The 121,105-nt window shown below is 38.0% G+C and overlaps 1 protein-coding gene across 1 annotated transcript; it reads left to right on the top strand.

Annotated features, from left to right (window-relative positions):
* Positions 1–17,340: 17,340 nt before the first annotated feature.
* kcnj3a (potassium inwardly rectifying channel subfamily J member 3a) lies at positions 17,341–51,856 on the top strand. The gene is made up of 4 exons (XM_051119264.1): positions 17,341–18,055; positions 18,923–19,591; positions 20,905–21,121; positions 49,839–51,856. Exons 2-4 carry the CDS (start codon positions 18,929–18,931, stop codon positions 50,429–50,431), a joined length of 1,473 nt encoding a protein of 490 aa, XP_050975221.1. The 5' UTR covers positions 17,341–18,055; positions 18,923–18,928; the 3' UTR covers positions 50,432–51,856.
* Positions 51,857–121,105: the final 69,249 nt, after the last annotated feature.

Below are 121,105 nucleotides of genomic sequence, written 5' to 3'. Positions count from 1 at the left end.
ATCAGTGTAACCTCTATAGACTCACATGGGTTGCAGTGTTTAACTCCAGGACATGGTGATGGTGGACACAATAACACACACCTACAATGCTATATACACCTGTAGAGATAAAATGACCACAATCAATCTTCATTTATTTCCACATGATTTCACTTTAATGTTATGTTGGAGCACACACAAATACACGCACACATACTCAGTAACTTACTGCACCAGTGCTCAGACATCCAATTCCCCAATCTATTCATACAAATGAACACACACTCCACTGTGACAGCTCTCTCTCTTTTCCTCTTCCTCTCTCTCTTTTGTTCTCTCTCTCTCTCTCTCCCTCTCTCTCTCTCTCTCTTTCTCTCTCTCACACACACACACACACACACTGAAATGAAATCAGAATGATGTTTAGGAGAACACATCAGATGCTGTTCAACATGCCTCCTGTGTCAAAACATTTTTATCATGGAAACCCAGCATTAACCCTCCTCTTAACCATGGATATCCAGCCTTAACACCATGGAGCCTTTTCTCCATGGAGACGTGGCCTTAATACTCTTCTCAACATTCTGTGCCAGCTTTAAGGGTGCAGAATCAGTCAGCTCAAGTCCATAATCAACTCAATTGGAGATCTGTTATCATCAGGATTTCTAAAGCTCTGAACGCTTCCCTTGTGTTATATATAGTAAGATTGCACACAGTTTATTGCAGTAGATGTTTTTATAGCACTATGTCTTCTGTCCTGTTCTGTGTAAAGTCTGATCCAGCTAGTTGGACTGACATGTAACGTGACATGAAAATTTCATTTTTTATGCTGAGGGGATCACCATGGAATAACCCTAAAAAACAAAAAAAAATAATAATAATAATAATAAAAAAAACATTCGTTCTTGACCAGAACAAGTATAGCCCAACCGTTTTAAAGCCTAGTCAAATCTCTGGATCTCTGGCTACACAAGACAAGCAACATTATATGTATTATTCAGCATGCTGCACAATGCACAAAAAGACCCAGGTCCCAAGACCCAGGGAGCTGTATGGTTAAAAATAATGTTGTAATTCAACATTATTTTCCTCTCAGAACACACACATGGGGAAAAGAAGGAAACAATCAATTTCAAACAATCTGACTTCAATAGTGAATGTTCCCCTTCAGGAACTCGAGCTGCGTCGAAACGCTTTGGGAACGCCTCCAGCGTGACCACGCTCTGAAACATGTGTGCAAACAGTCCAATGGAGAAGCGAGACGTCACAGGCGGGGTGACGTAGAGACCAGGAAGCTTAAAAGCACGTGCAGTGCATGCAGGCGGCAGCTTCTGTCTTTCAGCAAGCGCTCTGTGTGTGTGTGTGTCACTCTGTTTTTTTGTGCTAGTTCGCACAGCTTTCATTTGAGAGTGTCACAATGTCCTACAAAGCATTCTTACGAATATAAGCAGCGGCATTTCGACTGTGTGTTCCTCTCTGCCTGTGCTATTTCGGGTGGCGATACACACAGCCTATTTGTTGTCTGTTTGGGAGCGAAGCATGGGAGTCAGTTCTCGATGGAGCTGACTGCAAGCGTTTGCGTTCCCCGCGGCTCAGCGTCCGCTTCTGCCGAGGCAGGGCGGCGGCCGTGATCGTGGGGATCGCATGTAGATCTACGGACGGGTTAGAGACGGGTCCGCCCTATCTCTGCCTTTCTCCCTAGATCTAGCGCTCTCTCTCTGGGTCGGAAGCCCGCGCTGTGGTACTTCCCCCTTTTGACTGAGAGCTTGCGGCGAAGCAGGCTGTGTCAGTTCCCGAGGGGGCTGACTGCCCGCACCCTCGCCGCGCACGCTTCGCTCCCGGAGGACTCTCTTTGAGGAGGGAGCCCTCGTGAATTCCCCGCGGCTCAGGTCCCGCTTTTGCCGAGGCAGGGCGGCGACTGCGGCCGTGGGAATCACAATTAGATCTACGAACGGGTTAGAGACGGGTCCGCCCTATCTCTGCCTTTCTTCCTAGATCTAGTGCTCTCTTTCTGGATTTGGAAGCCCGCGCTGCGGTACTTCCCCCTTTGAATGAGAGCTCGCGGCGAAGCGGGCTGCGTCAGCTCCCGAGGGGGCTGACTGCCCGCACACTCGCTGCGCACGCTTCGTTCCCGTTGGGCTCTCTTCGAGGAGGGAGCCCTCGTGAACTTCCCCGCGGCTCGGGTCCCGTTTTGCCGAGGTAGAGCGGCGACTGCGGCCGTGGGGATCGCACTTAGATCTACGGACGGGTTAGAGACGGGTCCGCCCTTTCTCTGCCTTTCTCCCTAGATCTAGCGCTCTCTTTCTGGGTTCGGAAGCCCGCGCTGCGGTACTTCCCCCTTTGAATGAGAGCTCGCGGCGAAGCGGGCTGCGTCAGCTCTTGAGGGAGTTGACGGCCCGCGCTCTCGCTGCTCACGTTCACTCTCGGAGGACTCTCTTCGAGGAGGGAGTCTTCGGGAGCTTCCCCGCGGCACGGTCCTGCTTTTGCCGAGGCAGAGCGGCGACTGCGGCCATGGGGATCGCAGCATAGATCTGTGAACGGGTTAGAGACGGGTCCGCCCTTTCTCTGCCTTTCTCCTTAGATTTAGCGCTCTCTCTCGGGGCTCGGAAGCCCGCGCTGCGGTTCTTCCCCCTCTGAGTGAGAGCTCGCGCTGCTGCGGCTCATCTTTCTCCGAGGAGATTGATGCTGTCCGCATATGAGCTGACTGCATTTTAGATCGCTCGTTTCTTCCTGCTCTCGCTTTTAAAAAATAAATAAATAAAAGAACGGGGATTCAAGCGATGTATGTGTGGTTTGTTCAGGAGCTGAGCATGTACAATCCGTCCTTGAGGGGGCGGGCTGTATTCATTCATATATGTAAAAAAAAAAAAAAAAAAAAAAAAAAAAGCTACGTGCATTTTGAATGTCTAGTTCTTCTCCCATTGTTATTTAATTCTGATGAATTAAATTTATTTACTGCACTCTCACCCTGTACTTTCGCTAAGTGTGTGGATGCTGCTAAATAAAATAAAATAAAAAAAAAAAAGTGGTAGCTGTGGCTGCCAGGGCATCTGCATACTGAACCTTATTGACATTTTGTCAGTATTAGCTCATTCTGAGCATGGGCGGTGCGGCATTGAGATGTCGTCCTCGCCCATATGAAAGAACTGGGGTTGTGACTGAACGCAGAGAAAAGTGTGCTTTCTCCATTACAGAGAACCACTTATCTAGGCATAGTGTGGGATCGACCACGATGCAGGCATGTCTATTTCCTGCTCGGATTGAGTCATCCTCGCGGCAGTCAAGAGAGTGAAAGTAGGCACTCACTGTGAAGCAGTTTCATAACTGCTGGGTCTGATGGCAGCTGTGTCCAACGTGATACCTTTTGGCCTGCTGTTCATGAGACCCCTGCAGTGGTGTCTCAAGACCAAGGGGGTTCTCCCTGAGGGGAAACCTGCTTTGCATGATCAAGGTCACGCGGCGATGCCTACGTGCCTTGAACATGTGGAGAAGACCTTGGTTCTTGTCTCAGGGCCCGGTGCTGGGAGCTCCTTGTCGCCGCGTATGCTAGCGACGGATGCGTCCCTCATCGGTTGGGGAGTGGTCATGAGTGGCCCCCCTGCCCGTGGTCTGTGGAGCAGTCACCATCCAGTTTTGAGATGCTGGCCGTGTTTCAGTTACTGAAACGCTTTCACCCAGACCTATGAGACTATGGTCCTGACTCATTTGGTCCAGGACCTCCGAGGGCAGGCCCTACTGGGGAAAGGGCGTGGTCCACCGCATTCTTCGGTGCCCGTCTCTCCTCGGTGCCCTCGGGAGATTAGCCTGCCAACCCTGCCGGTGCTTCAGGGCGCAGCGGTCTCCAGCGAGCCCACACCTCAGTCTTCCGCCCGGAAACGTAGCGGAGCTGGGGAGCTCGCCACCCCTGTGGGGGTCTCTACAGCAGCTAGTTCGGCTGTCTCCTGCCGGTCATCCGTTACAGGACACCGAACTAGCAGCTCATACCAGAGGCCAGTCTCGAGAGACTGGTTCCCTTAGTAGATTATTTGGCAGCGTGGAAACTACTGCCAAATGTATCTGCTTGGGTCCTGTGCACTGTAGAGCGAGGCTATCGCATTCAATTTGGCGCTCCGCCGCCACCTTTTACGGGATCTCCACTGTGGTGAGCCCCGAGCAGGGTCTGGTAATGGAACAAGAAGTAGAAACTCTCTTGAGGAAGGAGGCCACTGAGGTGGTCCCTCCTCACGTCAGGGAGTCCGGGTTCTACAGCCGGTACTTCATTGTTCCGAGGAAGGATGGGGGTATGCGTCCATTTTAGATCTAGACTACTGAATCGCTCAGTAATGACATTGAAGTTCAAAATGTTGACTATCAATCAAGTAGTGTCACGGATCAGGTCCGAGGACTGGTTTGTGACAGTAGATCTAAAAGACACATACTTCCATGTCTCCATCCTTCCTCAACACATGAAGTTCCTGAGGTTTGCTTTCACGGGCAAAGCTTACCAGTATCGGGTTCTTCTGGTCAGCCTTGCACTCTCCCCCCGCATTTGAAAGAGCTGGGGTTAAGACTGAACGCCAAGAAGAGTGTGCTGTCTCCATTATAGAGAACCACTTATCTAGGTGTGGTGTGGGATTCGACCACGATGCAGGCACGTTTGTCACCTGCTCGGTTCGGTCGATCCTCACTGCAGTCACGAGAGTGAAAGAAGGCCGGTCACTCACTGTAAAGCAGTCCCAGCGACTGCTGGGTCTGATGGCAGCTGCGTCCAACGTGATACCTTTTGGCCTGCTGTACATGAGACCCCGACAGTGGTGGCTCAGGACCAAGGGGTTCTCCCCGAGGGGAAGCCCTTTCTGCATGATCAAGGTTACGCGACAATGCCTACGTGCCTTAGACATGTGGAAGAAGCCTTGGTTCCTGTCTCAGGGCCCGGTGTTAGGAGCTCCTTGTCGCCGCGTAACGCTAGCGACGGATGTGTCTCTCACCGGTTGGGGTGCAGTCATGAGTGGCCACCCCGCCCGCGGTCTGTGGAGCAGTCGCCATCTCACTTGGCACATCAGCTGCCTGGAGATGCTGGCCGTGTTTCGAGCGTTGAAACACTTTCTCCCGGACCTAATAGGCCACGATGTGTTGGTTCGCACCGACAACACAGCAGTGGTCTATTACATCTACCACTAGGGAGGTCTGCGTCCGCGCCCCTTATACAAGCTGGCGCACCAGATCCTTGTGTGGTCCCAGGACAAACTCCTCTCGCTGAGAGCAGTTCATGTTCCTGGGCATCTCAATATGGGAGCAGACATCCTGTCGAGGCAGGGGCTGAGGCCCGGGGAATGGATGCTTCACCGTGAGTTGGTGAAGCAGATTTGGAGAGTTTGGCCAGGCTCAGGTGGACCTCTCCGCGACTAAAGAGAATGCGCAATGTCACCACTGGTGCTCTCTGACTTATCCAGCTCCATGGGGGCTGGATGCCATGGTACAGATGTGGCCGAGGCTTCGTCTGTACGCCTTTCCCCTGATCGCTTTGCTCCCGGGAGCCGGAGTTTTGGAATTTGTGGGTGTGGCCCCTCAGGGCACCTCATAGCTCCCGGTCTCTCAACTGAGGTTGTTGAGACCATCCTCCAATCCAGAGCTCCCTCCTCGAGGAAACTGTACGCCCTGAAGTGGAAACCTTTCACTTCATGGTGTGGAGACTGCCAGCAGGACTCAGTTAACTGCCCAGTTGGTACAGTGCTGAGGTTTCTGCAGGTTCGGTTCTCCACAGGGTTATCCCACTCCACCCTGAAGGTCTACGTGGCGGCTATTTCGGCCTACCACGCCCCTCTGGGTGGCTCCTCAGTGGGTTGGAACCCCCTCATTACACGTTTCCTCCGTGGTGCCCTGAGGCCTAGGCCTCTGGCCAGGTGTAGCTTGCTAAGTGTGGTCGGGATGCTATTTCATAGCTTTGAGTCCTCTGACCTTCCCTTCTTGGGGGTCAAGGCTCTCTTCTCTTAAGTTGGCTTCAGAATGCTGTGGAATGTCCACCCCTTTGACTTTAAGGTTCTTTCCTGGACTTGTGCCACTTGGCTCTTTTTCTCTCACCCTAGCTGTGCTCTTTCACACTGGGCAGGGATTTGAAGTCTGGTGGCGTGGGCATCTCGTTCCCAAAGCGTTTCGACGCAGCTCGAGTTCCTGAAGGGGAACATCTCAGGTTACATATGTAACCATGGTTCCCCGAGGGAACGAGACGCTGCGTCTCGGGCCATACTTCTGGCATCCCTGCAGCGCTTGCTTCTCTATTCAGAAGCTGCCGGCTGCATGCACTGCACGTGCTTTTAAGCTTCCTGGTCTCTACGTCACCCTGCCTGTGACGTCTCGCTTCTCCATTGGACTGTTTGCACACGTGTTTCAGAGCGTGGTCACGCTGGAGGCGTTCCCAAAGCGTTTCGACGCAGCGTCTCGTTCCCTCGGGGAACCATGGTTACATATGTAACCTGAGACGTTTTTTCTGCTGTCTGTCACTGAAACTCTGCGAACAGAGCTAATTCCAAATCATCTGTCCTCATCCTTCTAGACATCTAGACATCCTTCTGTCCTGATCCGTCTGCTACTTTTGACACACCACATCTCCCTGTCCACGCCGTCTGAACTGGCCATCTTCGCAGGTTTGAATTCAACCTCAAGATTCTATAAAATTTTCTGGAGAGTATGGCTAAGTCATATTAGCTAACCACTGGGGTATCTCAGGGTTCAGTGCTGAGCTCCCTCTTAATCTTCATATACACAACTCGACCTTTCAATCTTTTTTTTTTCTTTTTTATTTATTTATTTTTTTTTATCACTGGGCACTGTCCTGTCAAAAAAATATATTTTCACCCTCTTCTCTGTTTTCAATCTAATTTTTGAAGGCAATATCCAGTCATTTCAACAGAAATCTACGCAGTCAGAAATTCTGTGTAAGGCTAAAAGTTTTTCTTATGCAGATTTCGCAAGGGGTTCAAGTTGACCAACAGAAGGCTTAAAAGTGTTTTCTTGTTGAGCTGTGCTTCATACTTCGCTATATTATTCACAGTGGATATTTTGCTTATAGATTTCATTATTATGTTCACACCTTTTAATTTTAGTCATTTAGTATCACAGCATTTTTTAACATGGTTTTCTATTTTATTGTTTTTTTTTTTTTTAATGCATTAATTTATTTTTTTGATAAAAGCATCTGATAATAAATACATGTTAAAGTATTGTATTATTTTCCCAAGTTATAGACCTAAAAGAAGTAAAAGCCATGATGTATATCAACTTGATATGTCTTTAGGTATGTTTTGTGGAGCTTTTAAAAGGGACCCCAAGAGAATCCGCTTTTAGTTTGTTCATGATATCATCGCAATGGATGCACAATCTTACTGGTGTCAGTTGCGACCTGACGTGACATTTAAAGTGCATTAAAAAGGAGAGATCAGCAGACGAAATGACAGATCTCCACTCTAAAGAAGGTTGTTAATAAGACCCTCTGGTTTTTGTTTAGACTTGTGTTTCTTTAAATAACACTGCAAAATAACTGCTGGAGATTATTTCTCCAGAGAGAAAGACAGTGAAAGGCAGAGGAAGACATGATTAAAAATACAGCATCTGAACATTTTCTGATTTGTGTGTGTATGTGTGTGTGTTTTGTGTGTGCATCTCCCTTAGGTATCGTGGTTTCATAAATTTGGGATGATTGTAAAAGTGTAAAAGAAACCTAAGCAGGTTAGTGTCTCATCTCCCTCTCTCTCCCACTGATCCCAGAAATGTTGCTGCTCTTAATTGGGGTGGGGGCTTGTGGTTCGGTTGCTCCAGAGAACAAAAGCGTTTTAATTAGTGGGTGTTACAAGCGTGAGTCTCATGGGAAGGGCAGATCCTGAGCGACAGTGAAGTGGGATTACAGCTGGACACATTCTCTAAATCCTCAGTGTGGCAAAAACATAACCTTGTTCCCATATGGAAATGAGACTCTAGCATTAGCATTTCCGTGAGCTGTGATTGAATGTAATACTGTCACACAGAGTGTATCAGTTTACAGTTCACCAAAAGAACAAACACATCAGTGGTTTTCTGGGCACTGTGATAAACATAAACTGCTCACTAAGAGCAGCATAACTGCTGTGGATAGGGACCATGGTCAGGCTGTTACTCCAAAAGCGGCCCACTATGAATCTCGTTAGGACTGCTGAGCCAGTTCCTCATGCAAAGTTTTCTTAGGCAGGCATTTTGATGATTTGATGCTATCCATCAGGAACTGATTTGCAAAAAGTGTCAAATCAGAACTGATCCAGGCTGAATGTAAATTGTTTAAAGCAATGGTTAAAAAATGATATATAATAGTAAATTCTGAATATTTATAATAAGAAGTATGCCATGTGGTGGTAATCCCATGTATTCAACACAGTCTTACACATTTAGAACTGGAGATGCAAAATAAATGACAGTGAGCACAAATTTGATCTTAGTGAATTCCCTCTTGGCACTACAGTGAATGCTGTGCACTGTAAAAACAGAAAAATAAATCATGTTACACTTCAGCTGAATTTTGGACTGCATCCAAAATTGCATACTACTCTATAGACTATATGGTAGCCGAAAATAACTTGGATGACTTACTACTTCTGGTGAAATCCTGAAGCGTTCATCTGATGGCTTTGAGGCTAGGAGTGACGCAACTGATGCTGCTACAGTAGGTCACATGACAATGATTATGTTCACATAAATGTAATACTTTAATGTAATACTGATAAAATTTAAGCAATTAAACTCATGATTGTAGTAATTACAATCATCTTAAAATATGTTGTGCACACAAGTTTTAATCACAATAAACAGACATGTAAACAGCATAATTGCATCTATTTCACTGTGATCAAAGTGTGCATGTGCTGGGACATACACGAATGGCATGTGTTGTTCACCCAACTCCATAAATGAAACTCTGTGACATGCGGAAGTTTTCTAACCACAATAATTTGCTATGGATGCAGTGTCTTTTACTCACCTGTAGGTGTCTCGGATAATCGTCTGATAATTTACTCGGTTTCACGACGGCAAAATTACAGAACATATAGACAAAGTGTCAACAAAACAGCCAATAAAGGTTCGAAGAAGATCGTAAATGGGTTTTCTACAGCATTTCCTCTCTGAAGATGAGAAATTGTGACCCAGAAACCTGTTATTGGTAATCAATACCTTCACAACAGAACAACGGATTCCTATATCTGTGAAATAGCTAATCCCACACTACCCCACCAGTCTTGAAGAGGCACTAAAGAAGACTCTAATAGACCTTTTCTGAGCTCACAATGGAGCCAAACAACCTCATGCAATAACTCTGATGAGAGTGATTAAGGCACATGGTGGGAAACGAGAGAATGATTGTCTGGAGTGATTGGCTGAGTGACCCTGCATGGAAGTGCTGTGAGAGAATTGAACTCAGTCATTTTGTGTCCCCTTTCCTTGCTGATTATATTAATAAGATAAATTCAAGATCCCCCACCAGGCCTCAACCCGACTATTTTTATGAAATGGGTTACACAAATCTCTTTCCCTGGTCTCTGGAGAGTAGAGTATCAGTTTTAGAGAAGAGGTATAAGGGGTCATTGCTCTCATAGGATTTGTCAAAGATCGGAAATAGATAGAAATGGGGCGGCAAATCGAAGTCAGAAATAAATAGAATTGGGGTAGCCAATCAGAGTTTTCTGCCCCAGAGTGGCAGAGACCTAATTAGTGGTGTTTGTGCTATAGACATAAATGGTCCCTCAAATCATGCGGCCTGACAAGCAGAGTGTTTAGTTGCTTTTCCTGGTGGATGATACAAAGAGTTTCCATAAACATGCAATGAATCCAAGCATATCTAGAGGATAGAATATCATATAGACTTGAAGTGTCCTCCAACCACTAAAGGTGTGGTCACATTTACTATTGTTCTGCAAGATTTCGCAGGAAAATACAGTCATCCCAACAGGAATCCATGTGATCTGGAATTTCTGTATGATGGAAAAGTTCTCAATGGAGATTTAGCTTAGAATCACCATTCTGACCAACAGAAAGCTGCTTGGTTTGAAAGTGTCTCATGCGTGTGCTGTGCTTCGTATATTTCTACACTATTAACAGTAGACACTGGACCTGTTTTTGCGCATGAAATTTCATTACTGTGACCACGTAACAACACCCTGATGACCAATTGGAAAACGGTAGCATTGTGTTGCAGAGTTTTGCACAAGCAAGCACCATTAGAATCCCATTCTAGCTATCTTTTATTGTTCAGCTAAGTCAACTTGTCTTTATGTTATGTTCTGTTTCTTGTCTAGCAAATAGTTTATAATGTATTTCTGACGGAATCTAATATATCATCTACAAAGCTTGTCTGTACCGCAAATCCATTCTTTACCCACTGCACCTCCTCATCTCTGGGAGATTTTTTGGCTGCTGTGTTAACAGCGAAAGTTTAAAATGCATTAATTGCTCCTCGCTGATGGGAGATAATCTGCACAATTAAAATAATTGTTCTGCTGGAGCTGTGCTGGAAGAGTCCCCTGTCACAGCTCTTGCAGGAGGCTGGCCATAAATAGCAAGATGCTCCTCACCATATGCTGCCGAGCTCAGAGGGGACCGCTCTAGTTCAGACTGGCCTTATGCGCCACTTAAGAGCGAATCTCAGAGATAACAACGGTTAAATTGCATTTGTAACTGACTGTTTTTGAGCACTACAAAGATCAAGATAATGTGGGAAGTCTTGCCAGGAAATGTGATGCTTTTGTTTTACTTCAAATGAATGCATGTGTGTACAGTATGTTGTGCTGTATATGATGCGTTTCCACGAAGTAGCTGAATTGCCAAATTACTAAGTTCATTTCTTATTTTGCAGTGTCTATTTACACCAGGTGCAAATAGCCCGCCTTGCTGGCAGAGGCTATTTACTAACTCTGCCCACCAATGTGTGACTGGGATAGTCAACACTACAAAAGACAATTGTCAAACAAGTTCCAGTGATGTAGATGGTAGAGTGCATGCCAAATTCTTTTTGATGTGATTGACCCGAGTTTGAATCCACCTTTTGCCAATTTTTTTCTCCCTTTTAAATTTCATATCATGTCGGAAAGGCATTTATTTTCAATAAAAATGAAGGAAAAGTTGAAAATAAAGTATCAGGTAGGGTTAGGATAGGTGTTGGGAGGGCTTTACATTGCCAATAAGTTGGCATCCATTTAATAATTTGAATTAAAATTATATTTTGCACTCAATACATTATCATTGCATGGTGTTTTATAATGCACTGAGATGCAGATAATTGCAACTATTTGCAATAAGTGCTATTTTAATATAGTGTAAATAGAATCTATATCTATTTGCATTTAGTGTAAATAGCATATCGCTAAGAAAATCCTGCTATTTCACTTGACTTTCACTTAGCCTCTATCACTATTTACACAGTGCAAATAGCCGCTGTTTTTTTATTTACCTTTACAATATATTATCAGGTTGTAACAAAACAAAACAAAACAAACAAACAAACAAACAAACAAAAAAACATGATGAATATACACTGACCAAAATTATAAATGCAACACTTTTGTTTTTGCCCCCATTTTTCATGAGCTGACCTCAAAGATCTAAGACTTTTTCTATGTGCACAAAAGGCCTATTTCTCTCAAATATTGTTCACAAATTTAGTATCTGGTGTGACCACCATTTGCCTCATGCAGTGCAACACATCTCCTTTGCATAGAGTTGATCAGGTTGTTGATTGTGGCCTGTGGAATGTTGGTCCACTCCTCTGCAATGGCTGTGCGAAGTTGCAGGATATTGGCAGGAACTGGAACACGCTGTTGTATACGCCGATCCAGAGCATCAATGGGTGACATGTCCAGTGAGTATGCTGGCCGTGCAAGAAATGGGATGTTTTCAGCTTCCAGGAATGGTCCAGGTGATGGTCGTGGATAAATGGCACAACAATGGGCCTCAGGATCTTGTCACGGTATCTCTGTGCATTCAAAATGCCATCAATAAAATGCACTTGTGTTCGTTGTTCATAACATACGCCTGCCCATTCCATAACCCCACCGCCACCATGGGCCACTCGATTCACAATGTTGACATCAGCAAATCCCTCACCCACATGACACCATACACGCTGTCTGCCATCTGCCCTGTACAGTGAAAACCAGGATTCATCCGTGAAGAGAACACCTCTCTAAAGTGCCAGATGCCATCGAATGTGAGCATTTGCCTACTCAAGTCGGTTACGACGACGAACTGCAGTCAGGTCGAGACCCCGATGAGGATGACGAGCATGCAGATGAGCTTCTCTGAGACGGTTTCTGACAGTTTGTGCAGAAATTCTTTGGTTATACAAACTGATTGTTGCAGCAGCTGTCCGGGTGGCTGGTCTCAGATGATCGTGGAGGTAAAGGCGCTGGTCCTGGGCTGGTGTGGTCTGTGGTTGTGAGGCCGGTTGGATGTACTGCCAAATTCTCAGAAACGCCTTTGGAGACGGCTTATGGTAGAGAAATGAACATTCAATTCACAGGCAACAGCTCGGGTGGACATTCCTGCAGTCAGCATGCCAATTGCACGCTCCCTCAAAACTCGCGACATCTGTGGCATTGTGCTGCGCTGGCCTTTTACTGTGGCCAGCCTAAAGCACACCTGTGCAATAATCATGCTGTCTAATCAGCATCTTGATATGCCACACCTGTGAGGTGGATGGATTATCTCGACAAAGGAGAAGTGCTCACTAACACAGATTTAGACAGATTTTTGTGAACAGTATTTGAGAGAAATAGGCCTTTTGTGTACATAGAAAAAGTCTTAGATTGTTGAGTTCAGCTCATGAAAAAATGGGGGCAAAAACAAAAGTGTTGTGTTTTACACAACACTTATCATTTTGGTCAGTGTAGTACTAAAGGAAAAGTTATCTCAGTGAAAAAACGTCAAATGTCAGGTCTTTCACAGAATTCCGAGAATGTCAATTTATGCTTGTTTGAATGTTTTTTAAAAGTTGAACTGTTCATGGTGTGAAACTCTGAAACAGTAAATGTGTCCATTTGATGCATGCTAACATGGATTACTTGGAGTTCATGTTAACATGGAGTTACCGATGGAGTTTTGGTTCCTTGCCGCTGTCGCCTCTGGCTTGCTTAGTTGGGGACACTTTCTCTTAACACAATATTGCATTTTATTTTATTGTTTTTGATTAACTACCTTTACCTAAAAAGTGAGTGTTTACTGTTGCCTTTGGCATTGTTGATATACTGTTTCCTATTTAATACTGCACAGCCGCCTTGTCACAATTCTGTATTGTTAAAGGCGGTATATAAATAAAGGTGACTTGACTTGACTTGACTTGACATGGCACTTTATAAAAAAAAAAAAAAAAAATGAGACAACTATCTTAATGACACTTTTCATTTTGATACAGAACAATGTTACTTCATACATTATAGGCTATGTTCTGAAACAGACTGTGCATCTGACGAGAATGAAGTCTCAAAGTCCTGAATATTTACATAGCTTTGAGACTTTGTTGGGAACAAAGCTTGCTTACGGAAAGATAGCTACTCTTATGCCACACTACTCTTTTTTAGCATTTATACATGAATCTAAAGTTTTCTCTCTGGGGCTCTGAAATACGTACCTTGCTGGCGTCAGATCCGACTCTGATCTTAAAATGCTCCAGTATGAATTTCTTTTGTTTAGAATCTACCATTAGCAGAGACTCAAGACAAACAGAAGCTCTTGTGCTCATTAAGGAAGGGGAGAGCAGCCGTTACACTGACCCGCTCTCACCCGGAACTCATTAATAACCACTGACGCTTCCGTAAGCCGGAGCTGCTGCTCTTCTTATCTGACAACTCGCCATATTTAAGACTTAGAAGACTGGCCACAGGAAAGTTCATTATCTCTGAAGGAAGGGAAAAGGCCAGGAGAATCGAAATACTAATTGGATATATCTGTATATAATTGAAATCAAAATATTCCTTAAAATTATCCCATTAAATGCAATAGTCTGAGTAAATGTTAATAGGGGTGCATGTGGATGGATTTTATAATAAACGATGTGGAAATGTTTTCATCACATCCATTTTTTTTTTTTTTTTTTTTTTATTGCAGACACCAGTATATTTCACTTAGAATGTTATGAAGAATTCTTCCTGCTGTCTTCTGGACTGATATTGATCTGTTCAAGGGCAGACTGAGAAAATGTGCTAAACTGGCTGGGAAAATATCTATACAGAAACTCTCTGGGCAAATTGTGATATGTCAACAGACAATACACAAATTGACTTAAAAACTGATATTTCAACAGGCTGGTTTGCCTACAATACTATGAACATGATCCATTACTGTGTTGTTAAAAAAGTATTACTGCATTTACAATAAAACTTCATTAGTAAATCTGGTCATAGCTGTTCTCTTAAAAACTCTCAATTTTCTAACTTCAGTATAAAAGGCATTTTGTTTTACCATTAAAATACACAAAAAATAAATATTCACTGGGGCAGGGAGAGAAGAACACAATAAAATACAAAATTAAAAGGGTAAGGTGAAACAAGAACAGGCATGCTGAAGGAAGTGCAGGTCAGGTTCTGCCAAGAGACAGACTGCATTGGTGTTTTGGTGAGAAAGAAAGAAAAGAAACAGATACACCTAAACATAATCGGTAACACTTTAAAATACTGTTCCCTCTTCCATCATTAATGAATAGCTACATAGGAACAAATGACTAATGGGATACTAAAATTCTAGTAACTACTATTAATTAACAAGAAACTCTGATTAACAAATCAGTAAGTTATAGTGCTCAGTTGAAAGTGGTAGTTCACTATTAGCTAATTCACAACTACTATTTTTTTCATATCTCTCGGAGTACTACTAAAAACTAGTATATACAGGTTCATAATTAATGTGAATAATGCAACATGCTTAAATTAATTCTAAAGTGATGATTATGGTAACCCAGTAGTAATGACTCAAGTATTACCAAATCCATCAGATCAGTATTCTAAGTTGAAGTTTTTGTAAGGTTCTGGAGAGCAATGCTTCCGATGGATTTGATAACACTTGAGTCATTACTACTGGGTTACCATGATCTTCACTTTAGAATACTGATCCAAATAATGTGTAATTTCTTCTGATAGATTTGGTAATACTTGTGTCATTACTACTGGGCTACCATGATCTTCACTTTAGAATTAATTATATATCATTAACATTAATTATGAACCTATATGTGGTAGTTCCTAGTAGTTCTCTGGAAGATGAAAAAAAAAAAAATGTAGTTACTGGTTAGCTAATAGTGAACTACCACTTTCAACTGAGCTCTCTTTGTTAATCAGAGTTTCTTGTTAGCAGTTACTAAAATGTTAGTGCATTAGTCATTTGTATACTCATTAATGACAGAACAGTATTCTAGTGTCTAATAGTTCTGGAGAAAACTTATGTTTGAGTAACAGAACTAAAAATTGAATGAAAACTAGACTCAAAACTGCCTTAAAATTGACTCAACCTTACTGATACTGAAAAATAACTCTTGTGACGATTTCCTACTGGCACAATATCTGACATGTCAGTGAGGCTTCTTCGGTCTGAATCTAAAAAGAGGCAGTGAGAGAGAGAGAGAGAGAGAGAGAGAGAATTAGGGAAATCAGTCTTTTTCTTTGTGAGGTCTTGACGCAAAGACAGCACTCATATTATTTACTGTTATTACTGCAGTAGCTTCTCCTTTAAATCTCAGAGTCAGTTTCAGCGGTTTTATAGGAAAGTGTCTTGCGTTAACAAGCACAGATCAATAATCTATTTATCCTTGAATGATGGGAGGAGCTGTTCATTCTTCCAGGTGTAGTGGAATGAAAAATGTATTTTGATTTGTGACACAAGGCACACACACACACACACACACACACACACACACACACACACACACACACACACACACACACATGTTTGTTTTTGTGAATTGTGGGGACTTTCCATAGACTTCTATAGATTTTGTACTGACCAAACAATATTGTCTATCCCCTAACCCAACCCTAACCCTAAACCTAGCCCTCACAGAAAACATGTTTGCATCGTTACACTTTCAGATAAACATCATTTACCGCAGGCCGGTCCCCACAATGTCAAAAATTTCAGGTTTTACTATCATTGTGGGGACATTTGGTCCCCACTATGTAGCAAAAACAAGTACACACACACACACACACACACACAGCTTTAGAGTGTAAATATGCTGTTACTGCCTTGATAAATCAGGATGATGAATGTACAACATCATTTATGCCTTCACAAGACATACTAACAAATGATTCCCTTCTAGAATACATTGCTTCAGCTTCCTTCTCAGTTAGGTATGATCCAAAGAGCTTTTCTGTTTAGAGTAAGTGTTAAGGTTTTTCAAAGTGCATCTACATCCTCCCAAGGTTTCAGTAAATCAGACTGTCAACACAAATCAAATTAGGCAGGTAGACTACAGCGATATGCCAGGCAGGTGGCTGGTCATCGCTCTCCTTTGATGGGTAAATTACATTTGACATCCACACAAGCTATAAATAGATACACACACATACAACAAGTGTTTGATCTTGACAAAAGAAAAATTATAGCAATTTGACAACAGACAGTAAAACACGCCTTTTCTGTTTGACTCAAAGGTTTTGGGCATTACTGTTTGCTTTGTTGTGTAATCAGCGACCATAATTTGCTGTGCCGTACACAAAGGAAAAAATAATAATAATAAAAAAATAAGTATGTGAGTGTGGCCTTCATTAATACTGCACCATTAAAATATAGTGCTGCATGTCTGCATCTGCTGTTTTGTTTTGTGTAGGCTATTGCATTTACTCACTGAATAACTAATCTTTACTCTTTACATAACATATAATCTGCATTCACAACTTCTTTTACTTCCATAATGCCACTTATTTTGAAAAAAAAAAAAAAAGAATATGTGACTTAATCTTACTGAGAATCTGACTGAAATTTGATCGTTCCATTATGAAACCACTTACCTAAAACAACGTCTAAAACGCACACTGATGAATTATGCACACAGAGCAGGAACATCCAGTAAGAAAGCGTCTGTTTTGAATACACGTTACCTACGAGTTGGTAATGATTGTTTATAGCATTCTTTACAACATATACATCCTAAATGTGGACTGTATCCTATTGTATTTTATGTAGCGTTGTGTACTGCATTGTTTTTTTTATTCATATACTGAAAACTGTACTAATGTATATGACACATTGACTGTTTGTAATATGAATAACTCAGATTCCTGGTGAGTGTAACTTCCTTAGCCAATAAACGTGAATTGTGATTGTGAAGTTCCGCCCACCCCTGGTGAATGATACACACACCTCAGTATCCTGTGAGGAGCTTCAGACACGGCGAGAGAAACGCGCAGCGTCCAGGAGAACTGAAGAGACAAAGGGCTGTCTCGCACACTCACTCTGAGGGTCTGAAGGACACGACCTGGCCGTCCCTGCAACCGTATGGCCATTTTTGTTTTATTCTCTTAAAACGAGCTCGATAACACTGGAACGACTAGCTTTGGGTTTGGGAAGGAAATCTGTGAATCTGACTGTCTGAGGCGCGTCCGGATGAATTGATAACCATTTAACACACAGCCTCCAAGCAACGTATTCTAGTTAAGTTGCATATGTTCTGCTGCAGAGCAGACAGAGGTGGAGAAAAACCTCAGGTGTTGGAAAGCATCAAGACAAGTTTTTGTACCCATCAGTTGTTGCGCAAATTGCTAGACGGAAGGATTCGCTCATCTGTGTTCGGACTGTTCATCTGTGATGAGACTGACGAAAATCCACATCCACAACTTTGGGCTCGGCTTTGTGAAACTCAAATAAACAGATGAGTGAAGACAGACCGTGTGTTTCAGCACCCGAGCTGCTGGACAGCGTCTGTGGAGAGTTTCCTGCATCTCTGCTTTCAGCCCCAACGAGGAATCATGTATCGTTATACCGTTTTAGAAAATAAATAAACGATCCCTTCTCTTTAAACTACGCTTTAGTCCGAAATGCTGGAACGCAGGTAATGAGAAGAGAGGAGAAATCCCTGTATGGTAAAATATAGGTAAGACTATTGTCTTTTCTTGTTCTTAATTATTTTCATTAGATCGGGGCTGTCGTCACAGTTTATGCTGACTATTAATCAGGGTACTGTAGGTTTGAAAGTCAATATGTGTTGACTACACAAAAGCTTTTCTTGCTGCCGTCATACTGGCCAAGATACAGTACATTTTTTACAGCTGTAAATATGGAATCTGCTGTCCATGAACACTTTTTTTCATTAGCTTATTTTCTATCTCGAGTACAAAAGCTATCTTGCACAAAATGTTAATGTTGTTACAGCAAAATGTAAACAATAAAGTTGTTATGGAGCAAAACAGCCAATGAGGATAAAGCCAACAAAACTTAAAACTGTAATACTTTATTTTACAGTGTTCTGGTTGCACATACTTACTATAGTACTGTAATTATGCATGGTTACAAGCAACTAATCTTCAACTAAGTATAGCAAGTACAGTTTACTAGTGTAACCTATAAAGCTACTGACTAATTATTCAACTAAATAACATTACTATAAAACGGACATATAACCCTTTCAGTTAAATCTACATTGTAAGGTTGACCTTTGTTAAAATGTAGACAGTGTGTTTTGTGTTAATTTGTTTAATCACCAGTAATTATAAAAATGTGATGATTTATTAATTTATTTGAGTTTATTTGAGTGATTTTTATTTGAGTTCTGACTCAAAAGTTGCTACAGTAGTTACTAAAATACGCCTATGTGACAACTTATTCATGTGACAACCAGCTTTGGTCTTTGTATGCTTTTGTTTTTACTTATAACATCTTTATCCAGTGAAAAGGTCATGACAGGTCTAATACACTGCTAAAATATTAGACAGTCAAGTTAGCTTTACTTCTGTCTCTGCAGGATAAAATGTCTGCTCTTCGTAAGAAATTTGGAAGCGACTATCAGGTAGTGACCACCACATCTTCCAGCCATCAGAAAGACAAGAGAAGGAAACGGCAGCGATTTGTCGACAAGAATGGACGATGTAACGTCCAGCATGGAAACCTGGGTGGAGAGACTAGCAGATATCTCTCAGATTTATTCACAACTTTAGTAGACCTCAAATGGCGATGGAACCTCTTTATCTTCATCCTCACATACACAGTAGCCTGGTTGTTCATGGCTTCAATGTGGTGGGTCATTGCATACATCAGAGGAGACCTGAACCGAACCCACGATGAGAAGTACACGCCATGTGTTGCCAATGTTTATAACTTTCCCTCTGCTTTCCTTTTCTTCATTGAGACAGAGGCCACTATAGGATATGGTCACAGATACATCACAGATAAATGTCCAGAAGGAATCATTCTCTTCTTGTTTCAGTCCATCTTGGGCTCCATAGTGGATGCCTTTTTAATAGGTTGTATGTTTATTAAGATGTCTCAACCCAAGAAGAGGGCAGAGACTCTGATGTTTAGTGAAAACGCAGCAATCTCCATGCGTGATGGCAAACTCACATTGATGTTCAGGGTGGGAAATCTGCGCAACAGCCACATGGTCTCAGCCCAGATCCGGTGTAAATTACTCAAGGTAAGGGTCTGCCTTTTGTCCAATTATTTAGTCTATGTGCTACACTTTATTTTATGGTATCCTTTTTTACAGTGTAATTATACATATAAGAACTGAGTAATATTAATTAACTAAATGTACATACAGTATGTTTAGGGTTAGGATGAGGGTTTGGTTTAGGGTTAGCTGCATGCAATTATGCATAAATTATTTTTATTACTACAGTAAGTACATATAACTTGTAACAAAGGCATTGTTAAAAAAAAATAAATGTTATCTGGTAAGCAGCATTACAGTAATTAACTGGAAAATAACAGTATTGATGTTGTAAAGCAGCTCTAAAAAGACAATTTAGTCATTATTCTGCTTGATTTAGTTCCTGCAACTTGCAACCTGTGTGACTTGCTTTCTTCTATGGAACATTACAGAAGATATTTTGAAAAATGTTCGTACCCATTGCCTTCCAGAAAGCAACATAGTTTGGGTACTATTATTCTTATCTGTTTTGTTAAATAAATACTACATATCTTATGTTATGATCCACAGAGGAGGAAAAAAAAAGTCACAGAGGCCTGGAATGACATCAGTGTGACCAAATGATGAATTTTTGCTTTTAGGTCATCTACATTTTGGTAGATGTACTTCAAAACATCTGTACATACGAGACCACTGTTTTCTACAACTGTTAAACTTTGTTAATATTGTTACTGATGTAGCTATATTTACGTGAAATATGTGTAACATGGGCCCCGCAATGGAAAGTGTTACCCTGCCCTCTGTTGTTCATTGAAAGACTCAGCCAGTCCTGCCGGAGAATCATGACATTCTCATGATTATTTTTTTTAATTAAAAATGGTTAAAACAATGAGAAAGAGAAATAACTTTATTTAATTTAAATGTTAAAGGTGCAAATTAAAACAGCATAAGAAACTGAAAAAGTTCAGCAGAAAATATATTCTCAATCTCCGCTGCCTTGTTTCTGTGTTTTTTTCTGTGTTTCTGTGGTATTGTACAAGGTTTTGCCAGCTTTTCTGGCCAGAATACTTAAATATATTTAATTAAATATATTTAAAATATATTTATATTTAAGTATTCTGGCCAGAAAAGCTGGCAAAACCTTGCACAATACCACAAAGACTTGCTGCATAGTGCTTTGGTAACTTGCGATTGGTGTAAAAAATAGCATTGATTTCTTTACTGTATACTTTGAGCTTTAATTTTATGTCCTACCTGTCTGTCCTTTGATGCCTGACTGTCTATCCTCACAGCTCAATTCACCGTACAGTGTCTAAAGCAATTTTTACGCCCCATCTCCCCTCTTTTCACTCCTGCAGTCCCGACAGACGCCCGAGGGTGAGTTCCTCCCCCTGGATCAGCTGGAGCTGGATGTGGGTTTTAGCACCGGAGCGGACCAACTCTTTCTCGTGTCACCACTCACAATCTGTCATGTGATCGACAACAAGAGCCCCTTCTATGAGCTCTCACAGCGATCCATGCAGACGGAACAGTTCGAAATTGTCGTGATTTTGGAGGGTATTGTTGAAACAACTGGTAAGTTATTCTATGTTATTTTTAATCATGCATTGGTCTAAAGACTGGATTGCAGTCAAATGTGCATTTTGATGTTAAGTAAAAAAACTGTTTAGGTTTTAGAATTTTCTGATGATTTACTCACCCTCAGGCCATCCAAAATGTGGATGAGTTTGTTTCTTCATTGGAACAGATTTGGTGAAACATAGTATTATATCACACAGAGAATGGGCGCTATCAGGATGAGATTCCAAACAATTGATAAAAACATTGTAATGATTCACAAGTAATGCACATGACTCCAGTCCATTAGTTGCCATTTTGTGAAGCAGAAAGCTGCATGTTTGTAATAAACCAATATGTGTTTAACTTAAAATATTTTGAACTTAAAACCGAAGTTAACTTTTAAAAATGTAACTTTTCAATTGAAAAGTCATCTCACCTAAATCAGGAGAGAAATATGCACAGACCAAGCACCATTTACATGCAATAGTGCAAAAAAGTTCTAAATAAAAAAACAGTGTTTTTTTTTATGTGAGAAGACAACAGGGGATGGACTTTAGTAGAGGAAGCATTATTTTGAATTAAGGACTGATATTTCGACCAGAAGAGACAGTTTAAAGTTATTATTGGGGACTGATTCTCACTATTCACTCACTATTAACTGCCTCAACAAACTCATAATTTGCTGCTTATTAATAGCTAGTAAGGTAGTGGTTAAATATAGGTATGGCTCGGATTAAGGGATCTAAAATATGGGCATGCAGAATAACGCATTAATATGTGCTTTATTGTAAATAGCCAATATGCTAAATGTTATCAGCTGTTTGGATTCTCATTCTGACGCCAACCAGAGGATCCATTGGTGAGACAATGATGTATAATGCTACATTTCTCAAAATCTGTTCTAATAAAGAAACAGACTTATCTATATCTTAGACTGAGGGGGAGTGGATTTTCAGCAAGTTTTCATTTTTGGGTGAATAAGGTCCCTGCACTACGGGAAAAAAAAAAAAAAAAAAAGAAAAGGAAAGGAAATTGTAGTTTATTAATTTAGAAAGACTACCACATCCTGTTAAGGCGACTTACTAAAATAGAAGACATGGGGTATCTCACTGGCCTTGAAGTGCACATGATTGATTTTGTTATACTGATCAGCAATTAAGTGTAATTGTTAACATGCTGTTTAGGGAGGTTGGTTAAACCAGTATGGTTTCTGTGTGTATCTCTTTGGATGAAAAGCACAATAACGCTGAAAACATTGAAAATCTTTTTAACACAAGTGGTTATTCGTTTTTATAATCATATTGTGTTTATTAAGGATAAGTGTTAATTTGGAATATGATCAGGCATAAAACAAGCACTATAAGGACGTTTAAAAAAAAAAAAAAAAAATCAACAACTCCGTTGGTGTCTAAAAACATGCCAGTAATTATACTGCCTACTCTACATGTTAGCATATTATATTAGTGCTATTCTTTGCAATGTTGTCAACTACATACAGGAAGTCTTAACCACTCTTTTCTAACTTTTTTGGCAACTTGGCTTTAGATGTATTAAACAGTGGGCATCTTACTGAAAATCTGCATCGTTCTGTACAAAGAGAGTATATAAAGGCAGTTAGAAGGGCCTTCAACCCAGTTTCTAGTTCAATAAACAAACAGTCCCATCCCAAACTCACAAGTTCCTTCATTACCAACAGTTTACCAAACTGATGTTTCCAGAAACCATAACATTTGCAAACAGTATTGCAAGGTTGCATGGAAGCAACCCTCCCTCTGTTTTTAGAAGCATTGTTTCTGGTAGTCAAATACAGTACACATAGATTAATACTATAATTAATTATTTTTAGTATATTTAAACTATTTATACTAATTTATACTAATAGTATTATTAATACTATTAATACTAAAAAGCAATATAGTGAAAGTAGTAGTAAATTGTAATTAGAAACAGACGCAAAGAGAAGATATCATGATTGAACCTTACTGCTCAAAAGCAAGTCTGAACTTGTCAATATTGTTCAACTTACTATGAAATAAGAAGTCAGAGAAGTCCAGTCCACAACATCTCAGACATCACCTTCTTCCCAGCGTTTCTGCTGGAGACTCATGTGGAATGAGCACAATACAACGTTAATAACTGATGAACAGTGAAAGTACCGAATCCCAGGACTCTCCAGTTTTCTGGTGGCTGTAACACTGTTTCTATGGCAACCCACTTTGAATCCCCCCCCCCTCCTTTGTGTTTCCATGCAGCCTTTGAACGTATGATTATTATGAAACCCTGAAAAGTGTGTGCAAAGCACTTTTTCCTCAGAAAGACAGAGCTAACAGAGTGAGAGGACGTGCATCAGACAGACCAGAAAAAGAGGCAGAGAGTGCGAAAGTCTGCCTTGACGCTGGGTTCCTGTTAAACAGCTCATGGATACAGAAAATAGCCAAGTTTCTGTTCAGCTATTGATGGTTTATTTCATATTAGTAGTTTCAACAATCTGAACCTGAATAACCTCAACTTAAATGGAGTTATTTCAAAATGAACAAATATCCATTATTAATAACTATGCCCACTTGGCAGATTAACAGACATGTTAGGGTTAGGTCCCTCATTGTGTCAGTTCCAAAATGTAAGTTTTTAAATAATTTTAGTGAGTAAATATTGTGCAATAAAATGTCCACTCAATTTGATCGCACAGTGTACAGTTTGTGTATATTGAAACTATTGAAATATATTCGTCTACACCATAAATATACATCAGCTAAGCTAATAGCTTCAGGGCATTAGCTCTCTAGGCATTATCACTAAATGCTGAAAAATATATTTCAGACAGCCGCTGTTAACATTGGTGTGATCCATGGGTGTGTATGTGAAATAGATGAGGGAACATTCATCAACATCAAACCTCACCCCTTTTAACACTTACAGAGCATTTGATTTTCAAGAAGAAGTCTATTTTGAGAGCTTTCAGTTCACTCAGCAAATATTCCTCTATAGTTCTGACACAACAACAAAACTTCAGAGATAGATTTTTGCGCCCGTCATGGTGATTTGAGAAATTTTGTCAGTGAATGCAGAATCTCTCCAGCAGCCTGAAGCTTTAAAATAAAACTAAACAAACTCTTTTGAATGGCATGTAGAATAATCTAGCCAGACCTTGAAGGCTGTCACTGATAAAGTGTTTACTAAAGATTTTCCAGTGAAATTAAGCTTTTTTATTTAGGAAATTTTGAAGAACACCTTTCTGTTACTGTCATTTTTGAGGTTGAGCTATCTACAGTTATACTGCTAGCTAAATTGTCACTGCAGGTTACTAGTTAAAGCTTAGTTTAAAGAGATGTTTGACATTTTTCATCATTTTATTTTTATCCCTGGGGTCCACTTAAAAAGGCAATATTTGTCACTTATTTTTTCACTTGTCCTTTAATAACAGCTTTAGTGCAAATGTGCAATACAAAATGATGACATCAGGCTAAAAATACATTTCTGCAACACATTCTCATTAAGGAAATGCAGGTGCTACAGGGTCTGTTAAATGTGATTGTACTCTTTTTCTATTCACCTTGATATTCTGGTGCTATTTTTTTCTGATATTTTATGTAAAGTGTGACTCCACTATGCACATTTACTGATTTTGCATAGACATTATGCTTGTACACAATGTAGGCCATTAGCATGGGCGACATTTGATTCTTGAGTCGGGGGCGGCGGCAATACCTACCGTATTGCCATGCACCAAAGCAGTCAATACAGCGCAGTCAAGAATAATTTAAAGAGGCTTTCTTTTTTAACCAGAAATGTGCACACTGCTTTTCTGATTTTTCGTGTATTTTTCCCATGTCACTTGAAATGTATCCATTTTGATATGTTCTTACTAAAGGTGAAACACGTGAGGAAAAAATTAACAATCAGTAGTGGGACTATTCTGTCATAAATCGCATACCATTCAGAAGAATATGTATGTCAAACTGAACAACGTTAAGCACATGTGTGAATCATTATAGATATCAGGTAGACTTTGAAGCCAGACTAGTCTCAATAATAAATATATATATATATATTTTTTGTTTCATAATTACAATGTATACGTTTTTCGTTATTTACCTCAAAAGAACGGAAGTGAAATGTCTAATTTTAGAGTTTCACATTGAACACATTGCAATTATGTGTGGGATGGCCCTGACCAAACACAGCTATACAGTATAGTTCAAAACAATGTGCGCAAATAGATGAAACACAATCTGACATTCAGAAAAACACTTCCCTCCATCCACACACAGCTCTCATAGAACACGAGACACATAAACGAGCCAAATGCTTTACATTTCTTGAAATAATAATTTCTGAACATTAAACATTAAACAAGATTGTCATTTTTCAGTTTCTTGTGGTTTCTTATCTATAACAGTAAATAGTGAAAATTACATGGCTAATGTCATAGAATAGCGTAGTTTAATAATAGCGGGGCACATTGTAACGCAGCATTACAATGTTCCCCATCTGTGCAACTGGAATTTAAAACTGGTTAATGTCTTCTGGTGGTTTGCGAAGCAATAATAAACTATCTAAACTGACAAATAACAGATTGGAGATTAAAATAATAGCAGATTTGTCTCATTTGAAATGAATACTAAAAACTGAGATGAAAAATTTACTTCAGCCAAAAATATACTTATACTATAGTAAAATCCTTCATTTTCAGCTCTGAAGTATGTGTTTAATATCTCAGGTCAGTAGTGTTTTAATAGTCTTATCCTCAGAAAGCACATCACAGACCCCACGTTCTGTTCATTGACGATTTGATGAATCATTTGATGAATCATAAAAACATTTTTCCCCCATATAACCTAAAAATGTACTTAATGTGGAAGCTCATGTAATTTATTTCAATGACACATATTGCACATTTTAGCAAATAGACTGCTAAAATGCTGCCAAATAGGCTTGCTGTTTGAAGAGGTTTATTACAAAAGTGACCTAAGTATTGAGATATTAGGGGGGGAAAAAATAACATATGTGGTAGCTGTAAAGAATACAGTACTTTTTTATGAATGAATGTTTTCTTAATTAAGAGTCAGTGATGGCTGTGTTAATTGTTTTGAGAGCACTGACCTTTTTGTGGAGATAATTAAGAACAACAGTTCTGGTAAGAAAGTTATAAAAATACAGTGAAAAAGATTCAGAGGTTCTTTAGCTCAGAGTCTCTGTGATGGGCTCTGGGTACTATTGAAAACATATATCTTATATCCATGTGTTTTTTTTTTTTTTTTGGATTACAATATTGTGTCCTTCTTCATGCATGAATGTATTTGCATCCATGCTGTTTGTTTGTATTTTCCATTAAACATATCCCAGCATTTTGTGTCCCTGTCCACATTATCATTTCATGAGGAGGATTTCCCGCTTATTTTCTCTGTGAAGGATATTGATGCTTTTCTGGAAGGATGCAGCCCGCAGCAAAATCCCTTCACAAAGAATAATCAAAATCCTCCTAAATGCAGAGTGTAAATTTAGCTCTGCACTGTGATCAGCCTGATGAAGACCTTCATAAATACAGACTATAAGTTTTGAGCTTTGCTCAGCTGTTCTGCAACCAGTGATAAGGAGTTTCATAAATGATGAAACCAGTGGCCTGAATATACCACAATGTGCTAGCAAAACCTATAGTCTGAATTATGGAAATGCTGTGATGAGCTAGTGGCCCTTGACTGCATACACTGCTAGCTCTTTTTATGTCCCAACATAACAGAACAATAAACACTGACAGATTTCCCTCATATTAATGTTATGCAAAAACAAACAAACAATGATAATAATAAAACTGGATATTAGATGTATAGTATTTCATATTACAGACTGACTGTAAACCATTTAAAAGTATATTTAGTATATTTATTTATTTATTTATGTATTTTTTTCTGACACATTTAGATTCAACCCCACTTGCTGTTTTAGACAGTCTGTGCTGCCCCGGCCCCTAAAACAGCTGGTCATGCTGAAGAATGAACAGACCCTGACATAACAATAGAGTAAACTGAGCAGAGCAGTTTTTTGTGTTGTGTTGTGTGTTTGTGTGTGTGTCATTTCTCCAGTGAAAAGGGCTTGGTAATTGTGTCTTTAGGGATTTGCCATGCCTGGGCTGAATGGTGATAAATTATTTGAGGGTGTGGAGTGGCGCATAACCCCATGTGAACCCTGTTTGGTGAGGAGAAATATCTTCCAAGGATCTGTAATACACACAGAAAGAGAGGAAGAGAGGAAGAGAAATAATTGGCTCAGCAGTGCAGCTGATGTTGTTCTGTTGTATAAATGATTTGTTCTGTACAGAGTTCAGGGACAGGCTCATGGGATTTTATAGTCAAAAATGTTGCGATTAGCCCACCTGCATTGAACATGTCTGAACTCCCAGTCAGTAATTCAGCACAAAGCAACAGCCTTTTATGATCTACAGTAAATCAGGCAAAAATTACAATAATAAACACACTTGCAAACATGCACATTTTATGCAGTCATGGCCAAAAATGTCAGCACCCTTGCAATTCTGTCAGAAAATGCAACCCTTCTCTGAGATAATTGTTGCAGTTGCAAATGTTTTGGTACTCACGTATTTTATTATTTTTTTCTGCTGGAACAACACACACACACACACAAAAACAAAAAAACAAACAACAAAAAAAAAACACTAAGAAGAAAAGTCAAATCTGATACAATTCCACACAGAACCCAAAAAATGCACTGGACAAAGTTATTGGCACCCTTAACTTAATATTTGGCACCCCCTTTGGAAAAAAAAAAAACTGAAATCAACCGCTTCCTGTAACCATGAATGAGTTTCTTACACCTCTCTACTGGAATTTTGGACCACTCTTCTTTTGCAAACTGCTAGAAGTCATTCAGATTTAAAAGATGCTTTCTCCCAACTGCTGCTTTGAGATCTTTTCACTGGTGTTCTATGAAATTCAGATCTGGACTCATTGCTGACCATTTCAGAACTCTCCAGCACTTTGTAACCATTTCTGAGTGCTTTTTGAAGTGTGCTTTGGGTCATTGTCCTGCTGGAAGACCCATGACCTCTAGTAGAGACGCAGCTTTCTGACACTGGCCACTACATTGCGCCCCAAAATTCTTTGGTAATCATCAGATTTCATTAAACCATTCACACAGTCAAGGCTCAGTGCCTGAAGCAGCAAAGCAAACCCAAAACATCTTTGAACCTCCACCATGTTTGACTGTAGGGACTGTGTTCTTTTCTTTGAAGGCCCCATTTCTTTTTCTGTAAACAGTGCCATGATGTCTCATCTGTCCACAATACGTTCTCCCAGAAGGATTGTGGCTTTGTCACATAAGTTTTAGCAAACTCCAGTCTTGCTTTTTTATGCCTTTGTGTCAGCAGTGGTGTTCTCCTGGGTCTTTTCGACAGATAGTGTGAGCTGACACTGTTGTGCCCTAATTTTTCATTAATTTTGCTCTTCCGTCCATGTAAACCTCTTGATGATATTGCGCACAGTGGACACAGGAACATTAAGATCTCTGGAGATGGACTTGTAGCCTTAAGATTGTCCATGTTTTTCCACAATTTTTTTCTCTCAAATCCACAGACAACTCTTTACACTTCTTTCTTTTCTCCATGCTCAGTGTGACACACAACACAAAGGTTGAGTCAACTTTTCTCCATTTTAACTGGTTGCAAAAGTGATTACTACACACCTGTTACTTCCTAAATACAAATTACAAGAGCATCACGTGTTGCATTTTCTGACAGAATTGCAAGGGTGCCAATATTTTTGGCCATGACTGTACATACAGACAACAGAGTAGCAAGGTGGAAGCCATTCCTCACATTAAAAAAAAACAAAAGTTTGTCTCAAATTTGTAGTTCTGGGATGATTGTCATGAATAAAAAGAAATGTCTAATGTCTTATTTAAAAAAGTGGATTTTTTTTTGCTAGATATCAAGGTTAGGTGTGCATGGTGGTGGTTTTGGGCCTGTTTTACTGAAATATAACTTTTAAGTCTTCACTAAATGAAATAATTCTGCACAGTATCAGAATTCTCTACAACATCTTTCCTAATGAATGTCCAAACTTAAACCATGTTGAAATGCTGTTGCAGGACAGGAATGCACAGTTAATGCCAATTGTACAATAATACAATTGTTGATTAAAATTATATTTTAATCATGTAACTAACTCTATACGCACAAATAAACTTGCTAGGTAGCTCACCTATACAGCGCAGCATTTGCAATGCCGAGCGCTCATGTACGAGTCCGATGAAATACAAGTTACAATAAAGTCTTACAGAAGCAAGCTAAAATGCCATGGTTGCTTCAGCAAATGCATTTTTATCTCATGTTTTCTTTGTAGTGTGTTCTTCAATTTGTATTTTCAAATACAGCAGAGCATTAACCTGTTCCAGTTAACTAAAGATGCTACAGATCTGCCTGAAAGAGGATGAGCATCTATATCCTCCTGACATAAAAAAAAAAGAAAAAAAATCAGACCGCCCCTACATTACCACATGTTGTTCGGGAGAGTTTCAAGAAAAATTCAAACACAAACTCCAGCATATTCAGTTGTCAGACATGACTGGAACTTCAAACAGGACCGGCTTCTACACTCTTAAAAATAAAGGTGCTTCACAATGCAATGGAAGAACCTTTTTCTGTTTCACAAAATGTTCTTTGTGGCAAGGTTCAGATTATAAAAAGGTTAGAACGAGATGGTTCTTTAAAGAACTTTTGACTGAATGGAGCTTTTTTTTAAAAAGGGCTTTTTGGTAGCAAACGCACCAGATGAGTTTGGTGCAAACATGGATGAAAAGTACTCAATGCCCACAGTTATATTGCTGGATCTTTAATGTAGTGGGCTATTTTTATATTTGAGGTCCTGGACATCTTGTTCAGATAGATGACATCATGGATTCGATAAAATACCAACAGATAAAAATTTTAAACCTGACTGCCTCTGCTAGAAATCTTATAATGGGCTGTGGTTGGATCTTCCATCAGGACAATGATTCAAAACAAATGCAAAAATCTGCCACTGAACACTATAGAAAATGAGTGGGGCAGAGAAAAAGGACCAACATAGAGCTGTGAATGTGAAGGATCTGGAGAGATACTGCATGAAGGAATGGACTCTGATCTCTTGTCAGGTGTTTTCCAAACTCATTAAGCATTATAGAGGAAAACTCAGAGCTGTTATCTTAGGAAGTAGAGAAAGCATGTTTATTTTGTGAGTTTTTCTCCCACTTTCCATTGTTTTATATCAGTGATAGGTTAGAATTTTGTGATTTTTTGAATGAAAGATCAAAAGGATAAATGATACAGATTTAATTTCACAGCCACCTTTGCTCCTATTTACCAAAGGTGCCTTCTCACTTGGTAGTTTGGATGTGTTATACTGACTACACATAACCCATGATGTTTTCACAGTCTGAAAAAATCTCTTACAACATCTGACCTATTTATGTTAGATATAAAAGTCAAAGGTCAGACTTATAGCAAATTTATATTAATGTCTGTGGCATACTGGGTCAAGGATTGCTAGATGACTATCGCATAAATGTCTGTATTGTCCTCTGGTCAAAGTAGAACTGTAGCTTTTGTGTTTGGGTCTTCAGTACTATTGATTGATTGTGTTTGAACGTCTCTAAGGAGCACTTTAATCGATTGCAGATAAACACATGGGCTCATGAACATTTTGATGGCTGGAGTGGCTCCTTGTGAGGTGATCCTCTGGGAAAGACAGTTGCTATTTCTGTCCCATTGTTATGCTATGCCTGTCAGAGCCCTGGAAAAGCCTTCGTCAAATGAAAAAGAGAAAAGGAATGCTCTTTTCATTCCTTTTCTCTGACCTCACTTGATCTACAACCTCATTTACTCTGTGTCTCTCTCTACCTATCCCAGTGACACCCCACATACAAATCTCTTCTCTCTTCTTCAGCTTTACTTAAATGAAAAAGAAAACCACTCCAATAAAAAAAGGGTTGGGTCTGAAGGTGCAGGAATCAATAGGTTGTCTGAAGTAGTAACAAGCGATTCTTTAGATGTTCCTTCCTAATGTTAGTAATTTTCATAAAGAATTCCTTAACCTCATTGGCAGTAATTGCAGCGTTAGTTTATATTGTTTCTGTCCTGCTGTGCTAAATAGGACATTGGAGTGAATTTATATCATGATGGTGTCATAAGAAAAATGGGAAAGGCATCCTGCAGCTCCGCTGAAGTATGGCTTTGTGTATTGTCAAAGGAAGTTTCTGATGAGACACGAGTCGAATTTTGCTCATCTCTTGAGAGCAGCACAGTAAATTACATAAAATCAATTCTAGAGCTGTCGAAGCAGATGAATCTACAGACCATGCACTATTGAAGGCAGTGTACATAGACATTCATAATCTGTTTTACTTCAGTAATTTGTTGTATTTCATAGTGAAACAGGCTAAACAATGAGAAAGAAATGTAAGGCGGAGTTGTTTTAAATTCAAGTAAGAATTAATTCGGTTTTGAAATGTCTACATAGTCTAAATGTCATCTAAAAAAAAAAAAAAAAATGATACTCAGATTCAGTACTTTGTCCTGTAATGTAACATTACAGGAACAATGTACTGATGTAGAGACATGAGACAAATAAGGACATAGCTCATAAAAACAAAACAAAAGCTATGTGCAGAAGCAAAGAACATGTTAAATGGACACAATCCAGACCATGTGTCAATACAAAACAAGTCAGAAGAACATGTGGCAAGTGAAGAACACAAAGAGTGTCAGAATCTTGTCATGAATAATCAATAACTAAACTTGTGCACCATTATCGTATAAGTGACAACAATGATCAGACATAAATTATAATAAATTTTCATACCATTGGTGGAGAAGAATACAGAAACACTCAAAAATAACTTTCAGTTATGCTTTATTTGAATATATTTTCTTGAAAAGAATTTTTGGTCACACTTTATTTCAAGGTTCAGTTCTTTCTATTAACAAACCATTAACTATGGCTTTTGCCTTAATAAACGTCTAATTTGCTGCTTATTCATAGTTAGTACAGTTGGTTATGTTCAGGTATTAGGGATGTAGAATATGGTCATGCAGAATAGGTGATTTATATGTACTAATAAACAGCCAGTATGTTATAGCCAGTACTTATGCTAATAAGTAACTAGTTAATAGTGAGAATTGTTCCCATACTAAAGGGTTACCATATAATCATCCAGAACAAAACCATTCTTTCTCCTGTGACATTGCTCATTATACCAATAAAGTGGACTTAAACTGAATTTCAATTACGTATGTACAAATTGTCATTCAGAAATTTAAGAAGGTATATACAGTATACTGTATGTGTGTGTATCTGATAACAAATTCCCGAATATGAGTCTGATCACCGTTTAATATGTATTACTTTATTGCTCTGTTGTCATCCTTTTTCTCTTTCTTTCCCTCTCTGCCCTTTCCTTTTCCCTTTCCTTTTTTTTTTTAGTCTTACCCTATCATCCCATGCAATCTTCCTTCTCATTTTTTGATTCATTCTCTGGCAGAGCATACTGGGAGGTTCTGGAGGGTCCTCTTGCTCTTCTGGCTGTATGAGAATGAGGTTTTATAGCCTTGAGAGAGAACTGTAGTCTTACCACAGGAATGAGGAGAACCTCTTGCTAAGAAATTCTGTTTCACTGTGGCATCAATTGTTGCCATAGAAACAAATGAATGTGATAGGTTTGGAAAGTTAGAGTATTTAGTTTGACTGTCTGTAATTTAAGTTTATGTACATGACCATACCATTTTTGGTATATTATTACTATCAATAGTATTTTATTACTAATCCAAGTTGATGTATGTGGATTATGAAGAGACCAAAAAATGTCATGCATCCTATAATCCATAATCCAAGAATATCTAAGGCAACACAGGCTCATCCTAAATACATGACTCTTGCTGCATTGCTGCAAAACCTGAAACACACTGCTCCAGCTTTGCTGTGGTTTTCAGGTGACACAACCATAAGATCATTATAAGAAGGATTTTTTTCCACTCTCATGCATGTGTGTACATTTTTACTAAATTATATTGCATATTTGTAGCATGTTTCAAGGCAGTTTCAAGGCAGTTTCAAGGTGAAATGTCTAGTAACTGTCGCCAGATAGCATGTAAACTTTTTTGTTGTTGTGCCAGGTGTGCTACTGAGCATGTTTACTGCAGCAGAAAATCTATTACATAACTATAGTGAAAATTTGTGTGGTCATATTGTGCAGGAAACTGTGCAAAAAATGCCAGTATTAATCTTCCTCTGTAATCTTAATTTATATGAAAAAAGGTATTTTACTGCCTCTAGTATTCATTTCAACTGGAGAGTGCAGTGAAATGTATGTAATAATATAGCCAGAGTCACATATTTCCAGTGAGCGACAGTTAATTGATGGACTTCATGGCCGTTTTTCATGATGTTCCTTATTATTTTTATTGTTTACTTATTAAATATATGTTGAGGCCAAAAGTTTACACCCCCCCTTTCAGAATCTTTAAAAATGTTAATTATTTTACCGAAATAAGAGGGATCATACAAAATGCGTGTTATTGTTTATTTAGTACTGACCTGAATAAAATATTTTTACATAAAATATGTTTACATATAGTCCACAAGAGAAGATAATAGCTGAATTTATATAAATGACTTGGTTCAAAAGTTTACACCCCCTTGATTCTTAATTTTTTTTTTTTTTTTTTTTTTTTTTTTTAGTAATAGTTGTTCATGAGTCCCTTGTTTGTCCTAAACAGTTAAACTGCCCACTGTTCTTCAGAAAAATCTTTCAGGTCCTACAAATTCTTTGGTTTTTCAGCATTTTTGTGTATTTGAACCCTTTCCAACAATGACTGTAAGATTTTGAGATCCATCTTTTGAAGACAACTGAGGGACTCATATGCAACTATTACAGAAGGTTCACAGTCACTTGAGGTCAAAGCTTTTTTTAATTTGAAGATCAGGGTAAATTTAACTTATTTTGTCTTCTGAAAAACATGTAACTATTGTCTGTAGCCTCTGAAGGGCAGCACTAAATGAAAAAAAGAAAAAAAAAATGATATTAAGCAAAATAAGAAAAAAATTATTTTTCCTGGAGCATCAGTGAGCGTTTAAACCTTCTGTGATAGTGGCATATGAGTCCCTCAGTTGTCCTCAGTGTGAAAAGATGGATCTCAAATCATACAGTACAGTCATTGTTGGAAAGGGTTCAAATACACAAAAATGCTGGAAAACCAAAGAATTTGTGGGACCTGAAGGATTTTGTAAACTTTTGACCTCAACTGTGTATATATATATATATATATAGATAGATAGATAGATAGATATAGATAGATATATAAAGACATTATGATTATGGTACAATATGTAGAAGTATATCACGATATGTATTTTTACATTTAAAGCCTTTAAAACTATTTTTTTTTATAAGATAATGGGGAAAAAGTTTGTCATATTCATGAGTTTGTGGTTTTAACACAAAAATAGATTTATTATTATTATTTTTTTTTTTTGGTTTAGTTTTTTTTTTTTTTGTTTTTTTGTTGCAGAGATGGCAAAAGTACACACATCCTTCACTCAAGTAGAAGTACAGATACTCATGTTTAAAAATACTCTGGTAAAAGTATAAGTACTGACTACACTTTTTACTTAAGTTAAAGTAAAGAAGTATGGGCTCAGACATGTACTTAAGTAAAAAGTACCCATTACTACTACCTGTTTTAGTGTCATGCTGGTAACTGGACCTCACATCATATTGACACATTAATACAAAATAACTTACATTAAAAATTTGTAATGAATGTATCAAGGCTAAACAACCACCATGTAGAACAGGGCCGGATTGGGACACAATTTCAGTCGGGGGAAATCTCACACTCATCCAGGCCATCCCATATACCCACAACAAATTCTGAAAGCATGGACTATTTTTTTGTATGGCCATCACATTTAAATAAATGTTTAAAACCTTAGGCTGGGGCCATGCAAAATAAAAACGTCTGTCTCTTAAACTTCCATTTTCCTTTTCAGTCTCTTCATTTTCTGTGATATCTCTCTGCATCCTACTTTTTTCACTAATTTTCTTGTACCTGTCACTTTTCCTATCAGACATTTACTGATATATATGTTATATATATCATTATATTCTATTTGCAGTAACAGTTTTATTTACATTCAATTTAAAGTATCACATTATGACCAGGTGTTGTTGTTTTATCTTAAAATGGCTTAAATACTATAGATTTAACAAAACTATATTTTCTAAATTGCCTAAATATCAAAATTAGTACAATAATGATCAATCAATCAATCAAATTTTATTTATATAGCGCCTTACAACAACCAAAAAGGTGCCCAGGGCGCTTTCCAGGAGAAAAACAAGACTCACAGTAGACAACAATAAATAAAAACACAAATGTACATAAAACAGCAATCGAGTCAGTGACTACATATCGAAAGCTTGTCTAAAAAGATGTGTCTTCAACTGTGATTTAAAAACACGCAACTCAGTGTTGTTTCGAAGCTGTTCCGGAAGTGCGTTCCACAGCTTTGGGCCCAGAACGGCAAATGACCGGCCTCCAAACTTTTTGTAATTAAACTTCTGGCCGGTTGATAAACCACTACCAACTCCACGAGGTAGACAGGGGCCAGACCATTAATGGCCTTGAACACAAACATCAGGATCTTAAACTCCACCCTGAACCGCACTGGGAGCCAGTGGAGAGAGCGGAGGACTGGACTGATGTGAGAGCGTTTAGAAGTATTGGAGAGGAGACGTGCTGCAGCGTTTTGTACCAGTTGAAGCCGATTAAGGAGAGATTGATTAAGTCCAGTGTAAAGGGCATTACAGTAGTCAAGCCGTGAGCTGATGAAGGCATGAACAGCCTTTTCAAGATCTGCTCGGGACAGGAATGGTTTAACCTTACTGAGGAGCCTTAGCTGGTCTTCACGACTGCACTTATCTGTTTTCCAAAAATCATACCACTGTCAAAAATAACACCCAGGTTGCGCACTGCCGGAGCAAATTGAGGTGTTAGAGGACCAAAACTAGGGGAACTGTTGGGTGAGTCCGGGATGAACAAGATATACTCAGTCTTTCCTTCATTCAAGTGAAGGAAATTCTGGGAAAGCCATTGTCTGATGTTGCGAATGCAGTTATGGAGAGGGTCCAATGCAGAACTGTTACTCAGAACCACGGGGAGGTAGATCTGAAGGTCGTCTGCATAAAAATGAAAATGGACATTGTAATTAGAGATGAGTTGACCAAGTGGCAGCATATAGAGCGAGAACAAAATAGGACCAAGAATGGATCCTTGAGGAACACCAGACGACAGGGGGGCGGGTGAGGAGGAGAAGTCATTAAGCATTACTGAAAAGGTTCTGTTTGTGAGATATGATGAGAACCATCTAAGAACCATGCCCTGCAGTCCGACAATGTGTTGAAGTTGGGAGATGAGGGCGGCATGATCCACGGTGTCAAATGCAGCGGTCAGGTCTAGTAACACCAAAACCACAGAGCTTTTACTATCCAGGGCTCCAAGAATGTCATTATGAACCCTAAGTAATGCAGATTCCGTGCTATGCCTAGACCTGAAACCAGACTGAAATTTATCAGCAATAGCGTGCAGTTGAAGATGAGACTGAAGCTGGGAGACAACGAGCTTCTCCATCAGCTTAGACAAGAATGGCAGATGAGATATAGGGCGGAAGTTGGACAGTATGGAAGGATCGAGGTTGGGTTTCTTTAGCAGCGGTCGGACAATGGCATGCTTGAGAGCAGTGGGAACAGTGCCCAAACTAAGACAACTGTTTATAAAGGAGACAAGGCAGGGGCCCACGATGTCAATAGCCTCCTTCATAATCCTAGCAGGAACAGCGTCTAGAGGGCAGATGGTAGCCTTCAACTCATGGACAGCTTTTTTGAGGTCCATAAGGGTAACTGTCTCAAAGTTCTCCAGCACACATTGCACCGCTTGTGAGGGTATGACAGCAGCAGGTACTTGTGTAATTGCTTGCCTAACAGACAAAACCTTGTCCAAAAAGTACTGTTTGAATGCGCTACAGGTGTGTTCAAATACATTACATCATGACAATATCTTTACAGAAAAATCATAATACTGAACATGTTATTGCATTCCCTGGTGAAAAAAACAGGGTTATCAAGAGTGATATACTGTATGTATATATTTTTTTTACATTTTTATTACATTTGTTTACCACTGTAACTTTACAGTAGATAATAGTGATGTCCTTTAGTATAGAGTATTTTGAGTGATGATAGTAATTTAGTTTAGTTTTGTTTATAGTACGATTCTATGACCCACCTGAGCGCTTCCACTCCATTCTCGAGTCACTTGCAATGATTACTCTGACAGAAACCATTTTGGCGGAGATGTGGAGTGTGCGCAAGCCGAATCGCGCTGGCAGGAAAGACTAACCGATCCATGATTTATTAGAGATTTGTTATGGAATGGTGACCCACCAAATGCTGATTAAAACTAAAGTAACGAGCCTGTTTTGAAAATTTAACAAGTAGAAAGTACATATATTTGTGTACAAATATAAGGAGTAAAAGTAAAAAGCAGTCAGAAAAATAAATAGTGAAGTAAAGTACTAATACCAGAAAAATCTACTTAAGTACAGTAACAAAGTATTTGTACTTCGTTATTTCCCATCTCTGGTTTGTTGTTGTTTTAACTTTTTTCCCACGTGGTCTAGAGACAAAAATATGCTATTTCTAAGTGTATTATATAAACATCTGCATCATGGATGAGCAAACTAGTTTTTACTCTGCTTTGACCAGGGACTCAGTCATGCTGAAATAGCTCTGTCAGTGATAAGCCATTTCAGAAGGAGGCCACAGCTATATCATAATGGACACTATAGTGACTCTGCACAAGTGGTTTCATTGCCTGCCAGCCAGCTCCAGGGACAGGGACATCTGCATGGTTACAGAACGATGTTTGAGAGATAGCCATTAAATAGCTGATGTCTGACAGAACAATAGTGAATGATGTACAGTTTTAAAGATCATAAGTAAACAGTTTTTGTTTTGATTAAAAGCAAGATGGAACAAAATCATGGCCTTATTTACTTTAAATACACATACGCATATAAAATGTGATCTCTTCCCCCACTTTCCCCTCTCTTCGTCTTCTTGTTCCTGAATATATTTAAATAAATAAATATATTCATACATACATAATATGAAATCATGAAAGAATATGTAGTTCTGGAAAAAAAAGATTGTGTAACATCATTGTTTTGGTGTGCTACTCTGTAAATGAATTTGCTCTTTTCCTTATTTACAAGACTTTACTGGGACTCAGAACAGGCCCATGATATAATTCGAATGTATGCATGTGCTGCAGTGAGACGGAACAGAGTGTGTACACACTGCAAATGTAAAGACCATTCACCCATTCATCTTCATCTCTTATTTTCACACTTTTCGTCCTCGGGAGCATTTATGTTTTGGCTGGGGGAAAAATTATATATTATTAATGGTTAAGCCATATGTGTGTTACTCACATTCAGATAGTTTTTGTGGAAAAATGAGTAAAAAAGCAGGCTGACAGTTATCTTCAGTCCTTGTGTATGTTTACGGAAGAAAATGTTCAGTGTTTGCTGGCATTAATGCTGGGTCACTGTCCGGGAAGCACTGAGATTTTTTTTTTTTTCTTTTTTTTCTCACCCTTATACTGTCCACATTCCAAAAGACTGAATTCTCACCTCACATTATCAGGGGAACTCCTCTGCTTTTAGTCTACAGGTGTGAAGGTCTGGATTTGTGTGTATCAACTCCACTCATCTTCATTTCCAGCTGTTATTTAAAGTATGTTTTAAACACTTTCCAGTCACGGCCTCTCTTTGAACCCTGAGTAATACATTCTTGCTTCCTAGTTATTTCTGCTTTAGTGATTTTGAGCACACTGAGTTTAGGGGTTTCTTGTCAAAAAGACATTAAAGAAAGAGACAAATGAAGACATTTAAACATTAAAAAACAAAAAAAAAACAAAAAAAAAAACCTTAAATTCTGCACCATCGCTTTGGCTGTTAACACTGCACTGTTAGGCTGGAATTCATGCTCACCTTCTGTGAACAGTAAAGCCTGCCTTCTTTGATTTGACTGACCATATCAGTCATTTTGATATTGACAATATGGGCCGCTGAGGCAACTCAGATGAGACAGTAGGTTATGTTGGCTATGTGTCTTGCAGCACATGCTGTAAGTATGTTATTATTAAACAGTTTGACATTGGTGATGGTTATTGCAATGTTTCCAGAAAATCTACATAGAAAAAGTTGTTATCATGTGTCTGGACAGTGCTCTGGTTAAAGCAGCAGATTAAAGGGAGTAAACTAAACTTGGTAAATTTATCAACAACAGTTTGCCCAAAATGAAAGTGTATTAAATACATTGCAAAAAGGGTTAAAATGTTGAAATCTACATTTTTTATTTGCAGCTGTGGGACATAACTTTGTAAACTTGTATTACTTTGAAGCAAGAAGATTCTAATATAGCTAGAAGAGGGTTTAGAATAAACTGCATGATGATTTTATTAAGTTTTGTTAAGTATTATATTAAGTTTTCACTTTTAACTGAATGGAAGTCAATTGCGTGGTTTCAATGGTAGCAAGTATCAACAGTCTTTGTGATGTCAGTGATGTTTGCCCATGCAGAAGTGCTGTGGTTGGGTGCTAGGATGTTTGCCCATGCAGATGTTTGCCCATTTACTAAAGTGCTGTGGTTGGGTGCTAGGGTGTTGTTGGGTAGTTGCTAGGTGGTTGCTTACTGACTGAAGTCACAAAGAGCTCGCCCCCACATTTCTACTATATTATGGTTTCTAAAAATGATTCTAAATATGATTTGAATGTTGGTATATGGGATTTTCTGTGATATTTACTATTTGTGATGTTTCACTTTCTTCACTTCTAGTTCCCTTTTTTTTTTTTTTTTTCTGTGGGGATGTTTCTAAAGTAGACAAACAACACACCAAACAACACAAGTCTTTAGTTTTTAAACACTGGAAGTTAATGCAATCTCAAATGCAGTCTTGAAAGCATTGTAATGCAAGCAATATATCTAACATCTCACGCATCAGAAAGCTAGATGTAAATGTAATCCTGCTTAAGAATTTGCAGACACTATTCAGATGTGATACGTTAATGGAGCTCCACAGTCTATAGCAATGATGATTCCATAGTTTATTAATGATTTCAGGCAAGGCTGCCCTCTGCTGACTGATTTTACTGATTTATTTGCTTTAAATCTTATAAAGACACTGCTTTGTTTATTTAGCCTCATTTGGTGTTTGTTCAAATCAGTACATAGGAAGTCTTCTTTCTCTGCCATCTCAGTTATAGTTACTTTTATAAAGTACCCCTTATAAAATACATTTTTTTTTTTTTTTTTTTTTTTGTGCTATATACTGTGTTGCTTACTGAGTTATACACTTGATGGTGATTTAGAAATTAAATCATGTTGTGCATATTTGAATGGTCAGAGGAGAACAGATGAATTGATTACTTTTCTTTCTGCTGTCATCTACAGAGCTGACAGGGTCGTTCATTAAATCATAATGTTTGTTTCATGCACTCCCCACTCTTACTCTACACCACTGCAATGCAGACCTGCATCCAGCTGAACACAATCACACACATGTTTCATGGGATGCTACTCACTGTGAAACATCCAGAGTACATGTTTTTATAACCAAAACTCTTCATCACTTGGAAAAACAGTGGTGATTGAGTGTGTTAGAACTCTCAGACTGTTGTGCTGCTGATTTCAGGTGAACTGTCTTTTGTTTATTAATGACATTAACATATGCGTACAATAAAACAGCATTGGATGCAAGAACTGTGCATGTGCACATGGCAAGACTGGGTTTCCATAGAAACACAGTGTTGTAGTTTTGATTGCATGAACCCTATTGCTAATCATTGACATTATTAGTGGTGTTTGCAAGCATTGCTGTTCCTAGTCTTTTAACATAGGTTTAGTGATTTGAACAAAGCTCTAAACTAAACTCTTGTGACTTAAATTATGCAGTTAAATTAAATTCAGGAAGAGGAACACTGTGATTCTTTTTACTTATACTACTTTAGTTAACCTAAAAGAAAAATGTAATTTAAAAAAGACGAATGTACTGTGTCATAAAATCTCTAGGTTATGTATGTTACCATGGTTCCCTGAGAGGGAACGAGACGCTGCGTCTGAACACTTTGGGAACACCTCTGGGTGACCACGTCCTGAGGCCTGTGTGAAATCAGTCCAATAGAGCGACAAAACGTCATGGTTGGGGTGACATAGCAACCAGGAAGTTTAAAAGCATGTGACCAGTGTTTGCTTCTGATAGGTCAAATCAAGTTGCTCACAGGGAAGCAGAAGGTAAGGGAAGGGCAACATTACCTTGTTACCTCTTAGGGTAACCATAAACTAGAGACTTTCATCTTCAAGGGAACTCGCACTGTGTCAGAATACTTTGGGAATGACATGCTGACAAATGCCTGTCTCGTGTGAAGTCACACATGCACAGATAAGACGTAAACACTCTAGAGCGGATCCAGTGGATCCAATGTCTAGGTTATAAATTACATATATCCTGCAAGGATACACCAGAGAAAAAGCCCTTGGAGGCCGCCTTACTCCTAGTTGCGTGAACTCTGAACCCCAACGGTGAAGGGAGGATAGAGGAGTCATAAACAAGGGAGACAACCTCAACTATTCATCTGCTTAGCCTCTGCTTGGTTTCCGAAAAGGACCAAGTGGACCAAAGCATCTGATTGCCTCCTCTAGGCAGCTCTGTGGACATAAGTGTCCAGTGCTCTGACCGGACACATTTAATTAAGCTTGTCCTGATCTGAAAAGGGGAGGACCTGCAACACTATGGGCTGTTTAACATTAGTGGGCACCTTGTAACCAGGCCTTTGGTACCAGGCGCAAACTCTAAACATGAAGGAGCCGTTGACAGGGCCTGAAGATCAACAACTCTTTTGAGAGATGAGATGCCAAAGAGAAACACTGTTTTAAGTGTTAAAAAACTTACATATTACAACCTACATATAGGCTCAAAAGGTGCTCTCAAAAGGTATTTAAGGAATACAGCTGGGTGAGACGGTGGTCAGTATGGTGGGAACTCTGGAGTGGAGAATGGTCTCAACAACCTCAGCTGAGAGACCTGAATTTATGAGGTGGACCCCCTCAGAGGCCACGCCCACATAGAATAACTCCATGCGAAGGTGCATGATTGTGCTGCCTGCTAGAAGGTTCCTTCTGACTGAAATGTCCCGTAGAGAGCCGTCGAGGAGAGACACAAGGTCCGAGAACCATACTTGGGCCTGCCAGAAAGGGGCTACTAGTAGCAGACGGACCCCATCACCTTCTCCAGAACTCCTGGGAGCAGAGCAATTGGGGGAAGTTGAACAGAATGTCTCAGGTTATGTATGTAACCCTGGTTTCCCGGGGGAACAAGACGCCACGTCGAAACGCTATGGGAATGCCTTCAGCGTGACCACGCTCTGAATCACCTGTGTAATCAGTCCAATGGAAGAGCGAGATGTCACAGGCGGGTGACGTCACCAACCAGGAAGCTTAAAAGCATGTGCGCATTAGCTTCATTAGCTTAAACGGCATTAGCTTCAAGAGAAGCAGCGCTCGCAGGGATGCAGGAGAATGGTCTTAGCCGGACCATAACAAACAAAAAGCTGGTCCGACTTTTTCCACACTGCAGCTCTGTGGATGTATGTGTCCAGTGCTTGCACAGTTACAGATAAGCTTCTGCTGATCGGGCTCCCGGAAGGGAGGAGGACAAAAGGCCTGTAGTACAACAGGCCGTGGTGTTGAGGAGGGGACTTTAGGGACGTACCCCGCACGAGGGTACAGAAAGGCTTTAGCCAGGCCTGGCGCAAAGTCCAGAAAGGAAGGGGCCACAGAGAGGACCTGGAGGTCCCCAACTCTCTTGAGGGAGGAAAAAGCAAGAAGAAAACCATTTTAATAGTAAGGTGACGGTCTGAAATGTCCTCAGCAGGCTCAAAGGAGGCCTACAGAGAGCCTCTAACACCACAGACAGGTCCCAGGAAGGGACACGAGGTGGTAGAGGAGGCCTCAGCTTCAGTGCACCGTGGAGGAAACGTGTAACAAGGGGGTTTTTACCCACGGAAAGACCACCAAGAGGGGCGTGGTAGGCCACAATGGCCGCCACGTAGACCTTCAGGGTGGAGTGGGTTAACCCTGCAGAGAGCCGATCCTACAGGAACTCCAGCACTGTACCAACTGGGCAGTTAACTGGGTCCTGCTGGCGGTGACCGCACCAAGAAGTGAAGAGAGGAGATCCCTCCTGATGGGAATCTCCCAGGGAGAGCCGTCGAGGTGGGAAATCAGGTCCGAGAACCAAACTCAGCCTGGCCAGAACGGGGCTACTAGAGGAAGGGACACCCCGTCCCGACGCACTCTCTCTAGAACTCCCGGGAGCAGAGCAATTGGGGGAACGGCGTACAGACGAAGCCTCGGGCACATCTGTACCATAGCATCCAGCCCCAGGGGATGAGTCAGAGAGAACCAGGGGGGACATTGCGCATTCTCCTAAGTTGCGAAGAGGTCCACCTGAGCCTGGCCAAACACTCTCCAAATCTGCTTCACCGCCTCGGGGTGAAGCATCCATTCCCCGGGCCTCAGCCCCTGCCTCGATAGGACGTCTCCTCCCAAGTTGAGATACCCCGGGACGTGCACTGCTCTTAGCGAGAGGAGTTTGTCCTGGGACCACACAAGGATCTGGTGCACCAGCTTGTACAAGGGGCGCGAACACAGACCTCCCTGGTGGTTGATGTAGTAGACCACCGCTGTGTTGTCGGTGCGGACCAACACATGGCGGTCTCTCAGGTCTGGGAGAAAGTGTTTCAGAGCCGAAAACATGGCCAGCATCTCCAGGCAATTTATGTGCCACGTGAGTTAGTGACTGCTCCACAGACCATGGGCAGGGTGGCCGTCCATGACCACTCCCCAACCGGTGAGGGACGCGTCCGTTGCTAGCGTTACACGGCGACAAGGAGCCCCCAGCACCGGGCCCTGAGACAAGAACCAAGGTTTGCTCCACATGTCTAGAGCACGTGGGCATCGCCGTGTGACCTTGGTCATGTGGAGCGGGTTTCCCCTCGGGGAGAACCCCTTGGTCTTGAGCCACCACTGTAGGGGTCTCATGTACAGTAGGCCAAAAGGTATCATGTTGGACGCAGCTGCCATGAGACCCAGCAGTCGTTGAAACTGCTTGATAGTGAGTGCGGTGAGGATCGACTCGATCCGTGCAGGAGACAAACGTGCCTGCATCGTGGTCCAGCTCTTTCATGTAAGCGAGAACAGCATCTCGATGCTGAACCGGCACCTGTTCTGACTGGGCCAGAATCAGACAGTCGCCGATGTAATTGAGTATATGGATGCCCTGGAGTCACAGAGGAGCCAGAGCTGCATCCACACACTTCGTGAAAGTGCGGGGGAAGAGTGCTAGGCCGAACGACGCAGCTCAAGTTCCTGAAGGGGAAGCAGCCTTAGCACCATAGCATCCAGTCCAAGAGCAGCTGGATGTATGAGAGAGAAAGATAGTGGACAATATGAGGTCTCTTAAAACTCAAACAAGTCCAACTGAGCTTGGCCTAACACCCTCCAAATCTGATCTACCACCTGAAGGTATGTAGAAAACAACAACAGTTGTTTCACCCCAAGGGGTGAAAACCCCATGGTCCTAAACCACTACTGCAAAGGTCTCATGCACAGCAGGCCAAAAGGTATCACACTGGACGCTGCTGCCATCAAGCTAACAGTCTCTGAAACTGTTTCATAGTGAATGACTGACCTAGCTTGACACTGTGCGTGGCTGTGATAACTGAATCGATACGAGCAGATGACATGGCTGTATTGCTGTCAAAACCCACACCACTCCAAGATCCTGAGGAGATCACACATGCTAATTTTACATGTGCTTCAGGATGTGGTCATGCACAGGCATTCCCAAAGTGTTTCAACACAGCATGAGTTCCCTTGAAGGGGAATTTTACGATACAATACAATATACCATTTATAATACACACACACACTAATATACCAATATAGTGTCTGAGGTACTCTCATGAACAGACAAATAAACAGAGCAGTAAACAGCACTTTTATGCAGTCCTCATTTGAAATATTTCTAATGTTTAACAAAGTGCTATAAAAGGATTTTTGATGAGTTCAGGTTTGTCTGCTCAGGAAGTCATTTTGTACTTGAAATTCAGAAGACTACAATACTTGGCCAATAAGTCAGCTGGCTGAAGGTAGCCTGCACCGTGCTGATAACTTAGGCTTCTTGCTTCTGTTCTTGTGAGAGTTTCATTGATTGTCTTCCTCTGTATTATTTTTTTTTATATTGAGGACATTTGCTTTTCATCACCGACATTGTACATTTTTTTATTGAGGTCAGATATAAGCAAGCTCAAACTAGATTCTGTTCACTGGATGGACACAAATATTGATCTCATTTCATGTGACCCTTCTTTTATTGGTCAAATCAGGATATATAAGGAAACACTTGTAATGTAACAAATAAAATAAATCTCTTCTTTAATTTTTACTTGTAGAGAACACACATAATACACAAGACTACACAAGACAACAAATCTTTAGACTTTGCAAACATTTCATGTATGAGACATTTTCATAGTTTTGTTAGTAGATTTACATTGCATGCATTGTATTTTAATTTCACACGTGAATATATGCATAAAGCACTAAAGCTAATCTTGCATGTAAATTGTCTCAAGATATAACAATTAATCTCTCAAAGCAAATCCTTTTCACCACTTTAATAAGGTCCAGAGAGACAGAGCAAAATCTAGCTAATCTGATTTTCTTAATCTGTTTCTGTTAGTTCTGGCTTGATAAGGTAAAGATGGTGCCTGGATGTTTAAACACTGTGAGACAATAAAAAGTGTGGCTGGTATGATTCACATTCATGGCTTGTTATGACTCAGTCAATTATGTCTGAGAGTTTTCGTAATTTATTTATTTCTCCATAAGTGGAAAAAGACAATACTGTTGCTGTTACGCAGTTGCTGCGTGCTGGATGGAACGAGACGAGACGAGATAACAAGCAACAATATTTAATATAAACTTCAGGTAGCACAAGCTGGAACAGGCAGGAACACAGAGCGATAATCCACACACGTAGAAACACAATTCAACAACAAAGACCGACAAGGAACTAATGACAAAGACAGATTTATAAAGGGTGTGCTAATTACAAAGACAGATGAACCAGATGACGCTAACAAGGACTAAACCAAATCAGACAGATCGACGGGGGGAGACAATGGGAGAAACCAAGAAAACAAACAGACAGAACTGTAACATTACGCCCCCCTCCGAATAGGCGCATCCTTGCGCCGTAGAAAACAAAACAGATTAGGAGGCGAAAAAAAAGAACAGAAAAACCTGAGTCTTCTGGAGGCTTCGGCGGAGGACGGAACCCCGGAAGGGGGACAAAAACCAGAGTCAACAGAGTCCAAGGGGGCGACGAAGGTGGGAGGAGCCAGGGAGGAAACAGGAGGGACCCGGAGCAGGAGGAACCTAGTATGACCCAGAACGGAGCCATGATGACCCACGGTGGAGCCGATGGAGGGAGGAACCATGGTGGAAGAAGGGCTGACGACTCCATGGGGCCGACTGACAGAGGCGGAGCAGCTGGCGGAGGAGCCTGAGGCGGAGACGGAGAGCCGAAGATCCAGGGCGACACCGAGGATCCGGAGGGCCAAGGCGGAGCCTTAGGCTCTGGCGACCAAGGCGTAGGCGGAGATCCGGAGGTCCGCGGCGGAGCCGGAGCGACAGAGGATGGAGGCTGTGCCGGAGGGAGGGAGGAGCCCAACAGAGCCGGTGGGATGGAGCGACGAGGCAAAGCCGGAGGAGTGGAGTCCCGAGGCGATGGCGGGACGACGACCGACCAAGGCGGAGCCGGAGGGACGAGGGAGCCCGGTGGAGCTGGTGGGCCGACGGGCGACGGTGGAGACGAGGAAGCTGAGAGCCGTGGTGGAGCCGCAGGGTCGGAGGGCCGAGGCGGAGTTCTGGACTCTGAGGCTGGAGGCGGAGCTGAGGGATCCTCCAGCCCTGACGCCGATGGAAGCTGGCAGACCCGCGGCGAGCCCACTGCACAGGTGGTGGGCTGAGGGTGAGCAGAGGGGCTGTCAGGGGACAGCGGTGAGCAAACATACGTTGACATAGGCAGAAGAGGGAGGGTGGGTGGGAATTCCATACAGACAGGTAGATCAGAACAGATGGATACTTCAGAGAAGAAGTCTATTAAGTCCCCAGAGTCATTTTCTAGAACTTCCATAGAAAAATCAATTAAGTCCCCAGAGTTTTGCTCAAGCTCACCCCCAGCGGTGGTGCAGTGGGCAGGGCTCTCCATAGCCCTCTCTTGCTCCACGCAGCACTCCACCTTCGCGGAAGTAGTGTCCGGCTCTCGCACCTGGTCAGACGTGTCAGGCTCTGGCTCTGTCGCTCTTGGCTCTGGCTCTTCATCTGCGGTGGGCTCGGGCTCATACTCCGCGTGTCGGGGTGATGGTTGGCTGGGCTCTGGGTCTTGAGTGGGGCTGACGTCCTTCTCGACGATGTCGACAGTCCATGACGATCCACAGGATGCCAGCACCCACTCGATGTAATTGGCGATGCTCTCTCAAGGACCCTCCCCGGACAGCTGCGCCTTGATGGTGGTGTTCAGTCCCACACGATAGAACGTGCACAAGCAGCTGTCCGGGTAGTGTGTGTGTGGCACGAGGTGCACAAAGTCTCTGGTGTGGTCCTCGAGAGAGCGATTCCCCTGCTCCAGGATAATGATCTTAACGGTGGGATCCATGATAATAAATCAAAAACAAAACACTGAGAAAAAGGACGAAAAATAAACGTAGGGGAATAACGCCGGGTAAACTGTAGTCGGTCGGTCTTTCTGTTACGCAGTCGCTGCGTGCTGGATGGAACGAGACGAGAGACGAGATAACAAGCAACAATATTTAATATAAACTTCAGGTAGCACAAGCTGGAACAGGCAGGAGCACAGAGCGATAATCCACACACGTAGAAACACAATTCAACAAAAAAGACCGACAAGGAACTAATGACAAAGACAGATTTATAAAGGGTGTGCTAATTACAAAGACAGGTGAACCAGATGACGCTAACAAGGACTAAACCAAATCAGACAGATCGACGGGGGGAGACAATGGGAGAAACCAAGAAAACAAACAGACAGAACTGTAACAGTTGCAGTTGCACTACTGATATATAAACCATATATATATATATATATATATATATATATATATATATATATTTTTTTTTTTTTTTTTTAATTTATTAAACTTTTATTCATTGTTTTTTAGTCCTGAATGAATGAATGGATAGATGGATGAGCATTTTTCTTAACTGGCTATGAATGTGGAATCAGTGTGGACAAACATGTTTCTGGTTTGAAAATGTATACACCTGCTGGACTAGAGTGTTGTTACTGCAATATTGTAATGTCAGAACTCTAGTCCAACCACAAATACATCATGAACTGTTTGTAATTCAAGCTCTGTGTGAGCACTGGTATAGAAGAAAACATATGTCTTGAACATGCTCTCTTTAAAATGGTCTTGTTAACTTTGTATGTATGGCAGTTTCATATTCGTTAAATTGGATGTGAATGCTCTCTAACTTGCAATTATTTGACTAGTACTATACTTATTCTGCAGGCAAAACAATGTTATATGGATGACAAAAACAAACCTCAATTTACTCAAATACGTTTAAAAAATCTACTTATTTTGATAAGCAAATAATTACTTAATTTATTATGAGTTATGAAATAGCTGGTCATACAGAGCCAAGTTTAGTGCATGAAAAATACGATGCAGCAGCACAAACAGAAAGGTTAGAAAAAGTGATTTATATTACTCACTTGTTGTAGCATATACTTTAATTCAGAAGAGTAAGTATTAAAGTTAAGGATAAACTAGCTACTGAAATAAGTGTATTTTCTACCGTAATGGGTAACACTTCACAATAAGGTGTGATTTGTTAACATTAGTTAATGTATTAACTAAAATGAACAAACAATGGACAACACATTTTGTGATTTTAATAATGCATTAGTAAATGCTGAAATTAATGTTAACTAAGATTAATAAATACTGTAGAAGTGTTGTTCATTCTTAAAATTATTACCATTTGATGTCTCATTTTAGTGGTTGGGGCTTAATTAACGTTTAGGTTGCACTTTATTTTAAGGTCCAGTTCTTGCTCTGAACAAACCACTCCTAATAAACTCCTAATTTGCTGCTTATTAATAGTTAGTAAGTAGTTGTGAAGTACTAATAAACAGCCCATATGCTAATAATAGGCATGCTAATAAGTAACTAGTTAATAGTGAAAATCGTTCCCTATACTGTTCCCTATAGTGTTACTGTTTACTACATTTTAGAACAATTCTTAGCCAGAATGTTTGAGGAATGTCAGGTAACACTTTAGTTTAGCAACCCCATGAACTAAAGTATGACTGAATATGTCAATACTGTCTTGCACTGAACATAAAGAACTGAGTATGATACTCTTCAGAGTGCAGCAATGCTTTTCCGTTTTAATCCTTTTAACGTTTAATCTTTGACCACTTCGTTTATTAAACCATCTGTTCCTTTTCATGTATTTTCTCTGATAGGCATGACTTGTCAAGCGCGGACGTCATACACAGAGGATGAGGTGCTGTGGGGCCACAGATTCTTCCCAGTCATCTCTCTGGAGGAGGGCTTCTTTAAAGTTGATTATTCTCAGTTCCATGCCACATTTGAAGTTCCTACACCTCCCTACAGTGCGAAAGAGCAAGATGAGGCGTTGCTCATGTCCTCTCCACTCATGGCCCCATCTCTGTGCAACAGCGGAGAGAAGAACAGCTCCCTGGACTGCTTGGAACTGCTGGAGGATTCAGAGAGCACGAACAAATTACCAGCCAAGGTGCAGAAGATGACAGGTAGAGACGGGCTGCCCAGGAAGCTCCTGAGAATGAGCTCCACCACATCAGAAATGACATACAGCCTTGGCGAACTGCCCATGAAGCTCCAACGCATCAGTTCTGTGCCTGGGGTCTCAGAGGAAAAGCAGGTTACCAAGACAACTAAGATTGCCACAGAGGCCATCAGCAAATCGGTTGCGGACTTGCCACCGAAACTGCAAAGACTGGCTGGGGGAGGAGGCCGCATGGACGGACACCTGCCCCCCAAACTCCGAAAGATGAACTCTGATCGCTTCACATAGAAGAACTTTCTTCTTTAGCTGCTGTCAAAAGGGCCCTCATATAATTTGAGAAGTTTAGCATGTATATAGAGACAGATACACCTTATATGCATTACTAATGAAGTAGGTTATCATACTTCAGAAACGTCTGTTCCTGTGGTGGCTTCATATGCAGTGAACAGACTCTTTCAGGTTGTTGTTACCACAAGCACAATCTGGTATGGATGACACCCTCAAGAGCATGTTAAAATATCTCTCCCTTTGATAGCATGACAAGCTGTATATATTTATTTGCCAAGGAAATGTTACCAAATATTCATTTTTCCAAGCTATATGGTGGCATAGCGGGCAGTTCGTCCTGTGTGGCTAATTAGGAGCTCAGGTCACACAGTTGCGTTACCATTATATCATTATACCTGTTCACTGAGCTTATGTTACGATGCATGTTTAACTTAAGAAAGGTGATAAATAGATGTTTAGAATAACATACACTAATTAATTGTTTTAGTGTTTCAGTATTTATTTATTTTTTCTCCAAAGCATGGTTGCTAACTGATAGATCAGTAATGCCAATAATCCTCTTAGATCAAAAACATAATTAGTTAAGTAATTATTTATAATAATAAAGCTACTGGATACAGAACAAACATTACTGAAAATTATCAATGAATACTTGACTATGGTAAGCATTTTATGGCTTTTATATTTATTGAGAACATTAGAAAAGGGGGGAAATAGAAAAATCACTTTGGAAAATCTGTCACCTCCTTCATAACAGTTCACCCAGTAATGCCCCCCTCCTCCCTCAAGTGGTTTGAATACTATCTTTTATTTTAAATAAGAAGATGCTCCGCAAAAAGTTGATGCTGTACTTTTTAAAAGAATGGATGCAGAAAGAATAAAATAAAATAAATAAATACATAACATTGGTAAAAACATATTTTCAATAGGTCCCATTAGTTAACATTAATTAATGAATTAACTAACAATTAATAATACATGTGTTGCAGTATTTATTGACCTTTGTTAATGTTAGTTTTGTAACGATAAATGATTTTCATGTATTACTAAAAGTTTAAATTAAAATGAAAATCAACTAAGATTAATACATGCTTTAGAAGTATGTTTAACTGTAGTTAGGTAACATGAAAAACAGTGAAAAATACTTCTGAAGCATTTAATAATCTAAGTCTAGTGGAGCATTTTATTGTAAAGTGATACCAAACAGTCTAAAAGAATGTACACTATATTCCAAGCTGAAAATGTTCTTCTTTTTCATAGTTTGAAATTACACAAGGACAGAATTTTCTTCTTTGGACTAGCTATCCATTTTACTGTAACAGCAATACTGAATGGTTGATGAATTCCAAATATGTGTAACCATTTAGCAAACTGATCTTGTTTAAACCTGCAACATCAAATTATACACATTTTATTAAAGGTGAACTGTATTTTTTTTTTTTTAATACTGTCTACCATCCTAGCTTCATATGCATAAGCCATTCTTAGCTTGATTTCTCCAAAAAGAGTGAACACCCCATACCACCCCATTTTTGCAAACAGTGGTGAATGTACTTTTCATTTCATCAATAACAACAACAACAACAACAACATCTTTGGTGAACAAAATGTGTTTTATTAACGTTAGTAACGTTAATTTAGTGGAGGATATTTTGTGATTACATTGCACATTGCTTTTCTGTGATGATAGTGGTGCAATTGCACACTTCACCTTAAATAGTGGACATTTCAATATCTTTTACAGCAAACAGTTTCTAAAACTGATTACTTGACAGGGACTTTGAAAAATGTCTTTGATGTGCTTTCAGGACATTAGGACTCAATGTAATCCCTTCAATTCACATTATTAAATTATTTCTTCGTAATAAGTCAGGTGAAGACTCAAGGAATGAAATATCTGATTCTGCCTCTTCAACTTTTAATAACCCTGGACTTAAGTGCACCTTCTGCCTTATTGAAAAGGATTTAAAGGAAGGTTAATTCTACTCCCCCCACCACCACCACTGCCATTTCTTTTAGAATTTAAATGTAATGTTGGGTGTCTACGCAGTCAGTGAAGTAGAACCGAGCATTAGAAACCTTGATTGGCTGATCCTTTAAAGTGTTGCAGTAGTGTCTGAATCCTGTTAATGCACCCTCACTGAGCACCTCTCCCCCAAGAGATTTTTTTGCCTGAATTGCCATGGAGATCCCTGCTCTTTCGTCCATTAGCCGCAGCATCATTTAAAAAAGAGAGCTGTCACTTGAGTGTTTTACACCTGCACCCTTATAGATCACCACTGCTATATAAGATGAACAGATGACAGGTGAATTGAAATCTACTCCAACCATAAGCAGTGGCACTAAATAGTCTGGTGACTCACTATCATCCTCTCAATCACTTCTTTCTATTGCTGGCTTTGTTATTTAAGTCTTTCTGACTCTCCATAGCAGGTTGGTGGTCATTATCAATGAAGAAAAGAATGTGGTTTGAGGCTGAAACCAATACCCAATTAAATGTTGTCTATAAAACCAGACTTTAATGAACAGTTTGTTAATTAGTTCTATTGATTTCAGAGCTGGGTCATTCACAGGAAACATTGCTATTAGTGTCTGGTAATTTCAGCAAGGTGGCCTTCATATGCTATTGGGAATTTCGTAAATAGGAGTTGACGACTTGGATATTGCACATAAAAGGCCCCCCTTATTATAATTATGACTGGAAAAATATTTTGATAGTTGAGTTAGTATGACAAACATTGGATACGAAAAAAAAATTCTGTAGTGAATGGTAGGTTCATCAATTCTTCTAAATGCTGTGTTAGCTGTCACATTAAATTTTGATTTATAGTCAGTATTCTTTGGTTGTGGCAAGAACAAAACATTAACATATCAAAAAATGTGAGTAAAGCTCATTATATTACAAAAGTTCATTATCCTCTTAATTATCAGTCAAATTAAACCATATTTCTGAAAATTAACCAGCTGCATTGTTGTTTGGAATGTTTATTGAGAGACAGATTATTTTCCTTATCCAATTAAAACTTTAATCACTTCTTACTCTGTGCGATCCTGGAGTTTGAGCGGGAAGAAAAGCTCCAACTTTCAAACAAAGAACGACAACAAACCCTCCTTAATCCAAACAATATGACAAACTCCCTTCCCCAATCTGGGGCCCATTCTTCGTACGTCGCTTATTACATCTGAGATCAAATGACACATCAAAGATGATATCATCGCGCTAATCATAATCTGGATAATTCGCTTCTTCAAATGCACCTGTTGTTGATGATTAGTATGGCTGGATTGAGTTTCAAAGGGGCTATGTATCAATACACGAAACCGTGATCAGCAATGTAGCGATTGGCTGGCGGCAAGACAGCAATGTAATGACATCATATATAATTAAAAAAGACACCTGGCAAAAACTTGACAAATTTCTGGACTTTTATAAGGAAACAGCCAAGCGAACAAAACTACATAAATGTTATAACAGATCAATGAAATGTGCACTGTGATCAGTGAAATGTGTTATTATGTTGTTTTTATTTTTTTACATGATTCCCAATTATTTATATTCTCGGTTTCTAATATTTGTACAGGCTTTACATTTTTTTTTTTTTTTTTAAGTGTAATAATTAGCAATTCATTTAATTTTATCTTTGAAACAAATTTGTTATGTGACAGCATTAATTAAAGTTTAAAAGTGTATAGCATGTGTGTAAGATTCTAATACATTTATAAAGTAATCATTTTATAACGAATAAATCTTTTTAATGAGTAAACCTGGCTGTGTCTATTATAGACTACACAACATTATTATATTATTTTCAAATTCATTTTTAGATTATTATTATTTAAAATTATTGTCCCCGGATCAATAGTACTCCTGTAATAAAGTAGTAGTGGCTGGGACAGATTTTAAGTATCTATTCTGCTTAAATGCAATCTGCTTAGATGCAATCTAATCCTGTTTACATGAAATAACCCTGCTCCTGAACAGGTTCAAGCTTAAGGACCTGTTGCTATGACAGCAAGTCCGGGATGAACATCGAAGAACCAAACAATCCAAGATCATGCCAAATCGTCAACAGTCAAATCCAGCTAACTGAGTTAGTGATGTACGAATAACGGGCCCCTGCTTTTACTTCACACCACTCACATACTCAGGTCTGGAACCCTACAAACACAGATGATACAGTGAAACCTTTCAGTGAAAACAACCTACAGTGAAACAATGCTTTCAGCATTTTTTAAACGTCACTTGACCAATATGTAGTAGAATATCCTTTTGTAGAAACATTTCTTATAAGATACATTCTCAAAAAGTTTTTTTTTTTTTGGAAAAATATATAAATTAATAATAAAAAAAAAAAAAATACATTGCATTATACAATGGCAGTCATTTCCTGTTGCACTGAGAATGTAAGGTAAATGTGGTGATTTTGCTTTGACACTGTGCTTAAGTGGAATGCTATGGTCAAATCCTCAATACACCGTCGCTATTCAGGTAAAAAATAAATAAATAATTAGAAAATAAATAAATACATAGGAAAATCTCGCATATGCCAGTTTTTACTGTAGATTTGTGTTTTAGCTGCGGAACAGAGTGAGTGGGGATATCTGCACAACTAACTGTGGATACTGTAGAGAAATTAACTTCCTTGTTAATTATCTGTATACTTGCATAGATTCACAAGCACAAGTTGGAATCGTGTCTAAAATATGAATGAAAGAATTTCCATCTCACGTTCACAGGCATGTTACATTCCAATTTTAAATGCAATCCAGATTTACATTGTACATTAACATAAGAATGGCACAGCATTTTCAAAGAACTGTTTTGGAACCTCTACATCAAATCATTCTGCTTTTTTTCTGCTGTGCAAAATGGCTGCAATTACCCACAAAATAAAGTGATTTTTAAACACAAATAGTTCATGTAAATTAACTCCATTCAAAAGCTATATTATTAAAATACCTCACATACAGTCTCCATTTGCTAAGAGTTTGATGTGTCAGCCATTCATTTGCACTTATAAAAGCTCTTTTTCTCATTTCATTGAGAAAGGATCTGAATGGCCAAGGCTAAATTTAGAGTGTTGACTTTGTGTTAGGTGCTGAGTGTGCCTGTTTTGTTTCCTTGTTGACCTACTGCTGAGTGGAACTTGCATGGATTTAAATTGTCTAATCTACTTGAGCTGTGCATGTTCCAAATAACATCCCTCACACATTTGGTTTAGTTCTGCCTGTCCTTCATGCAGAAGTTGGATTACCCATATGGCATCTACTGAATTAGGTGGAATTGTGCAGAAATGCAAATATCAAGACAAATGTTGCATCAAGAGTAGTCTTTTCCTCTAAAATGTGTTTTGCTTTTACATCTCTCAGTGTAGGATTTCTCGTATCAAGCACCAGTGAATGCACTTAAAGTAGTTACCACTCAGAAGAGATCAGCCCTAATACTGAATTACTCACTCCATTAGAAGCACAGGTGTTTGGCTCAAGACTCAACATGTAGGAAGCAGGCAGATGTCTGGCACTTTCCCTAAAGCTTCTTATGTTATTCTATCTTGCTGTCCTGTGGCATGATTTCCCTGGGATAAAAAAGGATCCATAATGAACTTCCATAATAAAGAGAAAACTGTCCTGTTTGTTCACTGTTTGTCATGCATTACCTTTCAATAATGTCTTCTTCTTCTTCTTCTTCTTCTTCTTAATTCATTACAAACCCACATATGGTCCTAAACTAGCTAGCCCGTACTAACTGACAGCTTTTAAATTTATAGATATGAGGATTTTACAAAATTAATTACAAAATCTGTCACTGGTGTGGTACCCTTTCAAAATGTGCTAATATGTGTTACTGAGGAACTAATATACACCCTTTGGGTGTACCTTTTAAATGTGTACCACCAGTGACAACTTTTGTACCAATGTTCCAGGGTGGCAAAAAAATGCTACCATTATATGAAAAAAATAACAGTAAATAAAATAGTATAATAATATTTTGTTTAATATCTGGAAACAGTATATTCTTACAGTATACAGATTCTACCCTGAGTATGACATTTAGATCCTTTTTCAAATCAACAGAAATCAGTTACTTTCTGAAAGCTCAGACCAAAGATCATCCATGTGTGTGCAATCTGGATGTTTTCAGTAAATGGTACTTGTAAGTGTTTAATATAAAGTCATCAAATCATTTATGGGTGACTGAGAGCTCATTAGATAATTACCAATCATTAGTCATTCCTTAATCCTCTCTTCTAATGTTCTCTCAGTATATTCTATCCACACTTCCGTCTTTACATCCCCCTTTCATCCTTCTCTTCATTTCTCTCTCCTCCTCATCCTGTCCCTTGTGAGAGCACCTCTGTGTGGCTTTGCTGACGTACAAGTGATTAGTCTGAGTTAGGCTGCAGAGACGTGGGGGAATATTTGATTCACAGCAGCTGCCCTCTTTACTGTGGAGTGTACAGATGGGGGTGCACCTGCGTCCCTCAGCCTTTTCACATACACACACTCATGTGTAGTGGGTACACATAAAGATATGCACACACAAACAGATAAACTCAAGCACACACACATAAATATACAGATGCTTAAAAAATATTTATCACATTATATAGCATTCTTTTTTGTTGTTCATCTGTTTATGTAGATCATACCCTAAATGTTGTGTCAGGCTACGGAAATGCTTAAATGGACTTTTTGAAGTGCCCATGTTTGGATATTTTTTTAAATGATCGCTCATTCCCCAATGCAGTAATTCCTTTGGAGAATGGAAGCATTGCTCACGACCGCAACATTGTGATTACAACAGGGTGTGCCCCATGGTACATGTTGTACATTCCCTCATATTGTACTTTCTCCTGTTTTTGGATGGCCTAATCAAAGAACTTTATGAGACTGTTTAGCCGTTTATGCCTTTCTCCACACTGTTCTTGGGATTCTGCTTTTCCACATTCAGACAGCAATAGCTTAACTGTATGTTTTGAACAACTCTTTTCTCTCTCCGATTCAATGCAACATTGCTTTCAGAGCACAGCATGTTTTTCCTTCTCAGGGAACCAGGTTACGTACATAACCTTGAATGTACATAAGCCCCAAAAGACTGTAAAATGTTTACACAAGTACAAATGATTCAACCCAAAAGGACTTGGGATCCTGAAACTGAATCCACATCCACACTATAAAATCCTAATGAACGAGTGAGGAGAGGACCAGCCGCACAAACATCCTGCATCCTGCATACTTGATAACTCCTTTTAAGCAGCTTCAGTCAAGGTAGAGTGAGCTCTGATGCCTAGAGGCGAAGCGATACTGTGCGCCTCACAGACAAAAGAAATTGCATTAGGAACCTAATGTGTTATGGTCTGTTTGGTGGCAGTGGATCCTTGGTTGTGCCAGCCAAAACAGATAAAAAGTTGATTGGTTCTACACCACCAGCCTGAGTTTTCGATGTAAATTGAAAGGCCCTGGACTGGACATAACCTATTCAAACTTTCCTGCTCTGGCATGTCAAATGGTAAGTCAAAGGCATCTGATAATGCTTCTAACACAAAAAAATCCCAGGAAGGAACTCATGGTCTGTAGTTAGACCTAAGCCACCTGGCACCACACAGGAAATGAGATACAAGTTGACTTCCCATAGAAGCCTTGTCAATGTGAACGTGGCAAGAAGTGGCCATTTACAGCTTTAGTGTAGAAGGAGTCGCCCTGCTGAGATACTATTGTTAGAATTCCAGCAATAAACCAACCGGACAGCTAACTGAATTCAAGAGATGCTCCTCACACTGCGATGCATTATGTGAGCATAAAGGAGTTTTAGGGAGTTTTAGGATCGAGAATGGTATCAATGACCTCTGTCAAAAGACAGAGGCCTATAAGATGGTACCCCAACCAGACCTCAGTCTCTAAATTTCCAGTCGGGGGAGAATGACTGCCCCCTGAAACTGGACAGAAGGTCCCTCCTGGTTGGAATCTCCCACGTAGAGCCTTCCAGGAGAGACACCAAGTTTGAAAATCATACTCAGGCTGGCCAGAATGAAGCTACAAGTATTGTACTGTATTTTAACTAACACTAGCTAGAACTCCTAGGAGCAGAGCATTTAGGGGAAAAGCATACAGCTCCAACGGGGTGAATGAGAGGGGACAATGGGTTGTCTTCTTGGAGGCAAACAAGTCCACTTCCATTCGGTTGTTCTACGCCATTTCTGAATAGAGTTAATAATTTCTGCCTCTGCCCCTGTCTTGACAGAATGTCTGCTTACCAATTCAGGTCTCCAGGGAGGTCAGCTGCCTTCAGGGAGAGAAGTTTGTCCTTAGCCCTAAGCATCAACATGAAAAGAGGGCAAGAATGCAGCCTGTCCTGGTGATTTTTGTAGGACACTACTGATGTTTGTCCACATCAAACATCACATTGTTTGTCCACATCAAGGGTCTCCAAATTTGGTCCTGGAGGGCCAGTGTTCTGCAGAGTTTAGCTCCAACCCCTAATTAAACACACCTGAACCAACTAATCAAGGTCTTACTAGGCATGCTAGAAACTTCAAGGCAGATGTATTGAGATTGGAGCTAACACAGTCCTCATTTCTAGCCAATTTATGTGCCTAAAAATGAGGGCCTTCCTAGTGCCCACAACCTGGACTGCCCATGAGAGAGGCATCCGTTGTGATAGTCTTGTGATGGCAACATGCCTCAAATGAGGGACCCAAGGTCAGAAACTTGGGATAAGTCCAAACAGAAAGGGTATGAAGCCCTCACCATGTGACCCTCATCACATGCAGTGAATTTCACAAGGAGTGGACATCACTGGGCCTCATGCGCGGTAAACTCAGCAGTATTACGTTGACAGCTGCAGACAGACAAACCAAAAGTGTCTGGAACTGATGGTCAAAAATTCCCTTTAAGTGCCATACCACAAGAAATTTGTCATCTGTCTGAGACACAACATGCTTTTCTTGTAGTTCAACCTCAAACCCACCTCAAGTGATCCAGAGCAATATCTCAATAATGAGCACTTTTGAGTGACACTTTTAGACTTTGTTTAAGGGTGCATTTTTGGAAGATAATTCTTTATTGGCAGACTGGGCCGCACACTTTTACCACATTTTACAACCCGGATGTTTATCTGATTCCTGGTTCCAAGGTTTTGTCTATCTGAACAGGTTTCTATTTTTTCAGTATTTTTTAGTATTTAGTATTTTTTTAGTACAACAATATGATATAGTGATCTCCCAGCATCAGCTACTGATGCACCATCAAGTAAACCAGCTAATGTTTTGATAGTAAATAAGATGCTGCATGACTTTCCATATTCCTCCTTTGTTTCTGCTATGATTGAGCTGTGATGAGCAAGTCCTTTTGAGGCATCAGTGATGCAATACCTCAGTGGGCGGTGCTAGAGCATCATCCAATTAACTGGCATGAGTCTATTTGGGCTTCAGACAATCATTACACCTGGAGGGTGTTCTCATTAGTTACTACTTACTGCCGCAGCACTGGTATCTGGCTTAAAGTGCTAGTGTAGTGGTAACACTTTAGAATAATGGTCTATTGTTAACAAGTATGCAGGAGGTAAGAGGTAGTACTACATTAACACTGAGCTTAATACTACTAACTAATATGGAAGCAAGATGAGCTAAGCAGTAAGTAATAGGACAAAGGCAGTTCCTTATTAGGTATTTAATGATTACCAAATAAAAATATCCTGATTAAGAACTACTTGCTAGCTATGATCAATTAATACAGAATAACCAATAAATTAATAATCACAACAGTAACGTCTAAAAAGTATTAAATTACTTGTGAAATTGATGTCAATCCCTCACTAATTACTCAAGAGTTACCCTGTCAGCCCACAGGAACTACTAGTGATCTGGACCATTATTGTAAAGTGAAAAACAAGTTAAGTAAAGTAAAAACCTTTCATTAATTACTCAAGCATTACCTTGTCAGCCCTTAAGAGCTACTAGTGATCTGGATCAATATTTATTAAAATGAAAGACATGTTAACAAGTTAAACAACTTAATTGCTCACTAATACTCAAGCATTACCTTGTCAGCCCCCAGAAACTACTAGTGATCTGGACCATTATTTTAAAGTGAAAAACACATTAACAAGTTAAACAACTTAACATGTCACCAATACTTAAGTGGACTGACAAGGTAACACTTGATTAGTTAGTGAGGGGTTAATGTGTTTTTCACTTTAAAATAATGGTCCAGATCACTAGTAGTTATTGTGGGCTGACAAGGTAAAGCTTGAGCAATTTGTGAGGGGTTGACATTGATTTCACACGTAATTTATTAAATACTTTAATATGTTTTATATCTGACATATACAGTACAGCCATACATTTCTGAAGCCCTAGGGATATTTTAACCTAACATACATTGTAATCAGGAAGATGTTGTTTTGTGCTTAACACAGTGCAGTCAGTGTCTTTATTAAGGATGCTAATTGTTTTTGACAAGAGACCATCAATGTTTATATTCATATTCTAAAGAGAAGTCTTTCCCAGGATACTGTCACTATCTTGGTGTTTTAGAGTTGGAGACATATTGAACTGAACTGATCTGCTTTTCACACATATTGACTTCTGTAAAGTAGCATTGTGATGGCAAAATGTGATGGCTGTGATGATTTAATTTTTAGCTTTCGTAGAGAAAAGAGAAATGTGGACAGGTGATTGGGAGTGGGCGTTATTTGCTTTATTCTCACTTATTTGTTTAATCTGTTTGGGTGGTGAGGTGGCTCAGTGGGTAGCACTATCAACTCACAGCAAGAAGATCCCTGAGTCCTGGCTGAATCAAGAAGACTTTCTGTGTGGAATCCCCACATTGGTGTGGGTTTTATTCTGATCCTCCAGAAACTGTATTTATTGATTAATGTTGTAATAATATTCCATACAGTACTACAATAAATGGGCTTCAAAATAGTGCCTGATCTTGTGCAAACTATCTTGTCACTCAGGACCTCCACTGATTGTTGGTCTGAATGCAAGAAAACATCTTATGAATGTCTTATTATACATCTTAGAACTGAATGTCAGAATGTGCCAGGGTGCATTTTATGCTATGATTCCAACTTTAACTGTTTGAAGCTAACACAACATGCACCCCCATCCCTGCGTCTAGCAGGTGAACAGACTTTTTTCATGATGATAGTCAGACAGCAGACAAAGTAAAAGGGAAATAACTTACGAACTTGCTTCATTAAAGTCAAGTCACATTTATTTATATAGTATATAGTATCATTATCCAGCTTGAGTTTGTTCAGTTTTGATTCAGTTCAGTACAGTGTTGCAAAGTTTATTAATTGTAAAACAAATTAAATTCAGCTATTAATCAGCTCTACAGAAGAGAAGAATGTCATTATTCTTCTCAATTTAGCTCATTGTTGATTTGGTTCAGTAACTGTATCAGTGTTGCAAAGAAAAGTTAATCAGTTGAAATGAGTTCAGACAGAAGATTATCCAACTCAGCTCAGTTCAGTTCAAGTTATGTTCTGATCTGATCTGATCAGTACTTATTGATTTTAAACCCTAAATGAGCAAGCCAAAGGTAGCAGTGGCAAGGAACCAAAAGTGAAATACCAAGTTCAGTCGAAGGCTGGTTCTTCTCTGCCTAAACATAGTGTACAAACATAGTGTAAATTATTATTCCAGGCTGTATCAACCTAACATCATCAATTGTCAGATTTTGTGGACTGATATTATTAAAAATTCAGCATTTAACTCCTTCCGCTTGGAAAGAACTTACTTGCAGGTAAAGCTTACCTGCAGTTCATTTTTTACTGATACAATATGTGTGGACAGATCAGAGAGCAGGCACAAGCCCATAAAACTGCCACTAATTAACCGTAATAAACTGCAGTGTGTGGTTGCATGCAGGGATACCATGGCAGAAAATGCTCCTTATATCAGATTGAAAAAAATGTATTGTTTATTTCTATAGATGGATATTGTCAAGTAGCACTTTTTGTATTTTTGTGTCTGAGTATAACAGGATATTTTATGAGCATTTGTTTCTTTTATTTTGTTTTTCCTATGAGGGATTGTCAGGATGTATGAAGAGTTTATTTATTTATTTATTTATTTTCTCTTACAAATGGTTGGAGAGGATCTGAAAGCTTAGTTGGATGAATGATATAAGGCAAAAAGGAAAGTTGTGTCACTGGCTTTATTAGTTATGTAAGTTTACATGTTAAAGAACAATTTTAAGTGAAAAAGTATTACTATATGTTCTTGTAATGCAGGGATGCAAAATATACACCAAATATACAATCTTTTTCAGTACACATGTTTAGAGGCCTTGCCCTTCACCGCTCAGGTAGAAAGAGTCTGGCAGAAAGAAGATAAAAGACCCTCAACAGCAAAAATGATTATAGATTATAGATTATAGAAATAGATTAATTTATGACAAGAGTGCACCTCAGAAATCTACATCATAACAGGAGTTCTGACCTTTGTCACAAAAAGACTTTCTTCGTTGCCTTTTTACCTATCACGCAATGTAACTCTTAAGAAATTATACATCAACTGAAAACTTAAAATCTCAAAATTCATCCTTTGAAAGCCATTTTAAAATCAGACATTGCATTACCATGGAAACTGTAAATCAAAATCATATTATAAAATGTTTTCATTCATGAATTATAAAAATGTAACTTTGGATAGTGCATTTTTTTATGTCTATGTTTAAGATAGGGAGAGACAGTTAAAGGGTTAATGTTTAGCATTTCATAGCTGTACAGTATTATGCAGTTGTTTTGTTACTTTTTCCTCACAGTATTTACAATGTTTTTTTTTTTTTGTTTGTTTGTTTTTTTACAGAATGTCTTTTACATTTTGTCAATATTTTGTCATGTAATATTCATTCATTTTACTCAGCAGACTAAAGTGAATTTAGGCAATGAAAATAACATTTTAATTGACAATAATGTGACGATTTACAAAAATGTGCACCCAACTGGGGTTATGTTCCACTTTTGATTAATTTGCTCATAAGATGTTGTTCTTTATTTTTTTCCTGCTTGCTACTTGCCATTTGTCTGTTACAGATATTGGTATATCTGATTTGGAATTATTTGGAATGGAGGATCCATTTAGCTTGTAACATGGGGTTTGGGTTTTGTTTCATGTTCATGTTTTCATGTCTATTATTTTATTTTATTTTATTATTTTTCTTCATGCTGTTTGTGTCTTACTTCCCTTGCCCTCTTGTATTCCTGCTATTGGTTTCCTAGTTCAATGTATCATGTTCTCATTGGTTGTTCTAGTCATGTGTCTGTTTGCTCACTGGTTGGTTTGTGTCATGTGACCTTCATTGTTTGGTATAAGTAGCCCTCATGTTGCCATTGTCTCTTTTCGTTTATTGAAGCAAAGAGTGTAGAATACCAAGAGGCAAAACGCTGATGCTTTTTTGGTAACAGCCACTAGGTGGCGCTTCGGTAGCGGGTCCACCATTTCGGATGGATATATATATATATTGTCTAACATTCCCAATTTTCTGATGCATGTCCTTAATTTAATTTTTCTATGTTGGTATTAATTCAGCATTTATAATGCTAATACTTGCACTTAAAACTTCAACCGAAATTGACATGGTTTCTAGAAAGCAAAGATTTGTGAAAAATAAATGAAAGCCTGTTTTTGATTATCACTAGTCTAGTGATTATACATTATTCTGTGTTATCATCATTTTTTTTATTGCAATAATAAACAAAGATTACAGTATGTACAAAACATACAAAAATCATTTCAATAATAAACGACTTATCGTTTAATAGTTAACAGAAGTACAGCAACTCTTAAGAAATAAACAGAAAGGAGTAAAAAATGTATTAAAAAGTTGTCATCATTCAGGATGTGTATTTAGCTTTAATGTAGTTTTTTTTTTTTTTAAAAAAAAAACAAAGCAAGCTGATATTTGCCATAGCGACAGCAAGAAGCTAGTGGACTGCCAAGTCGCATTCACTCTAAAATGGCGGAAGCGTAGGGCTGCTGCTGGACGCCGCTGTTGCAATGGAATGTTCTATTAGCTTTCACTTCTTGTCAATGTAAGTTCTTTGATTGAAGTATGTAACCTGCTGTTGATGAGTTCCTGTTCCTATTCCTGTTCATGCTCATGCCTGTTTCATGCCAGGCCAAGTCTGTTTATGCCAAGTCTGTTTCTGTCAAGTCTGTGCCAAGTCAAGCCATAGGCAAGTCAAGTCTTTGTTCATTGTTTAGATTACGTTTGGATTTTGGATTATGTTCTGTCTTCACTGTAAATAAACTGCACTTGGGTTCATCCACATCTCGCCTTCATTACATTCATTACATAGCTGTAGCACATAGCAAGCTACATAAGAGAGTCTGATCATCTTATATACAATAACAGTAATAATAACAGTAATCAGATCATTTACTTTTTTAGATTTTGATGTCTATAAAAGTGAATGAGTTCATTGGTAGCCGTAAGGAGTGCTTCTGCTGTCAACCCCAAAAGCTCAACATCATGCTTGTTTCCCCCATCTGTTGGTGATGTTTAGAGGGCAGATGGTGTCAGAGAGAGAGAGAAAGAGGGTAATTGCACGCTAATAACAGCTCTCGGTCAAGCACAGTGTCTAAAATAAGACAAGCACCCTTTTTAATCCAAGCCTTCTAAAAATATAAATTTCACTTGCAGGATATGGGCCTGAGTTTGCTTTTCTGTAACCCCTATAGTGTCTGATGAATAGCCTCTGGAGACCCAAATCAATATGTTTTCTGAATTTCTCTGTGATCCTAGATCATCTTAAAATCTGCAGAATGCAGTTGGCAATCACAGATTTCGCCTGTTTGCAATTCAAGGATAAAACAGGTGTTAAAGTTGCGTAATGTAAAGTTGTGTAATACAGTTACCTTTCTCCCTCTCTTTTCTCCAAAGGGCATAATTGTTCTGGAATAGATTTAACCTAAAGTCTTTTTCAAATGATAAATGGATAATGAATTTCACAATAACTGGATAAAATCATATCTTTGAGAGAGAGAGAGAGAGAGAGAGAGAGAAACATATTATACTCAATTTAAGTACATGCTATTATTCCTTCCAGTATTAAAAATAGATAAGGGTGTAGAAAATTCAAACCAATTTAGTGACACTGACTAGACAATGAAAAAAGTTAAAATAATTAAAAGAAAAATGGATTGACAGTATAAAAAAGAAAATATGAAAATTAAGAGTATGCAAACCAGGAACTGCAAATCCATTCGTGTGATTAAGATTAACAATGTTCAGATGCAAAAGCCTCTAAATCCATCTGACATATTTCTTTAAAATTAGCATTTCTTTCTAGCTACTTTGTATAGATTTCTATGTAACTGCTGGTACTTCTGAAAGGGCTGAGGCTGGAATTTAGTGAGTTTGAAGTAAAAGTATTTGATGGTCATATACTATGTGTCAGGAGCATTCACTCAGTATCATTATCTCATTTTTGACCAAGATGGCTTTTAGCTGGTTTTGCATCTGAACTCTTCATATATACAGGTGCATCTCAACAAATTAGAATGTCATAGAAAAGTTCATTTATTTCAATAATTCAACTTAAATTGTGAAACTCAGTGCACACAGACTGAAGTAGTTTAAGTCTTTGGTTCTTTTAATTTTGTGATTTTGGCTCACATTTAACAGAAACCCACCAATCTTAACAAATTAAAATATGGTGACATCAATCAGCTAATCAGCTCAAAACACCTGCAAAGGTTTCCTGAGCCTTCAAAATGGTCTCTCAGTTTGGTTTGCTAGGCTACACAATCATGGGGAAGACTGCTGATCTGACAGTTGTCCAGAAGACAATCATTGACACCCTTCACAAGGAGGGTAAGCCACAAACATTCATTGTCAAAGAAGCTGGCTGTTCACAGAGTGCTGTATCCAAGCATGGTAACAGAAAGTTGAGTGGAAGGAAAAAGTGTGGAAGAAAAAGTTGCACAACCAACCGAGAGAACCGCAGCCTTGAGAGGCTTGTCAAGCAAAATCGATTCAAGAATTTGGGTGAACTTCTCAAGGAATGGACTGAGGCTGGGGTCAAGGCATCAAGAGCCACCACACACAGACATGTCAAAGAATTTGGCTACAGTTGTCATATTCCTCTTGTTAAGCCACTCCTGAACCACAGACAACGTCAGAGGGGTCTTACCTGGGCTAAGGAGAAGAAGAAATGGACTGTTGGTCCTCTTTTCAGATGAGAGCAAGTTTTGTATTTCATTTGGAAAGGTCCAAGGTCCTAGAGTCTGGAGGAAGGGTGGAGAAGCTCATAGCCCAAGTTGTTTGAAGTCCAGTGTTAAGTTTCCACAGTCTGTGATGATTTGGGGTGCAATGTCATCTGCTGGTGTTGGTCCACTGTTCTTTTTGAAAACCAAAGTCACTGCTCCGGTTAACCAAGAAATTTTAGAGCACTTCATGCTTCCTTCTGCTGACCAGCTTTTTAAAGATGCTGATTTCATTTTCCAGCAGGATTTGGCAACTGCCCACACTGCCAAAAGCACCAAAAGTTGCTTAAATGACCATGGTGTTGGTGTGCTAGACTGGCCAGCAAACTCACCCGACCTGAACCCCATAGAGAATCTCGTAGAGGTATTGTCAAGAGGAAAATGGGAAACAGGAGACCAAAAAATGCAGATGAGCTGAAGGCCACTGTCAAAGAATCCTGGGCTTCCATACCACCTCAGCAGTGCCACAGACAGATCACCTCCATGCCATGCCGAATTGGGGCAGTAATTAAAGCAAAAGAAGCCCCTACCAAGTATTGAGTACATATACAGTAACACTTTCCAGAAGGCCAACAATTCACTAAAATGTTTTTTTTTTTTGTTTTGTTTTTTTTTTAATTGGTCTTATGAAGTATTGTAATTTGTTGAATTTGTGGGTTTTTGTTAAATGTGAGCCAAAATCATCACAATTAAAAGAACTAAAAACTTAAACTACTTCAGTCTGCGTGCATAGAATTTATTTAATACACGAGTTTCACAATTTGAGTTGAATTACTGAAATAAATGAACTTTTCCATTCTAATTTATTAAGATGCACCTGTATATATATGTATATATATATATATATATGTGTGTGTGTGTGTGTGTGTGTGTGTTTGGATTATATAAATATAAATTTATTATAATTTTAAATCACCAAAAAAAAAAAAAGATCATAAGAATTTGATTGATACGTGCACATTTGGAAAACCAAATTCAGATTTTACATTTTAATCTCAAATGGTAATGCATGGAATTTACGGAAAAGCTCCACTAAATAATTGCGCTAATAAGTGGGGGGCGTGGTGAGTCTGTGGCAATCGCTGCTACCAATGGCCTGTCAATCTACTCTACAGCCAGTCACGGGCTCCCTCCTTGCTCAGGCCCCCGGACTTCAGCCCTGGCTAACCCAATGGTTAATATGGCCCTGTATACAAGACATTTTTTTTTTAGACACCCCATTCTTTTTCTTTATTTATTTATACACTTAATCTGTCGAACTGTTGTGGAAACACAATATCACACTTGTGATATGGCTCTATATCAGCGTCACTGTGATTACCTCATATATTGTTTTCAAGTCAGTTCTATACTTTCTCATGAAGAACATACTGCTACTCAAACCAGTCTTGTTTCCCCCTTAAGTCCGTCAGCTCAAAACACTCCAAGCACATTTCTCTGTGGATGCAGTATGAATTATGGATGAACGAACATTTAAACAACAGAGCAATGTCCCATAATAGAAGACATTAGAGAGTCCTCAACCCTGTAAAGTTATGTACTTTTACCAGAGACATACTCTTTTGTATTCACTCCATCCCTGTCTCTCAGTCCACCTGTATGAATTTTTAATGTTGTTGAGAAAGTAAGAGACCTCTGCTGGTACAAAGTTGTACTCTCTATAGCAGTGTTACTCAAGCCTGGTCATGGGTACTGCACATTTTGTGTGTCTCCTTAATGAAACACTCCTGATTCGACTCACAAACAGGTGTGTCATATAAGGGAGACATGCAAAATGTGCAGTGGGTTGGGGTGGCCAGGACAAGGGTGGAGGAACACTGATGTACAGTAAAAGTCCTTGGTACCACTTTAAAATAGGGAACACATATTCACTATTAACGAAGAGCTTTGTGACTTTGCTGCTTATTAATAGTTAGTAATGTAGTTGTTAAGTTTAGGTAAGTGGTAAAAATTAAAGGATCTAAAATATGATCATGCAGAACAAGGCATTAATATGTGCTAATAAACATCTAATATAATAATGAGCAACTAGTTAATAGTGAAAATTGGTCCTTAAAATAAAATGTTTTCAAGTCCCTACTGAAACCAGTAACTCTTCATTAATGAATATCTACACAGGAATAAATTAATATCAAATAAGTAACAACATATTAACAACCATTATATTTTTTTAATGTGTCCCAGAGAAATACTAAGAAATTATATACAGTTTCATAATTAATTTGAAACTAACCAGTAACTTATTTTTTTATTTTATTTTTTCTGGATGAGAAGTAAATTATTTTTTATTTTCTTAATTTCAATGTTATTTTCTTTTTTATTATTTTTACTTTAAGTAACTTTAAGTATTGGCTTTATTTTTACTTTAATTAACACTTAACCACTTTCAAATTCACTAAGTGCGTTTCTATTACATATTTGCACAAAACTTTTTGTGACATTTTATAATTGTCAATAATTGCGAAATGACGGCATTCCTATTAACCAGTGTTTTGCTACTAAAACGTAACTTTTTCCTCTCACAATAAGTCATGATGCCAGTTTTTGGTAGGTTTATGTATACTGCAGACACCACACTAGCCATTATTTTTAACTAAAGCAGACGTAGACATGTATCTTTAACAAAGCAGCATGGAGAGCTGTTTCTGGGGCCCTTCTGAAAAGTGCTGTGGCACAGCTGGTATAAACACAAGCACTGACTAGAGTGGCTGCGATCAGCTCCAGCGGCTGTGTTGGAGCTGTAGTCCGCTGCAGACGTGTGCAGTGTAAATAAGAGGTTATTCAAGCATTAATGGCAAGGAAAGCCCCTTATACTGGTACATCTAAAAAATTTTGAATATCCTGAAAAAGTTTTTTTTTTGTAACTTCTTTCAAAAACTTAAAATTTCATATATTCTAGATTGATTATATGTAAAGTAAAACGTTAAGACAATCACTGACACCCCTTTTTTTACATGAACTTTTTCACGATATTCAGATTTATTGACATGCACTTGTACTTGTGAGTGGCCACATATGAGGTGTTTCTTGGAGGTTATAGTACAGTATATAAAAGAATGATCATGTGACTTTCACGTATGCCAAATGTACATGCTGTACATGCGGGAAAAAAAATAATGATTTATTTTTCGCAAAATATCCCTTTTTCAAATTGCCTGAAAAACCACCTCATGTGAGTTGTTGACTCAAGTGTTACAAAAAACATCAGAAGGAATTACTATTCGAAACCTTACAAAAAGCTCAAAAGAAAGACAAGGGAGTTATCGTGCTTCTCACTTTAAAATACTTAAAATTAGCAGTTAGTAGTTCCTTCTGATAGATTTGGTAATACTTGAGTAATTACTAGGTTACATGACCTTCACATGTAATAGTCTAGAATTATGCATTAAGCATTACTTACATTAATTATGAAATAGTATGTAGTTTCTTAGTAGTTCTCCGGTAGGAAAATGAGTAAAAACGTAGTTACTGATTACTGAACAGTGAACCAACACAGTCAACTGAGTATTACTTACTAATTTGTTAACTGGATTTTGTTGTTAGTTAATAGTAGTTGCTAAAATGTAAATATTGTATTACTCATTTGTTCATGTGTAATAATTTACAAATAATGGAACCGCATTCTAGCATGTTACCCATACATCATTTCGATGGTGAGTCGAAAATTAGGTAGTTGGTGCAAGTTTATATGTTTTACTTCTTCTATGGTCTCAGACTGTTTTGCAAATGTCCATTGTATAAACAACACTGCAAATACTACTCCACCTTCTATCTGGCATATTGAACAAACAGAATCCAAGACTTTTTGGTCATTTGGTACCCAATTTAAACTCAAATCTCAAAGGAGTCAGTGACTCAGCCAATGAGTCATAGCATCCTACTGGACTAAGTAGATATCATGCATCTGTAATGGTCAGGCAATTAACCTTTAATCCATTTTACCAAGGGAGAAATAAAAAGTTGCAGCCTATGGAACAGGTTTCCACTGGAGACTCTCTTACAGGATACACTGAAGTTCTACATTCTTTCATGCCAGTTCTGTGTTTCTAAATAGTCCCAGAGTCTTGATGGATCCCAAACTGTGCCAAATAACCCAGAAATGGTTGTTTTTAACCCAGCATGTTTTAGAGTGTATACTTCTGAAAAGCACAACAAAAGATTATTAACAAATAATGATTTAAAATGTACATCAAATAAAACGTTAACTTTGCACTTTTCAAAAGTAAAAGCATATTATCTGCAAGTACATTTTTTTACACTAGAGGGGTGCACATTCAATACACTTCTTTTGCAAAACACCTCTTTTTCAGAAGTATCTTAAGAGAGAGAGAGAGAGAGAGAGAGAGAGAGAGAGAGAAATAAATGCTCATATGTTTTCTTTTAGTCAAATTCGAATTAAGTCTATATAGAATTATGAGGACTTATGGTTGCTAGGTAACTAGTATGGGAAATGTCCAGCTTATCAGTTGTTTAAGACATGTAATTAAGCAAATATTTCCTCTCAGAAAAACACTGTACATTCACTGTAAGTGCTTTTTTTTTTTTTTTTTAACCTGAAGAAATATTGTATGCATCTGGACCCTGGCTGGTTTCCCAGCTGAAACCTGGAAGCCTTTCTTTATTTTTCCTTTTTTTTTTAAGATTTGTTTTTCTGGCATTTTTGCTTTTATTATGACAGGACAGATCAGATGTGACAGGAAGCAAAGTGGGACAGAAAGATAGGGGGCAGGATCAGGAAAGGTCCTCAAGTCAGGATTCAAACACAGGACACCCAGAGCACAACAGCACTGTATGTCAGCATGCTGCCCACAAGGCTATCTGCACCGACATGTTTGTATGTTCTACTTGTGTCTGTGTGGGTTTCCTCTGGGTTTCTAAACACATGCAGCATAGGTAAATTGGACAAAGGAAATTAGCCATAGGCGTGAGTGGGTGAGTGAGTGTGTCCCAGCAGTGGGATTGCACGAGTTAGTGAAAGAAGGCCATCCGGTGTAACACATGTGCTAAATCGGTTGTGTGGATTATTTCGGTGTGACGACCCCTGATGGGAACAAGGCAGCTGAGAGGATAGAGAGGGAAAGAGATTTTGCACACCTCAGAAATAATCATGTGTTTAGTGTAATGTTCTAGGCAGAATGGGAGTAACCAACCATGCATTTGGAGAGCTGTTGCATGTATGGTAAACAGACTTTTGCATGTACAATATCACTTTATTTTGCTAACTCTGTATTTTGATACTTCAAATTCTACTAGGAGTAGCTTTGCAACTACATGTCAACTATCAGTCATTAAAGTATGAGTAGACTGCTTGGTTAATATCTGCAAACACCTTATTTTGATGGTCCTCCAACAGACAATCTACTGACAATATGTAACTGTTCTACTAAGTATTCTGCTAACCCTAGCACTAACATAAAGTTAGTGTGCATGCAGTTGCAAATAAATCACAGTTAGCTGACATGTAGTGGCAAAGTTACTTTAGTTAGTAAAATGGCTAAAGTGGACTAAATAAAGTGTAATCAGAACAGGGTGAGTATAAACCTCATTTTGAGGAAAGTTAACTACCTTCCAGGACTTCTACAGACACATACTGGATGAGAAGGCACTATTTCAAGATGGCAGATCTGACAAAAAACAGGCTACAAATTATAGATTCACTTAATCTGGTAAAATGTGCGCAGTCCTTGTGTATTCTAAAAAAAAGTGCTTTCTTTCCCTTTCCCTTTCCCTTTCTTAACAGTAATAATAAAGGTGTTTAATCATGCTTCAGTTTTTGATACCTTGGGATTGAGAATGGGTGGCAACTATCAACTACCAATAGTAAGATGCAGAGAAGAAGAAGCTGAGATGCAGGTTTGATAAAATTTAAACAACAAAAACTCCACAGAGGCCATGAACCAGAGTAATATAAATCTCCAAATAATAAAAACAGTCCAAAGATTGAAGTCCACGAAAATATTCCAAAAATCCAAAGTTCTTAAAGCAAAAATACTCCAGAGGATGGGGGGGGGGGGAGAGAGAGAGAGAGAGAGAGAGAGAGAGAGAGAGAGAGAAAGAGAGAACAATCCAAGGGCAAAATAAATACATAAATAAACTATAGGAAGTTTCAGAGCTACAGAACACTTACTTAGAAAAGTATTTCTTAGATGATTTCTTAGAAAAACTAAACACCAAGCAAAGAAACTAGGAAACAGAACCACTTAAATACACACAGCTGAATGAGACACATGTGAACAGAATAACACTAATTAAAAGTACAGTAAGCTGAACTAGAAAGCACTTTGAGGACCTCTAGGGGCCAAAACCCAACACAAGCCAAAAATTCTGACAGGACCTCCCCTCCAGAACCTCTGCTAGCTCCTGACATTCCTCCCAGAATGATTGGGTTTATGAGTCTGGACGTCCCTAATTAATTTGGTGTCCAAATTGTCCCTTGCAGAAAGTCAGGACCACTCCTCTGGGCCATAGCCTTCCCAGTCTACAAGATACTGAAATGATCCTGACTAGGAGCAGGTCTGCATCTACAATTAGCCTGTCACTGATATTGCTGAGAAACTCTGAGAAGCTTGTGTCAAGTCTTCTTCCATCTCAGGCAACAGTGTCGGATGAACTGCATTGTAGAGGGAGCTACAACTTCAAGTTCTTGTTCTGGTAACAGTGGAGGGGTGTAACTAAAATGGCTTTCAAAGGGAGAAATGCCTGTAGCAAAGGAGCATAGAGTGTTATGTGTGTACTTCATCCACATAATGAAAGCTTACCAGGAGGAAGGATTATTGGCAGCCATGCACCTCAGCAAAGTCTCTAGATCCTAATTTAATCTCTCTGTTGACCATTGGACTAAAATCTGGAGAATAGGCTCACTGTCACTCCTAAAAATTGACAGAATGTCCAGCAGAATTGAGAGGAAAACTAAGGGCCTCGATCAGATACACCTGTGGGATGCTAAAGACTCAGCAAGGGAATGAATTTTTTAATCTTAGAAAATCTGTCAACAATGACCATTATGGTGGTGTTACCTCGGGATGATGAGAGTTCAGTAATAAAATCCATTAAAAAGTGTGACCAGGGTCTTTGAGGTATAGAGAGAGGATGGAGCAAAACATGAGGTGAGCAATGAGAGACTTTCCCCTAATTGCATGTGGTACAGGTGCTTACAAAGCTTTTGGTATCCTCCTTGATGGTCGGCCACCAAAACCATCTCTGAAGGAATTCAAGTGTGCAAGATTGCTTGAACTTTCCGTGGATATATATGGTCAGGCATAATTAGGAATCTCAGGAACTGTACTTGGGTCACATGAAATTCACACTTCTCAGGTTTAACATGATGGATACAATATCGTCCAGGTAGACAAATGCAAACTTATTGAGCATGTCACTAAAAATATAATTTAACAGAGCCTGGAAAACTGTGGGAACATTGGAGAGGCCGAAGGGCATAACTAGGTACTCCTCGTGCACAGTCGGAGTGTAAAATGTCTAATGTTGCACTAAGGATTATGCAAGTCAAGTTTGGTGAAGATGGAAGCTCCTTGCAGTAACTCAAAAGCTGTGGTCATAAGTAGTTACGTATAGTGATCTTTTTAAGGCCTTGATAATCTATGAGGATAGCACCAGTGGACCAATCAAGATTGGGGTTATTGTGAAGAAGGCAGGGGTTACTGTAAATACACACAGCTGAATGAGACACATGTGAACAGAATAACACTACTAAAAGTAGAGTAAGCTATTCAAGAGAGCATTATGAGGACCTCTAGAGGCCAAAACACAACACAAGCCAAAAATACTGACATTGTTGATTAAAATTATGAACATCTGCATTAAGTTCTTAATCAAGTAAACCATTTTTGAAAACCCATAATGATGATGATCATCATATTAATACTTGACCAGCCATTTATTGTTCAGCAATGATAAAAACATAGTTGTAAAACAAAACAAACAAACAAACAAACAAAAAATAAAATAAAATAAAATAAAAAAAGAAAGAGAACAATCACCTCACCCCCTAAATCTATAACACTGTACAGCTTGATGTGTATGCATTAATTCAAAGCTTCGGGCTGTATGAGGTGCACAATGCAGACACAAACACACAGTGGAGAGTTACAAGAGGCCTGTCTGCCATACCAGATGGGAGACTCATTTTTTTTCTCCCACCTCAAGGGTAAAATAAAAAGAAGAACATGCCAAAAGAAAAAAAAAAGGACTCAGAATATCAGTGTTCCAACTTGAACTCAGCCTACAGAAATACAGACAGTTTTAGAAGAATGATATGAATATAAGTTTACTATGATCAAGACAGGGAACAAAAGGAGATCGATGTTGGAGAACATCATGCTGTATTATACTACTTTTATTAAGAATAAAAGTTAAGCTCTGTGGAGAGTATTTATGGCATAGGTGCCATAAATATTGCCCATAGATCTTAACTTGTAGATCTTGTTGGCCATAGATCTTAACAGTACAGTCTGAGAGGTACTCTTTATCCTTTGGGAGGAACTGGAAAACCCTGACAATAGCCTTTTCTTTTTTCTCTCTCTCTCAGTGAGGACAGAATCTTGACTTGCTGTCTTTCAGCACACAGGAAGTCATGATCAGTTGTCAGGAGCAGCACATGTCTTGTGAGCAGCATGATGAGAAGCTTCCTTATCAGGTTATTGGTGGTGTCTCGCATAAATGCATGTCACATACCTCCATCACTGTCTGTGCCCGTTCCAGTCAATCACACCCCCCACTAATCTGTCTCTTTCTCACTCTCCTCCAGACTTCACCCTATCCTTTTCTCCCTCCTGTTTCTCTGGCACGCTCTCTAGTAGTTGTCATTCATTGTTCATGCTCTTCTACAGTTTAATAATACATGTTGTTTACAGTCCCATACTGTTTACTTTATTTAATTCAATTGTAGTTTCACTATTTATAGTTTTGGTATGCTGTGACATTTCAAATTATTTCAATTTATATTTCCAGTCAGTTATGCATATTTCACCAAACTAAGGGCAATACTATCAAAACAATTAACAATTAAGACTACATACATGATAGAACTCCTGCAAATTACTGTAATCTATGTACATACCACATTCATTATAGTACAGTGACATCAGAACTATAGTACAACTATAATACTATTGAAAAAGCTTTTTTTTTTTTTTTTTTTTTTTTTTTTTTTACACAGTTCCACAATGATTATTATTTTTCAGGTGTTTTCTTACATTTTACATATTCATCAAGTCTTACCAGAGAATAACCACATCTGGACACAGAAATGTATATGTTAAAAATGAAGATATGGGGGATGTTTCAAGCCAGTTTTGCAACAGCAGTGCATGGAATTAGGCATTTTCCCAAATTACAAACAAATCATTGTTCCAGTTTGTTCTTCTGTTCTAGTGAAAAGAGAAGGAAAAATAACAGTTTTGCTCTATATGGCCTCAAGCAACACAATGGACTACAAGAAGAAGATGATGATCTGAGTCCTCGCTGCAACGTTGGTCAGTGATGTTGCTCATCTCCTTACAACATCTCTCACATGCTCATTTAACGCCCCCACCCTTGAGGAGTACAATAATTCTAAAAAGGCAAAGTAAAAATACATAAATAAATTTTAAAAAATCATTTTGGACACAGTAGGTCTATACATATCCATATAGTCATGCTCTGTAAAAAAAAAAAAAAAAAACAGATGAACATGGGGTACTGGCAACTGAGCTTTATGTACTGATGTTGCCCTCTGCTGTTAAAAAATAACACTTTATTTCAATTGTTTACATTATTCACATTACATTATTCTGTATGAACATATGTTACATCCCTTAATCCACCCCGTAACTAAACTTACCTACTTACCTTACTAACTATTAATAAGCAGAAAATTAGTTTATTGAGGCCAGTTGTAGTTAATAGTGAGATTTTGTCCACAAATTAAAGTGTGACCAAAAAAAAAAAAACAAAAAAGTATAGAAAGAAACTTAAACAGTACTCAAGAGATAAGTGAATTAAATGCAATATTTGTCAAATACACAGACTTTTTTTTAAAAGCATTTTCATGAGCAACAGAAACACGTTTCATATACTGCTTAATACAGCGCCATCTGAACAAGAATAATGTTCAACATAAACATATGCTATTTAAATATTAATAAAGTTATATATGCTTTTATCAGTGTTTTATGATAAATGTGACTCAATATAACATTGTGGCCTCAGTAAAAACACTTTTACTATTCTAAAAACAGATTTGTCGGCATTATCGGACTTGGGGATGTTAGAATTTAAAAAAAAAAAAAAAAAAAAAAGGCTGTGTTGCCTGGAGGCAACACGGTACCAAAGAGGGTTAGAAGAATAATCATCAATTTTATTTAGTAAACCCCTTTGTTTCTCAAAAATAAAGAGTTTAACTCTCATTTGTTTAAAAGGTGAATGAAATTGTTTTATGCCTTCATTTGCACCGTTCTCTGAAATTTCTAGTGTCACATAGGCACAAAATGATGACAAAATGTATACATTTCAATAGGCTATTGAACTAACTTCAACAATGGAGCTATGAAGACAAATTATTAACACTTATTATACACATTGTTTTTTTTTTGTTTTTTTTTTAGTTAATCCATTGATATGCATTGGATGAAGTGAATAGTCAACTCTACTATTTTAGGCTATGTTTTATTCGTCAGAAAATAGTTAATGAGGAATTACGAGAGGTAACGATATTACACATACATTTCTAAAATGTAAATTATTGAAGTCAAATACTTACATTTCCCCAAGCTGTTTAGCTGTAGTACAGTATTCATAGGCTTAATCATGAAACATACAGTCAGCAGGGATGCAGTGGCCCCACTTTTAACTCTCTCTTTATATGACCCTTATTGTAGATGGATGCACAGAGTTAGACAAGAGAAAGAAGTGCAGTGTGGGAGTTCTACAGCTCTACGTCAGAGCCTTTGTTATTCTTAATTTTGACATTCATTTTTTTACACTAGACACACACACACACACACACACACACACACACACATATATATACATACATATAGATACTTGATCTGTCATAATCGGTATCGGCATCGGCCCTGAAAAACACATATCGGCCGACCCCTAGTGATCATCAAGCACTCTGTGTGTGTCAGTCAAAACAAAAACAAAAAAAAAGCAGGCAGCACTTTGTGTTCTTGCCCACCCTAAACATTATGGGTGCAAATGCACACAATCATTGTGTTGTTTGTTTCGGGGCGGAGCACACACAGCTCTCGAGGGGGGGCTGATTGTGTGCATCGTGCTGCGGACACTCTGTTCCACTGGGCACACTTTGCGGAATGTGTCCATGTTTGTGGTCCTTGCGGATCTTGTCATGCTGTTGCAGAGGCACAGCAGTGATTGAGATGGTGGGGATTGCATATTGATCTAGTGGAAAGGTTGGAGATGGGCTTCACTCTTTCTCCGCCTTCACCCACTGGATCTCTCAGGGTTTGAAAGCCCACGGTATGTTTTTTTTTCCCCCAGAATGAGAGCAAGCTATTATTCATGATTCTTTTTAAATTGCATATATTATTGTAATGTTCATCTTAACGTCCAGACTATGTTTGACATGTTTGTCTGGCTTCACCTGTTCTCCTCCCTCACCCTCTAAATACAGCTCTCTCTGGGCACGGAAGCATGCTCTGAGGTTTCTGTGCAGACTGAATCAGCTGACACTATAGGAACTCTATTGAACCATTCCATTCTATGAACAACAATTATTCAACTAGCTCATGCCTCAGTACAGACTAGATATAACTCTAGATATGAATGACCACTGTTCAAACCTGGGAACCAAAAATCAAATCCATATTCAGATAAATCCTGCTAATAGTGTGCAGAGAGGTCCCTCTTGCTGCCACAGAAATAACTTGTAAGGACACCCCTTTAGATATCACCTGAGTTGATGCCACACACCAGGTAGAGTGTGCTCTGGATCTAAAGTCGAAGTCAAACAAAATACCTTAAGCTGGGCTCACAATACAGGATTTCTAGCCCGATTTTGCGCCAATTTTCCCCTCCTAAGAATCAGAGCAAAAATCTTGTCCACCTCATGTACCTCGATCTGTCCTGATGTTCGGCATGGATAATTTGTTAATGTGAGACGTTCACAGATAGAATCTTACACGAAATCTGCTAGCATGTTAGCTAACATATGTAAACATTAGATGCTGAAATGATGATCTGCTGTGTGAGATCACATGAGGTGTCCCCTCCAGCATAGTAATCCTAATAAAATCTTGTAGTGTGTGATGCGCCATGATTTTCAAATCTTGTAGTGTGTGCATGTTTAAGATTTCAGGGAAGATAATCTGCAAAGATTCTCCTTATGTGTGCACTGCAACCAGATTTAAGACTTCTGTAGTGTGAGCCCGGCTTTAGAGAAACTAGAGAAATCACAGCCATTACCCATTGTGACTGGACTGTTTCATAGCCACAATCATTGAATCAAGTGGCCAGCTTGATTCACCCTAACTGGACAATGCCTGTGCAATCTTTTATCCTCCCAGATGACCCAGAGGGTAGAGGAGAAAAAGACTGCAATAACACTTGAGAGCGGAAAGAATTGGACATAACAAAAAAAAAAAAAAAAAAACTTTACCAAACTGGGAGCAAAATCTATACAGTAGGCACTCACTGACAAAGCCTACAAATCTTAAATATGTTTGAGGGATGCTGTAGCCATCAACAGCACCACCTTAAGAATCAAAAAGTCTCAGAGGCTGACTCTAGAAGAACAAAAACAGGACAAAAAGGTCTCAGCTCTCATGTCCATCTCGTAAAACAGGGAGACAAGGAAATATCATGCCAAAGAAATACTCTCCATCAGTATGTGCTAAGCAGAAATCACTGCCAGATACATCTTAATCATTGAGGCGCTAACGACCACATTAGAACTGGGATGTGGACAATGTCCAAATTGTGTTTCCTGCACCAAGAATCAAATAGTCTCCACTTATAACCTAGTAGAGGAAGCCCTCAGATTTAAAATTGTCTCTATTACAATTGAAATAACAAGCTCCATTAAAGAGCCCTATTCACTGGCCATACCCAAAGCTTCCATTTGCTCAGTCAAGGGTTCCACGGTGTGCCCCAAAAACAACAGATCAGCTCTGACTGGTATCTCTTAAGAAAGTTGCTCCAGAAGAGCTACCAGATTAAAAAACAAAACAAAAAAAAAAAAATTTTCTACATTACAATATCAGCTGTGGGCCCATCAGGTATGCCTCCAGTCTCAGACACTTATTAACATCTCGGAGAAAACAATGATGGAAGCCCTGGAGAGCCACACAGGATAGCCCAGACTACAACACCACTTGCCAGACTAATGCCAATGTAGAGGTATAAGAACATCATGCTTAAAGTAAAGCTCAGACTTATGCATGCTATGGTTATCTCCATCCTCCTTTGTGCCTGTGAATCATGGACACTGACGGCTGAACTAGAGTACAAAATTCAGGCTGTGGAAATGTGATGCTTTTGAAAGATTCTGGGCAGGAAGTGCAAAATACCATTAGGCAGCACACTGGGCCCTATGAAGAACTCCTGGTAGTAGTTAAAACAAGAGAATTGCAGTGGTATAGATATGTCCCCTACTCGCCTACCCTTTTGGACTGGCCAAAATCATTCTTCAGGACATTGTTGAAGATACAAGAAGGAGAAAGAGACCAAGGTTCTAGGCCAAGAATCGGCAGTGATGAAATGAGCTGTCAAAACGTGCTGCTGACTGGGGCAGACTGCATCACCACTCCCTTGATCCCTTCTAGGATGGTGGAGAGCTAAAGCGAAAGCATAAACCATGTTGCCAAAAAGCACAGAACTGGTGTATCCAGCAGGAAAAAAAATAAAAAAATAAAAAAATACCTTCCTCATATCTGTGAGTTTGAGCCACAGATGTCTATGGTACCTGTTGCAATTTCTTTGTGGCCAGAGACTCCGGCCACATTAGACCAGTCCAAATTAAACCTCTCCACAGAGCACAAGACTACAGTATTCATAGCAGCTCAATATAGGCTGGTGAAGGCTGCGCCTCCTGACCCCTGTGAAGGCAAGCATGAGCTAAACCACTACTGAAATCCTCAAAGTCCAACACGGTGATCATAAATATGTCATCTAGGCCGGATTAAGCCATCTTATGTGTTAGGAAATAATGTATTTAAAACGCTCAGATGAGAGAAATAGAGAAAGTGTAAAAGTTAGCTCGCAACCTGAATGGGCAGGGCACACCCTGTACCTGATAAGCCAGGGTGATGGCATCCACTATCCAGTGGGCCATTCTCTGCTCGGAGACGGCATTCCCCTTCTGTAGGCCTCTGTAACAGATAAAGAGCTGATGTGAGGACCTGAAGCTTTGTGTCTGGTCCACGTACCATCTTAAGTCTTGGATGGGACAACCCCTAGCAGGCTCACCACCTGATCCCTGAAGGGAGTAATGGGAACCTTGGACACATAGCTGGGCCGGGGCCTCAAGATTACCTGGGAGTCAGCTAGCCTAAACTCTAGGCAAGATTCGTAGACCAAAAATGTGTGCAGGTGCCCTACCTTCAGCCAGACACAGCCAGAGATGGCACTCCTGGCCTACCGTATTAGAAACCGCATAACCTGGAGACTGTAGCGCAAGGTCCGTGGTACGGAGTTCTCTGAGAACTTCTGGGTTGTGAATAAATTAAATACTCCCGAAATGAGAGCATGACTTATCCACAAAAGCTGTCTCAGCGTGCTAAATGTCCAGACACGTGATGCAGCGATCGTGACCATCACTCAACATCAGGTAATGACCGCACCTAGAAATGCACAGGTGGAAAGGCATCAATACCCAGATGCAACGTTGTCTTTATAAAGCCATAACGTCGAGTTGGTAAAGACACAACGTCACTTTTAAAAAGGCGAGCCACCCGCAAATGCTTTTAGGATTGCTCTTTTAGCATGCAAACAGGGGGTAGTGCAGCCTGATCTGTGCAACGGAGGTCCCGTTAACCGAAAACTGTCCGCCCTTGACAGATTTTTTTTGTCAGTGACAGAAAAATTTAAAGGCCGTCCATCACTGTGACAGATTACACTGAGGGTAATCTATTGAAAACTGTAGCTATAAATCCCACCGCTGTCCAGTTGGTGGCAAGTACGCTCCAGTCTGGCAGCAGAGCAAGGGATCCAGAACAAAAACAAAACTGTCACAAATGTTTTCCTATGCGTTTGATTACACACAGGCGAGAACACAGAAGCTACAACGATCTATCATGCCACATTAAAGAGCATCAAAATGGTATTTATTGCTTGAATGGACAGAATTTGAAATCTGAGACTCTGTTTTGTATCAAAAGTAACACAAAGCCTAGCCTACTGCTATTTATTGGGAGGAAGGCACACTGTGTACTGTTCTTTAGTCAGCTAACAAACAGCATACATCAAAAGTTCAATTGGAATTTAAGAATCGATATTTAGTTCATCAAAATGGGAATCTATTAAAATCGAGAAATCGTTTTTTTTTTTGTTTTGTTAGTTTTTTTTTTCTTTACCCAGCCCTAGTGTATTTTGTTGTTTGTAAACACTGCGCTGTCGTCCTCTAGTTTCATGATTAAAAAACAAAAAAAAAAAACAAAAAAAAAAAGAAACAAAAATAAAAGCAATTAAATGAAAATTATAATATGAAAATTAAAATGATGGGTAATAATAGATTATGACAGAATTTCTACGACCTAAAATGATGGACAATGTTAAAGTTTAGTGCAACCTCTGGTGTGCAACCCACTCGACAAGGGAAAAAGACCACCGCTGAAGTGCTGTACCGCCAGCACCAAGAGCTCCAAGATTGCACTGAACGTGTATAGTTTTCTCTCCGTATAATAGTCAAGAGCAGAACAATGTGATCCATCGCCACTTTATGTCTCTTATGCTCGTGCCATCATGAGCAGCAGCTGGATGCAATCATTGCATGCCAATGTGCATTGGCTCATTTAGTTTACATTCGATGTGTGTCTCTCTAAGCGAGATCCCAAAGTCGGTCATATTACCAACGGGACATCAAGAGTGACCGACTGAAAGGGAACAGAAGAGAGGGGCGGGGTTAGCAGTAGCTCATTATATGTGTTTTTATAGCAGAACTGTTGCCATATGTTGGAGCTCATGTAAACAAATCTGGGATTCTAGTCAAAATTAGTTTAATCATAAAATAATCATACTTCTTTCTCACTGGCCAAAGCACAGGGCCAAACTGTCCATGTGCAAGTGATGGCATAACTTATGTACACTCATGTTTAAGTTTCAAGCCATGCTGATTTCATGAACAAATTGGCTTCCCTGCACAAATGCCATTGGCTGAAAGGCCTTTTAATGTGTACTCTATTCAGGATTAAGAACCGCTGCTTTACAACACTGATTTTGAAACTTGTGAATCCAGAGTTGTTAAAAGACAGAATTACAAATTCATATATAAATAGATTTTATAGATTTTTTTCTTGCACCCCTCGTTTTGACGACATGGCAACAAATTTTCTTCTGCTTGCCTCGCCACCTTTGTTGCATGTTCCTGGGGTGGGGTTTTTGTAAATACAGTATCTGGGTTTGTGATGTCACCAACCTGTGAAGTAGCTTGTTGTAGTCTCTACAAGCCATTTTTGTAGGCATTGAACTGCCATAAATTTAAAAGACAATATAATCGTTTGCATTGAACTTTTAGCCTTGTAGCTTTGCAGATATTGTTTATGCTCAAACAGCAACATTACACACTAACTAAAGTTAAAAAAAAAGTGAAATCACTATCAACCACCCCTTTAACTGTTCAGCATACTAGCTTAGCATACCACTAGCCTGACAGCTTTATAGCTTTATTAAATCCAAAACCTTTGATCTATTATCTTTGACCATTGTTAAGAACATGCAAATAATGAAATCCACATAATCCACAAAAGGAGGTCCTTTTCCCGTTTTGTAGTAAAATAGTAATCAAGCATACATTTAGTTCATTCATTCATAGACTATTCCTCACAGCTCATGGCTATGCCTTGTTATTCAGGTGTACTGGAACTAAAGGCTCATACCATTCTTATGCAGCTGTACTTTAAGCTAACTGAATGGCATCTAAGCTAATGTTAGCCTTTTTGCATTACAGTACATCCCACTTTTGGTAAACTTAGCCTGGATTTAGCTCAGGCCCAGCTTGATGTTGTGTCCAGTGTCTACATATTGTGACCTGTGCCAAGCAACAGGCAAGTGACATTCAATGGATCAACATCTGCATCTCTTCAGCATTCCTACTGGTTAGCAAAGATGACAAACTGCTGCTGTTTTTGCATATATACTACATTCACCTGCACTATTCAAACCAAGATGAAATGTAAAAACACTTACACCTTAATCTTACAGTTCAATCAGTGTAGTAATATATTAACTTAATTGCTAATGTACTGACATTATGTTGACTGAATAGCCAGAGAACTGCCTCCCTTATGCATCCTACTTTCTCTTCAGTATCCAACATCAAATGGAGTTTTTCATGTCATGCCACAGTCACCACTGGTTTGCAAATTAGGGGACTAAACATATGTTGTATCATATACTATGTATTAATTTACCTGTAAAAGTGTTATGGCATGATTTTCAGTGAACTTTTCCATTAAACTGCTCAGGGGTGAGCAGTCTGACTAAATTTGACTAAATTCTCAATTGTTTATTCACATTGTTTAACAGTGGTGGCCCAAATAGTAATTAGGCTTTTCAGTACACCAAACAGTTGTACAAATTAATCTTATGAAGTCAAAATTCCATCACAACATAATAAATGAATATCCCCGTCTTAAAACTTTATATAGTTTTATCCAGATACAGTATACTCACTTAAACATACAATACAACAAATCTCCAATGTGGATTGTTTACAGTATATCATGTGTATTTCAAGTAGGATAACAAATAAATACATTAGATTTTATCTTGTGTGTGTGTGTGTGTGTCGCGGGTTGAGGAAGAAGTAAAAAGTGATAAAATTATAATAAAGCAATAATATATATCAGCAAATAATGTTTAAACAGGACTGATTTGCTCATTCAATGTCAATATAATAATAAGACTACATGTCTTCTGAGGCTACAGCTTGGTGATATACGCACACTTCATTGCTGGATAGTTCACCCAAAAATTAAAAGTACTCACCCTCAGTAGCACTTAACACTGATTACTGTCAGACTTTCAAAATCCTTTATCACTTCAATTAAGATTATAAAAAGTAAGGGATAATATACATTTTAATTTTGCGATAACAACTGGTTGGATGTACATTATCCCACTTATTACACAGATGCTTGCCACAAAAGTAAATAATTAGACACAAAACACTGACCTGAGTAGAAATATTTGAATGATGAAACTTCCATGAAGAAATCATTTGCTAGCAAGCGGCAAGTTGACAAAATTAAGAAATTGTACACGTAACATTGAATAGTTTTAATATTTTATTAGCTAACCAAACGCAAAGCTTCCACCAAGAAAATCTGTCAAGTGTATAATGCCAAATTAAGTTGCCCAGATGAGTCTGTGTTATTAGCTTTTACCAGTTGTTATCGGGGAATAACATACCTTGGAATGTAATGACTGACCAATCAGAATCAAGCATTCCACAGAGCCGTGTAATAATTTAATCGAAAGCAAAGCCACAACAAATTCAGACTTAACACCTCTTATTTACTTTAAGATCATTCTGAGGTTAAATACAGATTAAAAATCATAAAAAATAGTTTAATAGCTATGATAGTGGTTTTAAAATCAAATGTTTCGATAGTTATGACAAGAAACACTGGCATACAACAATGCCTTGAAAAAACAAAACAAAAAAACAAACAAACAAAAAAAAAATCTTAAAAAATAAAGTGTATGCATAAACCCAAATGGGAAATAAAAGAGTTATTGAGTCCATATGTGTCATATTCTGTGTCCTAAACTCCTGAAACATTGGTATCTCATTTTAGAGCAGCCAATGCAATTTATGAAAGAAGTCAATTAAATGTGTATGTGGGTTTGTGTATGTGAAAAAAAAAAAAAAAAATCAGAGGTAACCCCCTTTGTAATAATTTTCCTCAGTAACTGTAACTAATTACAGTTGAAGAGTTCAAATGCAAAACCCCCTAAAAGCCATCTCGGTCAAAAATAAGATAATGATACTGAGTTAATGGTCTCGACACTGCATTATACGTCCATCAAATACTTTTACTTCAAACTCTCTAAAATCTCAGCCTCAGCCCAATCAGAATTACCGGCACTTAGAAACCTATACATCGGAGCCTGATAAAAATGCATTTTTTAGAAGAAAGACATCAGATGGATTTAGAGGCTTTTCCATCTGAACTCTTTAATTACATTTATTTTGTAATTAAAGTATGTAATTCCGTTACATGTAACTAGTTACTCCCCCAACACTGGTTACTACCTACTGTTACTGACCTCACTTACTTTTAACCCAGAGTGAGCTTCAGTACGAGGGCAAAAATGCTCCGGAACTGGAAGACAGCCCTGCCTAGTGACATTAGTCATTTTTTATTGTGTAGCAGAAATTTCTCAAGACATTTAAAATGAGTTTAACACACACAGGTACTGATGGCTTTGTGCCATATATAGAGAGATACAATAGCTCAGGGACACTTTTATAATGCATTTTCACATTTTTTCTGTTTCTGTACTTGAGAGATGTGTGCAAATGGATTTGACAGTCCACTAGATGTCAGTCTTGTATAGAAATTCGATGAGAGTTGGTGTGCAAAGTCAATCAGCTCAAGAAACACCAAGATCTGCACAATGCTGGACATTGCATGTATTATTGCTTGCTGTTATTGAATGATGTTATTATTTTAGAAAATTATATCATTCAATGCGTTTAGGACTGAAATTCTTATCTATAATGACTTACATAAATTGCTGCCTTACCTTGATTTTTAAAATGTATATGGGAAAGAATGCATAAACAGTATTTCATTTATATTTAACTAAACCACAAGTAATAGGTATATCATATCAGCTGCAAAGAGAAATATAAAGTGCAATTTTGTTTCCGTCCACCGGATAGCAGTCTGTTCATATTTTTCTGATTCCCTACCAGAATTCAACGTCAGAAATTGCTTTTACTATTTCTAACCCACTGTAGAGAAAGAGAGATGGTCAGATGTATCTCATGTTAATTTGAGTGGTCAAAAAAAAAAAAAAAAAATTGCGTCCTTATATTTCCCCCAATCTTTTGATTTTTTTTTTTCTCGCATTCACTGAGGCACGATGTCGTTCATGTTCCCGTGATGTCGTTAGATACTCTACACGCTTAGAAAGAAAGTTTCAGCTCTAAATACAGCGTTATTGTGTTATGAGCTTTTTATAAATAGTAAGGGGCTACTAAATTATATTAAAAGTCTGATGGTCTGACCATTACTGCAACAACAACAAACTAAAATTATATAATTAATATTACATTTTTAGAAGGAATATAAAATAGCACAAATTAATGATTGTAAATAATAGAAGGTCCTACACATAGTTAAATACTTAAAGTATTTAATAGATTTACAACAATAAAGCTGTCCTCTCTTTTTGTTTGTTCTCTTTTTCCGTACTGTGTTTTTGAAGGTGCTACAAACTGTCTGATTGTGTTTCAAACAGATGATCTTATAAATTCTTTCACTGCAGGTAAATGAACTGACCAGTGATCTGGCATTTTATACTGAATTCATGTGATATGTTAGGGGGTGTGTGTGTGTGTGAGATGAAAATGCTCGTATATACTGCGTGTATGTGTGACCGTGTGTGTGCATGTGTGCCCTGAGCATCTCTGTACCCCTGCTGGCCCCCTCTCTCAACACTCACCTAATTCTGTCACACAGATTTGACACTGTGTCATTCTCTCTGTGCGTCTAAATGACATGAATATAATGTGCAATGCTGTGCACTAGCCTTTTCCCCCTTTATTATCTCTCTCTTTCAATCTTTGCACATTTGCATATTAGAGGATGAGTATGTCTCTGTGATATAAAAAAAAAATTGTAAAAGTATTTTTTCCCCCCTATAAAACTGTCTGAGATATTTTGAAATTGTATTAAAATATATGGATTAATATATATACCAATTTATATGCAGTTGCATGTTTCAGTTAAGTATTCTGAAATTCAGTAAAATCCAGCCTATATAAAACTAGGAGATAAGTGAACCGTTCTTTTGGTTTCAGAAGCTGATCAGTGTAATCGTGACTAAACTCTCAGTAAACAGCCGTATGATTTTACACCAGCTCTGACAAACACTGTCTGTGATTTAGTGATCAGATTTCATCAGTGGCTTGCCAGAAGAATCTCTGCCAAATGGTTTAGTTCCACTAATGATAGCATTGTTACTTTTAATACCTACATGTGTCACATCACATGAAACACACACACACACAAACACACACACACACACACACACACACACACACACACACACACACATATATATATATATATATATATATTCTAAAATTGTTTAGATATAAAAATTTGGGGCCACAATAACAGTCACAGGAATAACAAAATGGTTATGTTTTTGTTTTGTTTTTATTGTTGTTTTACTTTGATTTATAGTTTTCTCAATTAAATATCAATGAAACAAAAAGCAATGTACAGTTCATACTGTTACACTTAATTTAACCCTTCTGGACTTGAAGTGCTGGCATTATGGGTAACACATTTATTGATTTTGTTATTATTTGACAGTGGCCATCTCTATATGTCAGCACATAACTGCCTGCTGTTATGCATTGACAGTTAAATTATTCCAAAACAGATTTACAGTAATGATTTGTTAATATCTTTCCAATAAATGAAGGTGTGTATCTGTCCCGCGAGTGTCTGATTAATGAACTGAAGAAAGGAGAAATAAGTCTCTTTCTCTCTCTCTCTCTCTCTCTCTCTCTCTCTCTCTCTCTCTCTTCAAATCGTATCCGCTTCATTTTAGCTTTTACTTCTTAGTGTTTAAAAGGCACATAAGCTGATCACTTTTACAGACCTTATTTCTGACTCCACTACATTTATATTTGACCTTGTATTTAAAGTGTTGTAAGCATTTTTTTAAAAGAATACCACAGATAAAATGACAGATATCACTGAACTGCCTGCGCTATTTTCGCGTCACAATCATTGTGCGTGTTCAGGTTTTTCTGATTCCGGGTTGGCTGATATGTCTTTAGAGGGCTGGGTTTAGAGAGGTCATGTGGTGGTGGCGTGGGGGTCTAATTCAGTGACTAATTGTGGCAGAAGTCAGATGAACATTTAATAGCACTTACAGCACCTTTATTTCAGTCACACTCTTCTACTTTAGTTTGCTTAATATACATTTTGCTTTTGACACTTTTGAGTACCAAAGTGTTTAAAATGAAACGCTGTATGTATACGCTACATATGAATGCACTTGGTTGGACAGCTCTCTACTATCAGATATTTTAGTGTGTTTAGTGAAACGATGGCTCTTACTAACTAAATTGTTGATGTTGACTGATTACTTGTGGAATGCATATGGCTTATATCCAAAAATCCATTCACAGGTGTTCTATATTATCTGTAATGTGTAATCCTGAGTAGAATGCAGCTAAAGCCTGTCCCACTGTGAGAGGATAGATGTTTTTTAGACAGGAAAATTGAGCAGCCAAATCTCACCTACTTTCAAAATGCTTTCACAGCTGCTGCTGCTTTAATTTGAGTTTGCTGCTTACTGCACTTTATGAACACTGTAACTAATTTCTGTATTAATTAAAATTATTAATTCTGTGATATATTAATTCCACATATCTACAATACCACTGATACAGTTAGGCTAATGAACAAAGTAAAGTGTGTGGCAAAAGAAAAGTTTTTGTAAATATGATTAATATTAAATGTTTAACATAAACAGTTTATTTATCATTGGTCATTCTGCTGAAACAAGCTTTCTTTCTTTCTTTCTTTCTTTCTTTCTTTCTTTCTTTCAAATTAAATTTTACATCCCTAATCATGAATGAACTATTTTACTGTACTCAAACTAAATTACTGTTACTTATTGATTTATTGTTTGTTGTGTTTGGTAATAGTAAAAAAGCACTTATTTTATTCCCTGGATTTCTGAAATTTAGCTGAATACTGTAAAGCAAATTTCAAAAAATGCTGTCACATAATTATAGGTAGTACACACAGGGTGTTCATAAAGATGAAAACTGCATAACCACAAAAAATATTGGTGCATTTTTGTCTTCCCTAATAGCAAAAAAATAAATAAATAAATAAATAAAATAAAATAAAAAAGCCCCTGTCTTACAGTGATTTTACAATGTGTGATCATTTAAATCATACTAAACTGTAGCATAACTTATAACCATTTTATAAGTTGAGTAAGGGTTGCATTCCTTTTTAATGGAATATAACTCATGAAATAAACGCCATAAGGCCTTTAGTATATCCAACCCACTAAAGTAGATGTGTGTATCTGTAGACTATGAGGTTTGATGGTTGTCTGGTGTTCAGTTAACAGGAGCAAACAGGGCTGTGAATGTCATTGTGTTCTTTGTTGTTTAATTTATCTTGTGTTCAAAGCCAGAGGAGGTGGCCCAGCGTTGGGTGCCATCTTTTGATGTGACTACAGCAAGTCCGTCTCCTGCTGGGCACTGTCTGCTGAAGAGCTCTCACTCTCTCAAGCTCTCTTTGGCTTTTCTTCTCATTCTTTGAGACCTCTATGAAGGTTCTCTTGGACTTCCATGGGCCTCAGGACATACACACCTCAGGTCAATATGTATGAACACAGATCCATAACATTCATGATGTTTAGTCAAGTAATGATCTTCCCTAGTTTATTGGATACCAGGGATTTCTCTCTTTGTCTGCATCTCACCACTTTCACCTAAACGGGTTGGATTTATGTATGTTTATTTATGCGTGTGTTGAGTTTTGTGTACGTAATGTGTACGTTTGTTAATATTGAGCATTCCCTGAATCTTTATGCATGTGTTGATGACGTGGTAATGATTTCTGGTTAATGATCAGATTCTATAAGCATTTTATACATTAACTGTTAATTTATGTTCATGAACTTTGTTTTACACTGCATCAAGATTTTAGCATTTTACTTGTCTTGAATGTATAATATGAAGAGCAAATTGTAGATGACATCCTGATGAAGTACCCTTTAGTTTTTAAAACATTTTGAATATTCCTGGTGACAACTGAATCTTTAAAAGCATACATATTCCATGTTATCTCTTAATATAAGAACACTTAGGACACTTTCTTTCTGTTTTAAAATATGCCTATTAACTCTATTACACAATACCAGTTTAAACAAAGAAATAAAACCCTAAACAAAGAGAAACAAATTCAGTTCAGTTCAATTCAGTTCAGTTCAATTCAATTCAGTTCAGTACAATTTCCTATTATCTTGTCAAGAGTATTTAAGGTTTTCAAACTGAGAGGTTATTGTTTATGTATCTGGGTCATTCTCTTTTTTTGTACTACCTAAAAATAATATTATGTCAACATTAAGGAGACCATTATTCAATAAAAAAAAGTTTAGATCTTGAGGAGAAAATATACAGCTTGTACACTGAAGTATTACTTAAAGGGTCTTTAGTGCTCACTGAAATTCTTGAATTAGAACAGAACAAAAACACTTGATCTGTATCACAGAATCTGGCTGTGACCAAACCTAGCAGTAGAGGGCAACGTTTTCTCTCTCTCTTACTTCACTACCTGCTTTGTAGTCTAGTTGGAGAAATCATAATCTTCAAATACACCCAAATTCCTCCAGAAAGTCTGTTGATCCTCAAACTACTCATTTTCCTCAGATGGCTTTACTCAACAACAGTGGGATCTATCGAGGTAGCTGCCGTTTATGTCTAAAAGCCATACCCGTGCCTCGACCACCGGCCTGTCTGCAGAACCTGGAAGGATGGAGGCACTTATTAAAAGGTAAACTTCTTCCAGGAGGAACTGACATGTCAGTCACCAAGGATATTTTCGTTGTGCTTTTGCTCTGTGTGTGTGTGTGTTTCTCTGTCTGTTGGGGGCTGTTATCGTGCTCACACTCAGCTCGGCACCCCTGTTTGTTTAAGACTTAGGACTCACCCACACAAAGAGCGATCATATCTGAATATCTGCTTCTATTTAAGTGAATGGATTGTTAACACCAAACACCAAAACTATGACTGAATATTGCCACTGATCTCAGCTCATATCCACAGGAGTATATTAAAAATGCTTTAAGAATATTGACTGTAACACACTTTATTGGAATTAGTATTTTTCTTCTTTTGCAGACTCATTTTAATCTGATGAGGTAAATATTATTCCATTTCCCACTTTTAGAAGTAATAATATATATTTATATTTATTTATTTATTTATTTTTTACTTTCCTAATTTAAAAAAGATCCTCAAAGTTTACAACAGCACACAGGGTTTTGGTGCACAAATACATTACAAACACACAAAAACCATCAGAGTCCATCATGAGCATTATGATTAAAAGAAATCTGAGTGTCTCTCCCATGTGGAGTGTGTGTGGCGTGTGTGGGGTTGGATTACACAGGCAGCTGTGAGAGCTGGTCTCCGTGTTAACCCAGAGCGTCTGCCGTGGCGCTGCCTGCCTCCAAGTCCCACACAGGCAGTTGACTTGAAGTGACGGTCAGATTTGTGGACTCGCCCCGGCTCTCTGTGGGGAAGCGGGCAAGCTCAGAGGGGTGTCAGCAGACACAGAGTGGGAAGAGCTTTGGTGAAAATAGATTGTGAAGTGTTTGCTGAGGACCCCATGCCTTTCTGTGTCTCTTCTAGTTAGCACTGAAACTGCAGGAGGCTGACACAGACCAATTGAAATACTAAATAGATAGATAGATAGATAGATAGATAGACACACACACTCACAAACAACACACAGGCAAGTATACACATGTAATCAATGTCATACATGTCTTTTTAATTAAGCTTTCTTTATTTAAATCTCTATTTTTATTGTTTGTTTATTTATTTATGTATTTATTTAAAACACATATTTTGAAGTATATGTATAAAATGATGTATGACTGTTTATATAACTATAACTTACATAACTGTTCACCATGTGTAGCATGCACACAGACCAACTAACCTTAATTTACATCATATATTCTAAAAAAGTGAGACTTTTTGAAAATTTGTTTTTATCATTGTATCTTTATTAACGCTTTTAAATCAATTAATCACTTAGAATTTTCCAAACTGCTAACGAAGCAATAAGCCACAAGAAACCATGGTTTATAGGGATTTTAGAACAGCTAAGGGGCATTGCTACTGATTAACTAACAAACAGAACTAGCTGTTTTATAATCACTCCACTTTCCTGTGTTCACAGCATTCAGTATCAGAGTATATTAGCAATACAGTTTTTTGGAAGTTGTAGCATCAGTGTTTTAGTTTTATTCTATTTCTATGTTATTTCTATGTCAACACTGTTGTATTGTTGTATTTCAAAAAGGGAATTGTTAGTGTTTAGCAATGTTACACCTATACAGTATGTGTAAATAGGAGCAGTTTTGTATATCTGTGTTCTCTGATATTTTAGTTGAAAGCTGCTGGTTTTCTCTGCTTTCTATGGTGGGCTTCTAATGGGACACACATCTTGGTTTGTGCACTCAAGGAAACTGACAGAGGTGAAAGAAAAAGTATGGGAGGGCAAGAAAAAGAGAGAGAGAAAAGTAAAGAGAGTTAGTTGCACTCATACACACAACTCCATCAGTAATGTCATAACGGAACAGAGCGCATAAAGCTTGTGGCTCCCCTGGTGCTGGTATTGAACCCCTGTATTCTTGTTGTTGTGTGAAGCATGTGTGTGTCCTGGGATCTCTCCTGAAGGTTCAGTGTTTTATGTCTCAGATTAGTTTGAACTGAGGGCTGCAGACTCAGATAGACCTGACCGCTCGACTGAGCTTGTGAAGCCAGTGGTCCAAGTGGCTGTGATAGACTCTGTGATACCTTTGTTTAAAGGAAATGAATGACGATTATTCTTCAAACGCTTCATGTCACTATGGTAGGACTGTGAATTGGTTCTAAGAAAGAACTGGTTCTACTCTTTCTAAAAAGATACTGGAACTGACTGATTTTAATGTTCATGACAGTTCTGTTAAACAGCTCTTAAATGTTTAAATGCTAGTGGCTCTGTAATAAAGTACTAGAGCTTCCTAATCACACATTGTTATTACTATTACTATTGAATAATATCTATATGTCAAATGTCAAACAAGAAAAGAAAAGAAAAGAAAAGAAAAGAAAAGAAAAGAAAAGAAAAGAAAAGAAAAGAAAAGAAAAGATGATAGCTGAATGGATCTTCATTGTTTTACTGAAGGATAACTGATGTAACCTGATTTCTCCAGCTGGGAAAATTACTTAAGTTTGATATAAAATGTATTATTTTATATTATATGAAAGTCATTTTCCACCTTCATGTTAATAATAATAATAATAATAATAATAATAATAATAATAATAATAATAATTACCCGCAGTGGATCTTTAGCTCCCAGCATGCGTTGCAAGGGACTGCATTAGGAGAGTAAATTTAGGGATTAAGTGTTATTTTATGTGTTTTTCATTACAGGGAAAGACGTTGACATTTTATGTTAATGCTTAATGTTCAGTTCATTTGCACATTTAGAAGAGTTTCTGTTATTGACTGTTGTGGTTGTGGTTGTGAGTGGTGATGTCATTTGCGCTTTTCACTTTGCTGCAACATGAAGTGTGTAATAACTCCAAATCATATTCTCACTGAAGCAAAAATTGCCCATCAGTTACGAGCAGGCATGTATGTTTTGAATGTGTCCTTCCTGAGCTTTATTGGTAGTTGTGTGTTGGATCAATGTGACGCAGTTAATTTAAAACAGCATTCACTTGTTCTGTGTTGCATAACCCCAGTTGAAGTAGGTTACAACAGTAAAACTATAGAACTAAATTTATAGGTAGAATCAGACACAAATGCTTCTTTAAATCAACAACTGCACAGTGAAATAAAAATGAAGACATTTTTATTATTTTAATTTTAATTTAAAATGAAAAACAAATCACATATGCTTCATAAAATAATTTTTATAGTGTAATTATTCTTAAAATAACTAAAACAAACAAAACAAAATAAACAAAAAATCTGGAACAAAAAAAAAAAAAAACACATCTGGAAACACTTTTGAGTGGTGATGGATGCAAATTACTTATTTATTTTTTTTTTTAACCCGATTCATTGTTGGAAAGAATTAATTTGGTCAAATGGTTTAGATTTCCCAACCCTAATGGGATGAAACTTCTTGTCTTTGGCTGCATTAGACTGCCTCAGCAGTTTGGTGGTCCGACTACACAGACATCTGCATTCTTGGCATATAGTTATCTGCTCTGAGCAGCAGGCCCTATGAGACTAAATATATCACACAGTCTATTCACTGACACTCAAACACACACTCACTCCACAAGAGCGCTATTCAATCTTTTTAAACTCCAAGTTTTGGATAAATCCTAGAAACTGTGTCCATCTTTGGAATCTGCAGTATTTCATTCTTATAGTTTTAAATTTAGACTTTGTACAGTATATCAATCACAATTTCTTTAAATTCTATTATAATAAAAGAATACATTTGATGTGCATTAGAGAAATTTAAGCTTAACATTTTGCATGTGGTATTATTACATTTTTAATAAACTGTCATCTTTGGTAATTGTGCAAACTGAGAAAGAGTTATGTTTGCTGCCGGAAAATTATGTGTAAATATAATATTTCAGAATGATTGTTTATTCTTATCATTATTATTAAATAATGTTTATTTAAACCCAATAGCCCTGTTGTCTTTTATCATTTTGCTGTTGTTGCCTTCACTCTTAAAAAATAAATGGTTCTTATCAGATTATGTGGTTCCACAAAGAAGCTTTAATATTTATGGGACTTTTTCATTGCACAAGGTTAAAAAAAAAAAAAATAAAAAAAAAAAAAAAAAAAAGTTTCTGCGACTGTAAGATGCTGTGTGAACGGGACATTTCGAGGCTCACACCTGTAAATGCGGTTGTCAATCCCAAAAACTGACAGTGTGAACGTGGCCTAGGTGCTTTATAAGTACTAATAAACAGCCAATATGTTAATAATAGGCATGCTAGTAAGTTACTATTTAATAGTGAAAATTTTTCCCTATAATAAAGAGTTAGGGTTAAAACTTAGGGGTAAACACACAAACACACACACACACACACAAAACCTGTTAGGGACTTTTATTTTTAAGAGTGTTAATATAAGAAGAAAAGGTCACTCATCTTTGTTTTGTTACTGTAACACTAGGCATCACATGGTTTATTGGTTTAATGTAAAAGCGTGCGTAGGAAACTGTGAGTTTGATCACTTGAATCTTGTTTGACAGTGTCAGGGGCTTGAACAGAGTGAAAACACCTGAAAGATCTTCCCTTGAGATTTCATGTAGTGCTGTAAACCTGTGCTGGGACTGTCAGGTCCAATCGCTAGTTAAACTGCTGAGGGGAAACACTAACCCATTTACTGTGTCAATCCCAGTCACTCTAATGTGACACTAACACAGAGATGAATTGATTTTCCTTCATCATCATGCAGTGTGTATGTGTGTGCGCTTGGGCTTGTGCGTGAAGCGAGTGTGTAATGGCATTTGTTCAAAGCAGCTAAAACATTAGTCTGGTGATGACTAGATTCTACATATGATTCTATAATATTCTGATAAAAATATATATAATTGAGGATTTTCTTTTTTTATTCACCTTTTTAACTATTCAGGCTTAAGTCATTATTCAGATTGTATTTTTTTCTTTAGCTGAAAAACTGTGGAAGGAGTTTTATTATGCATATAAGATTGTTTATACTTGTTGTGTTAGGAATATTATGTGTTAGGGCTTTGTTCAAATCAAACCATTATGAGCAAACACAACTAATATTCTTGTCACAGCCAGAGCTCTATTCAGTGTACTTAATTTCCTTAATAATTAGCAGCCTACTTCATTTTATTTAGATATCAGTAGATATTAGAGGAGTCAGTTTTTAGACATCTGTCACACATGCCTACATTTCTTCTTTTCATGGTGTCTGATCCCAGCACAGTGAGTACAGCGTGTGTCAGTTTAGTGTTTAAAAGAACAGAAAGGCCCTCGAGTGACAGAGTTGCTTTACAGGAAATAAAACTGAAAGCAGCTGCCTGTGGGGATGACTACCAATGCCACTTCAGTTCTTTCTTTCTTTCTTTCTTTCTTTCTTAAATGTAGTATTTAAATGTAAATACCAATTCAATTAGAATCTCAATTAAGCAGATGAAACAGATACATATTAACCAATTAGTACAAATAAAACAATAATGAAACGCCAAAACATAGTAACTAATAGCAGTATTTAACTAAACTTTATACTTTTATATTTATTGTAATAATTATTATAATATTGTTTTGTATTTTACAAGATAACAATACAAGAGAACTGGCACAGTTTTTGGCTAGTTCCTCAGCTTGCTCAGCTGTAAGGGTAAGTAAGTTTGTAAATAAATAAATAAATAAAGGTTTGACATCACATTACATCACTATTCTTGAAAAGCTGCATTGTTCGGAAAATAGATGCGTTATTATGCGTTAGTGTTGCTACTTTTACTTTCAATCAATTTTTTTTTTTTTTCTTTCTTTCTTTCTCTTTCCTTTTTGTGAGGTGCTAACCCTGCATTTAAAGCAGAATGACAGTCAAAAGCCCAGTGAATGACTCAAAAGAAGCATCAGCCAGTGAGAGATAATGTGAGAGTTCACTAACGGGCACCCGACAGCACGCAGGCTCATTTTTCACATTGTGTCATATGTAAGGTTGGATTACAAGTAATGGCGGCCGCCAGCCCAGATCTCCTATGCCATTATAGCTCTGGAATGTCTGCATTTATTTGTGTTGACTGGTCCAGTCAGAGAGTTGACAGTCTCACAGGCCTCAGATCAGTCACGGCAATGATGTTGCTGTGGGTTTGACAGGTCCCACGTACTTCTCTGTTCTCGCTGGCACGTTAGCCTGCAGAGCTAACGCGGCATCATATCAAACGCAGCCATCTGACACGATTATGGATCTAGCACCTTGGCGGATGTGGCCCAGTCTGTCCTTTGTAATCGTCTGACAGACATAAGCTGGGAAATAAGAGGGTTTTGGGGGTTTCATGAATTAAAAATTAGTGTCAGTCAAAGCTAAGTGGCTGCTTTTTTTGCAGTGAGGGGTGTTGTAGACTCAGACAGCTTTAGTTAAAATGTAAAGACACATTTATTAGTGGGAATGACGTTTTAATTTTGTCCAAAGGTGGCACACATATTTAATATTACAGGATCGCTCTCTCAAACAGACATTACATATAGGGAGAGACGCTACTGGCTCTCTGTGTGGTTGGTTATGGATTAGCCTCATATAATCATGTGATCCTGCTTTAGACTTAATTACATTTATGGCAGAATCACACTTTTAGAAACTACAGATTGCTGGGGAAGCTACTCTGCAACTGCAGATTAACAAGATAGCTCACAATTTAAAGTACCTCAGTCTAATTGGATACATGAAACTATATACTATTTACAACAAATAAACCTAAAAAAAAAAAAAAAAAATCATATAATATCAGCTGATTATTATAATTTTGCTAAAACATCATTGTTTAAAAATGGTAAGATTCTTAATTAATGTTTACAATGAAGGCTTTTTTTTTTTTTTATTGGTTGACAGTTGCATGCAGAATAAAGACATGTTTATATGTTTATGTACGTGTGCATGTGTAAAAGCATGTGTGTGTTGGGACTTTAAAAGCAGGAGGCAGGATAGGGAAACACACATTTCCTTATTAGGTGTAAAGTCAAAGCCGGCATCCAGGACCCCCTGGCAGGCAGAGCCCCTTAGATTAAGACATATATTGGATCCATGATAGAGGGCAGAAAGTTCATTTTTGAAAATAAAACAGAATATTATTCATATTCCTTTTAAAATTCAGATTGCCAGCTGACCTCTGTCTTGACAGCAGTGTATTACATTTGCAGAGCTGCACGATCCCCTCCAGCAGGCATGCATTCTCTCTCTCTCTCTCTCTCTTCTCTCTGTCTCTTTCTTTCTATTTGTAATAATAAATAATTGATTTTATAATCAAGTTATTTAAATAATATACAGAATTCCAAAAGTTTGTATTTCCCATAGTTTTATAACAGTCTGTATGAAGACTCTTCCAGACTCTTACATTTTTATACATTTCACAAGTACATGTACTCTTAAGATAAACATGTCCCATGCTCAGTGTTCCAGAGTCTTCTGTTTTTTCTATGAAAATCTGCACTGTTCAGTTCCCTATAGTGCATACTAGATAGATGATTTTCATATATATTAAAATGGCTGCCCTCTGTGACATGTGGAGTTGAGCAAACGGCTAAGGCCTTGGCTTTACCAGAACTTATGTTTCTCTTACGTCTTATTACTCCTCTGGGTTTTCAAACCCTTAAAAAAAAAAAAAAAAAAAAACCTTACTTTTACCTGAACAATACTTATACAATATTTTAATACGTTCAATAATCCTTGTGTATATCCTTGTGTGTGTGCGGCGAGGGGGGGTGGGGGTTACTTAAAAATATACACGGGGGGTCCCCTGGTTTTCAATAAAACTATAATTCTTCAAATATGAAACTAGTGAATATGAAAATTTATGAAAACACTGGATTACTAAATTATAAAATTTAGACCTGCTTTTGTTACATCATATTTTACTTTTTAAACACAGAAACAGCACTGTTTTACGTCTTTTCTTTTGTGAATGAATCAACCATTTGAATGATTCCACTCAATGGCAATGACTTAATTATTAACAGTGACTTGCTGCTACCTACCCGACTTGCTGGCGGTTTTTAATTTCACATTTAAAGTCCCTTATAATTATTATTTTTTTTTTCAGATATCAGCATTCAACCTTTTAGGATTAAAATATCAAAACATTATTTATGCATTTAATGCATTCATTAAGATTTTTTTTTTTCAGCATCATTACTCTATGTACTCTAGTACTCACATGATCCTTCAGAAGTTGTTCTATGCTGATTTATTATCAATGTTGGCAACAGCTGTGCTGCTTAATATTTTTGGTGGAATCTGTGATACCTTTTTTCAGGATTCATTAATGAATAAAAAGCTAAAAAGAACAGCATTTATTTAAAATACCAATTTTCATATACACTACCATTCAAAAGTTTGGGGTCAGTACATTTTGAAAGAAATTAATAATTTTATTCAGCAAGGATGTGTTAAAGGGGTCATCAGATGCTAAGTTCACTTTTACATGCTGTTTGAACATTAATGTGTGTTGGCAGTGTATGTACAAATCTACCCTATAATGATAAAAATCTTCATGCAGTGGTTTTGTTGCTGGATGTAATAATGAACATATTGGTCATCATTTACTCCCGACATCTGAGCTGCTGAAGATGCAGTAGATTATGTTTGTGAAGGAAATGCACCACCCGATCTACATATATTCATCTATGTTCGCACGAATCATTCATGATCCAGCTTCACTTACAGCAGAACTGAGTATAAGGGTTTTTTTATGAATCTTTGTGATCGCCTTTCCTAATAATGTGCTAGTTAGCAAGTTTAGCGGCTAAGCACGGCTAAATGCGCTAAAGTAAACAGACTCATCTCTCCACAGAGAGAAGAGAGGGGGTGGGGCAAGCAGAGCTCATCTGCATTTAAAGCAGCCTCGACCAGAAAGTATATTATAGACTTTTCATTAAGACCCTGAAGAATCATATCAACTTGTGGAAAATGGGCATCCGATGACCCCTTTAAATTAATAAAAAAGTGATAGCAAAGACTTATATTGTTAGATAAAGATTTATATTTTGAAGAATCCTGAAAAATGTACAGGTTCCAACAAAAATAAATAAATAAATACATTTTAAAAATGGCAGCTCAACTGTTGCCAACATAGATAATTCTAATAATAAATCAGCATATTAGAATGATTTCTGAAGGATCATGTGACACTTAAGACTTGAGTAATTATTTTATATTGTAAAAACAGGAAGCAATTTTTATAATTTATTTTTTATTTTTTATTTATTTTTAATGTTTTGAGCATAAGAGACTAAACATTTGCTTTTGTTTTCCAAAAAGAAATACAATCATACAGGGTTGGAATGACATGAGGGTGAATAATAATATAATTAAAATTTTGGGGTGAACTATTCCTTAGAAATACTGCTAAAAAGACATAGCCACCCAAGAAATGTTCTTTCATAAAATGACAACAAACACCTTTTATGTGTATCTGATGCTAAGCTCAAGGTATTTAGCATCATGTTAAAGCGTCAGGTGACATTATTCTATGCAACTGGCTAATTAAAGAAAAAAAGAAGACAAATCCAGGCACACACTGTAATTCCTTCAGAATATTTTTCTTAATAGTAAGACACGCACACACACACACAAACACAGTAATAATCCTTTTCTCTGTCCTTCCCAGCAAATCAGCGACCCTTAATTGGTCTGTGCTTCTCCAACATGTTTGTAATGAAGTACGCTGCCCATGGCTCTCTGTGTGTCGGCTGGCAGTGCCCAATTTACAGAAGTGGGATGGTGTGATAAGCGGCGGAGAAGCGTCGGTGTGCAGGCAAGGGCCATGAATCACAGCATGCCAGCCTTGAGCCAGGTATAATTGAGTCCAACATCTCCCAGCTCTTTCACCATAATTAATGATAATCTGTAACAGAGGAATCTCAGATTCCAGTTCACAGAGCTATTTAATTAGGCTCCTGTAATGAAAGTACAGCCACTACACAGAAGAATATGGCTGCCGCACTGTGCTATGATTAATGGATTGCGCTGGAGAACACAAAAAAAGTGCTGCACGCTTAACTCCACCAGATACCCCCCCCCCCTCTCTCTCTCTCACTGACTCCTCACAGCCATTTACCAAAACATTAATTCACCCACAAGCTCTCTTCATTTCACTCTCTTTTCTTTCACTTTATATAAAATCTATCTTTGAGAAACCAGTGGCATAGATTTTTCTATATTTTTGCTATCACTATATCAATTTACTTACTAAAGGTGTGCTGTATGACTTCTTTCAAACAAGAATAATCATTATAAATTTATTGAATTTTTAAATAGTAGTTAAATCATTCCAAAAATTGCAAATGAATATAAAATAAAACTCATGTAATGTTTATTTTGACCTTTTCACAATGGCAACATTATCTGAATTTTCTGAACATTTTACTGATCATTTGCTAAAGAGAGAGAGAGAGAGAGAGAGAGAGAGAGAGAGTTTTTCCACAATTGGCATCATTGAATTTTTCATTCTTTACTCTAAATGACTCAGAGAAACTCTGCCATATACTGGGAGAGGATGACATGGCAGTCAAGCCAGCTGCAAAATACACCACCATATGAAATGGTTAATCTATTGTATTAATTTCTTCAATGCATATATTTTTACAGTGCGTATAAATTGCTTATTATTATTATTATTATTGTCTTCTTTATTACTTTGGTGGTAAAATATTACTTAAAATGCTTTGACAATGTTATAATAAATGCCATGCCAATAAAGCAACTTGAGCGTTATATATTTTGTGCCGATAAATAAGCAGCGAATAATGTAAGGCAAATCATAAAAAGACTTTTTCAGTGGTCATTAAATAGTCAACTGTGGAAGGTCGTTCTTGGCAAGATAACACAGATGAAGCACTGATAATCAGTTCTCTAATATAGCCTGTGTAACTCAGTCACCCATCATTAGTCTAATTATATGGCTCAGAGGACCATCCAATGGGCTCATCAGTGCAACAGACGTCAGACATCTAATGATCTTTATCCCAAAATTTGACTTGTTGATATGTAGCTTGACACTCGTGAACAATATCATGCACAGTTAGGCAGATAAATTACTTGACCAAAGACATTAGGCATTGTCCTGAAAATACTTTTTTTTTTTTAATCCTGCTTCTCTAAGATATACTGTAATCCTTTAACAACCAATACATTTGTTCTCACAACACTGCTACTTTTTGTAGGAATGTGACTTCAATTCCCAACAAATTCACTCACACAGCTGAATGAATTTGTAGACAGTAACACTGCCACATCTAGAAGAAAATAATGTTTTTGCCCTAATATCATTGAGTCATACAACTTTATAAGAGAGAGGAAAGTGCATGTTGCATTACAGAATGCCTTACAGGCATAAATGTGTTTGTATTTCAGTAGCGTGGCAGGTTTTGTGTTCCACGGTGAGTCTATTTCGCACGGCAGCTTTCTGCCTTTGAGTTCTTAAGGGCTGTGGCGGAGCCGACTTTCAAGCACTCTTTGGAAATGCACGAATGATGGATTTGGGGCTGTGTCACAACCAAATAAGCTGTTGAGCTGTAGTAAATGGGTTTCTGTTTTCCGTAAAGTAGATGACATCGTACAGTATGTAAGTCCAGACTGTATTAAAGGCTCGTCATGCTGATGTTCAGGCAATACACATGCCGGGCGTGATTACCGCAGCCCCCAATTCACACTTCGGGGACCGAATGACAAATGTCCCCACAGAGGAACAAAAGTTGCATGTTCTCGCCAAAATGTTCCTTTTTTAATATATAAATCTACAATATAAAGTGCAATCTCGCAACGTGTCGAAGCATTGTAAGGTACGAAACGGCACTGACTTTTGCTGCTTTGACAGGCTGAAAATTCTCCTCCAAAGTGAGGCGAAAATGGGAAGCACAGCGGAGCAAAGCAAGATCTATGCAAACATGGCGCGTTTCCGCAAGCCCCATAAATCTATGACAAAACTCCCGTTAAATGAGGGCAAATAAAGAGAGAGTATTCATGTGAAAGAAAAGCCTGTCGCGGGGCCCTCAGTGAGCAGAAATCTTGTTTAGTTCTTTAATTCTCCACTTTCTGACCTGAATCTGGCTGTCGCTGCACATGAAAGAAATTACAGCGGCCTCCGTCAGCTTGCCTGCCGTCCTCTTGCACGGCAGCATTTGTCATTGCCAAAACAGGAGAGTTTAATTAAGTGTTGTGGGCAGTCTAGTGAGAAACACACTTTAAATTAAACCACTGATGCCGCCATTGGTTCTTTTACCTTCCCAGCAATCAGCGGGGGTTTAACAGCATAAATTCAGCTGCCCCTCTCTTTTTCTCTCCCCTCCCTTGAGGAGGGGTTAGAGAGAGACTCGTTGCACCTATTGCGATTCATAAACGACAACCCCCCCAAACCATTACCCCTTTCTCCTCCTGTCCCCTCTCCTAACAGAGCATTCCATGATACCACACTTATGAATGTGATAATTAATATTCCTCCCTCTGCTAAACATTTTGTTTACTGGGTGCGAGTTCCAGGCTGCTGTCATTAGGGTTCAGGCACTACGCTCTGTCGTCTGTGAGACAGAATAGATTTACATGGTAAATTATTTTCTGAAGCATTGCGTAACTGTTGGTGCAAAGGAATGAATTGATTTAATACCTCAATAATTACAGATTGTTTCAAGTTGGTAAGCGTTTTGTTTCCTGTGAAGCATTTCTGTTTTCTTTTGGAGAATGCAATTTAAGACATCAGTGCAGTTCTATAAAATTCATTTAGAGGTGTTACATGTGCTGAATATGTGATGTGTAGATGAAGCTGAAGAGATTGTGTAATATGGATATGATGTTTTCTTTGCTTCTTGCAGCTCCTTATATTTATTTTATTTATTTTATTTTATTTTATTTTTTTATTTTTTTTTCTGCTTCCGAATAAAAGCTCTTCCGTTAATATAGGTATAACTGTTACATTTTTTATAGGCTCTTCAGAGCAGTTTTTAGGTTTTTATATTCTGTAATGCACCAATACATAGATTATGGTTTTGTAAAAATGCCTAAAGAATGTTCCGTAACACTATAGGAACCAATTCTCACTGTTAATTTGTTGCTTATTAGCATACCTATAACTAGCATATTGACTGTTTAATAATACTTCTAAAGACACATATTAATGCCTTATTCTGCATGACCATTTAAGATCCCTTAACTTTACCCAATACCTAAACTTGACAACTTCCTTACTAACTATTAATAAGCAGTAATTATGAGTTTATAGAGGCAAAAGTCATAGTTAAGGCATTCCAGGAGGTTTAAAATTGTGAACTGTGCAGCTTGTATATTATATTAATTATTCTGTATGAAAATGTACAGTATATTATCTGAGTTGTGTAAATCACCCTTTTGGGACCTAGGCAGATAAAGTTCTGACTGTGCAGTATAGATAATAATCACTGTAATTTTGGTATGTATTTTTCTCTGCATAAAGAGTTTCATTTTGGCTTTGAATTCGAAAGTTGCAGAATGTTATCCTAAAATGTATAGTATTAAGAAAATTGAGAGACTACAGACTCCAATTATAAAACTACCTCACATATTACTCCGCCTTCTCTGCTTTTAGTAACTTGAATTAAAGCATTTCCACAGAAGATATCAGACTCAAGTGCTGAATTTCACGTGAAAACACTCTGCGAGCTTTGAGTGGAACGGTGCGTGTTGAGAAGTATCATGTAGCCCTGCCCCCATCTGAACAGCAGCAATTAGAGCAGCACACATACTCCCGTCTCACAGCTGAGAACAAGTCCCTCTAACCTTTTCCTCTCACTTCTGAGCGACGAAATCCCCTGTATACATCGACGGAGTAGAAACAGGGACCTGTCAAACCCACTGCCATACTTTCATAAGGACCAGTGGCACAAACACAAAGTCCAATCAAGCTTAACTCACCTGAACCTTAACCAAAGTTAGAAGAACATTCTCTCCCTTCATCAGGTGACATTTCCTCCTGCCAGCGTCTTCTCTCCCCTGCCTGCTCAGAACATCAGAGATCGGACAGCTGCGCCAGAGAGCAGGACTATTAACGAGAGCACGGGCCGTAAACTGCATGTAGTGACTGTGTAAGCCAAGCTGCTGCTGGGATTGCTATGTAATCTAAGAGCTGTGTTATCTTCTCCTACATTGGTGAAGAGTCTTGCTCACAGTCTATCACTCCTCTATTCTTTCACTTCCTGTGTCGTTTGATAATTCCGACAACAGATCAAAACCTGTAAGAGGAAATGTTTTGTATACACTACTGTCAGTTAATCATATATGTAATGTCACATGGTCTACAGGCACAGATCTGACTTTTCAAGGTGGTGTGGTATAGGTTAAAGCTCAGGAATTGTAAGCTTTATACCCATAACACAGTGTCTTAACCAGGCATGACAAAATTAAGTCACATAGGATAAAAGTTACCTCTTTCATGTACATTTATTTTAGTCCAAATGACTGTGTCCAAACTGTGACAAATCAAGAATGGTTTGTTGTTAGCTCCATTTATATTTCCACGGCATCGGCCTGGGAAGCCTCACACATTGAAACTGTCCCAAAATCTCTATGAAAATGCTTCACAAACTGTACATAAAACCGCAAATATTAATCACATTTTCCCTATCAGAGTCGACCAACAAATTACTTGTAGCTGTAATCTTTTCACTACATATTGAGTACAATTTCTGCATGTTCCTCACACAAAGTTTTGGTGTATGCCCAAAATTTACACGGTTTACTTTTTGGTGCTTTTTGATCCACTTGGCCATTAACTTTAATCATTTGAAAAAGAGCTCACATTTTTGTTTTGAATAATTGACAATGTGATCATTTACACTAACTTAATAACTTATGATGTGAACATGCATCCACCATTCTCTCATCCAAGCGAGAACTTGAGTAGAAGTAATCACTATTATGATCTGCATATTCAAGTTTGGGCTGTAACTATAATCCATCTGTTTTTCATGCAGCTGAAAGGGAGTAAAAGTGTTTGTTCACCACTTTAAGAGGAGCACAGCGCTTCTGGACCCCTGTATGCTCTGACCCATTGAGAGACTGCAAAAAAAAAAAAAAAAAAAAAAAAAAAAAAAAAAAAAAGCCTTCAGATCATTGAACATTTGAGCTGCTCGCTCTGGCCCTCTAATATCACATGATAGATGATCACTTCTACAGCACTAGTTAAAGCACACTATTAACTTTGTATTTAAAAATGGTAATGTAATTGATTCACCAATTGATTTATTGATGTTAATTCAAGTGTTTCACAAATTAATCACATTATAGAAATTAATTTACTATATTTTATGAGCTGTTGTGTGATTAACTAATGATATGAATTAATCAAGCTTAATAAGAATTCAAGCAGTATTGTTTGGCCAATTTGTCACTTGGTTAAAAGCAGGGCGAATACAGGGTTTGATTTACGAGGTTCAGGACTACTGTACGGCTGCACACAGGAAAATTTGCCTGTGACACCACTGTTATTGTAAAACATATGGACGAACGAAAGTTCAAGCATATTACACAACACTGTACATGTCTATTGTGAAGTACAGGACTCATGTGATCTTACATGTATCAACTTTCAATTTATGTTGAGGTCAGTCTGTCTTCATTTCCTGTAAAAGCACAGTTTTACAGTAGTATGCTATAATACAGCCATTTGGCAAAGAAAGAAAGAAAAAAAAATAATAATACAATTATGTTTTATGTATTGTGTTTTTTGTGATATTGTAAATTGTTGTCATGAGGACTATTTGTATTGTTTGTGTGTTGAGCCTTTTGTCTAAAGACAGTTTTCTACCCCATTGGGGATAGACAATAAAGCTTTTGAAACTGAAATTGAAATGTGTATACTTTTTCTTGTATGAGAGTATTTGCCAAAAAAACAGGAGTACATGAAGTAAAATTATTTAAAAGCAAATCAATCAATCAGTCAATCAAGCTCCTCTATGTTCCACTACTCCCAGGTTTTACGTTAGAAGATGAGAATAGATTTGTCCTCTTGGTGGTCAGTGCCTGAACAGTAATTATTTTTACCCCCCCAGAGAGCTTGTTAAGAAGTTCATTAGTCCAGGTCTGATGTCTTTTAAACTATTGATCGCTGAGTCAATGTAAAAATAACAACTTCTGTTATAAAGCAGTTGTCCACAGCAATTGCGACATAAATTATTTAAAAAGGCCACATTGGCCCTGGCCATGAAGCCATCAATCAGAAGATATGACCATCACAAAAAGAGCGTGAGCTTCACAGAGCTTCTCCTCCACTGAGAACAAACCCATCATGCAGGTGATGGACAGGAAGAGAGACTGACCCGGTGTCACCTGTATTGTGGCTGCCGTCTTTGAACGTTGGCTCGCTGCTCTCTTCCGACAGATAGACTGGGCAAATGGATTCTCCGCTTACTGCTGGCCTCCCTCTGTGCGCGCACTTCAATTTGTCCAACACTAAAAGACTGACAGAATGGCAGAAAAAAATCTGAAAGAAAGCGGATGAATTTTTTATGGAATGCTTGGATTGAGTTGCAAGAGGCGCCATTTTTATTCATAAATGGAATTGAGGGATTCATGCCCCATAAAGTGACCCCTGGAATCAATTCTATCAAATGAACTAACTCCCATTGTGTTCCTTTGGGCCTGGGGAGTAATGCCAATGCATTGATAAACACATTTTTTAGAGGTTTTCATTCATCGCCCCTGTGCTCTGCAGTATTATGGTCTACTGTCGCTGTTTGCAATGTAGTTTACATCACTCCATAACAGGATGTTAACAAAGTGGCACTACCATTTTTTAGGATTGCTCAGGAGCCCCAATATTATTGAAATAAATGAGATCTTCTAAATACATCAGTTATTCCAAATAAAGAGCAATGAGATTAAATGGAGAGCAAGTTAAGATTTTTGATAAAAAAAATGTATGATAAAGCGTATAATTTATTGTATTACCAAAAAGAATGGAACCCAAAGAAAATAGTTTTCTACCCCAAACTCATGCCAATAATGCTTTGTGTTTTAGAATATAAGAAAGTATTTTAAGAGACAGAAAAACAAACAAACAAACAAACAAAAAAATCCTTTCTTCTCTAAAATTTCAGAAGCAATCACAACTGTCTCAAACTGTGTTCCGATTTGTTTACACTCAAATGCAAAAATTCACAGACCAAATGATTTGAACTATTTTATCCACAGTAATTGTGTAACTGTTTACCCTCACTGTATGCTAAAGAACGATCCAGTTTTCATCTGGAATGGGTACTTCTGTTGAGTGATGCTTTACTTGAAATCTGAAATGGAATAAAGTAATTCCAAGATACATAGGCTTAATTACTGGCTTTCAAGCTTTCATAATTGAATTCCACATGGCTATCAAGCTTAGCGTGTGCATTGAGCATCCTCCTTGGTGTGTAAGACATCCTCTTCCCCTGAGGCTTTGTAGCCGCTCTTGACTTCTCACTCTGCAGCGCTCCAACACCTAGATCCTAATTTACACCCCATTAATCTGCGCTATCCAGGCATGTCGTGTTCCCACTGTAGAACTCAACCTTAAAAGGAACCTTTCACTGAGTGCACGTGTACCTTAAACCACCTTATTAAAACCAGAGACACCTCAATGATGGCACATTGAAATCTTCTCTCTGAAGCCCCTTACAGCATCTACAGCATAAGTGAGTGTCTTTGAGTTCCACACGCCACTTTGATTAATAATTGATTAAATGACTCCTTGGAGCTTCAAAGGCAGGAAGGGAAGAGGCGTCTCTCTCTCTCCCGTGGATGAAACCGCAGCCCATCTCTACTTTGTTGTTTTAAATGCTCTCTGAAATGTGTGCAGTTGGAGTGATGGTAGGGTACTGACTGTCTGCTCATCAAGAGCTGCTATAAAACCTCATGGTTCCCCCCACAATGGGATAAGAAGAGACACCTCTGGGTGGTACCTCCTGCAAAAGAGCCACCTCCTGCTTCGTTGGGTTTAGCTTTGTTAAAGGATTTTGTTAATTTATTCAAAGGTTTCACTACTGATTTGCAGTCATAATAATAATATTTGTAGACAGCTATTCTAAAATAAAAAAATAAAAAAACCTCCTTCCAATGACCTGATGACTGAAGCATATACTTTGGTCATTGGAATTGTTCGACCATTGAGCTGTTAGGGCACCCATCACGATGATACAGTATTTGGTCACACTTTAGTTGGGGATCAATTCACACTATTAATGCTATTAATAAGGAGGTTTTCCTCAATAACTCCTAATGTGCTGTTCATTAATAGTAAGGTAGTTGTTAATTTATGGTATGGGGTGGAGCAAGGGATCTAAAATATGGCCATGCAGAATAAGGCATTAATGTGCGCTTTATAACTACTAATTAACAGCCAATATGCTAGTAATATGCATGCTAATAAGCAACTAGTTAATAGTGAGAGTTGATCTTTAAATTAGAGTGTTTTCCAGAATTTTGTTTTGTAAGGGAAGTTTTGGATTCTAACTAAGGGAACTTTTTTGTAAGGGAAGTTTTTGTAGCTCAACTGGTAAAACATGGCTTTAGCAACACCAAGGTTTGAATCTCAAGGAATAAACAAACTGGCAAATGCAACCTGTGGGAAACATTGCATAATTTTATAGACATTCGTAATAATGCACTGTAAGTTGCTTTGGGTAAAAACACCTAAAATTTGCATATATGCAATATTGAAAGAGATATTATAAACAGATGTGTTAAGTAAAAGTAAAATGTAGAATATCAAAATAAATGAAATAAACAAATAAAATAAACACAGCTTTTGTGTTTTGTCGTTTGTTGTTGTGTTGTGCTGTGAACTGTGATCATGTAGCAGGGGTGACTGCATGCAGAGGTGTGGTGGTATTAGACTTCCCCTTGTCTAATGCTTCCTGTCAGCCCCCCCGTGTCCCACCCCGGCAGATCTTAGTGTGTTGTGTTGGTGGCTATGACCGGTCCTGGGCAGTGGATAGAGAACAGCACTGTCCACACTAACTCAGTCTGATGGCTTCCAGTGGCTCTAACCATTTCACATCCAACCCCGACCAACAAGGACAGCAGCAGACATGCCAACTGTGCAACTCACAAGAAAATATCCTTTTGTTTGGTCAGTAATTCTTGTTTTTAACTGAACAAAATGACAAAGATACAGCAGTGTATGACATGTTAAACCTGCACTGTAAAATCCAATAGTTTACCTTACTTAGATATAATTAGTTATCTTTACTTAGTTGCTATACTATAGGTTTTATTAAGTTACAGCTACTTTCAAGGCAAGTAAAACAATGTACTTGCTGCACTTGCTGCTTTGAGTGTCGTTTACTTAAAATATTCAGTGTTCCCTTTGGTTGGGCACTTGGAACTTTGTTTATCTTATTATAATGTTCTTCCTATTGATGCAGCAATGCAACATGAAATCATAATTTTTGATTTCAAGAGAGGAAAAGTAATAAGTAGGTTGCTTTTAGAAAGTCTCACCTTCTTATCTCAGCTAATGTAATTTTTATTTTTATTAAAGATATTTTACAATGTCATTGTTCTTCATAAACACCTTGAGAAACTTAACTGAGTTGATACAGTCCTTTAATATTTGTAGTAATGTGTTCAAGTCACAGACAGACTTCAACATTCAGCACGCGAGTCACAACAATGGTAACAATTACATTTTATTTATTTTTATTAATTGTGTCAATAACCATTGTTTATTTTCTCTTTTTTGTTGTGCTACAACTGACACAAGACAGCAAATGAAATTGGCAAATACAAACAACAACAGTAAAGCAAAGCAATTGCATAATTTTATTCATGTCGCAGTGCACTCTGGGAGTCAGTGAGTAGCTATACTAAATCAAGCGTAAACCTAAAGTAAAGAATCAAGTACCCCCAACAGTTCTTTGTTAGTTACTACAACTCTTGTGTAAGTAAACTATACTAAGCATTTGTCAGTACAACATAATATTCCTATTTCATTTTACTTAGTTTTTTAGTGCAATCGGTTTCCACACTTTTTCTAAGTAAAGTCAACTAATTACATTTACAGTGTAAGTAACAGTTACCTTATTATATTATTATATAATGTTCACTGAAGTGAGATGCTGATCGCGATTACATATCTCAATGTCTTACCAGTGTCTGTTATTGTGTTTTGTAAGTATTAGCTAATACTGTTAGCTAGGGCTGGGCGATATATGACCATGTCGTGCCGATGATATGAAGTGACTACCGCAATATATATCCTCGTAGCACAGTACTGCTTAAATTTATTTATAAATACGTGTGCATGAATGAGGAATAAATAGCAGGTGTGGTGATGAAAAAAAGTAAAGAACAAAAGACACAGAAAGTCGCACCTCACTTAAATACAGACAGTTCTCGCAAAATTCACTTGACTTAAACACAGTCTCTAATGTTTGAAGTCAAGATAAACATTTAGGTGGAAACCTGGTTACGTGTCAGTGTAATGTTACTGGATCTGTGCATTTTGTTCTTAAAGTGACAGCATCAAACAACAAAATACTAAAGAGAAAATTACAAAATGTATTTAACTTACCTTTGTTCTTTTGCATTAGTCTTATTTTTTTTGTAATTTGATACTTTGATCTTATGTTTAATAAAATAAAATAACAAAAATAACTATTGTGATTGTTATTGTGAAATGAAATTTCTTATAGTGTAATAATAATGGTTATATCGCCCACCCAAACTGTCAGCTAGTTTTAAGATCAAACTCAAAAAAAGTGACAGAACTTTGAAATGAGTACTCTGAGAACACTGCCATGTTAACTCATTTGACAAAGAGCACCTGAAAGCATGATCCATGGACTCCTTGGAGAAGAATACTGTATGCAAACCAGGATTTTGGCTCAACTGTGTAGGTTTTGTATGGAGCTGGTAAGTACAGTTTTGCCCATGTCACTGTCAGTAAGTAGTTTTATTAAACAAATTATTATTAATATTATTAATGCTAAAAATGGTTTTAAGTCAGTTATTTCTATCTTTTGCTGTAGTGTCTCAGTAGGAAATATCAGGTTACATGTCCAAGCATTCATTTTGCCATTAATTGTAATAATCCGGTGAGATTTTGTCTGACAACAGACAAAAACAATATATATATATATATATATATATATATAAAATTGTGTTGATTAATATAAAACATATGTGGAAAATACAAGATACAAAGCTATCAGCAAGCTGCACAAATTGTTTCTTTCTCCACCCATCTCAAAGGTAAAATTATGACCTCATCATGAGAGTAACCCTAACTGATCAGACAGAAACACAATTTTTATTTATTCAATTCCTCCTGGGGGCTCTGAAGAACTGTTTATGAAGAATTCATTGATAATGAATTCTCTGTAGAACATTTAGTGATTTCATTGTAATAATCTAGGAAAAATCTGTAAAATAAGGGTTTTACACTGTAAAAAAAAGTCCTGTAAAAAAAAAAAAAAAAAAAAAAAAAAATGGTCAAATGACTGTAAGCTACGGCTGCCAAACAAAAACTGTAAAATTAAAGTAAAATATTGAAAAGAAACAAAATCTGTTATATATGAGACGAGACAAGATTTTTAAACTTTTCTTAAGAAATCCTCAATGATGACATATATAGGGAAAATAGTTTTTGTTTAACTGAAAAAGACAAAATGCAAAAAAATGTAGGTGCATTTTGAACTTTATGAAATTAAACTTCCATTTTAATGAATTATATGCAGTAATAAACAACATTTAAACAATAGCTTCACAATTCTGGATACACTGAGAATCCCAGTTGTTTTTAATAAATTGGAGACCATGATTCTCTCATGATTCAGGAGAAAGAAGATACTAGTGGTTCTGACAAACTGTTCATTCCTTAAGTCTTTTAAAAACATATATTAATTAAAAAAAAAAAAAAAAAACATTCAATGAAGGAGTCAGTGTCTCACTTCATTAAGACTTGTTTAACTATTGAAATCTCCTGAATGAATGATTCAATGACGTACTTTTTTTTAAACGGGCAGTTGTCGCCACCTCCTGGCGGAAGAGGATAAGCGTTACAAGACATAAAAGCGTTAAGATACTTTCGTTTTGATCGCTACTGTAGACAATAAGTGTTTGTACCCAAACTATAAACTTTTATCCCAGTACTTTTATTATTTAAATGTCTGTTACACAGAAATAATGATTATAATGTGGTTGAAAAGACTGTTTGTGTTGCTCTTTACCCCGACCTTCTCATTCATCAACATGGGCAGCGACAAAACGTGCTTCTCAGGCTCCACTGATACTCGCGATGTGAAACAGTCCTAATACACATTGCTAAATCGTTGTCATTCAGGAATAAGATGGATGTTTGAATGGAGATCTCAATATTTTAAGGATTAATCGTGCAGCTCCAATGTAAACACTGCAAATGTTTTGGGAGGATATATATATATATATATATCCTCTGCCTACTGTGATTGGCCATAGTATTTTGTGAGCGACAGCTGGATAGAGAGAGTACACCTCTCTGTAGTGTCTCCCGGTATGATATCTCCTCAAGCACCATGTTTTCAGCTTAAACCCCTGCCAGGATGATCCATCTCCAGCGTCTCCTCTGGACTAACCCCTGACACAGTGAGTATGTGGAAGGTCATGATGAGAGATAATATCCAGCATTTCTACCAAATTAAGTGCTAGGGTAGAATTGAACAGACATAGATTTCACTATCAGTCTATAACCCTCCATCCACCAGTCCTTCCAAAAAAAAAAAAAAAAACTGACAACACAAAATGATTACTGGTCAATTACATCCCTTCCCCACCACCACCGGTTTAGGATGTAATCTTCCTCATAGACACTCTTAAGTGCGTAGTTATCTTCCTGTCCATATTCACACTGCTCTCTCTAACCTGCTTGCTTTTCCTATCTGCAAATGGAGAGCTGACGTCCTATCTTCACACCCACTGAGAAACGATTATGTATTAAATAAGCGACGACGGTGACTTTCGTGCTGTGTGAAGGACTCTTCCTGCTACATACAGACTGTCTGCTGCATATGTGACATTGAATAAGCTTCTGAGTCTTGAGACACAATTCTAAATCTGAATAAGGTGCACAAATCAAGTAAGCAGACAGAAAACTCCCTCAATACTTTACAAAGTCACATTTAGGTAGAGGATATTTTGGATCAGGAGGCACTTAAATGAATGCATTAGTTTTGTATAATATCTTGTAAAAAAACAAAAACAACAACAACAACAACAACAACAACAACAAAATATATAACTATAATTTTATAACATCTTGTCTATCATCTCTGAAAATATCTTGGCAAAGTTCACTTGTTTAGTGCAGAAAAATAGCGATTTATTGCAGCAAGCAGAAATTACTGTATCTTTTATGTTAAGAACGTGCTGCGGAAATGCTTTCTCTTAACACCACAAAGACTAATAATCCACATAACATATTTAATAAAGGCATATCAATGCTCATTCTTCACCAGTCTGTGTAACCTACTGCATGCAAAGTTTTATTTTTTTTTATTATTTATTTATTTTTTAATATCGTAAGATGGTGAAGTGCAAGAGAATAACGCAGTCTGAAGTAGCTGCTCACTTTAACAGTCTTACTCGTCTCAGTCTGTTCAATCTTGGTGTTGTCAGTGCCCTGCACAATGTTATAATGGAGTATTTCACATCCAGAAATGACGGATTGGATGATGAAGTTACTAAAGAGGAGGAGTCCGATGAAGTCTGTTATATGCACAGTGCACGAACAGCTGCGCTGCACTCATTTTTCTAAATGTAAACTACAAGGTACACTTTGTGCTATCTAAACATACAAGGGTTGATTAAAAGTTCAGAGACTATGCCCATGATAAACAACGAAAAACTGTCCTTTTCAGGGTAGCGTTAGTCTGTTTGTGTAATGATGCAATGTAGCGCTACTGACAGACAGCTCTTGTTAAACCCATGAAGTGAAAGTGAAACCTTTAAACCTATTTTTCTCAAAATTCCATTCCTGAAAATCATAGCTATCAGCCAACTTAAGATACTTAAGATTAACTTTTGTTACATTCAAGCTATGGACAATATATATACACGTTTAGTTATTTATTTATTTTTCTAAAAAAAGCATACAATTTCATACGAATTATACAAAATCACCATCTTGTAAAATAGTTATGTTCAGAGGTCCATAAATCAGGTCAGGATTTTAAAATGTTCTTTTGAAGTAAAAGGCAAGCATAGTTAATTAAGGACAACCAAACACAAGTCACACAATCTAATTAATCAGTCGATCAAAATATTGATGGTAGACTGTAACACACCAATTGTTGTTTGTTGTACATAATCAACAGCTAATGAAGGCACTGCATATTTAGCAACTGCAAATAAGATTCCGCAGAAATTGTCCAAAAAGTTCTACATTTCTTCTGCCGCTTCTGTTTATTAAAATATTTTGACTAATTCCATTATGATTTCCAATAAGAACATATTACTCACAGCTCTGCTTAACACATTTTACCATGTTTACAACCATTCTGCTGAATTATGCAGTTTCCCTCTGAAATCAGCACATAAATAATGGTCTCCCTTTGAAGTAATCATTAAAATCATTGAAACAAATATGTAAAATAATTTATAACATATGAATTAATTAATTTTGAGGGTGGACTCTGTTTCACTCCTAAAGGCCAGTCTCTTGGGTCCTGATGTTACTGACACATGACACATTCTGACAGTCTCCGGCAGCCCTCTGGTGTCCCAGACAAGAGTTGAGTGCTCATAATCTCCTAAACGCATGTAGCACAGAGGAGGTGTCAGTGATATGTTCAGACAGGATTTCTGTGGCTCTTGAGATATTCAGTGGTTATGCCTGTGGTTATAAAGACAGGCTATTGTGGCTTTTCACTGCTGTGTCTCAGGGATGCGTGTCAACTATGTCCAAACCAGTCTCTTCTAAAATGAGACTTCATATTGACAGAATATTCCACTACAGATCTCTGTGTCCAATATGGTTAGTTCTCTCTTAAAGAGAGAGAGAGAGAGAGACCAATTGAGATACTCTACACAAAATGTTATTATTATTATTATTATTATTATTATTAATTAGCATTCAGACATTTTTTCATTCAGTAAATTCTTCTAGCATAACAAGATGCTATTAAAAAACAAAACAAAAAAAACAAAAAACGTTATTTATTATTTTTAATGGTGATTTTTTTTTTTATTTGTCCTACCTCCAACAACAGCAACAGTTGAAATTATACAAAACATCAAAAGTAATATTAAAATATGTCCCACATTTTGTGTGTAACCCTATTACTGCATGGTTTTGCCCTATTACCAAAGAAAGAAAGAAAGAAAGAAAGAATGAACAATATACAATAAAGAACTAATATACAAAATTAAAACCATATTTCCAAACTCATTCAGTGTCACTGAAACATCTCTCACACCCCACCCCATTCTGAAAAAAGGTACATTATCAGCTTGTTTGTAATATGTAAATTCGTTAGCAACCCTGAATTCTACCAATGTAAATCAAGAGACAACAAGTCAACACCTTGACCAGAATTTTTACACTGATGTGTTTTTAGGATTGTTATCTTGGCTTGTCCAATAAAATTGGCAAACACACACCATTCGCACCATGACTGCTTCTACTTGCAACCAAAAATAAAAAGGGTATTTGTAAAAGAAAGAAAGTGAGAAGGAAAAATTATTTAAAATGATAAAAACAATATTTAAAAAATCACCAATAACTTACCAAAGTTATTGTATTAAAAACTTTTAAAACATGATTTTGTCCCAAACATTTACCACCAACTATTTTAGCAAAATTTGTATTACTTGCATTACTGTTACATATTTAATGCTATTTGGTTGAAAACAATAAAATCAGTTTTGAAAAATGTCATTCATGAATAGAAGATAACAGTTCATATAATATTTAGCTTGAACTCCTAAAAAAAATATTGATTGGTAAGCACTTAATTTCACCTCAAAAAAAAAAAAAAAAAGTAAAAACTTATAATATTTAAATTCAATAATGGTTAGCAGTAAAAGACCTGGGGCTGAAGGATGGCCACTTGTTTTGAATGACTCTCGCCCAGTGTGAAGGTCACTAGGTTCCATTTCTGAATTGAGAGTGTGAACCTCATGCAATTCATTATTAATGCCTAAATATTCCTGCATAACTGTCATGATTATGCAAAAAGAGAGGAGGTCAGGACAGGGGAACAATAGGTGAAAATGAAATCTCTCTCTCTCTTCTCTCTCTCTCTAAACAGCAGCAATTCTGATGCCTCAAAATCTAGCAGCAAGCGAGACCCCCTGCAACCCACATGGGTTAATCCTCTATGACTGTTAAAATTTCCATGATATGCTGGCTGAATCCAGAATTAGGGTGGAATGAACCATGCACTTCATCCAAATGATTGTTTTCTCCTTTTTGGTGTAATTCCACCGTGAATTTTACGGACCTTTTGGCGGCATACAAAGTAGCCATAAACAAAAGCAAACAACATTTTAAGCTTTTATCCCTTGGTTAATGCATCTGTGAAGGAGGAAAAAAAAACATATCCGATTATTATGTTTATTTATTTATTTATTTATTTACTTTCTTTAGGATTTCTCAAATAAGACATAAGGAGACAATAAAGGTTAATAAAAGCAGATGCACAATAGAGGCTTTGTTCAACTTTATGCTTTTTCAATGTTTTATTCAACCTTTAAACATGTTTAAGAGTTCCAAAGCCTTGAGGTGTGTGTGTGTGTGTGTGTGTGTGTGTGTGTGTGTGTGTGTGTGTGTGTGTGTGAATATGTGTGTATGTTATACTTTAACAGTGAATTAAAATCAAGTCTCTGGCATATATATAGAGGAGGAAGATTCGTCTGTGGTTCATCTCTGAGTAAACTCGCAGGCAAACATTGGCAATCCTTCCCCATGGCCCTGTTTCATATTAGACAAACTCTAACCAGCATTTGCTGTAGAGAGAGAGAGAGAGAGAGAGAGAGAGAGAGAGAAAGAGGAGATGTTCATTAAACTGACTCAAATATTCAGAGGTGTGATTATGCATAAACACAGATATGAATGATAAATAGAGGATATGATTCTGTTTGAATATAAAAAAGAAAGGGGGAGAGAAAAAGGGAAACAAAAATCGGTCAATGTATAGAATAGAGGCACTTCCTTTGTTTTGTTTTTTTTGTTTGTTTGTTTGTTTTCAGCCGAACAAATGACAAATGAAAGTGATATATAAATAAAATATATAGATACAGAATATAAATAAAACTAAACACTTACACCGATTTCCTGGGGTGGAAACTCAGTACGCTTTGACGTACTGAGTTTCCACCCCAGGAAATCAGTATAAGTGTTTAGTTTTAATTATTTTCAAGTTTTGATTGTATTTATTTTATACCTACAATATTGTAGGCATAAAATATAGGAATAAATCGGAAAAGGGTTGCAACTGAATTATAGTATAATAACTAATAAATCAATGCAAATACTGTTTTTTTTTATCTCTTTTTTTTATTTTATTGTCTTTAGATTAACAGAAGAACATCCATTCAATCAAACAAACAAACAGGGAAAGGGGAGCAACAGACATATCAATAATTTTACAATCTGAAAGAAAGAGGAAAACAAAAAAAACTTTATATGGTCATTCCTTCTTTCGTCCTTCCAGTCTAAAATGTTGGACGAAAAACATTGCCATGCATCAATGGTACTAGGTTTAGCCTTGTTAATTCGTGCTATTGTACATTCACAAGTCACTATTTATATCTCTTTTTATTTCAACATTATTTAAATGTATTGAGCATGACACATATAGTCCACACTGCGATTTGAATTGCAAAAAATGAATTATATTATTTACCTGTGTTACCACCAACTCATACAACATGCTATGTTGTATTATTTAAACTGTTTGGTACAGATGAGAAGATGACAATTTTAAGGGATCCGTAAATTTGATGTTTTCATGCTAGTTCTCTCTCACACACACAAACTGGGATTTGTGTCACTAATGTTTGAAAAAAATAATGAGACAACAAAGTGTGCCCATTTTGTGGAGAGTCCCTACAGCTCTTTATAATGCAGTCAGGCGACAGAATACCATCAAGGGAATGACACTCAAAGATTATCTGATTCTGTTCTTGGTAGGGTCATGATAAGAGCCCACATGGACACGCAGCATGTTTTAATTCAGATGGAACGATCACTGCTATCTTTCTCTGAGGGGTAGAGCTCTGGCGTATAGTATATTAATGATTTCCATTAAGAGCTCTTCATGTGCTTTTAGAGCGGTATGAGTGTTCAGATCATAGCGATATCGTTCTTCCATTATTTAAGAACAGACTGTTTACCGGCTAATTACTATGGCTGTGATTGGCTGGATCACAGATGCTTTGTCAGTTATGGCAGCTATGACAGACTTCTCAGTCTGCTGTCTGGCTGCCCAGTCATGAGCTGGTATTTCTGTTGACCCGCAGACACAGGAATATACAGTCTCTCTCTCTCTCTCTGTCTCACTACCTCACCACCTCTCTTATGTTATGGTTTCTCAAATGTCTCCGCATGTGTCTGGAACGTCAAAAGTCTTAATGTAGAGCTGGTGGGAAATGTCAAAGAAAGGAGGGGAATCTCAGAGTGTCCATTTTCATATCGGAATATTTTCCCAAGAGCTATTGCCAACCACACTCAGTTTCATAAAATAAAACATTTTATTGAATTATTATATTGCTAGCAAGCAATAGCATGCATATGACACAAGTTTGAATATGTACAAACAAAAATGTGTTTCAGAGGTTTCAAATAATCCAGGTTCAAAACAACACTAAGGTGAGTAAATGATGGTTGGTAATTTTTGAGTAATTTTTGACACTGATCTTTAAAAATCTTTTTACCTAACAGCTGCCATCCCACACCTCACACATAACCATGAGCCGCATCCTTTCTGCTAGCATTAGAAATGGGAAGTTACGCACGCTGTAGTGTCCTGCCACCGCTCGGCCCTGCTCTGCTCGCAGGCAGGTTAGAGGCGTCCATCTTTAAATGCTTCAGCTGTTCTGAACGGCCACTACAACATTCACAAATTCTGCTGTCTGCTTTCCACTCCATCGCCCCTGTTCCCTGTCACAGCATTGGCGTGCAGGCCCAGCTAACCCCAGGCTAACGGCTGTCTCCACTGATCCAAGCCTCCTCCTGCTGGGGGACCCGGGCCCTGGACCTTCTACACACACACACACACACACACACACACACACACATCTTGTCATGCCACCACTGGAGGAAAAATAAATGAAAAGCACAACAGCATGTCTATGTCTATTTGCTACTCTAAAAGTGACTGTGCTTTTATTCCATGTAGAGATGTTTTCAGGTAGAAAGGCATGCCATTGAGAAATATGAAATGCTATTCCAAAATTAACAGTGAATAGTTTCCTTCTTGTATTATCAGTGAAGTTGGTTGTGGGTATAGCTGTCTTTAGAAACCTCTCACCACCTCTAGCTGATGTTTGCTCATCTTTTGTAACAATGGAGCCTCAGTCGATGCCGGCGAGCAATTGAATTACCACACATGAAAGCCCTTGAAAGTGTCATT

This window comes from Labeo rohita, chromosome 9 (genome assembly GCF_022985175.1).
Source record: "Labeo rohita strain BAU-BD-2019 chromosome 9, IGBB_LRoh.1.0, whole genome shotgun sequence".
NCBI classification, from domain to species: Eukaryota; Metazoa; Chordata; class Actinopteri; order Cypriniformes; family Cyprinidae; genus Labeo; species Labeo rohita.
The sequence above is the reverse complement of the archived record's forward strand: the minus strand, read 5'-3'. Positions and strand labels throughout refer to the sequence as shown.

Coding starts and splice junctions, on each gene's coding strand:
- kcnj3a (XM_051119264.1), top strand. CDS start 18,929: ATGTCTGCTCTTCGTAAGAAATTTGGAAGCGACTATCAGGTAGTGACC. Junction 19,592..20,904: donor TCCGGTGTAAATTACTCAAG/GTAAGGGTCTGC, acceptor TCACTCCTGCAG/TCCCGACAGACGCCCGAGGG. Junction 21,122..49,838: donor GGGTATTGTTGAAACAACTG/GTAAGTTATTCT, acceptor TTTCTCTGATAG/GCATGACTTGTCAAGCGCGG.